Genomic DNA, 144,179 nt, shown 5'->3' on the forward strand with positions numbered 1-144,179 from the left:
TTCATGGATTATGCAACAATGCAAGTGTATGATGACACGGTAAGTGTGAATCCCCGACTGCAGCAGTAATGCAGCACATAGGCACAGAGCGATGAAATTCCAGTGACGTACTTCCTGTCCAGCAGGCAGTACATCACTGAGTGGGGGAAGCACTACACCTATTACCCTGTCGGTGCACTTTGGCGCAGTGTAATATGCATGGGAAATTGGTGTGCCCTGAGCTCTCCTGCTGCAATGGCCTTGATTCACTAAGGCCTCTTTTCCATGGACAGTTGATAGGCAGTGAAATGCCTCTCAAATGCTTGCTGCTGCCTGGCAACTGCTTGCTGAGCACGCAGTTCAACTGTCTGTGGAAAAGAGGCCTAAAGCTACTGCGCAAAAACCGTGCAGGGTATTATTAGCACACGTGCAGTCCTGTCAACATAGTGTGCGCTTAATTTACACGAGATGCTTCTAACTGCGGTGCAATGTGCTTGTAGTGCCACTGCTACAGTGGATTATGGCGGTGGCGCTGTGAGCACATTGCGCAGAAGTTAAAAGCATTGTGCATAAGTTAAGAGCGCACACTACGCTGACTGGACCTCGTGCTAATATTAACTGGTGCTGTTTGTGCACAGTAACTTTAGTGAATCAAGGTCTGTATATCAAATTAGCCTTCAAGGGGCCCTGAGATGGGGGGGGGGGGGGGGGGAGATAGAAGAAGAAATTTATACATACCTGGGGCTTCCTCCAGCCTCCTTCGGCCTGATCCGTCCCTTGCCGCTGTCCTCCTTTGATCTCGGGGATGGATGGGAGTCCCAGTCCCTCAACTCTTTTGCACCCAGGCTTCTGATCACTGGGGTGGGAAGGAGTGGGGGCACCTGCCTGACCCTCTACTCTTTTGTTACTGTGAGGAGCAGAGGCGCCAATGAGGTATAAAATCAATTAAAAAAACGTTTAACCTCTTGAGGACTGCAGGGCTAAACCCCCCTAGTGACCAGGCAATTTTTAGTTTAAAAGGCCACTGCAGCTTTAAGGCCAAGCTGCAGGGCCGCACAACATAGCACACAAGTGATTTCCCCCCCCCCCTTTTCTCCCCACCAACAGAGCTCTCTGTTGGTGGGGTCTGATCGCTCCCCCCATGTTTATTTTTTGTTTAATAAATATTATTGTTGCCGTATTTTGAAAAAAAAACCCTCTTCCTTTAAATTCCCTCCCTCCCCACAGCCGGCCAATTACGGCGATCGGCTGTCATAGGCTTCTGCCTATGAGAGCCGATCGCTCTCTTGTCCCCCATGGGGACAACCGTGTCACACGGCTGTCCCCAGTGCAGCGCTGCTGCTCATCGCAGCGCTGCACCGAGTAAATAGACGGCGATCACGCCGTCTAACAGTCTCCCGAGCGGCAATAGCCGCTCGGAGACTGAAGGCGGGGCGGAGCTCCGCCCCCCAAGCAGGAGATGCGCGCGCAGCCTGCGCGCGATCTCCTGCAAAACAGAGCCCCAGGACTTTACGCCAATTGGCGTTAGGCGGTCCTGGGGCTGCCGCCGCGGCCACGCCTGCTGGCGTGACGCGGTCGGCAAGAGGTTAAAATTGGGGGGTTAATGATGGACTTACCTCTCTACAAAAGAAGACACAATAATGTGCAATATACAAGGCAAAAATAGGCGCAACTCTAATGGTGGCCACACACCATACAATTTTTTAAATATCTGTTCAATTTAAGAATTGCAATCAATTTTTCTGACTGATTGTAACATTTCAAAAATATGATCAATGTACCACACACCTTTGTTCATTTTTTCCACAATTATGAAAAAAATGATTGGATACTCTGATAAAATTAGGGTATATATATTTATAAATTGGCAATCTAACACACATCAAACAATCTTTAAGAAGATTGAAGAAAAATATCTGGCATTCCGGATCGATAAAAATCGAAGAAAATGGGAAATCCGATCATTTTTTTTCAGTCGAATGGAAAAAAAAGCTTTCGATTTTTTTTCAGGAGATCCGAACGTTTTTATTGAATTACCGTAAAATCGGGTCATTTTATTGTATCATGTGTGGCCACCTTAACCACTTGCCGACCGCACACTCATACCGTGCGGCGGCAAAGTGGTAGCTGGAGGACCAGCGACGCATATCTGCGTCGCCAGTTGCGTCCCTGCGCGAGCGGCCGTTTCCTGTTATATCACGGAGCGGGTCTCCGTGAATAGCCTGCGAGCCGCTAATCGCGGCTCGCAGACTAAATGTAAATGCAGGAGATGTTTGTCTCCTTTGTTTACATTGAGCGGCGCTGCTACGCAGCAGCGCCGTAAGGCAGATCGGCGATCCCCGGCCAATCAGCAGCCGGGGATCGCCGCCATGTGACAGAGGACATCCTGTCACAGGCTGCACAGGACGGATAGCGTCCTGTGCAGCCCCTACCACCAGGGGGGACAGGTAGGAGAGGGAGGGGGGGAATTTTGCCGTGGAGGGGGTCATTGAGGTCCCCCCCCCCGCAACATGCCAGCCAGCAGGAGCGATCAGACCCCCCCTGCACATCATCCCCATAGGGGGGAAAAAGGGGGGGGGCGATCTGATCGCTCTGCATGCCACCTGATCTGTGCTGGGGGCTGAAGAGGCCACCCAGCACAGATCACAAAAAACAGCGCTGGTCCTTAAGGGGGGGGGGGGGGGGGGGGTATGAGGCTGGGTCCTCAAGTGGTTAAGAGTGTGTATATGTGGTATAGTGCCTCTGTATACCACATATAGACACACTTACAGTTGCTCCTTTTTGTATTTTTGAGGAAGCGGGCATGATACCCGCAAAACGCGTTGCAGATCTTTTGGAGTAAGAAATGTAATTTGTCTATTACACATTATTGTGTCTTCATTTGCGGGGAGGTAAGTTTCCTCCCCCCCCCATTTTAAACTGTTTTTAACTTATTTTATACTTCATTGGCGACTCTGTTCCTCAAAATGATCTTTTACCCACCCGGTGGATGGGTGTTACTACCCTTTTCAATCTACAGAGAGCGACATCTTAGCTCGAGTGGGGACGGGAAAAATTTCCCATTGGTGTATTCAGTGTTTGCCTAGCTTGGCAACCTGTGTTTGTGAGTATACTAATCTATCAATTAATAACCTGTATAGCATTGATTTTACACTATTGGGGCTCCTGAATCTTCCTTTTTGTCTCTACTCTTTTGTAACCATGCATTTATTGCAAGGGTCATTCACTCCCCGGATGGCCTTATGTGCTTCCCAGCTTCCATTTGTAGATAGAAAGGACCATAAACAGTTCATGCAGAGTCGTTATAGGTACAAAAGTTATCAAAAATACTTTGACACAAATAAAAAAAGAGGGTTTCCAAAAAATTACTCTCTGTGAGAGGCTCCTTATAGATATGCAAATATCTTCCAAAACAGGAATATAACAACTTAGTGCTACAGAAAAGGCAGGCAACGACACGTTCGTTTCGGGCAAGGCCCTTCGTCAGGCCCAATATATAAAGCACTGTTAGTCCTGGGGGAAATGCAAGGCAGGAGCGCCAGAGACTGGAAAAAACATCTGCAGCAACCAGATGTAAAAGACACGATCCTGAGGGCTGGTAAAAAAACGACACAGCTGCTACATCAGCTTCCATTCATGTGAATGAAGCTGAGAATTGGCACTTTCGGGCAATTATGATTGGTGATCCAAGTATTTAGAGTCCCTTAGATAAGCCAGCTGCCCAAAAGGAAAACCCTTTTAGCCAATAGGATCTTAAGCAAAGCCACCACGTCAAGGAGGACTCTTTAAGAGTGGGTCCTTCACTACACTATGATGGCCTATGCTGTCTGGTGCTAGTTACCCTAATACCATCATTACTATATCTCCTGCTCCAATATGACTTGTAGTTAGGTCTGTGTACAAGAGTATCCCTGATCTAATCTAAATCTTATCAGTGTGCGTACCCCTTCCCTACTGTTAATCTGTATAAGATGTATAAAGCAATAACATGAACTATTGTACAGGACAGAAGGAAAACAAATAGAATTGTTCCCTATCTGTATTTAGATAGAGTTGCCTGTCTCATTCCCCTTCATCTTTGTCTAAGCACAATTTGTAATTTGTTCCATGAGCTGTATCAGCTGCCTGCCACGGCAGAGAGGTCATTGGTAAACACAGGATGTTAACAATATGTCTGCTTCCATGAAAGCAGGAAGTAGAAACAGTGCAGATTTATTGCAGGATTTTTATCAGCTGTAACAAAGAAATGTTCTTTAATAAGTTTATTATGCTGTTGTGTATCTTTTAGAGCAAAGAGGATGTTCTGAGTTCAGGTTAAGGTGAAAACAACCTGTGGACTGAAGTAGTTAAAGGGAATCTTAACTCAAAATTTAAAAAAGAATTTCACTTACCCCCCTGTTCCCTCGACATTCTGGAACGATGCTCCGGTTCCCCACAGCAGCTAAGTTCTCTTTTTCGGCAACTGACCAGTCGCCGAAACCAATGTGCCTGCATGGCCTCATGTTGCCGTCCCTGTCTTGCGCATGCAGAGAAATCTCGTACTGTGCATGCGCATGACGGGGATGGCAACATGAGCGAGGATGTGCACGACCAGGGCTGCGCACGCACCGTGGCTCTGTGAATGCCGAAAACGAAACTTAGCTGCTGCAGGAAACAGGAGCATTGTCCCAGGACATTGAGAGCACACGGTGGCTGTAGGGGCTGGCAGAAGCTCCAGTTAAGTGAAACTTTTTTTTTTTTTACTTAAGGCTTACATTTTGCTCACCTCCAGGTTCACAGCCAGAAGCATACGACTGTTTGGAGGCAGAACTTACCATGGCGATTTGGGGGCAAAATGTTGTGCCGATCTGGGGGCATGGCTTCACAGTGGCCATGCACCCCTACTGAGGGGAACATTGTGGCAAAGGCAAGACCTGGAAAAGACCCTGACCAGTATTGTATAATTTATACCAAATGGCATTCACAGCAGTTTTTTTTTTTAAGTCTGCATCAGCCCATGACGAGTGTCAAAAAAATTACTACTCATAGAAATCTACTTACATCCATTCTAAAGCAACCGTGTCATTTCTTCTATTAGCCGCTAGAGGGTACTCCAGGCTGTAGTTGTCCCACTAATTGGACAGCCGCTAAGGGGATCTTCAGGATGTAGCGGTCTCTGCTGATTGCACGGCTGCTAGGGGGAGCTCCGGGCTGGAGCTGTCTTTACTGATTGGACAGCCGCTAGGAGGCGCTCCGGGTTGTAGTTTCTATTGATTGGATGGCCTCTCTTCTTCACTTCGTTTCTGGAAGTTCTGCTGGTGGGCGTCAGGCCTGAGAGCTGCTGGATGTGTCAGGATGACGTCATGGCAGGTGTGACACGTGAGCAGCTGGGCCACTTGTGTACCGCTGAGGATGGCTCATGCAGTGACACGTGACCTTATAGCCTTCTGCTGCTATTACTGAACCATGCTAGTGCTAATTAGAGATGGGAAGTTCGGATATTTTCAATGATTTGGATGATTCGAATCGGATCATTGAAAAGATCCGGATCTTTGATCCGAATCTCGAATCATTTTTACTAGGGAACCATTGGGGGGGGGGGGGGGGGGGGGGGTGAAATGACTAGCAGGACAGGACTCTCCCTGCAGTGGACAGAGAAGGGGAGGGGGTGGACAGACAGAGAGGGGGAGGGTGGTGGACAGATAGAGAAGGGAGGAAGTGGACAAAGAGGGGTGAGCAGAGAGCAGAAATGTTTTTTGCACACATCACCCACATGTTGCAATCATATGCTCACAGTGAAAGAAAGCATTCCCCACCCCAATGTGTCCTGTTTTCACCTCCAACACGCATCATAAATGTAGGGAGAAGTGAAGTGTAGCTGTTTAGAGCAGAGTGCAGGAGGATCATATTGCACAGCAATCACAGTGCCTGCCCTTCTAGCCCAGCACCTGTCTGCAAAGTTACTGAGCTGTGCTTCTGAGCCAAAAGTTTCCCATGTGTTCACTATGTACAACTACGGAACAGACAGCCTAAAATCAGCAGCACATTATAGCCAGTATGTGTGCTCTACACATATCTGGCAGTGGCACCCATGTCCCCTCTCTCTCTCATCTACCTGTCCCTGCAAGGCTAGCTCCCTTCCAACAGAGCGATCCATCTCTGCTCTGCTTCCAGGACCTCACTGCTCGCTGAGAGGGGGGCGTGCTGCTCCTGGCTCCACCCCTTTTTTGATCCGAATCATTCATTTTGGTGATCCGGATGATTCGACTCACAAAAGAGATTCGGATCAAAGATCCGAATCGTTCATGATCCAGACAACACTAGTGCAAATAGGAAAAGAAATCCCGAGTGCCAGCCTGTCCCCACCAGCAGCCTCTCTGCACTGCCACTTATTGCTGGGCAGAGCTGTGGACTGGAGGATGGGGATGAGGCAGTACATGCCACCGGGAAATATGACGGGGCTTGTGCTCCTCCCCTTCTGAGGCAAAGGCCGGCCCCTTGGTGATAATAAACTAAGTTTTACTCTCGGACATCTATTTACTCTGCACCCATTGTAACTCAACAGTGCCATTTATCCTACCAGCCGCTAGGGGGAGCTCCGAGTTGTAGCTGGCATTGCTGATAGGACAGCCGCTCTTGTTCCTGGATGATTGCCGGTGGGTGTGGCAGCTGAGACGGCTCCTGCGTATTGGGAATGCGGAGCGAAAGGCCGCATGTCTTTCTCTGCCGCTCAGTCTGCGGTGAGGGTGAGTGCCAGGATGACGTCATGGCAGGTGTGATGCTCGTGTACAGCTGAGGATGGCTCATGCAGTGACACGTGACCTCGGCCCTTCTGCTATTGCTGCACCATGCTAGTGCTAATAGGAAAAGAAATCCCTAGTGCCAGCCTTCCCCCACTCTGCACTGCGCATATTATTGCTGCACACAGCTGTGGAGGATGGGAGTGCAGTACATACAGGTGGGCAATATAACGAGGCGAGAGCGTCTCCCCTTCTGAGGGGAACTTTGTGGCAAAGGCCGGTGCCCTGGTACCGTAATACTATAAACCTATTTATATTTGCGGAAATCTTTTTTACATTGCATTCACTCTAAACTCTACAGTGCTATTTCTCCTACCAGCTCCTAGGGGGCGCTCCCGACTGTAGCTGGTATTACTGATTGGACAGCTGCTCTGTTCCATTTCTTGTTCCTGGATGGTTTGCCGGTAGGTGGCGTAGCTGAGAAGGCTCCTGGCTGTCGGGGATGCGAAATGCTGCACGTCTTTCTCCTCCGCTCCATCTGCAGGATGGGGGGTGCCGATGTAATGTCAGAATGGGCAGCCCGGAAGCAGCCTTCCTCACTGAGTATGACGCATGCTCAGTGGGAAGTTAGACATTATTTAACTAAAATATCTCCGCTTCTGCACCACGTACACTCCCGAAATTTTCAGGGGAGGGAGGGGACCCCCAGATCTAGCTCTGTGCCGAATTGCAGCCCCTGAGCCCCGCTAGTTCCCGCGATAGGGCTGCTGCAATCAGCCTCGGGAACTAGTGGGGTTCGGGGGCTGCAATATGGCACAGAGCTAGATCTGGGGGTCCCCTCCCTCCCCTGAAAATTTTGGCAGTGTACGTGATGCGGAAGCGGAGATATTTAGGAAGTTTTACGTGGCTGCACAATTTAATGGGACGCAGGCTCCTACTGCGCATGCGGGGCTGCCCATTCTGAAACTACACCGGGCTGACGCACAGGTGCAGGTGGCTGCTCGTGTACCGCTGAGGATGGCTCATGCGGATCTACATGGCCACGGCCCTACTGCTACTACTGTTCCATGCTATTGCTAATAGGAGTCTGTCACCACTAGTAGTCTCATTGCAATTACTGTATTATTTCTGAAGGAACAGCTACACAGAGATGAGGAATTACATGCAACTGGGAAATTTGAAGGAGCGTGTGCTGCTGTGCTGTGCATGCTTCTGTACGGTGCTCTGTATGCTGCTGTGCACTGTATGCTGATGTACTGTGCTGTGTAGCCTGTTGTGCTCTGTATGCCGCCGTGCTTTGTATGGCTGTGTATGCTGATGTACAGAACACACACACGCTAACGCTCTGCACAGGTAATGTACAAGAGACACACACACAAAACTGTATTTTGACGGGAAGAGGTTGAAGGTTCAGATCACGTTATTCTACCTGCATCTTATTTAGCTGATGCTGAATGCTTTTTTGCTACCAAGCAGAACGGGAGCATAGATTTACATTGTCACCTCTAGATACTTTTTTTTTGTTTTTTTTCTATTTTTCTATTTTTCTTTGGGTAGGGAGTGCTTAAAGGATACGCCCAGGCACAAAAAAAAAATCCACTTACCTGTGGCTTCTTCCAGCCTCTGGCAGCCGTCCTGGGCCCTCGCCGCAGCTACAGTGGCTCCCAGTCTCCTCCGCTACAGATGCCGACCTCGCCAGTAGTTCTGCGCCTGCGCAGTTCAGACCTGATGACGTCGGCGCTACCACATGACCCTTGCTGTGGAGCGCACAAGAATCCGGCCCGGAAAGCTGGCCTGGCAAGGCTCTTGCAGCGGAGGAGACCGGGAGCCACTGGAGCTGCAGGGAAGGAACAGGACGGCTGCCAGGGGCTGGAGGAAGCCCCAGGTAAGTGGATTTTTGTGCCTGGACGTATCCTTTTAAGGCCATGTTCACAGTGGCTATTGCATTCCCTGTGACAACAGGAACACAACAGACGGGACAATGGCCCTGTATGTTATGCTCACGGTGCATCCGGTACAGTGACTCATACAGTCATCCTCTGTGGTGCAAATGCGGCCCATCAGCACACGTTCTTCACAATAGCTGCCATGATGTCATCCTGGCACTCATCCTCCCTGCAGACGGATCAGCCCTCCCAGACTGCGGCCTTTTGTTCTGCATCCCCAATACATAGTAGCCGTCTCAGCTGCCACACCAGCAAAACATCCAGCAACAAGAAGTGAACAAGTGCATCCGGTACAATGAAGCATACAGTCAATGAAAAGTATGCTTCACTTTTACTGTTAACTCACGTGTTAAGTGGTAACACACTACCAATCCGCAACCTGTTACACTGAAACTCTCCCGCCGCACTGTGAACTTCACATAGGTGGTGAATGTAGTTACAAAGCGGCTGTTAGGCCTCTTGCACAGTACATGCGATTCCTTTTTTTTTTTTTTTTTCTTTATACGATCCGATTTTTGATTCTGATTAATAAACTTAGCTGCGCGCAGTACTTTTTTTAATCAGAATCAAAAATCGGATCGTATAAAAAAAAAATTGGAATTGCATGTAGTGTGTAAGAGGCCTTATACTGCAAGGCACCACTTTGAGCGTGGTCTAAAAGCAAGGCAACAGTCACTTGCCTGTGCCTGTTGAGGGCAGGGGGCTATCATGGTGATTAAGCTTTATAACTTTATTAATCTAAGTGATTCTGACTCTTTTTTGTATATTTTTCTAGACTGGAAAAATGACTTACTTGTACAGGAGAAAAGTTAGAAGAGAAATTGTTACAGGTTTTTTTCTATTTCAAATTACAGGCTTGGCTTGACTATGTTGTGAATTCTCCCTGTTCTGCACACAGTACTGACATCACCAGTGCTGGGAAGACAAGAGGTGGTGTGTACATGGCTTACGCCCATGCCTCCCACTTTTGATAGTTGGGTTAAACGTGTCAGCACTGCTTTACCCTATAAAATACTTGTATACCTTCATAGAGGATCACAGAAAAAAAATCATCTAAACAGATGGAAAAATCGATAGTTCCCTTTCACCCTACTTGGTTACGTTCATAAACGGACCCCAAAAGGCTACACATAAAATTTTGCTGAAGATCAAGTCCTCGAACGCTACTTATTTATCATTTCTGTGCCAATTCCAATCAATGTACTTACTTCTATAGATGTGTAATATTAATGCCATGATCTCATGTGTGACTTTTACTTAAAAAATTGAAATGCAGTGACCATTCTGTATGCACGTACCTTGTATATCTGTATGCCTTGTGATCTTATTATACTGTTAATAAAGCCTTGCTTTTTGTTTAAAAAAAAAAGTTACACTTGCACGCTACACGTGCTGCCGCCAGTGCAGTACGCTCTTAAGGTCCGTGCGCTAGTACAGCACCGCAACATTTGACTAGTGCAACAGCTACTATGTCAATTATCGTAGTAGTGGCTGCGCTAGTCAAGTGTCGCGGTGCTGCACTAGCGCGCCCTTAATTTATGAGCGCAGGCTACGCTGCTGGCAGTGCACTTGGCATACAAGTGTAACATTTAACAACGCGATAATGAATAAAGGGGTTGATTCATTAAGCTGTGCTTTAATGATGTGTGCAGTGCGAGTTGTGTGCATGGTAGTGCTACGTAACGAGCACTAGTAACTTGCACACGCTCTATTCACGTAACGGGTGCTACACACATCTCATCCTGAGTCCCGTCGGGGTCCAGCAGCTTTATAGGAGGTGATCCCCGCACTTTGGCGCAATAGGCTGCCTGTCAAGTGCTTACAGTGCAAGTGTGTACAAATGTGAAGGGTGGGTGCAGCGGAAGACTAAGGGGTCATCAATCCGCCACTGTACCCTTTCACTTACATTTTCCAAGATGGCCAATCATCAAACTGTCATTTGGTAAGGTGGTCCAAAATGCATGGCAAGTGAATTGATCAGATCTGTTTGAACAATGGATATTTGCATATTAGATCAGTGTAATTGAATTGACTGTAAACTCATAAAAAAATTAACACATCTATGGGCAGCTTAGAATATTATTTAGTATTTATATAGCACCGAAATTTTCCGCTGAGCTGTACAGCGTATTTTGTCTTGTCACTTAATTGTTCGTCAGTGTGTTTCACAAACTAATCCCTGCCATAGTCATATGCCTACTGGGCAGTTTCACCCACCAGTCAGTACAGGCAGCCGCTTGGAGCCCCGTACGGGAAAAAGGAGCGGCTGCCCACCGCTACTGCCGTGACTGCTATAGATTCACTTGTATTTTGTTTATTTACCGAGATCTGGGCTGACATCAGTGCTCAACCCCCCCCCAATATGTTCTGGCGAGTGCGAGTTGATCTGGGGTAGGGCACTTGGGGAGAGGTTTTCTTGCCTGGAATGAAAAAAAGGCTAGAAACAGCCCTGTATGTCTGTACGTATCGTATGGTGTAGGTATAGTAGTCTAGGGACAATTTAGGGGGAAGCCAATCAACTTATCTGTATGTTTTTAGGATGTGGGAGGAAGGAAACCCAAACAGACACAGGAAGAACATACAAACTGTGCAGAAAGTGCCCTGGCTGGGATTCTAACCAGAGATCCATTACTTCAAGCCACTGTTATTGTTGTACAGTAACATATCAGGTGTAAAATGTCTTCCTTGTCTCAGGGATAATTTTGCACACAGAGACCATGCAGGGAGGGAGTATATGCACTATACAGCACGGATGGATGCTATTGAAAAAAAGATCTAAACCTTTGTATACTCGCTAGCTTAAACTGGGGTGGCTGGTGAAGACTAGTCTACTGTGAATCTGTGTGTGTATGCGAGACCATTTCAAAATGCTTTTTTTTACATCCAGGAAGACTAAAAATAAAGAATCCACTTACCTGGGGCTTCCTCCAGCCCCTGGCAGCCGTCCTGTGCCCTCGCCGCAGCTCCGCTCCTTGCCGGTGTCCCAGAGTCCTTTCCGGTACCAGAGGCCCACTTGCATTCCAGCGTGCGACTCACTTAGTCGCGGTGACGCCATCTGGACTGTACGGCGCAGTAGCTCTGCGCATGTGCAGTACATTCCGGTTGACTCCCGAGGTTGGCATCTGCACTGGCGGGGACTGGGAGCCACTGGAGCTGCAGCGAGGGCACAGGACAGATGCCAGGGGCTGGAGAAAGCCCCAGGTAAGTAGATTTTTCCTTTTTTTTTTAATATATATATCCTGGACCTTACCTTTAAAGTGACCCTGAGACAAGGGGGAAGTGGGGCGGGCGCACACGGCCGGGCATGCACAGTAGGCCAGACTGGCTGTGGAGAACAGGGCTACTACCGGGAGATCTATGAGGCTTTGGACTACGGTGAAGGAGCGATCTGCGCGGAGGGGTCTGGTGGAAGCCCCAGGTATGTATAAAACTTTTCTTTCACCTTGTCGGTTACACTTTTAAGGCTATGTTCACAGTGGTGCATTGCATTGCATTGGACAAGATGATGTCCTTACTAACATGATGCAATTACTTTTTAATGATACGTTTATATCGGGGCGTTAGAAGTGCGGTACGACAGGACTGTTGAGCATAATGCGGTGCATGTAGTGCGGTATTGCATAACCTGCGTTAACAGTTGCAGTGAAGCATACGTTGCATGTACTGTAGGAATCACACTGGGGGCGTAATGTGTGATGTGACTCTTCCCCACCAATGCATTTCTGTTTTTACAGGGAACGCCGTGCAACTTCTCACTGTGAACAGTTTGGATGTGACGTCTATGGAGGATTTGTCAGGTGATATACACTCACCTAAAGGATTATTAGGAACACCATACTAATTCGGTGTTTGACCCTCTTTCGCCTTCAGAACTGCCTTAATTCTATTGATTCAACAAGGTGCTGAAAACATTCTATAGTTGGCCCATATTGATAGGATAGTGTCTTGCAGTTGATGGAGATTTGTGGGATGCACATCCAGGGCATGAAGCTCCCGTTCAATCACATCCCAAAGATGCTCGATTGGGTTGAGATCTGGTGACAGTGAAGTACCATTTTAGTACAGTGAACTCATTGTCATGTTCAAGAAACCAATTTGAAATGATTTGAGCTTTGTGACATGGTGCATTATCCTGCTGGAATTAGCCATCAGAGGATGGGTACATAGTGGTCATGAAGGGATGGAAATGGTCAGAAACAATGCTCAGGTAGCCCATGGCATTTAAACGATGCCCAATTGGCACTAAGGGGCCAAAAGTGTGCCAAGAAAACATCCCCCACACCATTACACCACCACCAGCAGCCTGCACAGTGGTAACAAGGCATGATGGATCCATGTTCTCATTCTGTTTACGCCAAATTTTGACTATCGAGACTCATCAGACCAGGTAACATTTTTCCAGTCTTCAACTGTACAATTTTGGTGAGCTTGTGGAATTTGTAGCCTTTTTCCTATTTGTAGAGGAGATGAGTGGTACCCAGTGGGGTCTTCTGCTGTTGAAGCCCATCCGCCTCAAGGTTGTGCGTGTTGTAGCTTCAAAAATGCTTTGCTGCGTACCTCGGTTGTAACGAGTGGTTATTTCAGTCAACGTTGCTCTTCTACCAGCTTGAATCAGTCGGCCCATTCTCTTCTGACCACTAGCATCAACAAGGCATTTTCGCCCACAGGACTACCGCATACTGGATGTTTTTCACTTTTCACACCATTCTTTGTAAACCCTAGAAATGGTTGTGCGTGAAAATCCCAGTAACTGAGCAGATTGTGAAATACTCAGACCGGCCTGTCTGGCACCAACAACCATGCGACGCTCAAAACTGCTTAATTCCCCCTTATTTCCCATTCTGACATTGTTTGAAGTTCAGGAGATTGTCTTGACCAGGACCACACCCCTAAATGCATTGAAGCAACTGCCATGTGATTGGTTGGTTAGATAATTGCATTCATGAGAATTTGAACAGGTGTTCCTAATTTTGCTTTCGGTGAGTGTAAAAGTTGACAGTGTGGCATTGAAGCAAGATATTTGTTGCATCATTTTATTTCCACAATGTTGCATCATTTTATTTTTAGAGCCACAAAGGTTGTGATAGCACAATGTAAGTGTATGAGAAAAATCTAGTAATGAATGATTTTGGTGCAACAATGTTTGTATTGTACATGTTCAAGTGGCAAAAGTGTGTTGTATGTATTTAGTGCAGGATTTATTTTATGCGAGAGGCGGTTTCTTGCACGCTTGCTACAGCGGTGCAGCGAGATTTTCAATATCAATGTAATCCGGGTGCCGACAATAGCCAGACCCGAATTATAAAAGGGGAGAATAGTATTTAACGCTGCCCGGAATTTCAGTGGCAGCAGGGTTGCGGTCAGAGGCCTTTTTCTGAGGGCTCGATGTAGAATTTGGACCTGGGTGCCCCCCAACCCTACATTAAATAGCCAGGTATAGGCGTCTCCACTGTAGGTAGCCAGTAATGGGTACCTCAGTATAGGTAGCCAGGAATAGGTGCTCCAGTATAGGTAGCCAGGTATAGGTGCTTCCAGTATAGGCAACCCGGGAAAAGGTGCTTCCAGTATAGGTAGCCAGGTATAGGTGCTTCAGTATAGGCAACCTGGGAATAGGTTCTCCCAGTATAGGCAGCCAGGAATAGATGATTACAGTATAGATGGCAAGAAATACAGTGGTGTGAAAAACTATTTGCCCCCTTCCTGATTTCTTATTCTTTACATGTTTGTCGCAATTAAATGTTTCTACTCATCAAAAACCGTTAACTATTAGTCAAAGATAACATAATTGAACACAAAATGCAGTTTTAAATGATTGTTTTTATTATTTAGTGAGGAAAAAAAAACTCCAAATCTACATGGCCCTGTGTGAAAAAGTGATTGCCCCCTTTGTTAAAAAATAACTGTTCAATTTCTGTAGTTCAATTTCTGTAGTCACCCCCAGGCCTGATTACTGCCACACCGGTTTCAATCAAGAAATCACTTAAATAGGAGCTATCTGACACAGATAATTAGACCAAAAACACCTCAAAAGCTAGACATCATGCCAAAATCCAAAGAAATTCAGGAACAAATGAGAACAAAAGTAATTGAGATCTATCAGTCTGGTAAAGGTTATAAAGTAATTTCTAAAGCTTTGGGACTCCAGCGAACCACAGTGAGAGCCATTATCCACAAATAGCAAAAACATGGAACAGTGATGAACCTTCCCAGGAGTGGCCAGGCGGCCAAAATTACCCCAAGAGCGCAGAGAAAACTCATCCGAGAGGCCACAAAAGACCCCAGGACAACATCTAAAGAACTGCAGGCCTCACTTGCCTCAATTAAGGTCAGTGTTCATGACTCCACCATAAGAAAGAGACTGGACAAAAACGGCCTGCATGGCAGATATCCAAGGCGCAAACCACTTTTAAGCAAAAAAAACATTAAGGCTTGTCTCAATTTTGCTAAAAAACATCTCAATGATTGCCAAGACTTTTGGGAAAATACCTTGTGGACCGACGAGACAAAAGTTGAACTTTTTGGAAGGTGCGTGTCCCGTTACGTCTGGCGTAGAAGTAACACAGCATTTCAGCAAAAGAACCTCATACCAACAGTAAAATATGGTGGTGGTCGTGTGATGGTCTGGGGTTGTTTTGCTGCTTCAGGACCTGGAAGGCTTGCTGTGATAGATGGAACCATGAATTCTACTGTCTACCAAAAAATTCTGAAGGAGAATGTCCGGCCATCTGTTCGTCAACTCAAGCTAAAGCGATCTTGGGTGCTGCAGCAGGACAATGACCCAAAACACACCAGTAAATCCACCTCTGAATGGCTGAAGAAAAACAAAATGAAGACTTTGGAGTGGCCTAGTCAAAGTCCTGACCTGAATCCTATTGAGATGTTGTGGCATGACCTTAAAAAGGCGGTTCATGCTAGAAAACCCTCAAATAAAGCTGAATTACAACAATTCTGCAAAGATGAGTGGGCCAAAATTCCTCCAGAGCGCTGTAAAAGATTCCTTGCAAGTTATCTCAAACGCTTGATTGCAGTTATTGCTGCTAAGGGTGGCCCAACCAGTTATTAGGTTCAGGGGGCAATCTCTTTTTCACACAGGGCCATGTAGGTTTTGAGTTTTTTTTTCTCACTATATAATAAAAACCATCATTTAAAACTGCATTTTGTGTTCAATTATGTTATCTTTGACTAATAGTTAACGGTTTTTGATGAGCAGAAACATTTGTGTGACAAACATGCAAAAGAATAAGAAATCAGGAAGGGGGCAAATAGTTTTTCACACCACTGTAGGTGCATCAGTATAGGTAGCCAGGAATAGGTGCCCTAGTATAGGTAGTCAGGATTAGGTGCCTCAGTATGGTTAGCCAGGGATAGGTGCCTCAGTATAGATAGGCAGGATTAGATGCCTCAGTCAGTGCAGTTTCTAGGCTAAAAGGCACCCAGGGTGAGGAGGTGCAAAAATTGCGCCCCCCCCCCCCCCCCCCCGCAGAGCCAGGTATAGGTGCCCACAGTATAGGTTAGCCAGGTCTAGTTGCACTCAGTATAGGTCCCCCCAGTACAGGTAGCCAGGAATAGGTACCCCAGTATAAGTAGCCAGCTATAGGTCCCCCCCCAGTATAGGTAGCCAGGCATAGGTGAGCCAGTATAGGTTAGCCAGGTAGATGCCTCCAGTATAGGTAGCCAGTATAGTTGCCCCCAGTATAGGTTAGATAGGCAGGCGCCCCCGGGAAAAGTTAGGTAGGTGCCCCCAGTACAGGTTAGCTAGGTGGGTGCCTCTAATATATGTAGCCAGAGTAGTTGCCCCCAGTATAGGTTAGTTAGGTAGGTGCCTCCAATATAGGTAGCCAGTATAGTTGCTACCTGTATAAGCTAGGTAGGTTGGGGCCCCCAATACAGGTTAGATATGTAGCTTCCCCCCAGTATAGGTTAGATAGGTAGCTGCCCCCCAGTATAGGTTATATAGGTAGCTGCCCCCCAGTATAGGTTAGATTAGGTAGCTGCCCCCCAGTATGTTAGGTAGCTGCCCCCAGTATAGGTTATATTAGCTATGGGTAAGAACCGTTTGGTTTGAAACATGTCAGCTATATGATGTGTGATTTGGTGTGGATACGTCCATAATAAAGGAACATGATGCAAGGGATATCGTGCGGACACCCTTTCTTTGCTCTTGTCTCGTAGGTTATATTAGGTAGCTGCCCCCCAATATAGGTGAGGTAGGTAGGTGCCCCCTCCATAATGGAGGGGGGAGCCGCAGCCGCTGGTAGGGCAGCCCTCCCTTCCCCTCCCTCCCTCCATGCCCCCCCTCACACTGCAGAGTGAGAACGCAGGGAAGCGCTGTATAAAGCTACTCACTTCCGTCCCAGGTTCCAATCGCAGCTCACTCGCCGCTGGTCTCCTCTCTGCATAGCCGGTATACACACGCAGTGTGTGTATAAGAGTCTATGCAAAGAGGAGACCAGCGGCTGGTGAGCGGACATTGGAACCTGGGACGGAAGTGAGTAGCTGTATACAGCGCTTCCCTGCGCTCTCACTCTGCAGTGCGAGGGGGGAGCATGGAGGGCAGGGAGAGGAAGGGAGGGAGAGGTCAGGCTGCCCTACCAGCGGCTGCGACTCCCCCCTCCATTACAGTGCCCCCCTCCCAATAGTGCTCAGGGAAGGCCGCACAGCCCTAGAAACGGGCCTGGCCTCAATATAGACTGCCCGGGATAGGTGCCTCAGTATAGGTAGCCAAACGGAGGGGGAATGCTGCAAGACGCACACAAGCAGTGGCTGAGGAGTCATCAAATACTACCTTTGCCGGAATCCACTGGCTGCATCTAATTATGTTCCTGCATTCCATCTCACAGTAACAGCATCCCCTAGGGGGCGCTATTACTGTGAGCTGAAACGCAGGACAGGAAGAAGTTTGTAGTACATGCGTCGCTGGCTCCCTGCAAAGATAGTATTTGATGACTCCTCAGCCACTGCCCCCCCCCACACACACACGCAGTAGGGGGGGGGGGGAGTAGGTCAGGGCTATGTGCCAGAACCCAGGTAGTATGGGGCTCTGCTGAATCCTAATATAGAGATTACTTTCCAGCGCATTCACGCTGGCAATGAAAGGCTTGAGGTGCCAACAGGTGTTGGCTTCCTGGCCAGGTCCTTTGTTTTGTTCCCAAAGGCAGATAACATTTTAACTGCTTCCGGACCGGCAATCTCTGGCCCATTTAGGACCAGAGACTGTTTGGTCCGAAAATGGAACTCAACTTCACACCGCATGTTGTGACTGTGAGGCTTTGTTCACATTTAAAATAGAAATTGCAAACGCCAGCATTTTGCGGTTTTGTGCGCGCTTTGCCGCCTCCTGGTGCTCGGGTGGGCGCTGTAGTTTTTATAAAGCCCTTTTTTTTTTTTTTTATTTAAAGTGCTTTTGCTGAGCGATTCTGCTTTTTCACTTCATGGCACAAGTCAGGAAGTGAACTCTTTGACCCAGAAAAAACACAATGTATTTATTCTTAAAAACGCGAACGCAATCGGCGTATAAATCGATTTGTGAGCATTATGCGGTTTTTCCTATATCTTCCATTGTGCAAAATCGCTCAAAAAATGGTACATGCAGCGCTTTGCGGAGCGGAAAGCGGACAAAACACGCTGATATGAACTATCCCATAAGGATTCATTGCACAAGCGTTTTTAGGGCGATTTTCAAATTCGCCGGCGCTTGAAAAAAGGGCAAAAAGGCTTTAGGTGTGAATGAGCCCTGAAGGTTCAGTTACCATGTTTGTGTGTTACAGGATCTTATTTGTGTTGTGTTAATCTTATGATTATGCCACATGCCTTGAGAAAGGGTGACCCTGTGTGGCCCCAGAAACAATTGTCGGATTATTATGTGGAATAGTGCAAAATAAATGTGCGTTGCATCCTAACTAGACTATCTGGTGTGCTGATGTACCGGACCATTTTGAAATCTTTGTGACTGTTACTTCGAATACCAGTGATTTATAGTGTAGCCAGATGTTTCTCTGAATGGATTGCAGCAGACATAACTATGTATTGGTCCTGATGGACCATCATTGTCACGGAGTGCTAAAGGCCAGCCAATGTTTGTTTTTCTGATATGCAGAATGCTCCTGATGGAGGAAATGCATAGCCTGGAACAGCACATGCCCAGTGACCTGCAACCAAGGTGGATCACAAACTTCACAGAAGTACAGCGGATCAGACCAGAAGGACATTGAGAGCTGACAAACAGGAGCTGGAGGTAGCCCCAGGTAATTAGAAATCTTATTTTACCCCTCAGGTTTACTTCAATACTTTAAAGGGAACCCGAGATCAGTGCTGGGCGTAATGGAAAAAGCTACGCTTACGGATCATTACGCGTAATTTTACGCTATTACGCATTACGGAATTACGCTTACGGCGTAGACATTGAATAACGGTACATGTCTGTAATTACACATAGCCCTTACTCAATTACGCGTAAGAATACCGTAATTCAGGTTGTTACGTTATAGACTTACACGTAAAATCCTACTAGCAATTAATGCGTAAGGTCATGCTGCCAAGCGGAAAAGTTGACGCATGGATCAATGTTAGGTAGCCGCCGACTTTAAGTGTTAATAGCAAAGCCCCCTTAAGTGCTAAGAGCCTCAAATTTGGAGAATATATTAAGGAGATCAGAAGGAATAAGAGGAATTTTTTTTTTTCAAAAAGACCTTATAGTTTTTGAGAAAATCGATTTTTAAGTTTCAAGGGCAAAAATGTCTTTTAAATGCGGAAAATGTCAGGTTTTTTTGCACAGGTAATAATAGTGTTTTATTTTCATAGATTCCCCCAAGTGGGAAGAGTTTTACTTACTTCGTTCTGAGTGTGGGAAATATTAAAAAAACGACGTGGGGTCCCCCCCTCCCAGACCTCTTTAACCCCTTGTCCCCCATGCAGACTGGGATAACCAGAATGCGGAGCACCGGCCGCGTGGGGCTCCGCACCCTGACTATACCAGCCCGCATGGTCCATGGATTGGGGGGTCTCGGAAGGGGAGGGGCAGCCAAGCTTTCCCCTCCCCCTCCGAGCCCTTGTCCAATCCAAGGACAAGGGGCTCTTCTCCACCTCCGATGGGCGGTGGAGGTGGAGGCCGCGATTTCCTGGGGGGGGGGGGGTTTCATGGTGGCATCTGGGAGTCCCCTTTAAAAAGGGGTCCCCCAGATGCCCACCCCCCTCCCAGGAGAAATGAGTATAGAGGTACTTGTACCCCTTACCCATTTCCTTTAAGAGTTAAAAGTAAATAAACACACAAACACATAGAAAAAGTATTTTAATTGAACAAAAAACATAACCACGAAAAAAGTCCTTTAATATTCTTAATTAACCATTAATACTTACCTGTCCCTTTAAATAAATGATCCCTCGAAATAGCCTCGGAAATGTTCTATCAGTTACAATGTAACAAAGTTATTACAATGTAACAACTTTGTTACATTGTAACTACGCCGCACCCGACGTCGCTCGCCGCCGCCGCTGCATGCCCGTCTGCGCTGCACGGACCCGACAGAGCTCTGAGCTATATAGCTCAGAGCTCTGAGAAGCATCTTTGTATTTTGGCTCCAAGGAGCCCCATTGGTCCTTAGCAGACCAATGGGGTTCCTTCAAATCAGAAGGAACCCCATTGGTCTGCTAAGGACCAATGGGGCTCCTTGGAGCCCAAATACAAAGATGCTTTCGAGAGCTCTGAGCTATATAGCTCAGAGCTCTGTCGGGTCCGTGCAGGACGCTAAGTCCCCGCAGCTCCCGCTGCCCTCCCCGCCTCTCCCACATGTCACCCACATGTCACTCACATATGTGGGTGACAGATGTGGGCGGGGTGGAAGCGGGAGCTGCAGGGACTTAGCGTCCTGCACGGACGCGTAAGTGTATGCGGCGGCTGAGCGGCGAGTGACGTCGGGTGCAGCGTAGTTACAATGTAACAAAGTTGTTACATTGTAATAACTTTGTTACATTGTAACTGATAGAACATTTCCGAGGCTATTTCGAGGGATCATTTATTTAAAGGGACAGGTAAGTATTAATGGTTAATTAAGAATATTAAAGGACTTTTTTCGTGGTTATGTTTTTTGTTCAATTAAAATACTTTTTCTATGTGTTTGTGTGTTTATTTACTTTTAACTCTTAAAGGAAATGGGTAAGGGGTACAAGTACCTCTATACTTATTTCTCCTGGGAGGGGGGGTGGGCATCTGGGGGACCCCTTTTTAAAGGGGACTCCCAGATGCCACCATGAACCCCCCCCCCCCAGGAAATCGCGGCCTCCACCTCCACCGCCCATCGGAGGTGGAGAAGAGCCCCTTGTCCTTGGATTGGACAAGGGCTCGGAGGGGGAGGGGAAAGCTTGGCTGCCCCTCCTCTTCCGAGACCCCCCAATCCATGGACCATGCGGGCTGGTATAGTCAGGGTGCGGAGCCCCACGCGGCCGGTGCTCCGCATTCTGGCTATCCCAGTCTGCATGGGGGACAAGGGGTTAAAGAGGTCTGGGAGGGGGGACCCCACGTGGTTGTTTTTTTTTTAATATTTCCCACACTCAGAACGAAGTAAGTAAAACTCTTCCCACTTGGGGGAATCTATGAAAATAAAACACTATTGTTACCTGTGCAAAAAAAACTGACATTTTCCGCATTTAAAAGACATTTTTGCCCTTGAAACTTAAAAATCGATTTTCTCAAAAACTATAAGGTCTTTTTGAAAAAAAAATGTTCCTCTTATTCCCACTGATCCCCTTAATATACCCTGTGAATTTGGTGTTCCTGAATTTTAAGCAGGCTTTGCTATTAACCGTTAAAGTCGGCGGGTTTTTAAATGTATAAATTTTTCCTTTGAAACTTTAACATCGATTTTCTCAAAAACTATAAGGTCTTTTTGAAAAAATTTTTTTCCTCTTATTCCTTCTGATCTCCTTAATATATTCTCCAAATTTGAGTCTCTTAGCACTTAAGGGGGCTTTGCTATTAACCCTTAAAGTCGGCGGCTTTTTTATATTATACGGGAGCGTAATATTACGCGATTACGGCAGACTGTGTAATTTCAATGGGAGTTTACTGTCTTACGCGTAATTTGTTACGCGTAATAACATAACCTACGGTCTACGCGTAATTAATTACGCGTAATACCGTAACCTTACACGTAACGCTTACGGTGCATTTGTAGTGAATTACGATGCGTAATTACGCTAATGCGTAATTTCGGCCCAGCACTGCCCGAGATGTGAGGCCTATAGAAGCGGCCATATTTATTTCCTTTTAAACAGTGCCAGTTGCCTGAGGCTAGTTTTACAGAGGGACGTTGTTTTCCTGCGTTTATATAGTGATATAACGCAAGATACCGCACTGCATTTTCACAGTGCGCCGTTAAAGTCGCATTGTAAATGTTGCATTAAGGTAATGTGCTGCTGCAGTACGGAACTTTTGAACACTGACTTAAACAGATACAGGGAAGCATACATTATTTTTCAGACTATAAGAACCACTTTTTCTCCCCCCAAAAGTGTGTGTGTGGGGGGGGGAGCCCCTGCATCTTATAGTCCGAATGTAGTCAGGCAGGTGTCCCCCCACAGGCAGGTGCAGGACAGTGCGGAAGCTCTCGCCTATTCCAGCTGCGGGCTCAAAGTCCTGCATCCTGCTTCTGTGCATCCAGCATGACATGGATGGCTCACGCTCTCACCATGTGGCTCCTGTTGTGGCTCAACTCACCAATCTTCCTGTTGGGGTGCCTCTCACCCGCTTGCTCTATTCGGGGCGCCCACGTGGAGTGGCTCTTGCTCCACCGCTGTCACTCCTCTGCATCCGCGCACCAATCGTCCTAATGGGCGGTTCCTGCAGAAACTCCAACACCGGCTCCGCCATTATTACTCCTGAACCACGCACTGATCATCTTGCTTAGCTGCTTCTCAACCGCTCACTCTGTCCATGTGGCTCCTGCAGGCTCGGCTCTACCGCAGTTGAGACACCTGGACCGATGTCCCCTGCAAGTATTATGTATTACATGTTGGAAGACAGTTTATGTTGTGAGAAAAAAGTAGGTTGTGGGGACCGTGTAGCTTAGTGTAGATTATGGGGACAGTGCAGCTTGGTGTAGGTTGTGGGGACAGTTCAGCTTAGGTTACTGTAGGTTGTGGGTTCAGTGTAGGTTGTGAGGACAGTGTAGGTTACTGTAGGTTGTGGGGACAGTGTAGGTTACTGTAGGTTGTGGGGACAGTGTAGGTTACTGTAGGTTGTGGGGAAAGTGCAGCTTAGTGTAGGTTGTGGGGAAAGTGCAGCTTAGTGTAGGTTGTGGGGACAGTGCAGCTTAGTGCAGGTTGTGGGGAAAGTGCAGCTTAGTGTAGGTTGTGGGGAAAGTGCAGCTTAGTGTAGGTTGTGGGGAAAGTGCAGCTTAGTGTAGGTTGTGGGGAAAGTGCAGCTTAGTGTAGGTTGTGGGGACAGTGCAGCTTAGTGTAGGTTGTGGGGAAAGTGCAGCTTAGTGTAGGTTGTGGGGAAAGTGCAGCTTAGTGTAGGTTGTGGGGAAAGTGCAGCTTAGTGTAGGTTGTGGGGAAAGTGCAGCTTAGTGTAGGTTGTGGGGACAGTGCAGCTTTAAGGGGCCCATACACTCAGGCGATTTTCTGGCCGACCGATCGATCGATCTATTGCAAATTGGTTGGCCAACCGACCGATCGATGGCCGATTTCGATGGATTTCCATCGAACGGCAGGGTGGAAAATTTAGGTCGATCTGATGAGATTGCTTATCATTTTGCATTGGCCTTAATGGAAATCTGATGGCAAAAAAATGCCATCAGATCGAATTTCAATAGATTTCAAACTGAAATCTATTGGAATTCTATCCTGGTAAAAAATGTTCTAAAAACACATCAGATAGATCATCAGATGCATTTCTTATCTATCTGCTGCCAAGCTGACGAGTGTATGGGCACCTTTAGTGTAGGTTACTGTAGGTTGTGGGGTCAGTGTAGGTTACTGTAGGTTGTGGGGTCAGTGTAGGTTACTGTAGGTTGTGGGGTCAGTGTAGGTTACTGTAGGTAGTGGGGACGGTGCAGCTTTGTTATGGTGACAGTGTAGGTTACTATAGGTTGAGGGGACAGTGCAGCTTAGTGTAGGATGTAGGGACAGTGCAGCTTAGTGTAGGATGTAGGGACAGTGCAGCTTCTTGTAGGTTGTGGGAACATTGCAGCTTAGTGTTTGTTGTGGGGACAGTGCAGCTTAGTGTTTGTTGTGGGGACAGTGCAGCTTAGTGTAGGTTGTGGGGACAGTGCAGCTTAGTGTAGGTTGTGGGGACAGTGCAGCTTAGTGTAGGTTGTGGGGACAGTGCAGCTTAGTGTAGGTTGTGGGGACAGTGCAGCTTAGTGTAGGTTGTGGGGACAGTGCAGCTTAGTGTAGGTTGTGGGGACAGTGCAGCTCAGTGTAGGTTGTGGGGACAGTTCAGCTTAGTGTAGGTTGTGTAGTGTAGCTAGTGGGGCAGCTGGGGTTAGTTTAGCTGGGCAGTGCTGGACAGCTTTGAGACAGCTGTGGGGGGAAAGGCACCAGGTTTACTTTTTTTTTCCCCCTTGGTTTTTGACTTCTGAAACTAGATGCGTCTTATAGTCCAAATAATACGGTACTTTTCATTGCATGTGATGTGACTTTTTTGTTGCGTTGTGATGTTGAAACTTTAACCCCGCATCACAACACAACGTCCCACTGTGAACCTAGCCTCACAGTCCTTCTCATTTTCCTGGTCACTATAGTCTAAATCACACCCCTGAAACAAGCATGCAGCTAATATTGTCAGATTTGTCAAAGACACCTGATCTTCATTCTTCTTCAGGGTCTATTGCTTAAAGTACTAGAGGCAGATGTGCCCAGTAAAAGGAAATAAACATGTCAGCCTCCATATCCCTCTCGCCTCGGGTTCCCTTTAAGTTCTACAGCAATTTAATACCACAGTGCTCTTCTATGGTTGGGTCAGAATGGCCATCCTTTGCTCCCTATGCCTGCCAGTGAGTCTTGGGCACCCATTAGGCCCCGTTCACACTGCACACGTTGACGTCCGGATTTCGGCAACGCGTGCAGGAGGCAGACATGCACTATATCAGAAAGTGCATAGACTGCACTGTGTGATGTTCACACTGCATGCGTTCCAGACCAGTGCGGTCCGCAAGCGCATGCTGCACGCATTTTTTCCCAAAACGTGTGGCTGACATCAGCCGCACAATGCATACAAACGCAAATGGCGTGCATTCGTATGCATTGCGTTCCGAACGCACGGCCATCCGCATTTAATGATGTGAACAGGGCCTTACCCTGCAGCCACTTCACTGGCTCTTCCTCTTCTTTTTTTGGATCACTTTTGGTAGGTACTGTCTACTATGTACCTGTAACTGTCCACCAGACCTGCCATTTTGGTCACCCAGGCATCTTGTCATCACAATTCAACCCACTTCTTTATACTTTGGATCTGTAGTTGACTATTCACTTGGTGCCAGTATATCCTACCCTTTGACCAGTGCATAATTGGTGTTCTTTAGTTGTATTGCTTGTCGTTTTAACCTTGTAACTGATTTGTGTTAATTGAATAATATATTACTTGGATATTCTGATTTGAGTGATTAGGCACTTACCAGTAGATTGGTTTCTTAATCAGTTCAACTTTGCTTAAAGCAAACCTAAACACAAAAATAAAACAGCAATTTAACTTTTCCCTGTAGTCTTTCTGTGCCCTTGCCTCATTCTGTGACCTTTGGTCAGCTGCAGTGCCCTTCTGTCAGCTGTATGTACCTGATGTGCTCTCATGCACGTAAACATTGCTACTGCGCAGGCGATCAGGAGGCGTGCGGTCCGGGGCTGTGCATGTGCAGTAGCCCGCAACTGCCCAGCTTCCAGAGGAGCTCTGCGGCTGACTTGGAGGGTCACGTAATAAAAGCAAGGGAACAGAACTGCAAAGAGCTGGAAGCAGCCACAGGTAATTAAACGTTTTTCTTTTAGCTTTGTGTATTCGGGGGGGGGGGTTCATATGGGACATCTTGTTCCAACCCTGTCATCCCCGCTTATATTGCTGCCTAGGGAGGCTTTGAAAGTGCTTGTGTCCCAACTGCTTTCTGAAGACGGGTGGCTTTGTACAGTGCATATGCAAGTGTGCGCGCTGGCGCATGCGCAGTGTGGAGCCGCCCTTTTTCAGGTAACATGAAGTGCTTCTGAAGGCTACAAAGGGCTCATGTACATGTATTCGACCATTCAGGTATTGGGAAACATTTGGACCAATACCCTGCACTCACTGCATCAAATGTATGCTTTTTTTTATGTGCTCTGATGAGAACATGTCTATAGATTTGCTTTCCAGGCATAATATATTCAAGTTTGCAGTGACAGTCACATTTACTGTTAGAAGACGTTATGTATTGTTATATTAACCACTTGCCGACCGCGCACTCATACCGCGCGTCGGCAAAGTGGCAGCTGCAGGACCAGCGACGCAGTATTGCGTCGCCAGCTGCAGGCTGATTAATCAGGAAGCAGCCGCTCGCGCGAGCGGCTGCTTCCTGTCAGTTCACAGCGGGGGGCTCCGTGAATAGCCTGCGGGCCGCCGATGGCGGCTCGCAGGCTAAATGTAAACACAAGCGGAAATAATCCGCTTTGTTTACATTGTACGGCGCTGCTGCGCAGCAGCGCCGTAAGGCAGATCGGCGATCCCCGGCCAATCAGCGGCCGGGGATCGCCGCCATGTGACAGGGGACGTCCTGTCACTGGCTGCACAGGACGGATAGCGTCCTGTGCAGCCCCGATCCCCAGAGGAGATAGATAGGAGAGGGAGGGGGGAAAATTTCGCCGCGGAGGGGGGCTTTGAGGTGTTCCCCCCCCCCCCCCCCCGCAACACCCATCAGGCAGGAGCGATCAGACCCCCCCCAGCACATCATCCCTCTAGTGGGGAAAAAGGGGGGCGATCTGGTCGCTCTGCCTGCACGCTGATCTGTGCTGGGGGCTGCAGAGCCCACCCAGCACAGATCACCTAAAACAGCGTTGGTCCTTAAGGGGGGGTAAAGGGTGGGTCTTCAAGTGGTTAAACTGGAAATTCACTTTCAAATCTTTTCATTTTCTTTTAGGTAGAATGCAGACTGAGCAAGAATCATTCTGGATGAGGATGAGAAGATAGCATGGATCCGGAACTCAAAGGTAACCACTGAACTTCCCATCTGTCCACTACTGCAAGCTGTCCACCCTTGGTGGAGGGGTGTTGCCCCTATATTCTGATCTACAGAGAGCGACTTCATAATCTGAGTGTTTGGCTTTATAAACGTCTGTCTACTAAAGACAGTTTACATAAAAGAGAATCTGTCATTTTAAAAAACAGATACTTACATCGGAAGCAGGAAGTCACTGGATCCTAATGAGGCTTCCCCATCCTCCTTTATGCTGGGTACACACGATGCGATTTCTCGCTCTATCAACGGGATCGATTATTTCCAACATGTTCAATCGGGTTTTGATCGATACAGCCGTTGTTTTTGCACACTTAACATGCAAAATCGACGGCTGTAACGATTGAAACCCAATCGAACATGTCAGAAATAATCGATCCCGCGGATCGAGCGGGAAATCACATCGTGTGTACCCAGCATAACAGAGGCGATCCAGCGCTGGCACCCCTGAACTAACCAAAACAATGACGATTGCCTTTAGTGGCTTTCCGCTCAGGCAGCTTTCAGAGAGGCCGAGCAGTAAGCTGCTAGTGCGCCTGTACGCAGCAGCAACAAATGGGCTTTCAGGGGTCCCAGCTCTGGGTTGCCTCTGCTGAGGACAATGTAAGCCTCTTTAGGATCCAGAGGCTTCCCCCTCAAGAGGTAAGTACCTCCCAGGGGCACTTTTATTCCCTTCTGGTTTCCCATCTGGTTCACTTAAACCACTTCAGGACCACAGGCTTTACCCCCTTTAAAGGGAACCTAAACTAAAAGGATGTGCATTTTTTCCTTTTAAAACAATACCAGTTGCCTGACTCTCCTGCTGAATCTGTGTCTCTAATACATTTAGCCACAGTCCCTCAACAAGCATGCAGATCAAGTGCTCTGACTGAAGTCAGACTGGATTAGCTGCATGCTTGTTTCAGGTGTGTGATTCAGCCACTAATACGGCTAAAGAGATCAGCAGACTGCCAAGAAACTGGTATTGTTTGAAAGGAAACACTCATATCCCTCTCAGTTAAGGTTCCCTTTAAAGACCAGGCTATTTTTTGTAAAATAGGCCACTGCAGCTTTAAGGCCAAGCTGCAGGGCCGCACAACACAGCACACAAGTGATTAACACCCCCCCGCCTTTTCTCTCCACCAGAGAACACTCTGTTGGTGGAGTCTGATCGCTCCCCCAATGTTTGTTTTTGTTTTTTTTATAAATATTTTTGTGATTATTTTTTGATTAAATATTTCCCTTTTATTTATATATATTTTTTTGTAAGCCCTCCATCCCTCCTCCAGCCAATCACTGTGATCGGCTGTCATAGGCTTCAGGAGCTCCGCCTACCAAGCGGAGATGCGCACGCGATCTCCTGCAAAATGAAGCCCCAGGACTTTACGCCGATCGGCGTTAGGCGGTCCTTGGGCTGCGGCCAAGTCTGTCGGAGTGACACAGTCGGCAAGCAGTTAAAATCTACATGCAGGTGGTAGATGTTAATCAGCACAGTAGCGTACTGGTTGGCAATCTCGCCTTGCATTGCTGGGTCCCCGGTTCTAATCCCAGCCAGGGCATTATCTGCACAGAGTTTGTATGTTCTCCCTGCATCTGAGTAGGTTTCCTCTGGGCACTCCAGTTTCCTCTCACATCCAAAAACATACAGAAAAGTTTATTAGCTTCCCCCTGAATTGGCCCTAAACTACAATACATACACTACACAATACATACATAGACATATGACTATGGTAGGGACAGGCCCGGCCCTAGACCATTTGCCGCCTGAGGCAAACTTTAAAGAAATCGCCGCTGCGCCCCCCCCCCCCCCGTGGGTGTGGGGGGGCCGCCCGAGCTGGAGGGGATAGCGGGCAGGAAGGGGTTATTGGGGCTAGCGGCGGGGAGGGGGTCCTGTCCCTGGGTCCCCCGTCCTCCGCTCCCCTCCAGCTTGTTATGCGCGCTGGCTGGCTGGCTGCAGCTGTAAGAGGCAACGGGCGGGGATCACTCACCTCTTCCTCTTTCAGCCTGCGCTCCACTGACGTCACTTCCTGCTACGCCGCAGGAAGTGACGTCAGTGGAGCGCACGTTGGAACGAGGAAGAGGTGAGTGATCCCCGCCCGTTGCCTCTTACAGCCGCAGCCAGCCAGCGAGCATAACAAGCTGGAGGGGAGCGGAGGACGGGGGACCCAGGCGAGGGAGGGGGGGGTCCGACCCCCCTCCCCGCCGCTAGCCCCAATAACCCCTTCCTGCCCGCTATTACCTCCAGCTCGGGCGGCACTCCACACCCACGGACGGGCGGGTGCCGCCCCCTCAGAAGCGCCGCCTGAGGCAAACGTTTCGCCCCGCCTCATGGGCGGGCCGGCCCTGGGTAGGGATTAGATTGTGAGCCCCTGTGAGGGACAGTTAATTGACAATATACTCTGTACAGTGCTGCAGAAGATGTCTGGTGCTATATAAATACTAAATGGTAATCATTTAAAGAGAACCCGAGGTGGCCTTGTATTACGTAAGTGGGGCACAGAGGCTGGTTGGTCACACTAACACCAGCCTCTGTTGCCCCATCGTGTGTCTCAAAGACCCCCCTGCTCGCCGCTATACTCCCCGCAGTGCTGGCGACACGCAGCGCGTCGCCAGCACAATGTTTACTCTAGCGCTGTCTGTCAGCGCCGCTCCCACGCCTCCTCCGCATCGCCGCTACCCGCCCTCGTCCCTTCCCTCCAATCAGCGGGAGGGAAGGGACGAGGGCGGGTAGCGGCGATGCGGGGGAGGCGGCGGAGCGGCGCTGACAGACGGCGCTAGAGTAAACATTGTGCTGGCGACGCGCTGCGTGTCGCCAGCACTGCGGGGGTATAGCGGCGAGCAGGGGGGTCTTTGAGACACACGATGGGGCAACAGAGGCTGGTGTTAGTGTGACCAACCAGCCTCTGTGCCCCACTTACGTAATACAAGGCCACCTCGGGTTCTCTTTAAGGCAATTGTTTGTAAAGATTTAAGTGAAAATCTAGCATCAGTACAGGTGTCCCATGCTATTTAATAGCCTGCTGTGCTTCATCACTAAACAGCTGCTGCTGTTGTTCAGCACCTCCCACTTATCTCTCTTGCCTCTCCTTAGAACAGAACATGCTGTTTTCTCCAGGCAATACTTACTGAATGTCTGTACAGGGTGTAAGATCTACTTGCACCTGATAAAGTTGTGTAGGGTAGGCTGAATACCATGTAAGATGTGTCTCAAAGGAAACTGCTTACAGAAATGTGGAGGCTGCCATTGCTGAACCCCAGTTTAAAGTGTACCTGTTATTAGGACCAGGATTAATGGGTGTATTTATACTTGCCTCAGGCCTCCTCCAGCCCCATGAGATGTGTGGGCTCCCTTGTCTTCCTCTCTGGCCGCTCCGTTCACTTGATATAATCCCCTCCCCCCGGGTAAGCTGGCCAGTCACAGCTAGTCATGCGCTTCCTCACCATGCAGCACTCTCATTCTCTGGAGTTTTCTGCGCCTCCACAGTACTGATGAAGGCCGGCCATATTACCGGAGGGGGGGGGGCATATCAAGTGATTGGAGAGGATAGCAAGGATGCTATCGCGCACCTCGTGTGCCTGTAGGAAGCCCCAGGTAAGTATAAATACACCAATTAATCCCATCTCAGGTTTCCTTTAAGGCAGTGTATAGTGGTTTTGTTTTATGGATTAGTACAAAAAAATCTACTTTTACTTAAGATTAATAATAAATAAATATTGCATATGAAATTGTAATATTTATTTGGACATCATTTGCTGTTTTATTGACAAGTGAGAAGAGTTACTGCGGTGTAGTTCACTATAAAGAACTATAGAGCTAAAATTGAAGTTAGATTTGTTTTTCTTAAAGGATGCCCAAACTGAAATGTGACATAATGAGATAGACATGTGTATGTACAGTGCCTAGCACACAAATAACTATGCTGTGTTCCTTTTTTTCTTTCTCTGTCTGAAAGAGTAAAAATATCAGGTATGTAAGTGGCTAAGTGATAGGAAATAGCAAATTCTTCAGGGCCCTCTTTAGAGGTGGTCTTTAGTATATAAATTGGAACAGCCGCCTTTGAAGTATCCAAAATTCTCCATCACACAATCGTATGTTGCACATCAATGTAAGACTAAGCCTCTACACGCCATCTCATTACGTGCACATAGAATGCACACCCCAGTGACACTTTCCGTGTTTCAAGTTAAGCCGGTATTACCGGTACTCGCGTATCCGTTTAAAGTCCATTTGGCGTTGTAGATCACCCCTGCGGCGGGTACCGCCAGCTGGCCTTGCTGGTTTCCCTGCGTGGCGGGTTGTGCCGGGTAATAGGTCAGGTTATAACTTGCTGAGAATACTCCAGGTCGGAAAGATGGACGCCAGGTTGGGGGAGATGGCGGAGGCCGTCACTGCTTAGTGGAGCATGGACTTCTCGAGCGGCGTCAGCAGGCACGTGACGCGTTTCACCCTTTCTGGGTTTCTTCAGACGTGACGTCAGTGGTATTTCCTTCCCCTTATATCGCGGGATTCAAGAGTGTAAAGTTCATTAAAAACAAACAGGCTAAATTTGAGGTGCACAGGTGCGACATCTAGTGGCTGTTTATAAGAAGACTTTCAAATTTAATCCACTGTTTAAACCATATGGAAACATGGATTTACATCTGTAAATCCAATATGATTCTTTTTTTTAACAACTCTTTATCAAAGTCCCCTCTCCTAGGGCTGATATTTAATTTATATAGGATTCCTTTCACCTTTAGGTATTTTGGGTCTGAATTATGATACCTTTTCAAAATGCACCGCAACTGGACTCTTCATTTTTTTTCCATAATATTATTCACATGTTCTTGTATCTTTTTTTCAGGGGTCTGTATGTTTTTCCAATGTAGAATTTATTGCAGCTACATCTCAATTGGTAGATTACCTTTTCTGTGGTACAAGATATATAGTCATTTATCGAGAAGCTCTCAGATCCATCAGAGTTGCAGAATTTGTCACCTTTTCCACATACGTAGGTGCAAATATCACAGTTTCCGCACCGATGCATACCTTTTACTTCATACTTCAAAGGCGGCTGTTCCAATTTATATACTAAAGACCACCTCCAAAGAGGGCCCTGAAGAACTTGCTATTTCCTATCACTATAGGACCTAATGGAGTGCACTCCAATTAGCTAGTAAGGGTGGGTCAAGATATAGGGACTCAGCTGTTTGGTAATGGGAAGGGAGAGGGCTATTATTAATATTTGGTATGATAATGTGCTAATAAAGTTTTTTTTCATTTTTATATACTCAGTGGCTCCCCATAATTTTTCTATTGGATGTATTCTGCAATGGGTGAGATGCTTGAGTATTTGGTAGCTATCCCATCATTTGTATATATATTATTTGAAAATGCCTCTGACAGAAATCCCCGCTTATTATCCACCAAAAATGCCTAAATAGGCCTCTTCTCACCCTGAAAAGTTAAAGCAAGCCTGAATGAATTAAATATGTAGTACTAATGGTAAATAGACATTTGTAACAGAGCAAAATAGAAGATATGTATTTGGCTAGCACATTAATATTACCCTAGTTTATCACTTGGTTCGCTGCAGATGATTATAAACTCACTTTACATGTGCCACAGACTTACGAGGGTTGAATGAAAAGTAATGCCTCCACCTCCATAACTCGTCAACAGATGGCAGCACTGGTTTGTGGCAAGTACTGGATTGTTCAGTAGACTCTCCTCTACAGTTCCAGTTGGTAGGAAGCCTTAGCGTTGGACGGTTGTGTTGTTGCAGTGCAAAATATGGAACCTTGCGCAGAAGGTCGGTCAATGCGATTTAAGCAACGTGCTGTTATTGAATTCCTGACAGCAGAAGGTGTCACCCCAAAGGAGATTCACCAGAGAATGAAAGCTGTTTATGGTGGTTGTGTTGATGTGAGTACTGTGCGTCATTGGGCCAGTAAATTTAAAGATGTTGAGGTGAGAACATCTGACTTGCGGGACAAAGAAAGAGTTGGACGTCCTGTGACAGAAACCTCACAGTTTCACAGGCAGAAAGTTGACAGACTGATTTCAGGACAATCGCCGTATCACAGGGAAATGGCAAGCATAATAGGCATTTCACAAGAACGTGTGGATCAAATTATTGCTTTGCCTGGCTATAGGAAGATCTGTGCACGATGGGTAACCAGGCAATGACAATGCCAGACCACACACATCAAATGTCACCACAGCAGAACTGCAGAGACTGAACCTCACCACCGTACGGCATCCTCCATACAGTCCAGATTTGGCGCCGTCTGACTTCCATCTGTTCCCGATAATGAAAGAAAGTCTTCGGGGACGTCATTACACTTCCGATGAAGAAGTTGAGAGAACTGTGAGAAGCTGGTTGCGGAAACAGTGTCGACTGCTTTTGTGACGGCTTCAGGAAACTTGTTCATCGTTGGCAGAAATGTATCCAATTGTCTGGTGATTATGTGGAAAAGTGAATATTGAATATTAAAGATCACATTCTAAGGATTATTTCTGTTTGATTTATTAAAATATTCCCATCCAAACCCAAGTTATGGAGGTGGAGGCATTACTTTTCATTCAACCCTCGTATGAATTCTAAACAAGATGTGTTGTTATTATCGATTACTATAGCACCAGCATATTTCATGGCACTGTACAAGGTATAAACAATACAGTTAACAATACCAGATAATGGTGATTGATTACATGTGATGTGATGCAATGAACAAATGAAGTACAGATTCTTACACAGGGGTAGGAGGTATGCACACCCAGGGCCGGGCAGAGGCTGGAGAGTCTCTAGCCTCAGGGCGCAGTGTAGGAGGGGGTGCACAACTCATTCAGCTGTCATTCCCAATAGTGTTTGAAGCAGAAAGAAATAAGAAAAGGGGATACATGACAGTGACTGCAAGCCATATAACTAGAGATTAAGGTGCTGGGGAGGTTGGGGGCCTGGGGCACCTATTAGTCTAATAGCAACCAGTGTGTGATGGCTGAGGTGGGAGGGATGGGGGGGCGCACTTTGGTGTCTCAGCATTGGGTGCTGAAGGACCTTGTCCCCGGCTCTGTGCACACCCATTACACAGCATTGTGAGACGAGAGAGAGAGAGAGAGAGAGAGCCCTGGCCAAAACGGCTTGGGGCCGTTTTCACTTCACATGTTGCTATGCGGAAACCACACCGCAACGTAAAGAAACTGCAACCGGGGGCGTGGCCAACATGGCGAGCTGAGTGGACGTGCTTTTCAGAGCTCCGCTGCCCGGCATATCCCTACTAGAGCCTTGACGGACTACAGACCCCAAAAATCCTTTATAAAACTGCTGGGGAACACCCAAGAAAGCTGAGGCGACACACTGGAGCCGTATTGCTTACCTCCTGAGGGAGAAAACCTCGCCGGATCATCATCTGTGGATGCGTGCTGGGAGTCCAGTGCTGGGCCTGAGAGGATTCAGAGATCCACGTGCCGTGCCTCTCCATACCCCGACACGCCTCCTAAAGTGAATAAGGGAAACAAAGACAGGGATGAAGCGGCTGAGACGACCGAGCAGCCACCCTCTACCCCATTACAGCACCGCTCCTCTAATCGGGGAAAACTGAACAAGGAGAGTGGAAGCCCACGTGAGCAAGCGGAAGACAGGGCGGACATGCCGACTCCTGCTGAACTTTTAGATGCTATCCGCACTTGCCAAACCACATTAACGGTCAAAATTGACCATCTTGATTCCGGGCTGAGCCTACTCAGAGGAGACCTGGGCAAGCTACGTGACAGAACCAAAGAGCTTGAACGCCGCACCTCGGATCTTGAGGACACGGTGCAGACTCACAGCGTAGCGATTCCGGGAATGAAACTACGCCTAACCCAACTGGAGGAAAAGTCGGATGCGGAGAACCGCAACCGCAGGAACAATCTAAGAGTCTTGGTCTTGCCTGAAGGGGCTGAGGGGAGCAACACTGCCACGTTTATTGAGGAAATGTTCCGTAAAGTATTGCCGCCAGAAACCTTCTCTGACCACTTTGTGGTTGAGAGGGCACATCGAGTCCCGGCCAAACTAGGCCCACCAGGAGCTCTCCCTCGCCCGGTTATACTGAAGCTTTTAAATTTTAGAGACCGAGATTCTATACTAACGGCTGCTAGGAAAGCGGGCGAAATTCGTTTTAACAACGCCAAACTGATGATTTTCCCAGATTTCACAATGGAAACTCAAAAACAAAGAAAATCGTTTCAGCATGTAAAGAACAAGCTCAAGGAAAAAAATATCAACTACTCTATGCAATTTCCCGCAAAACTTCGAGTGCAAGATGGGGAAACTACACGTTTTTTTGAAAAACCAGAGGACGCCATGAAATGGATAGACACCCTGCCGAAGGAGTGAGTGAGTACCCTGGAGCTAATCTATAACTTTCTTGTGTTATGCATATGGAGTGTGAGGGGAGAGAGACTTTAACCGTTGGGACTTGCGGTCTGTCAACCCCCTTTTTTTCTTTTTTGGACATGGATATGCCTAAATAGACGTGGCACCTGCACGGGGGGGGGGGGGGGGGGGGAGGAAGGTGGCGGGCTTTGCTTACACTCCGAGTGCTTACCCTCAAACTACCCTCTTCCCGCACTTTCTGCCCGCCCTGGAAGGTTGTCAGCTTATAACAGCAGCCACTGAACATACTACATGCTGCTGCTGTACAGAATAACTATACTTGGAGCTAACTGGGAACTTTTCCACAACTTCTGTCCCGATTTCATGAGTACTGAGAACCATGCTTTATTGACTTCTGCTATGGATAACTATCCGTGAACTACCAACGAAACATCCTTATATATGTAAACCATGCTGAAACTGGCGCACAACGCGGATTAAAATACTGGACTGCTGTATATAATCTATACTTAGATATGGACATACCCTGATCCTATTCCTCGCTCACTACAGGTCTCCCCCCGAGCAGTTGATTTTTCATCTCCTTCCCCCCCTCTATTTTGTATTTTATACATAAAGAATCTGAAATGCCACCTAACGAAGAAACTTACTCCATATTGTGCCTCACTGTATATCCGTAATCGCTAACTACTGACTGAGTAACTTGATTACTTTAATCTAAGTCTATATAGAGCCTTGAGACTAAGTTGATATAACATTAATGTTTGATATAGTTGAATCTGCTGATTTAATGCTGTTAAGTATTTTATATGGGTGAAAGACAAGCTAAATATCACGTAAACCTTATTTGAGACATATAACTGTAAACAAGATGCAAGGTAGCATTTACACCGCTAGAGGGCAGCAGACACTTAACCATTAAGCAAAGCTAGATGCTTCCGTATGGAACTCGGAAACGGGTGGATCTTCTGAGTTCAGACGAGCCTGAAGGGGAGAGAGCATGCTGGAACCATGCGCATTGTGCTTGGTTCCCGGGAAAGACACTCGGGGAAAAGGGACCCCACTTTCAGAGAGTAATAGGTCCTCATAGATACTGACTGGGATAACTCTTTCCAATGCTGAATACTAGCTTACGTACATTTGGGGTTGGCTGCTACTACTACAGTAATACAATGAATGCACTCTGTGATCAGTACGACGCAATGAGGGCTGGGGCACAGTCAAGAGGATTCAACCATGGTGCATTCACCTACTGACGACATAACCTCCTACTCTCTGGTCAGCACCTAAACTTTGTACACAAGAGTGAGCTGGTGCACTCATATATAATTGAGAATATATTTTATATTAAAATGAATTATCAACCGCACAACCCCTATGGTGGTGACAAGACCTCCCCAGAAATCTTGTACCCTGAATACTGAAGCATGCTGACTAGCGTTTCTCACCCCACCCCTCCAATATCCGCAGAGCTCCTGTTCCATACTGAACACCTAGCTCACTACTGCCCACTATTATAGTGAATTTAATAAAGACCAATTCCACTCGCAAGTTTACTCTGAGTGACTGTACGATGAAACTACATTGCCTGCATCTAATATCCACATAACATAATATAATCAGATATATGCACCTGTATAGGACTACACTAGTATAACCTCATAGTATAACGAATAGGCTAGGTAAACGGTTTTCCACATTTAATGATGCTCGGCCTGCAACAGATCCTAATACTGCTACCAGTTAACTATACATATAAGTCCTTTTTCTTCCTCCCAGGTATATCTGGGTGTTGCTGGGCAGCGGATCCAATCGGTTCGCTAATCCACCCCCCCACTACACTAGCGTGTGTAGTTACGCGCTGGTGAATTGTGTTTTAACCTCTCACTCGGTGGACAACTGAGTGAAGGTAGGGTTGTTTAGGGATAAAGCTACCTTGTCCGTTGATGGGCGTAGCAGGGCGGGTGTTGTGGGGTTATACAGGGTTGAACAAGGTCATGTTTATACAAGAACATAATAAGATGATTATCTTTATCTCTTTCCTCTTCTACTTTCTCCTTCTTTCTTGCTCCTACTATTCTACTCTCACCTGGATACTAAAATGTCTAAATGATGTCATATATCTCCTTAATGGATACAGTCAACTGTAATGGCGAATACTAAACAAATAAATATGCCGTCCAGCTTGACCTGTGTTTCCTGGAACGTCCGAGGCCTTAATTCTAAAATTAAGAGAGCCCTGGTTTTTGGTTTCCTTAAAAAGTATCATCCCCATATATGTGTCCTACAGGAAACTCACCTAACCGGCGGCACTATCATGGCTTTAAAAAAGCCCTGGGTTGGGCATTACTTTCATTCCACATATTCCACTCACTCCAGAGGGGTTAGCATATTATTCCATAAATCACTAAATATGACGATACAACAGGTCAGGCTGGACACCTTTGGTAGATACGTGCTGGTACAGGCGGATTTGTATGGGTCCTCTTTTATAATTGTTGGCATGTACCTCCCTCCTACTGGGGACGCAACACTACTAAACGATATAATCAATATTATAGCCCAGCTCCCGCCGGCTAAGGTTCTCTGGGCAGGGGACTTCAATTTAGCACCAAACCCTGAGATGGACAGGCTGACTCACACCACACCCGAGAGATTTGATTTGTCATCCTGGGCAGATACATATGCACTGATTGATGTATGGAGGTGGAAATATCCGAACTTGGAAAAATACACCTGTACGTCACTGACGCATAGAACTCTGTCAAGGATAGACCTTATATACACCAGTGGTTCCCAACCTTTTCCGGCCCAGGGAACACTTTCTGACCATATTTTTCTCCGGGGAACGGCGGGGGGCGCGCGGGTGTTTGCGCGACCTAGTGGACAGTGCAGTGTGTAGCAGGCTATGGGGGGGGGGGGCTGGGGTGCGGCTGCATAGCTAGCATAGTTGCCCCAGTATAGGGAGTTTAGTTGCCCCAGTATGGTTAGTGTAGTTACCCCAGTATAGTGCCCCAGTATAGCTAGTATAGTGCCCCAGTATAGCTAGTATAGTCCCAGTATGGATAGGTAGTGCCCCAGTATAGGTAGGTAGTGCCCCAGTATAGCCAGTTAAGTGCCCAGTATAGCTAGTATAGTGCCCAGATAGCTAGTATGGTACCCAGTATAGCTAGTATAGTGCCCAGCATACCTAGCATAGTGCCCAGCATAGCTAGCATAGGTAGGTAGTGCCCCAGTATAGTGCCCAGTATAGCTAGTATAGTTGCCCCCAGTGTAGCTAGTTTAGTTGCCCCCAGTATAGCTAGTTTAGTTGCCCCCAGTATAGCTAGTACAGTTCCCCCCAGTATAGATGCCCAGGAGGGGGGAAGCAGCGCTAGAAAGAGGGGCAGTGGAGGCAGCGGTGGGGAGGGGGGAAATATCCCCGCCTCCCTCACCTGGGACCCCTCCTTCTGCCTCTCTCCCCCTCCATTTCGCGGTGGCAAGTGCGGGGCCGGGCTCGGCGGCGGGGAGACATGCGCAGACTTACCACTTCTGCGTTCCAAGCGCCGGCAGCGTCATGTCGTCAGATCTCCGCCTTCAATGCCGCCCACTGTTCTTCCACTAATCAGGAAGCACAGTGGGCGGCATTGAAGGCGGAGATCTGACGACATGACGCTGCCGGCGCTTGGAACGCAGAAGTGGTAAGTCTGCGCATGTCTCCCCGCCGCCGAGCCCGCACTTGCCACCGCGAAATGGAGGGGGAGAGAGGCAGAAGGAGGGGTCCCAGGTGAGGGAGGGAGGGATATTTCCCCCCTCCCCACCACTGCCTCCACTGCCCCTCCTTCTAGCGCTGCTTCCCCCCTCCTGCGTACTGAACGCAAGACCTGGACGGCACACCTGGCAACATGCCGCGGCACACTAGTGTGCCGCGGCACAGCGGTTGAAAAACGCTGATATACACGACTACAGACGTCCTGCCGATGATACAAGTGATAGACATACTTCCTGGGGGTATATCTGATCACTCCCCAGTACTCATGGACCTAAAAATGGAGGGGGCCATGAGGTCCAGGTCCTGGAGATTGTCCAGGTACTGGATATCAGACCCACTGGTAGGCACAGCCATCACTAAAAAAATGCGACATTATTGGTCAGAGAATGATGGGACAACTTCCTCGGATGTGGTCTGGGATGCCCATAAAGCGTGCCTTAGAGGCTACTACATAGCAGAAATTGTTAATGCTAGGAAACAAAATACTATTCTGCTCGACAATGCTGAGACTAAAGCTGAACAAGCAGAAAAGAAATGCATTGAAACAAAATCTGTTCAAACCTTTAAGGAATGGCAGACATCCTTGAGCAGAGTAGAACTTTTAAGGGTAAATTGCTGTAAAAAAGCTATGTTGGCTAAGACACAACATGTCTTTGCCAAAGGCGACAAAAATGATAAACTCCTTGCATGGCTGCTCAGGGATACATCCTCAAACATGAGTATACCCAGAATCACGTCCGAGGAGGGACAGGAATACATAGATCAACTGCATATTGAGCAAATATTTATGAAGTACTATACCCAACTCTATACTTCCAAAGCTGATTATTCACCCTCTCAACTAAATGTTTTTTTGAACACTGTCCATTTTCCCACTTTATCTGAGGAACGTAGAAAGATGCTGGACGCACCACTGACCCTGGACGAGATCACAGATGCTATATCTGGGTTGCAGAGCGGTAAATCACCAGGCCCGGATGGCTATCCATCTGAATACTACAAACACTATCATCAGACCCTTGCCCCAAAACTACTTGAAACAATTAAAGAGGCTCTTGTTACAGATAGGCCTCCGGCATCATGGGCAGAGGCTCTAATCACGCTAATCCCAAAACCAGGCAAGGACCCCACTCTGTGCACATCATACAGGCCGATTTCACTGATCAATGTGGATGCTAAAATACTTGCAAAGGCATTAGCTAACAGACTTAATAAATGTATTCTGACCATTGTCCATCCAGATCAATCAGGCTTTATGCCAGGGAAAGGCACTGACATCAACCTTAGAAGACTCCATGCTAATCTTGTTGCCAATCATGATAATAGCGGCGATAGAGTAGTTGCCTCTCTGGACAATGAAAAGGCATTCGATTCGGTGGAATGGGGGTACCTCTGGGAAGTACTGGCCAGATTTGGCATAGGCACTAACTTCATTAAGATGATCCGACTACTTTATATCAACCCCACAGCTAAGTTACGCATAAATAATAAAATTACACAGGCCTTTAACTTGGCTAGGGGAACGAGACAGGGGTGCCCCCTTTCGCCGGCCTTGTTTGCCTTGGCTATTGAGCCATTGGCAATTATAATTAGGCAATCCAGTAATATACGAGGGCTTCAGCTGGGAAGGCTTGAAGAGAAGATATCTCTTTATGCGGACGATGTCCTTCTATACCTTGAGGACTCGGGCCCATCCCTAGCTGCCGCCCTAGAGGCAATTGATTGTTTTGGGAAGTGGTCAGGCTTAAAAATAAATAAGACAAAGTCAATTCTTTTTCCACTAGACAAGGACCTCTCTTCATACACCAGCTCTAATGCAATCCTGCAATGGTCTACTAAGTTTACGTACCTTGGCATAATAATACAAAAAGACCTTAAGTTCTTGGATAACAACTTCCTCCCCATAATTAAAAAGGTTAAGGACAAATGCAACACCTGGCAAGAGTTACCCCTGACACTTATTGGTAGAGTCAATGCGATAAAAATGATGTTGCTCCCCAAATTCACCTATATTTTTCGCAATTCCCCAGTCTGGATCCCCAAAAAACATTTTACTGAACTAAATAAAACTCTTATACCATTTATATGGTCAAAGAAACTTCCACGCATGTCACTTAAAATCATAGAGCTACCTACAGAAGAGGGAGGACTGGCTATGCCTAACTTCTTTCACTATTACTTGGCGTCCACATTGGTCAGTGTTCGCTGGTGGTTCTCTCGCAACAAGCTTAATCCTGCAGTGGTAGTAGAAGCAGCCATAATGGGCTCCTACGAAGCCCTTTTAAACCTGCCATTTAGAGGCGCCAACTCTACTTCAAATATCAATGCAGTCATGAAAACTCCTATAAGGGCATGGCAATACCTCCATCGCAAGTTAACACCTCCTCAACAATGGTCCCCTTATACCCCATTATGGGGCAACCCATACGTCTCAATTCTCTACTATACCTGACCCAGCAGTTTGGGCGAGATACGGAATTAAAGTATTAAAGGACATCGCCCCAGATGGAATCCTATTATCCTTTTCTGAACTTAGACTAGCAAATGATCTCCCTAATCATATGCAATTTAGATATCACCAGCTATCACATGCGACCAAAGCTCAATTTGGCAGGGGAAGGATCTTGATTAAATCCAACCCAATTGAATCCCTCTTGATAACAAAACACCTAGACAAGCCGCTTTCTGCTATTTATGCAGAAATTATGAACCAGTTGGGCCATAACACAGATAGACTCCGTAGCCAATGGGAACAAGACCTAGGGGGGAAAATAGAAGGAGAGGTGTGGGAGGAGGTAGTGGCTAGGGGCTCATCGGTTCTGATCTCGTCCAGGGACAGATTAATCCAGCTGAAATATCTCCACAGGGTATACTATACGCCGACTAGGTTACACAAAATCAATGCAACACACTCGAACCTATGCACTAGATGTCATTCGGCAGAAGGAAGTTTCATGCATATGTTTTGGTCATGCCCAGCACTGGCTAGGTACTGGGACCAAATAGAAAAAACAATTCGCAATGTGATAGATTCCCCATTCAAATTCGACGCTAAAATGGTGATGCTGGGTATATTTGTTAAAGGCAGCTACAGCAAATACAAAATGGCAATGATTTATACATTATGCCATATAGCTAGGAAAGTAATTCTAACTCATTGGAACCAGTCTGTCGTGCCTACCAAGACTGAATGGATAAACATGGTTAATAAAATGCTACCATTATGTAAGATGACCTATAAAAGCAGGAACTGCCCCACTAAATTCGACAACATCTGGTCGGGATGGTGTGACAGATATTGCAGGAATGTGCTGACTGACGTCTAGAACACTGCTAGCAGGCCAGCAATACTAATCTATTTTCACAGACCTGGATGAGGGGCAACAAAAAATACAACTAAAAACATAAATACTTGCATACAAAACTTGAACAGAGGCTCTGCGGAACATCCTTATGTGATAATTAATGAAGAATCTATGGTGTGGCTGAAGCTTCGGATGGGATCTGGTGGGAGGGGGGTGCATGCACTGCAATATACAGGGCGATAGGTCTCGGTGGTCTCTCCGGACTACCACAATCAGGAACTAGTGAAATTAAGACTTAACTCTAGAATTTATAAAGGCAACCTCTTTTTTTATTCTGATACAATAAATATTTGTTACAACCAGCAATGGAATGAGACTTTAGACAATGATGACAGTCATATATAATGATATGGTGAGATGATCTTTCCTCTTCTTCTTTTCTTCTTCACGACTTCTCTCGTAGAAGAATCTATCTTCTTCTTCTCTTGACTTCCTACCAATGATGAAATGACACATTGTTCAGTTATGGTAGATAAGTTGGACTCTCTTGGGTCCTATAGTATGTTATGTTATGTTGTAACACAAAAATGGAAATTTTCAATAAAAACTTACCTGTTAAAAAAAAAAGAAACTGCAACCAATTCACGTCAATGGAGTAGTTTCCATTAACGCGGATTGACCTACGTGATCCAGCGCGATTAAACGTTGGGGAATTTATGGATAGCATGCTGCAGTTTTCCGCAGCACGCATCCAATTCCCCATAGCCGCCGCCGGGAAGCCGCATGACCCTGCATCCAGTTGTACGGACGACAAGCGGAAGTACCTGCAGGGGATGCAAGGTGATCGCTTTGCATCCACATCGATAGTGGAAATAAGCCCTCACAGTCTAAAGCCTCATCTACACGCGTAGATGAGGCGGCGATGTGGCTTATCAATCGAGCCGCTGATGTGGCTCGATTGATAAGATCTGACAGGTCGGATCTTGCTACCGCCAATTCCCTGCTCGTTCCCCGCGAGGGGACAATGGCATGGAATTGAGCGGAAGATGCGCGGTGCGGGGACGAGCGGGTATCGAATTCGGCGCACGTGCGGGCGAGCGGGGACGCAGAAGAGGCGATCCGGCGGCTAATCAAGCCGCCGGATCAGAGCCTTATCTACGCATGTAGATGAGGCTTAAAGGATTAACGGATTGTGTCTTCCAAATTTCCGTTAGTCAGTGAGGCACATATTATCTAGCACAGCAGTGTATATAAATATTGCTGTTCCAGTGACTTTCATTCTGTGTAGAATGATATTGGCATTCTGCTAGTGAGATTATATAGTAAAGGTGGCCATACATTAGTCGATATGGCCAGCAGATAGATCCTTCTCTGATCAGAGATATTATCTATCTGTTCGATTGCTTGCACACAGATTTTTTATCTATTTCAGCATGAAATCGTTGATTATCTGTGCTTGCTGGGTCCTAGTGTCCACCCTGCGGTTCTCACCTCTCCGCCGTGTGGTCTCAGTCTTTGCTTCTTCCCGGTGGCTGCTCAGTCTTCTTCACTTCTGTTTCCCTGGGCGCATGTGGGATATAATGCAGAGGACAGACACTAGAGCACAGGGGTGGGCAAACTTTTTAAGGATCGGGCCACATTCCTCTCGACTGTAGCTTGCTCGCTCTCTCCTCCTTCAAACTGAAGAATTGCAGGAAAGGATTGGGTATAACTCGCCCTATCACACAGTGGTGATCTCCATGGCAACAGCAGCATCATGTGACACACTATGTAATGACAGTTCGCATGACACCACCGTTACCATGGAGATCTCCCCTTGGGAGTGTGATAGGGTGAGTTGGATTTCTTGTACATGCTCTGCACGGCGGGAGGGAGAAAGGGAGAGGAGCAGAATCTGGCCCTCTTTTGACAGGATGGCTCCATAGTGCCTGCAAGCCGTATCTGGCCCGCGGGCTGTAGTTTGCCTATGGCTGCATTAGGGGCACTGTGACCACTACAGGCCCCTAGTGTCTATCCACTGTATTATGCCACACAGGCACCTGGGGATACGGAAGTGAAGATGATGCTGGGGAGAAGCATAGACTGGGCTGTGCGGTGGACAGGTGAGAGTACGCTCATCAGTCGCCAACTAAAACGCTGCTAGCAACGCGCTCCCTATCTGTTAACCTAAATTTTTCACCTGGATTGATTGACCCAATTGAGCGATTTTGGTCGAAATTCGCTTAATTGGTTGGTTGATCGGGCCGTATATCAATGAGGGGAATCGATGAGTGTATTGCCTGCTTAAAGGATACCGAGTGTATGGCCTTTTTAAAGGATACCTTAGCGCAAAAAAAGAAAATGTAAAAACGGGGTGCAGGCATGTTTAGTGGGCTCTCCTTATGCCCTCCGCTCCCCCCGTTCTCCTCTGTCCCCTTCCGGTAGTGCCTACCAACCTCCCCAAACTTCCTTCCTGGTCAGGGTGGTTGCAGCTGACTGCGCAGGCGCTGCCGGCCATGCATGCACTATGTGCAGCCAGGAGCGCTCTGCGCATGCTCACTGTCAGAACTACGTAGTGCGCATGCGCAGAGCGGTCCGGGAGCAATCAAAGGAGGCGTGCCACTGGGTAATGGCTGCGCAGTCAGCCGCGACCACCCCAACCAGGAAGTAAGTTTAGAGCCCACTACACATGACTACTCCCCCTTTTTTAAATTATTTTTGCGCTAAGGTATCCTTTTAATGCAGGGGAAAGTACAATAGATCCACAGTGCAGTTTATTCTCTGAGACACTGGAAGCGCTGGCTCAGCATAATGCCGTTATTTGCTTATATAGTGTAATGCAAAACATAATAGGAGTATTGCACATGTCTGCAGGAGATTGGGAATTTTCAAAATAACTTTCCTGATATCCTACTTTTTATGTTTGTAACATTTATTGAGATATATAGAGAATCATTGCTTGCACTATAGCAGGTTTTCTCAACCAGGGTTCCCTGGAACCCCAGGGTCCTTGAGTACTCTGCAGGGGTTCCATGGCATTTTTCCCTATCGTGGGTGTTGGGTCAAGTATGAAAGAGAGCACACTGTATTAGGGGGTACTGTAAAAAGAAGCACAAAATTGGTGGTCAGAATAATAATGAACACATTAATAAAAAAGCACTAGAATAAAGAGACATTATAATGAAGGGCACTGTAATAGGGCATTAACTACCCCACCAGTATTTAAAGACCATGCCACCTGCAAAATAATTTCAGGGGTTCCTTGAGATCCAAAAAGTATTTGAGGGGTCACTCCAGGGTGAAAAGGTTGAGAAAGGCTGCACTAGAGTGTCCCTTCTTTCTCTCTAAACCTTGGCCTGCCAGTTCTAACTGATTTTGTGTTAGGGCATGTGTGCATGGACTGCGGTGTGAATAGTAATAAATATCCTTTATGATAAATATGGCTCGCTGACGGCCTTGAAATGATAAAGTAAGTAAAGCCGACCCCCCCCCCCCCCTCAAACAAAACAAAACAAGAAACATTTCTTTGTCTTTTAATAAATTGTAGTTTTTGCTCAATTAAAAAAAGGGCTACTGCACAATTTTATAGCTCCTAATTTGCAGCTGCCTGATTACTGCTACCTCATTACTGCCCCAATCTGTCAGCAGTCATAGGTATGGGCAGCACAGTGGGGTAGCGAATAGCACTCTTACCTTGCAGCGCTGGTTCCCTGGTTCCAATCCTAGCCACGGCATTATCTGCACGCGTCTGTATGTTCTCCTTGTGTCTGTGTGGGTTTCCTCTGGGCACTCTGGGTTTCCATCCACAATTGGCTTCCCTCTAAATTGGCCCTAGACTGCAATACATACGCTACACAATACATACATAGACATATGACTATGGTAGGGATTAGATTGTAAGCCCCTCAGAGGGCGTGTTAAGTGACAAGACAATATACTCTGTACAGCGCTGTGGAGGATGTCTGCCCTATATAAGTAGTAATAGTTATAAGCGCTGCGAAGCTACAGAAAACCAACAACGCTAAATCACATTTGATGGAGGGGACCTAGAAAGGTGGTGGAGATTTTGGGTTTCTGGAATTGGATTACGATACAGAAGTATTGTAAAGTTGGGACATACTTTGAAGAGCTCTGAAAAAGTGTAATAACCTATGGGGTGCCCAGGGCAGATTAAGCACACAAATGAGCTCCGGAACTACAGCACTAAATATGTTGCATATGGCACTACCCACTGTTGAACTCGCCTACTTTTTACCACATAGCTGTGGCTTTACCCAACTAAAATACATTTCAGGGAAGAACACTCAAATGGTTTTTTTTTCCTTTTTGCAAGACCAGCAACATGTTTTACAAAACGGTTAATGCATAATTGGTTGAAAATAATCCCGTTAATTGCACATAAAAAAAACTGTGCTATCTTGGGCTTTAAAAATTGATCCCATAGATCAACCAGTGTCTGGAGTCTGTAATCCCGTTTTTAATAATTCACATCCAGTGATTCATAAAATTGAGCTTCCCAGAATGCAATGGGAGAGATGATTTGGTGATGTCATTACATGCCGTTTAGCTTCACATGTATACAAGGGACCTGGCTTGAGGCACATAACAGGATTATGAAAGCACTTTTTGCTTATTTGTTTCTGCAGGACTACGGCGGCTGTGTCTGAGGAGTATCGGCAGCAAATAAGGGACTAGAAATCCTCCTATCAGCAGCAAGTGGAGGTGGAAGGCTTAAAGTGGCAAATACAGGCAGAGCAGGTGACGGGTGATGGCACTGGAGATGGAGAGGTCCTTGCTCACTCAGCAGATACAAGAGAGTAAGATCATTTTCATTACTTTTAGGCTGGTTGCATAGCTAACAGCAGTGCAAGCACTGCATTGCACCGCAGAAATCAGCCTTTATATGACCTTGCGCCACTGTGCAGCGTGAGGGTCATATGCCTAGAGCCGCTCCCCAGCTACTCCCTGCTGGGTAGGAAGGAAGTCCCTGGGATTCCCTTCAGTCATGCACACATGATGCGTAGCCCATTGACTTGCATTGCTGCATAATCATGTGGTAGGCATGGATCATGCAGTAATGTGCTACAGCCTTTGCTTTGGCAGTCATCACACAAATCTAAGTCTCCTTAGATCTGCATGGCCCTTGCGGTGGGGAAGCAGCCAGGGCTGTGGAGTCGGTACAAAAATCATCTGATTCCGACTCCTCAGTTTACAAAAACATCGACTCTGACTCTTCTAGGTACCCAAAATTGCTCCAAATCCTACTCCACAGCCCTTGCATGGCTGTGGAGTGGGTACAAAAATCATCAGACTCCGACTCCTCAGTTTATGAAACCTCCAACTCCAGGTACCCCAAAATTGTTTCGACTCTAACTCTGATTCCACAGCCCTTGAAGCAGCATGAAAAAATAACGCGGGCAACAGTGTGTGAGGGGCCTAAATGTAAACTTGCCACTTGTACCATATGTATATATGTGAGGTAACGGTCCTGCTGCTTTTCCTCTAGTAGTTGCTCACCTGTTCATGTAATTCTCACCAGACCTGCAGCAGGCTGAAAGTCAGGTCAGGTTTGGTTTGCCTGACCACTTCGGTACCAGCAGTCTTTGGCCCCTTAAGGACCAGAGACTTCTGGTTTGAAAAAACGGCTTACTGACCTCACGCCGCACTGACCCGCCGCTACCACTGCTCACGCTGCTTTCCCATCGCTGTAGCCCCCTCGCTCTGCTGTCCCTATGATGGCAGAGCTCTCTGAGCTGGTCAGGAGCCGATTTCATTGGCTCCTGACCCTGTGATCGATGTGATTGGCTGACAGCGATCACAGGGTCAGAAACGAATGAAAACTGCTCCTGACCTGCTCATGGAGCTCTGCCCTCATACTGATGATAGAGCGAGGGGATGCAGCAGCAAGAGTGGCAGAAGCGTGTGGTGGAAATGGATGAAATTTACACCCTGGCAGGATTAAGGGGTTCTAAACAGGGCGTACATTTCAATCAGCGTGGTCCGGAAGTGGTTGGTTACAGGCTCACAAAATATAACCGATATCAGAATGGCTTTATTGATATTTAAGAAACCCTAACCCTTATAAACTTAAAATATATAATCAGTAGATAACACATGAAAACTGCATGTCTAAATTTTCAGAAGCTGCAGAAGTGAAAGCATATATACTATCTGACACGTTAGTAAACTGGCTTATAGGCTTTTTATCCTATATCAGACGTGTCCAGTTGTGGATACACCCATTGTATGTGTAGGATGTAGATGCATCCACCATTAGCATAGGAGATTGGCCTCGACGCCGGCAGAGGGTCTTATCCCACATGCCTGTGTTGGATATGTGGCACCAATAATCCCGTTTATGTTGGTATGCTGTGTTAGCTACTGGCTGTGAGTTTTTAGCCGAGGGCCCTTTTTAATTTTGCACAGCTATTTTACCACCACCTCCTTTAAGGTCCGTACACACACCTATAATATGTGCAGATCACTGCCCAATTTTCCCACCTCCATGTAGTATGAGAGCATACCTACAGAGTCTGTTCATAGTATTCCAAATCTGTTGGCCCTCATACTACATGGCAGTGCTAAAATTGGCCAGTTTAAAATTGGATATGTATGCGGAGCCCTATTCAGACTTGCCCCAATAGCCAACAAATGACATGAATAGGGAAATAAACCCTGTGTTTGGTGGGCACTAGGGAGGGTACCGAGTACACTGTGTTGTGAACAAGCACCTTTTCCACTAGCCGCAATCTGCTTAAAAAAGCAATCGCTGCCATTTTGCTGATCGCGAGTGCACAGTGAATTACAAGTAAATCACCGTGCACTTATCCATTAGCGCGTTTTCATTTTCTGCAAATCGCAATCGGCGGGCTGCACAATTATTGGTGTAATCGTGTTTCACTCACAATGGTTCACATCGCAATCGCAGCAAGTGGGAAAAATAAGCTTTTGCAAGCGCATTTGCGATCGATTGCAAGTGGAAAAGGACCCTTAATGTGTCTGGTGCCCCACCCCCTTACCCACCAACCACATGGAATATTTCCCTCCTCATCTGCCTGCCATCGGTGTAACGTTAAAAATAAGGTTGTGGTAATATAGCAATGCCGGTCTCAACGGTTTGAATGATTGCATTTGACTATTCATGTTTGTTGTACTTGCTACCTGTGAGCTCCAGGCTGCTGGGTGTATTTAAATACAAATTGGAGTTATTTCCTGCAGTTTCTTCTGTGGTGTATGAATAACCCCAGAATCACACTACATAGCAACCCACTGCAGAGCAACACGTGTTCTCCTGCTTTGATAATGTGAATTAGGCCTTAGTCAGATTCTGAACTAAATCATGTTTGCCATTTATAAGAGATCCTATAACTGACTTGGCTTTCTCTGTGATTGCAGACCAGCAGTGGCTTGTGAAAGAGCAACAGCATCTAACTGTATTTTGCCAGGAAAGAAAAGAATCTGCAGTTCAAACTAAAGTCAAAACCTATGCTGAGGTTAAGGTACAGAACTGCGTACAAACTGAAATCCAGCCAGACTCTGAGGAACTGGAGTGGAAGCAGCTAGTGCAGCTGGAACTGCTATGCAAATGCTCCCTACGAAGGGCCGAGAGGAATATCCTGGAGGAAAAGGTTGTATTTCAGCTTGAGAGGATTGTAAAGAAAAAAAAAAAAAAAAAACTCTTTGAGGCTAAAATAGCTCTCCAGCAGGCAGCAACTGCAGGCAGCATACTGGATTTAGGACCATTTCACACTAGAGCGGATGCAAGACGGACTCAGTTCTGTTCATTTTGCGTCCCCTTGCAGAAATTTCACCCTCTGCTTCGATCATGTGTCCTGCAGCGATCACATCTGCATTGCCGCTCATCTATCCCACCACCGTTCGGTCTGTCTATATTCAGACCGGAGGCAAGCAGAAGTATGGGGCTCTCCATAGGCTGCATTAGGCCATCTCTCCCTAGCAACGGAGAATTTTCATTGGTCCACTATGAACCAATGAGAATTTTCCCTCTTTCTAAGGATACCTATTAGTCTTTTGCAGCTCAATGGAGAGCCCCATGCTAATACCAGCTACTGGGCTGAATATAGATGGACCAAGCGGTGACGAGCTGTGCCTGAGGGACCGAGCGGCGGTGATCTGTGGGAACACGCAAGTATTACGTCACAGCAGCGAGCGAACCGTGCGAAGCTGATGCAGCAACTAGCCTAGTGAGAGCGGACAGTGTCCATTCTCATAGGCTTTCATTGCATAGAATTTCCCATCTGGTCCAGGAAAATGTGCCAAGTTAAGACTCTGTTCCGCTTAGTGCATTGCGACAAGTGGATCCATTTTTTTTAACCAGTAGAGGTGGATCCTATTTTTAACATTAGGATCGGCTTCCTGCACAAAGTGGAGTTTTAAAAAAAAAAAAAAAAATTTAAAAAAAAGTTCAGTGAAGATGCACTGAAACTGACTTATCTCCAGGTTCATAAAGTGCAAGAACCTTCTGTGATTTCCACAATACTTAAAGGAAACCAGAGATTAATCAATATAAAAGTTTTATACATACCTGGGGCTTCCTTCAGCCCCCTCTGTACCGATCGCTCCCATGCCGTCTTCCTCTGTTTCCCCCTTCTCCCGGAAGAAGCCCCATTAGCTTGACCAGTCGGGGTGCACTGCACATTCGCAACCCATCAGGATGCGGGTGCTCCCGTGGCCTGAATTGGCATGCGCAAGCTCAGAAAACTCCCAGCTGCAGGAGCGAGATGGGGGGGGGGGTGCAGCCGGGCATGCATTGACCAAACCTATGGGTCTTCTACTGGGAGAAGGTGGCGGGGAAAATGGCATGGGAACGATCGGTGCGGAGGGGGCTGGAGGAAGCCCCAGGTTTGTATAAAACTGTTATATTGATTAATCTCTGGTTTCCTTTAAACTTTCTTTATGCCCCGCCCCTCTAGTGTCCATCCCCCTCTCCATTTCCTTCTCAGGCCAAATCCATGGCTGCTGCTTCTTAAAGACAATATAACCCCACTGCTAAAAAAAAGAACCCAGATACTTGCCGAATGAGAGGTAAGGCTCTAGGTCCTAATGAGTCTTCTCTCCCGGTGCCCGTGGTGCTGCGCTGTCCCCAGGAGCAGTATTTGACTAAATTGGTCAAATACTGCTCTTTCCGCTGGCAAAGGTCACTTTGGAAAGTCTTCGGGAGCCCGAGTACTCCCGAAGATGGGCCGCTCCACACTGCACACGCGCGAGCGCCCTCTTTCGTGTCATCGCGCATTCGCAGTATGGAGCTGCCTGTCTTCCGGAGGACTTGGCTCCCGAAGACTTCCGAAGCCCCCGGAGAGGGCTTTGAACGGGAGAGCCAGCGCTGCACTGAGGGCACCGGCAGAGGAGAGGGAAGACTCTCCTCTGCCGGTGCAGACCTAGAGCCTTCCTTCTCCTTAGGTAAATATCTGGTTTCTCTTTTTTTTTTTAGCAGCGGGGTTACATTGGCTTTAAGTGACCTATATGTGCCAAAACCAATTCTGGGTATGTCCCAATGATGCTTGGCAAAATAAAACTGATTCGGATTTGTAAGCTACACTATGCTTATGCAGTAATACAAAGTTAAACCACAAGATGGTGTGGTTGCATGCTTAATAGTGGGCCCAGCCTCAAATGAATCACTAGTATGTGCATTCCTCCCTTCGTCCTCCAGGACGGCCCCTCCTGAGATTGTGTAAGTCCCCCCTCCCAAATCGGAAACACCTTAAGAGAATTAAAATAATTAATTGATGCAGTATAAATCCCACCTCCTCACAATCTCCCACAGTTTTTTGTTTGTTTCCCAGACCTCACCACGGAAGCACCAGGGAAGGTTGTTCCTTTCAGTAGGGGAAGCCTGTTGGCACCTGCTGCACCATTTTTATTGTTTTTTTCTTTGTTTTTTTTTATTTTTTTGTAAAGTATAATTTAGGCTTGTTACTGGTGTGCGGCCTAGAATAGGAAGCTAAGCAGGTGGTTACCTGTTTTTTTTTCCTATTTTGAATGAAGGGGACTGGAGAGGTTCCCTCTCTTCATTATACTTTCTGCGGGCATGGCGGCGGTAAGCAGAGATGCCGGATTTTCCGCATGCCCGAATATGACGCAAGTTTGCATGATAGGTCGCATGTATGCATCATTGGATACGCGTGAGCGCGTGGTGCGTACTGCGTCATGCATAAAACGTCATGCGTACTGATCGTGTTAGACGGCTGAAAGTGCGAGTTTTGTAAACCGCCATGGCCACGCTAATACACGCAGACGCTACAGCTCTGAGGGGGTCATGGTGCAGTCAAGTGGGCCCACCACAGAAGCTCAGGAGAGTGCTGCAACTGGTGAGACTGAGCAGTCAGGTCACATCCACCGGTAGGCAAACACATTGCAGTGTTTATTGCAGACTCCTGTCATATTGTTAATGGGTACATGTTAGTAAGACTCTTGGTGTTTGAGTTGTTTTGTACTACAGAAACTCAAAAGCACTTCGAAGTCTAGCTGATGTACTAAATGTGGTTGCAAGTTGCCTTAAGGAACCTCTAAGACTTTGTTTGGTCGGTTATATCAAGTCTAAGTCTTATGCTCCTAGACCTGAAGGTACCACAGTAGCTTTATTTGACCTGATGAAACCCATGAAACTGGAAATGGCTACAACTTTCTCAGCTTTCAGGGCAGCTTTACCCTCTTGCCCTATGCAGGCTACACCTTTTTGTTCTGGCAATTCCCTCAAATTCAAGCGTTCATACCACAGGGGAGCAGCCATATACATAATCAATTGCTTGATTGTTGGAATCGTTTAAATCTGGGTCTCAAAGTAGATTTTTCCACAATCAGGGATTGTGCATTTTGATTGAAGCTTGGCTGATTACAATGAATGGTGTGGTGCGGATTATGCAAATACATGCATACATATTTTGGTTGGCCGTAATATTCTGAAAGCAGTTATACTTTCATGTAATGATTTGTGCACAAATGTTATAACAAGTTTGGGTTTTCTGTTAATGATTTGTGTGCATACATTTTCAGACAATTATATGCATGCTTAGTTTATCTGCCAGCAGGTGTGCTTTACAGATCCTGAATGCAATGCTACTTATCAGATAATTATGTGCAGGGTTTAGCACATGGATATTCTGAATGCAATGGTGCATTTCAGATAGGAGTTATGTTCATGGATTGGCACATAGTCTGAATGCAGGGTTCTGAATGCAATGCAGAATTACATGCAAAACATATGCACAGAAACCTTCAGTTTGCAAAGCTAATTTTCAGATAACAATGGTGTGTAATAATTATACACAGACATTCTGTTTGCAATAGCAAGTGCTCTTTTCAGATAATGATGCTGATAGCAGGTGTGCTTTCAGAAGATAATTTTGTGCAGGGACTATGCACAGGAGTCAAGCTATTAGCAGATGTGTTTTTACTTATGTGCAGGGATTCTGCACATAGACATTTGAATTGCAACACTGTTTTTTTTTTTGCATATAAATAGATGCAAGGTTGATGCATAAGTTATTCTGATGGCAAGTTTGTTTAAAAAAAAAAAAAAAAAAAAAAAAAAAAATTTAAAGGGACAGTGGCTAGTGTGGTGGTTAAGGGCTCTACCTCTGACACTGGGGACTGGGATTAGTACCTTAGCTCTCCCTGTTCAGAAAGCCTACACCTGTTTGGTAAGGAGTCCTTGGGCGAGGCTCTTTGGAACTGCTACTGCCTACTGAGCGTACCTTAATGGCTGCAGCTCAGACGCCTTCCGTCCGTCGGGACAGAAGCGCAACATAAATGCTGAGGCAGCAATTCAGGATTCAATCCCAAGTCTTTTTCATTTGCAGTCCTGAGTACTTCCTTGATGGGTTACAAGTGTTCCCAGGATCTTTATGAAAGAACATGATTTTAATAGCAGCAATCTGAGTATACAGAAGATATTTTCTAGCTTTACCTAGCTGTGAAAATGAAGGAAGACCTAAGATAATATGCAGGTTGTTTTACAACTGTAGAGTATTTAGGATGGATCTGCAGAAAGGATTGGATCAAAAACACTCTTGATAGTTTTTCAGAGCAAAGGCGGTCACAGACAAGCTATGTCTTTCATTTTGCCTGTATTCCAGTTGTTGCTTATGCACAAACTGTCTACAAAATATGTCAAACAGCATTTCTATGTCAGTGGTTGGATAGAGAAATCGATCTGGATGTCAGATCCAGTGACACTCTCCCGAGAAATGGACTTCTCAACCAAATCTGCAATCGAATGGATTATAAAATCCATTCGTTATTACGACAGATGCAAGACTCTGGAGTTGTACAAGGCATCTGAATCTCAATTAAATGCATGACAGGTGTGCTTCACTGGAGAAAATATTCTCTTTAATCTACTGGCAGTCTGGAGTACTCTCCAGAAATGAGAGAATCGGTTGGAAAACAGATTCGTGAATCTGTGACTCAGTTTAAACTAACAAGTGGGACTTATAGTCCACCCATAATCTTAAACTTCCTATGCTCAGACATTCTGCTGGGCAGTGAACAAGGTGCTTCCTTGAGATCAGCTTATCTCAAAGGAAGGGATATTATTCTAGCATGTAGGTTGAGTTGCAAACAACCATCTCAGAACTGGCGTCCGAACAAATATGTTTGACAATTTGCAGCTACCTGGTTTCTGCTTGGAACAATGTTGTTCGTTTTTTCTCCAGAGAGTGTGAACACTTTTGTTGCGGCACAGGGGGGAGCATACGTTTGTTTTTTCCCCCTTGAAGGGTACTTCGAAAAGGGATGTAGGATCAGACCACAGGTATTCTTTTTGCGTCAGACTGACCAAAACAGGTTTGGCATCTGCTGTAGCCCTACCTTTGGTAAAGGTGCCATTGTTCTTGCAGATCTTGGATGATCTTTGTGAAGCAGGGTCAGGCCATTTTATAGTGGCCTCTCGATATCTGAAGGCATGGTCTGTGTAAGAATTTATATGCTGGTTGCCATTGGCAACAGCACCACACACCTTTTGCTCCGGCACCAGAAACTCATCAGCATACAGGGGATAGAGCGGAGACAGCCTTCTTCACCTTTCAAAGGGCTTTATTAAGCATCTTGTGTTGGCATGGGCATGTGACCCACCTCATTAATTAATAAGCCATTGCTTTATAACCTAGTTACAAAGAATGCAATGTTTTGTAAATATCGGCTTTGTTTATGGTGTCCGTCTAACTGTCGGGGGCAGTTAGACCTGATAACCCATTATGTGGCCTTCCAAGAGGGACATGTTCCTGGTACATGACTGTATCATTTCTCTCTGAGAAACTCTGCTTAAAGAGACCCTGTATCTCAAGTCTTTTCTAGACTTCAGTACCTGAGACTAGAATTCAAGTATACTTACATTCCAACAGTCTGCTCATCCTAAAGTGAGGCTGCCATTCGTCTGAATTAGTAAGGCTTTCACTATACAGACTTAGTCCTTAGATGTTTGTTGGTGGTGACAGCGGTGGCCAGGTGTATTGGAGAAATACAGGCCCTATACATTTAACCACCATCCATGTCTGTCCTGAAGAATAGAATTGATTTCAGGTTACCGCTCTTATTTCTACGAAACTTAGGTCTGATTTCCACAAGGATCAGAGAATCTTTCTTTTCCTTATGTGCTAATTTCTCAATTAAAAAAGAGGTAAATTAAGCTCACTGGATATGAGGGTGAAGCTACCGCATGGGCCTCTTATGTCACATTCATAAAGCTCTATCGTTTTGGATCTACCAAGAAATCAATCCTTGGAGTGGTCCTATCCTGAGAAGAGGTTCTATTCTAACTCTCATTGGTCACCTATGGTGGAGGCAAGCAGAAGCCAAAACGTATGGTTACCGGTAATTAGTTTTCCACGTAGCCTCCACAACAAATGGATATACCCACCTAAATCCATTGCTAAATCTCCTACTGATTCAAGGTAATATTCAATGCACTCAGGATAGGTAGAATGAGGTGGTACTTATATTGCATCTTAGACTTCATGTCCCATTGGGAAGAACCAAGGACTGGAGAAATTCAGCTAACCTTCTGATAGCTTTCGGAGGTTCTAGAACAGGAGTTCAGGTTTCTAGAGCTACGGTGTCTAGATGGATTAAGGAGGTTATTACTCTTGCTTACTCAGAAGCTCAGGTAATAGCACCTGCTCATATTACAGCACACTCGACCAGATCTTTATCGACGTCATGGGCAGAAAGGTCAGGAGTCTCTTTGGAACAGATTGTCGGGCTGCGACATGGTCCAGGCATTCGACATTCGTTAAGCATTACGGAGTTAAACTCCTCTCCATTCAAGACCAATCTTTTGGTCGTAAAGTTCTGCAAGCAGTCATCCCACCCTAGGGTAAATTTCTCGCTAAATCTCAGGAGGGGCCGTCCTGGAGGACGAAGGGAGGAAGTGCCGGCTGCTTACCTGGTAGCAGTGTTCCGGCGAGTCCTCCAGGACGGCCGCCTAGTTCCCAACCCTGACTTTTAACTTTTATTTATAAGGGGAGTGTGGTTCGTTATTCTTCTCTTTGCATAAACTGTGGGAGATTGTGAGGAGGTGGGATTTATACTGCATCAATTAATTATTTTAATTCTCTTAAGGTGTTTCCGATTTGGGAGGGGGGACTTACACAATCTCAGGAGGGGCCGTCCTGGAGGACTCGCCGGAACACTGCTACCAGGTAAGCAGCCGGCACTTTCATTCATAGTACTGTATAGTGTATCTACTATGTATGTTTATAACAATAATAAAAATTAAAAAAGTTGCTCGTGATTGGTGTTTTTTTTTTTTGCTCTACACCAGGAATATAACAGTTGGGATGCAATTGCTTGGTCTACTCTAGACAACCTTTCCACTTCAAGTAGAATCTGAGTTAAAAAAAAAAAAAACCTTGGGAGGAGAAAGCCTCTGGATCCTAATGAGGCTTCCCATCCTCAACCAGTGCGATTCAGTGATGTTTAATGGTGGTCCAATCAGGTCTACTCTACTGCTGAGGTGCAGACTGCTCAGACAAGTTCTTGTGGCCAGAACGGTAGGGCTAGGGAAGCCTCTTTAGGATCCAGAGGCTTCCCCCTCCTGAGGTAAGTACCCACTAAGGAAGAGGTGACCAGACTTTTTTAGGCCTAGGGCCACGCTGACATTCTTGAGGGCTGGGGGGGGGGGGCAAACTAGCGAAATTGAAGGGAATGTCAGAGGAAGTGCAAGAGCCGCTCGCGGTCGCGCTGACGTCATCTGGATTATTCTGTGCAGGTGCAGAGCTGCTGCGCCGTACGCTCCAGATGACGCCAGCGCAACGACAAGTAGCTCTCATGCAGGCACAGTAGATGTCGGCATCTGCACTGGAGGGGACCCCAGGGCCACCGTCTGGGATCTGAGCTGCAGCGAGGGCACAGGACGGCTGCCAGGGGCTGGAGGAAGTTTTTTTTTCTTTTTTCCTTCTTCAGACATTCCCTTTAAACGTTATGTACAGTATGCCTGTGACAATTTGTCAAATAAACCATTTCCACAGAAATAACCCATATACTGTGTGCAGTTGATATGTCCCTTTCAATATGCAGGCATAATAATAATACAGACATTTGTATAGCGCTTTTCTTCTGTCAGTCTCAAAAGTGCTCAAGAGCTGCAGCCACTGGGACACGCTCAAGAGGCCACCCTGCAGTGTTAGCGAGTCTTGCCTTGGACTCCTTACTGAATAAGTACTGACCCCTAGCCAGGATTCGAACCCTTGTCTCCCATGTTAAAGTTATTGCCCTTTAAGGAGTCATCAAGCAACTAATGCTACCCATAGTAGTACTAACCTGGGGCTTCCTCCAGCCCCTGGCAGCCTCTATGTCCCTCGCCGCAGCTCCGATGGCCCCCGTTCCCCGACGGCGCGCAGAACAACCTCCAGGTCCTCCTCTACTGCGCCTCCTTGACCGCTGCTGTCAATCACCTCCACATGGTCTGGAACATACTGCGCAGGCGCAGAACTACTGCACCTGCCCAGTACGTTCCAGACCACGTGGAGGTGATTGACAGCGTGGCTTGCACAATCGCAGTAGAGGACAACCTAGAGATTGTTTTCCACGCACCGTCGGAATGGGGGCCAGCTGCGGCGAGGGACATAGCGGCTGCCAAGAGTTGGACAAAGCCCTAGGTAAGTAGTACTATGAGTAGCACTAGTTGCTTGACTACTCCTTGAACCAATACACTACATAGTGCTAGTAGCACTGTTGCAGCTGCTAATCAGTGGCTGGTACTGCTGATGGCACAGTGGCAGCTGCTAATCAGCGGCTGTTATTGCTGCTGGCACAGTGACAGCTGCTAATCAGGAGCTGGTATTGCTGATGGCACAGTGGCAGCTGCTAATTAGCGGCTGTTACTGCTGCCACCATAGTGGCAGCTGCTAATCAGTTGATGCTACTGCTACAGTGGTGGCTGATGATCTACAGGTGAGCAAAGGGGGTAGTAGTGGTGATGCAAGGTGGCCCCTGCATGGGGCACCTCAGCTATGGCCTGCGACAAAGTGATATTCTACCTTTGTTGATAACTAGGCAATCTCATTAGTTCAGGTCTAGAACAAATTTGAAGCGCAAGTAATCCTGAGAAGAAGAAGCTGCACCACCAATATTGAGTAATCAATGTCTTTATTTATTTAAACACTAGGTCACCACCCTCAGTGACCTGTCTGGTCAACGCCCTGGCAGCATAAAGAGCTGGATAGGTGGGCTGTCCAGTCACTGCCCACGGAGCAAAGAGAGCTGGATGGGTGGGCTGTCCGGTCACTGTCCTCAGAGCAATACAGAGCTGGATGGGTGGGCTGTCTGGTTACTGTCCTTGAAACATAGAGCAATGGATTGATGGGCGGTCTGGTCACCACCCCCTGAGCATAGAGAGATGGCTGGGTGGGCTGTCTGGTTACTGCCCCCACAGGATAGATTGTTCAATGGCAATTTTGGCAATCGGAAAAAGTTGTTATAAATTTTTTTTTTAAGCTAAGAATCGTTAGAACAATTGCATAAATGTGAATGGAAATAACATGTAATACATTGATTTTTTTTATCAACTAGCCAAAATGTACTTCCCACCCATCACGACTAATTATAAAAATTATTTTTCCGACAAAATTGCAGTCAAACAAATAATTTAAGAATTGTTCTCAGACGAATGGGAACATCAAAGGAGTTTATTTTTTGCCAGTTTGATCACAATTGTCTGATCGCTCAAACAATTCAATTTCTACAGAAAAATTGTTTGAGCGATCAGATAATTCTGATCGGAAGTGAAGTATTGTAATACATCATTCACTACTACACCATCAACAAACCAATTTTTGCTTTCTATCGATCATAACCGACAAAATCCAATCAGACTACTGATTCTCTAATTGTAATGGATTGTGCCCATCAACGGAGATTATTTACAACCAATTTGATCATATCTGATCAGAATTATCTGATCGTTCTAACAGGTTTTTTTTTTTTGCTAGAAATTTGATTGGCCACCTTTAGAGTGCATACACACATCCAATTTTGCTGTTCACATGCAAAAGATCCATATCTGCAAAAGATCAATTTCTGCAAAATGCATTCATAATCTATGATATCTACAGATCTCAAACACACCTTGTTTAATGGACATTCATCTGCAGATCAGACAATCATCTGAAGATCCATCCTGGTGGATCTGATCTGCAGATATCATAGACTATGAATGCATTTTGCAGGAACTGATATTTTGCATGTGTACAGCATCTTTGTGTACGTTTTATGTGATGGGGAGTTCAGCTCAATAGAATAGACTGTGTAGAGTATGCTCTCATACTACATGGAAGGGGGTAAAATTGGTCTGTGCCTTTTTCAAAGATCTTTTATCTCAATTGTGTACTTAGCTTTAGAACACACTTTCAATTATGATTGGCCAATCACTGACCACTCTTACCCCCTCCATTAAGTTTAGGGTAACAGATATTGAATACTGTACTATGAGCAAATTATATAGGTAAGCCCTCATATCACATGGAGTTGGTAAACTTGATCAGCGATTGACCAATCATAATTGAAAGTGTATATAATAACAATTCCTTTTTTTTGTATATCGCTTTTCTCCTGTCGGACTCAAAGCGCTTATGAGGCAGCCACTAGAGCGCACTCAGTAGGCAGTAGCAGTGTTAGGGAGTCTCGCCCAAAGAACTCCTTACTGAATAGGTGCTGGCTTACTGAACAGGCAGAGCAGAGATTCGAACCCAGGTCTCCTGTGTAAGAGGCAGAGCCCTTAACCAGCACACTATCCAGCCACCGTATATCAGGCCTTAAGCCTTGTACACACTTTTAATTATAATTGAGCAATCACTGACCAATATTACCATGTCTATGTAGTATGAGGTTCCCCTACACAATCTGCTCATAGTATTCAGTATCTGTTGACCCTCGTACTAAATGAACGTAGTAAAATTGGTAGGTGATTGGTCAATTATAATTGAAAGTATGTACCAGGCTTAAAGAGACTCTGTAACAAAATGGTGTGCCTTATTTCTTCTGTCCTATAAGTAGAGTTGGGCCGAACCTCCGATTTTCGGTTCGCGAACCGGGTTCGCGAACTTTCGCGAAAGGTTCGGTTCGCGTTAAAGTTCGCGAACCGCAATAGACTTCAATGGGGATGCGAACTTTGAAAAAAAAAATAATTATGCTGGCCACAAAAGTGATGGAAAAGATGTTTCAAGGGGTCTAACACCTGGAGGGGGGGATGCTTTTGCTCAGGTGGCCATCCCATTGCTGTTTGTGCCTTTTCTCCAGGTGCCTTCGTAAGGCACTTGTCCCTACGTGAGTGTTGGCCTTTCCACGGCTCAATTTTTGTTGGCAGAGCGAGCAGATGGCTTTGGTCCGATCTGAGGCACACACATTAAAAAATTTCCACACCGCTGAGCCACCCTGGGATGTGGGCACTATGGGGACCTCAGCAGCTGATGCTGAAGGGCAAGTTGGCTGGCTGTACATAGGTGGCAATACATGGTGCCGGACACTGCCACCAGCTGTTTCTGACGAAGAGCTGCCCCAGCTTCTTTCAGCAACTTCTCTCCTCCTCCTACTCTCTGACTCCCCCTCTGAACTGTCCCCCTCTTCATCTCCTCTATTGGGTACATACAGTGGATCCCTATCATCGTCATCATCGTAATCATCCTGCCCAGCTTCGCTTGCCTCAGACAAATCCAAACATGCACCAACATCAGTAGGTCCTTCATCCTCCTTACACGTTACATCCATAATGTTGCCGCGTAACTCAGACATATGAGCTGGTGAAAATTCATCTGGCTGTAACAACAATGGCTGTGCATCAGTGATTTCACCACTAAATAATTCTTGCGAAGTGTCAAATGCAGCGGAAGTGGTGCTAGTAGTAGCACTGGTGGCTGAGCAAGATGAGGTGTTCTGTGTCGCTAAATACTCAACCACGTCCTGACAATCTTGGGAGGTGATGGGACGTGCCTTCTTCCGAGCACTGTACTGTGGGCCAGGTCCACACGAAATTACATTTACACGACCTCGCGCAGACCTGCCGGGTGGCCTTCCTCTGGCTCTGCCACTACCTCTTCCTCTACCTGTTTTGTCCATATCGGGTATGCACGGAGTGGTATATCACACTGCGTGCACTCACGTAGGTAGGTGGGTTCACTTAACTGCACAGGTATGCGCACTGATGCGGTGGGTTCACTGAACAGAACAGGTATACAGTGGCGGGTTCACAGAACAGGTATGCAGTGGCGGGTCCACTGAACAGAACAGGTATGCAGTGGCGGGTTCACTTAACTGCACAGGTATGCGCACTGATGCGGTGGGTTCACTGAACAGAACAGGTATGCAGTGGCGGGTTCACTTAACTGCACAGGTATGCGCACTGATGCGGTGGGTCCACTGAACAGAACAGGTATACAGTGGCGGGTCCACTGAACAGAACAGGTATGCAGTGGCGGGTTCACTAAACAGAACAGGTATGCAGTGGCGGGTCCACTGAACAGAACAGGTATGCAGTGGCGGGTTCACTAAACAGAACAGGTATACAGTGGCGGTTCACTAAACAGAACAGGTATACAGTGGCGGTTCACTAAACAGAACAGGTATGCAGTGGCGGGTCCACTGAACAGAACAGGTATGCGCACTGATGCGGTGGGTTCACTGAACAGAACAGGTATGCAGTGGCGGGTTCACTAAACAGAACAGGTATACAGTGGCGGTTCACTAAACAGAACAGGTATACAGTGGCGGTTCACTAAACAGAACAGGTATGCAGTGGCGGGTCCACTGAACAGAACAGGTATGCGCACTGATGCGGTGGGTTCACTGAACAGAACAGGTATGCAGTGGCGGGTTCACTAAACAGAACAGGTATACAGTGGCGGTTCACTAAACAGAACAGGTAAGCAGTGGCGGGTCCACTGAACAGAACAGGTATGCAGTGGCGGGTTCACTAAACAGAACAGGTATGCAGTGGCGGGTTCACTAAACAGAACAGGTATACAGTGGCGGTTCACTAAACAGAACAGGTATGCAGTGGCGGGTCCACTGAACAGAACAGGTATGCAGTGGCGGGTTCACTTAACTGCACAGGTATGCGCACTGATGCGGTGGGTCCACTGAACAGAACAGGTATGCAGTGGCGGGTTCACTAAACAGAACAGGTATACAGTGGCGGGTCCACTGAACAGAACAGGTATGCAGTGGCGGGTCCACTGAACAGAACAGGTATGCAGTGGCGGGTCCACTGAACAGAACAGGTATGCAGTGGCGGGTTCACTAAACAGAACAGGTATACAGTGGCGGTTCACTAAACAGAACAGGTATGCAGTGGCGGGTCCACTGAACAGAACAGGTATGCGCACTGATGCGGTGGGTTCACTGAACAGAACAGGTATGCAGTGGCGGGTTCACTAAACAGAACAGGTATACAGTGGCGGTTCACTAAACAGAACAGGTATACAGTGGTGGGTTCACAGCACAGGTATGCAGTGGTGGGTTCACAGCACAGGTATGCAGTGGTGGGTTCACAGCACAGGTATGCAGTGGTGGGTTCAATGAACAGGTATACAGTGGCGGGTCCACTGAACAGAACAGGTATGCAGTGGTGGGTTCACAGCACAGGTATGCAGTGGTGGGTTCACAGCACAGGTATGCAGTGGTGGGTTCACAGAACAGGTATGCAGCCAGACAGGAACAAGCTAAGCCTAACTAATCTTTCCCTGAGAGACAGTCTGCAGCAGCTCGCCCTACTCTGACTAATGCAGGCACACGAGTGGCCTTAATGGCCGCCGCTGCCTGCCTTATATAAGGGGGGGTGGGGCTCCAGGGGCTAGTGTAGCCTAATTGGCTACACTGGGCCTGCTGACTGTGATGTAGAGGGTCAAAGTTGACCCTCCATGTGCATTATGGGGCGAACCGAACTTCCGCAAAGGTTCGCCTGCGGGACGCGAACGCGAACCACTGAAGTTCGCATGGAACCGTTCGCAGGCGAACCGTTCGGCCCAACTCTACCTATAAGTTCCTATTACTGTTCTAATGTGGTCTGTCTTACTGCAACCTTTCCCACTTGCACTGTCTCTGTAATAAATCTTATCTTCTTTCCTCTGTCCTGTCTGTCGGGCAGAGGCTGGAATGTGTGGAATGTGCAGCACTGCTTGTCATTGGCAGAAGCTTTACACACCCCCTCCAAGCTCTGCATGAGTCACACCAGATAGCTGTTCACAGCCTATGATACTCTGGTTAGAAGCCATGTCTCTTGTTTGTAAACACTGCCTAAAACTGTTAATTACAAGCCAGGATTGCAGCAGAGAGTGGCAGAAACAGCACAGAGGAAACCCAGGAGAAAATAAGGAATAGAATGGTATGCTTTTTATTGTAAGAATATTAGAGTACAGATTCTCTTTAAATTGCATGCAAAAACGTCAATACTAGATTTCTATGCACCTTCCACAATTTTAGGAAGCATCTCTGATTCACAATGTGATTTTTCAGAGTTTTTAAAAACTGACAACATGGACTACTTTATCACATGCTGCATGCAATTTTTCACTGACAATGATCGCTACCATGAAAAAATGGCCACATTTATAATGCAGACAAAAAGACTTATTGTTTAAAAAATTGCATGTGAGAAATCGTTTGCATTTCCTGATGACACAAATGTGAACCCTCTCTTGACACTAGCTCTGCATGAGGCTGGGAGCACACTCGGCTGTTGCCATGCATGTTTTCTGCATAGGAATATGCATTTACACGGAGAACCAATGTTAATCAATGAACTAGTTCCATGATGGATGGGGGGAACCGTGACTGTGGGGAGGGTGGGAAACTTCTCCATCCCTTCCTCTCCTCGGGGCCGCCCTCTGTGCTCCCCCCTACCCTGCAGAGTTACTGCAGCAGGAAGCCTTGTATAGAGCAACTCACCTCCCTGCTGTTCCAATAGCCGATCACTTGCCGCTGGTATCCTCTGCATAGCCGCTGATACACGCTGTACTTCCTGTTATTTATGGCACCTATATATCTTAAACGGCGCTGTAAACTGAATGTCAATATGGTCCAAATCCCTTCTAGTGGGATAGATTGTATTAATAGAAAAAGTTCTCGTGTGTCTGCGCCTCTAATTGGGTATAGCCAAACCCTTCTTCACAACTTTCAAATATTAGGTAGCGCTCCACCTCAGGTATTAGATGAAAAATAGCTGGATGCCCCTTAAGGGACCGCACTCACCCGTCCAAGATGACCACTATGAGACTGGTCAAAGTAGGTTCTGGTATGATCCTTATTCGAACTCTCCTGCTGTCAGGTGTCCGTCACTTCAGATGGATGGTCCTCTTTTCCAGACTTACTCCTTTGCAGATTGAAGTTCCTCAGTGTACCTTATAAGTATAAATGAGATCCCATAGCGTAACTCCGTAAAAGTTAACAAATTTATTGTGTTAAAAATACTCACAAGAAAACAAGTATTGCAGCGTTTAGAGTAATAACGGGCTTTCCCCCGTGCCTCCCGGGTAGGCCTGAAGATTGCGCCGTTTCTCTGCCGCCTGGCTGCCCGCTCTCGCGTCCTAGCGTTCTTCCTGGTTATCCTCCGGCTCCACCCTACGCGTTTCGTCACTCCGTGTGACTCATCAGGGGCGTGGCTAGCTATTGGACACCAGGTAAATTTAAAACAATGCGTCATGCGTACATTACGTCGCGTCCGCCCTACTGAGGGCAGGCTTGCGTAAGTGTCACTCTGCCACGTATAGATTAAGGAAGGAGCCATGCGTTCCAGCTTGGTTCCTAGATTCAGATTGAGAGCCAGTTTCACATAAAATGACATCTCAGTATTGCATTTACAGAACATTCTTAAAATGTTAACTACATCAAACTAACAGATATTACCAATACAATAATACGAAAGTTGTTCATTACTTTCACAGTCCATTGCCACATATTCATTTTCCTATATCTTATGCCATCTTGTGGCCAAAAGTGTATACTACACGTTCCCTATTTTAAAATAAATCTAGTTACAAATTATTAGAATTAAGAATTATTACCAAATCATTCCATCTTGTTTCAAACATAAGGATTTGCAATGAATCACATAATTTTTACGGTCACAAATTTTATAAACCAACAAATCCTTTGGACTAGCATAAATAATATCAAAAATTAAAGATTAAAAATTAAAAGACCTTCATGAGATACACCACTATACCTAACTATTTGCTATAAAACAGTTAAGATCTAGTTCAATGTTATGTCCCTTTGGTTTTAGAGTTCCCATGTTATATATCCATTTGGTTTCACATTTTGATATATCTCGTCTTGTTGCATCCTCTCCAAGAGTAGTTTGCCTTTTCCAGTCCACAAAATTTGAGAGACCTAGGGTCGGAGTTATGGTGTGTCCTGTAATGGTCAGAAACACTATGACCTGTAAATTCTCTTCTAATATTCCCTATATGCTCTCCGATTCTTGCTTTAAGTTGTCTGGTTGTTCTCCCACTATACTGTATATTGCATGAGCACCACACCATGTATACGACTCCTTTTGTATTGCAGGTTATATTCTGTTTTATTGCAGGTTATATTCTGTTTTATTTTATATGTTATTCCTCTTGATGTTAAAACCACTTCTTTACTTTTTATTGGAGTTGCTGCCCTACATCCCACACAGTCCCTACATGGGAAGAAACCGTCTTTCTGCCAAAACAGGAGTACTATCTTTGGTGGGTTTACACAGCTTGGGGCCACATAGCTTTTCAGATTTTTTGCCCTTCTATAAATTAATCGTGGATCTTCTGGCAGGATTCTCTTAAGTGTTGCACCTCCTTCAGTATAGGCCAATGTTTTCTAATTATATATTCTACCTGCCTATATTGGATGGAATAATCGGTGATAAATGGTAGACAGTCCATCTGTTGAGGTCCCTTTAAATTCCTTGGGCCTTGTCCTAACAAAGCCCTCCTCTCTATTCTCCCCACTTCCATAATTTCTCTCTGTATCTCTATATTATCATAACCTTTCTCAATAAACCTTTCAGCCACTAGATGTGATTGAGTTACATAATCGTTTAAATTACTGCAGACTGCAGTTCCTCCGCAGTCTCATAAATTGACCTCTAGGGATAGCTTTCTGGATCAAAAGGTATCCATTTCTGTCTGTTGGCTTGAAATAGGTGGTCATAACTAGCGAGGTCCCTCTTTTCTCAATATTAACCACTTCACCACTGAGGGGTTTTACCCCCTGACCACCAGAGCAATTTTCACCTTTCAGCGCTCCTTCCATTCATTCGTCTATAACTTTATCATTACTTATCGCAATGAAATGAACTATATCTTGTTTTTTCCGCCACCAATTAGGCTTTCTTTAGGTGGGACATTATGCCAAGAATTATTTTTTTCTAAATGTGTTTTAATGGGAAAATAGGAAAAATGTGGGGAAAAAAAAAATTATTTTTCAGTTTTCGGCCATTATAGTTTTTAAATAATGCATGCTACTGTAATTAAAACCCATGAAATTTATGTGCCCTTTTGTCCCGGTTATAAAACCGTTTAAATTATGTCCCTATCACAATGTTTGGCGCCAATATTTCATTTGGAAATAAAGGTGCATTTTTTTCAGTTTTGCGTCCATCCCTAATTACAAGCCCATAGTTTATAAAGTAACAGTGTTATACCCTCTTGACTTAAATATTTAAAAAGTTCAGTCCCTAAGGTAACTAATTATGTATTTTTTTTAATTGTAAATTTTTGAATTTTTTTTTAATTACAAAAAAAAAAAAATGGGGAGTGTGGGAGGTAATGAGTTAATTTTTTGTGTAAAAGTCATTTATTTGTATGTGAAAAATGTGTAGGGTGTAGTTTACTATTTGGCCACAAGATGGCCACAGTAACTTTTTGCTTTATTGCGACCTCCAAGCCTCCTTCCGGAAGCTAGGAGGAAGAATAAGGAGGCTGGACACGTGAGTTTCTTCTCACAATGATCGCGCTGCCCATAGGAGAGCAGCGGGTCATTGTGGGGCTTAGATCAACGAACGGGAATGGATTTTCCCGTTCATTGATCTCCGGGCGAGCGGGCGGCGGCGGTTTTACTAGCGGCGGGCGGCGTGTTTACGAGCGGGAGCGCGGACAGCGTCGGGAACGCGGAAAGTACGTGTTTCTCCGTCCCTGGTTTTTAAAGGATGGAAAAAGGGGCGGAGAAATACGTACGCGCGGGGGTAAAGTGGTTAAGGTTCAAATAATGGATCGACTGTTCACTGGCTTCCATTGTAAGTTCAATATTCATGGTATTCTTATTCAAATTTTCAAAGAAAGCTGGTAGATCATCCTTCCTTCCTCCCCACAGTACAAATAAATTGTCTATGAATCTTTGCCAAGTTTTTATTCTATCATCTCTTTCTTCTCCCAGCACTAGTTCTTCCCATCGTCCCATGAATAGATTTGCTAGGGAGGGGGCGAAGCCCGCCCTGATTGCACATCCCTTCACCTGCAAATAGTAATCCCCTTGATGCCAGAAGTAATTTTTTGTTAGTGCAAAGTTCAGTAATTTCATTATAAAATCTCTCTGTTGAATCTTCATATCAGGATCCTTTGCCAAATAGTAATGTACTGCCTCCATCCCTTGCTCATGCGGTATGTTCGAGTACAATGCTGTGACATCTGCTGTCACCAGAATGTCATTTTGTTCCACCTCCAGAGTTTCCAATATTTGTAACACATGTTTCGTATCTTTAACTGTCTGTGGGAGGTTTCTTACTAGCGGCTGTAAGAAGTAGTCCAGGTACTGGCCCAGTCTATGTGTTAGCGATCCAATTCCACTTAGGATAGGTCGTCCCGGTGGCTGCTCTGCGTTTTTATGTACTTTAGGTACCTGATATATTACAGGTGTTCTTGGTGCTGTGGGCATTAAAAATTCGAATTCTTTATCCTCAAGGATACCCTCATCCAGTCCCTCACGTAGTATCTTTCTCAATTCATTTGTATAGGTCATCAGTGGATTCCCTCTTAATTTTACATAGGTACTTGTATCATTAACAATCCGGTCCAGCTCTGCACTGTACTGGTCTTGCCTCATCACAACCACTCCTCCCCCCTTGTCTGCCGGTCTTATTCCGGTCGTTGAAATGGAGTCCATGGAGGTCTCTGTGGTCCCTGGTTGTACCCTAAAAAAGGTTTATGGCACCTACCTATCGAACCTATACTGGGGACTCCTACCTATATAACCTATATTGCGTGCACCTATCTAGCTAACCCATACTGGGGGCGCCTACCTATCTAACCTACTGTATACTGGTGGCAACTATACTGGCTGCAAATATTGGAGGCACCTACCTAGCCAACCTATACTGGAGGCAACTATACTGGCTATCTATACTGGGGGTTCCTGCCTATCTAACCTATACGGGGGGCAACAATACTGGTTACCTATACTGGAGGCACCTACCTGGCTAACCTCTACTGTGGGCAATTACAGGATCTTTTAAAAAAAAATTAGCATATTGTGATAAAGTTCATTATTTTCTGTAATGTACTGATAAACATTAGACTTTCATATATTTCAGTTTCATTACACACAACTGAAGTAGTTGAAAGCCTTTTATTGTTTAATATTGATGATTTTGGCATACAACTCATGAAAACTTAAAATTCCTATCTCAAAAAATTAGCATATAACGAAAAGGTTCTCTAAACAAGCTATTAACCTAATCATCTGAATCAACTAATTAACTTTAAACACCTGCAAAAGATTCCTGAGGCTTTTAAAAAACCCCAGCCTGGTTCATTACTCAAAACCACAATCATGGGTAAGACTGACGACCTGACGGCCATCATTGACACCCTCAAGCAAGAGGTTAAGACACAGAAAGAAATTTCTGAATGAATAGGCTCTTCCCAGAGTGCTGTATCAAGGCACCTCAGTGGGAAATCTGTGGGAAGGAAAAAGTGTGGCAGAAAACGCTGCACAACGAGAAGAGGTGACCGGACCCTGAGGAAGATTGTGGAGAAAGACCGATTCCAGACCTTGGGGGACCTGTGGAAGCAGTGGACTGAGTCTGGAGTAGAAACATCCAGAGCCACAGTGTACAGGTGTGTGCAGGAAATGGGCTACAGGTGCAGAAACAGCGGCAGAGGCGCCTGACCTGGGCTACAGAGAAGCAGCACTGGACTGTTGCTCAGTGGTCCAAAGTACTTTTTTCAGATGAAAGCAACTTTTGCATGTCATTTGGAAATCAAGGTGCCAGAGTTTGGAGGAAGACTGGGGAGAGGGAAATGCCAAAATGCCGGAAGTCCAGTGTCAAGTACCCACAGTCAGTGATAGTCTGGGGTGCCATGTCAGCTGCTGGTATTGGTCCACTGTGTTTTATCAAGGGCAGGGTCAATACAGCTAGCCATCAGGAGATTTTGGAGCACTTCATGCTTCCATCTGCTGAAAAGCTTTATGGAGATGAAGATTTCATTTTTCAGCACAACCTGGTACCTGCTCACAGTGCCAAAACCACTGGTAAATGGTTTACTGACCATGGTATTACTGTGCTGAATTGGCCTGCCAACTCTCCTGACCTGAACCCCATAGAGAATCTGTGGGATACTGCAGAAAGAAAGTTGAGAGACGCAAGACCCAACACTCTGGATGAGCTTAAGGCCGCTATCGAAGCATCCTGGGCCTCCATAACACCTGAGCAGTGCCACAAGCTGATTGCCTCCATGCCACGCCGCATTGAAGCAGTTGTTTCTGCAAAAGGATTCCCGACCAAGTATTGAGTGCATAACTGAACATAATTATTTGAAGGGCACTTTTTTTTTTTGTTTTAAAAACACTTTTCTTTTATTGGTTGGATGAAATATGCTAATTTTTTGAGATAGGAATTTGGGGTTTTCATGAGCTGTATGCCAAAATCATCAATATTAAAAACAATAAAAGGCTTGAACTACTTCAGTTGTGTGTAATGAATCTAAAATATATGAAAGTCTGTTTATTAGTACATTACAGAAAATAATGAACTTTAGCACAATATGCTAATTTTTTGAAAAGGACCTGTATACTGACCAGGGATGCTCAAATCCGAATTGGGGTGAATTTGGATAGTTGCTATCCGGATTTCACCCAGTAAACCTGTGTGGGGTGGGCGGGGGGTCAAGCTTACCTGTCTGACGTCTTCTTTAGTCCGTCCCTCGGCGCCTCCCACGATGCGTTCTATGCAGCGGTCACGTGAGTACAAACACTTCCTCCTTCCGGGCGTTTGTAGTCACGTGATGCGCGTGGACCGCATAGTGGGAGGCGCCAAGGGACGGACCGAAGAAGACGTCGGACAGGTAAGCTTGACCCCCCCACCCCACCCAATTGCCCCCCCCACCACTCACCCCGCACAGATTTACTGGGTGAAATCCGGATAGCAACTATCCGGATTCACCCGAATTCGGATTTGAGCATCCCTGAGGCTGACTACTGATACTGCGGCACCTATGCCTGGCTACCTATACTGTGTGCATTTTCTAACGTGCAACTTTAAAGTTGCTCTGTGAAAGAGGCCTTAGTTTTGTGAGGTTTTCTGTTTTTGTGGATTGATTACAAATGATTTAAGGATTGTGGATTTGCGGATTGATTACAAATGATTATTCATATGAACGATCGGAAATAATGGTTTGGGACTTCTAATTGACAAAAATCTCCTAAACAATCGGATGAGATGAAATCTATATGATTTTTGGATCGATTCTGTCAATCTGATTGTATTTATTTACAAGGGAAGAAAATATGGCCCATAGAATAGCCGATAACTATGTATAAATTGTGACACTATTTAAAAACGGGTCAGACACCTCATGCAATGAATGAGCCAATATAAAGTGGGTTGCAAAAATATTCGGCCTGCTTGAAGTTTTCCACATTTTGACACATTACTGCCACAAACATGCATCAATTTTATTGGAATTCCATGTGAAAGACCAATACAAAGTGGTGTACATGTGAGAAGTGGATCGAAAATCATACATCATTCCAAACATTTTTTACAAATAAATAACTGCAAAGTGGGGTGTGCGTAATTATTCGGCCCCCTGAGTCAATACTTTGTAGAACCACCTTTTGCTGCAATTACAGCTGCCAGTCTTTTAGGGTATGTCTCTACCAGCTTTGCACATCTAGAGACTGAAATCCTTGCCCATTATTGTTTGCAAAACAGCTCCAGCTCAGTCAGATTAGATGGAGAGCGTTTGTGAACAGCAGTTTTCAGATCTTGCCACAGATTCTCAATTGGATTTAGATCTGGACTTTGACTGGGCCATTCTAACACATAGATATGTTTTGTTTTAAACCATTCCATTGTTGCCCTGGCTTTATGTTTAGGGTCATTGTCCTGCTGGAAGGTGAACCTCCGCCCCAGTCTCAAGTATTTTGCAGTCACCAAGAGGTTGTCTTCCAAGTTTGCGCTGTATTTGGCTCCATCCATCTTCCCATCAACTCTGACCAGCTTCCCTGTCCCTGCTGAAGAGATGCACCCCCCGAGCATGATGCTGCCACCACCATATTTGACAGTGGGGATGGTGTGTTCAGAGTGATGTGCAGTGTTAGTTTTCCGTCACACATAGCGTTTTGCATTTTGGCCAAAAAGTTCCATTTTGGTCTCATCTGACCAGAGCACCTTCTTCCACATGGTTGCTGTGTCCCCCACATGGCTTGTGGCAAACTGCAAACGGGACTTCTTATGCTTTCTGTTAACAATGCCTTTCTTCTTGCCACTCTTCCATAAAGGCCAACTTTGTACAGTGCATGACTAATACTTGTCCTATGGACAGAGTCTCCCACCTGAGCTGTAGGTCTCTGCAGCTCGTCCAGAGTCACCATGGGCCTCTTGACTGCATTTCTGATCAGCGCTCTCCTTGTTCGGCCTGTGAGTTTAGGTGGATGGCCTTGTCTTGGTAGGTTTACAGTTGTTCCATACTCCTTCCATTTCTGAATGATTGCTTGAACAGCGCTGCGTGAGATGTTCAAGGCTTTGGAAATCTTTTTGTAGCCTAAGCCTGCTTTAAATTTCTCAATAACTTGATCCTTGACCTGTCTTGTGTGTTCTTTGGACTTCACGGTGTTGTTGCTCCCAACATTCTCTTAGACAACCTCTGAGGCCCTCACAGAGCAGCTGTATTTGTACTGACATTAGATTACACACAGGTGCACTCTATTTAGTCATTAGCACTCATCAGGCAAGGTCTATAGGCAACTGACTGCACTCAGATCAAAGGGGACGAATAATGACGCACACACCACTTTGCAGTTGTTTGTTTGTAAAAAATGTTTGGAATCATGTATGATTTTCGTTCCACTTCTCATGTGTACACCACTTTGTGTTGGTCTTTCATGTGGAATTCCAATAACATTGATTCCTGTTTGTGGCAGTAATATGACAAAATGTGAAAAACTTCAAGGGGGATGAATACTTGTGCAAGCCACTGTAATTATTATTATTGCATCATGTCACCAACCATGAAAAATGGTAAAACGGAATAAACTATCAATTGAGGTGCTCACTATAGAGCCTCCACAGGGCTTGAACTCCGGTTCAGAAACTGCTCCTATTACCTGGAGTACCCCCTCTTGATAAAGCGGTGTATCTGCCGGGTGCTCCCTGTCTCGTCGCACACCTCGTGGCTGCCTCCTCCTCTCGGGTGACGTATACTGCTCTCATATCTCCCTCACTCCGTGTATCCAGCATCATTTTCACTGGCTTTACCATGCTCTGCATCCCTTAGCAATTGTGCAGTTTAGAATTATTTCATTGTTTGCACTTGCACATTGATAATATTGTGTTTTATGGCTTATTATTGGATGATGGATGCTTGATCCCATGTTGTGTATCAGAGCTGTGGAGTCGGAGCAATTTTGGGTACCTGGAGTCTGTTTCATAAACTGAGGAGGCAGATTTTTGTACCGACTCCACAGCCCTGTTGTGTATGCACTTATTATTGCAATGTAACCTATGAGCAGTTTCTGAACCTATAGTGCACACCTCAGGTGATGGAATAAAAATTTTTCATGGTTGGTTCCATGATTTATTATTAGTATATTGGCTCATTCATTGCATGAAGTGTCTGACCTATTTTTATATTTAGTGTCATTATGTATAAATGTATAAATCGTTTAAACTTTTCTATACTCAAGGAGTGGTGCTATTCTATGGGCTATATTTTCTTCCCTAGTAAATTGATCTATTCGATGGCCTAGCACACCATTGTTTGCAGTGTTGCAGGAACAGTTTCTCCCTTTTTAATCTGATTTAATTGGTTAGATTTTTGACAGTAGTGGCCACCTTTATTTATTTATTTGTTTGTCTCAAATAGTAGGGTTGGAATTTTTTCCAGTGCATTATTTGATGTGTATTTTGGTTTGCAATCATGTCCTGCAATAAAAAATGTAAGCTATACCTTGCATGCAAGACTTTCTGCATGATTTATTGATGGCGTGTTTATGTCGCTGGCAGTCCTTGCACTTGCTTGTGATGTGTTGGCAAGATTTGCATGCATATATTTTATAAAAGGGAAAGTGTAATAGGCCATTAAATCAGTATTCTATGCAGAGCAGGATCATCCACTAGGCAACCGAGGCTGGTCCCTGGGGACTAGTGGGCTTTAAGGGATGAAGCAAGTACAAACCGCGCCGGAGGTTTTGGCGAGGCCATAACAGTAATTGCGGCGCTCAGACAGTAATTTGGGTCCCGTCAAAATGGAGTCCAAATTTCTATAAAAACATTGTAATTTGGTTGTCAGCAATAGCTTGCAGCCAAGTTATATATTTCCCCGCTATCCACAGTGACTTGGAGGGGGGATGGTAATTAATGCTGCCAAGACTTTTGAAGGAGTCGGGTGAGCAGTTTATCGGCTTTACCCTGTGTCCAAATTACCTGGTGGCTTAATTTATATGTACGTATTAAGGGGCACAACTGCCACCTTCTTTCTCCCTTCTTTCAACTTCAGATTACCATAAGGGCCACAGGGGGCAGCAAATGTACTACCTTGCCTAGGCCCCCATTCCATCTTACGCTATGGCCTAGTGCACACCGGAGCGTTTCCGCTGCGGTTTGCGATCTGCTTGCGGGTGCGGATCCGCTAGGGTAATGCATTTCAATGGGCTGGTGCACACCAGAGCGGGAGGCGTTTTGCAGAAACGCATACTCCCGGGCTGCTGCAGATTTTGGATTGCGGATGCGTTTCTGCCTCAATGTTAAGTATAGGAACGCTGCATAAAAATAAGAAAAAGCGTTTCAAAATCTGCTAGCATTTTGCGGATCTGCTAGCGGTTTTTGGTGTGCACCAGGCCTATCTCTGATTCTACATAGCAGTGAATGTATGCAGTGTTCTCCCCAGGATTTTTTGCCAGCCGGGTGGCATGAAAAAGTAGCCGGGTGCGACAGGGTAATGCAGGACCAGTGCAACTCTGCTTACTGCATAGGAGGAGGGTAAGGAGACGAGCTGATGTACCTGCTAGGTACACGCAGTGCAGTTTTCGGACAGATTTACTGTCAAATTGACTATTTCCAACATGTTCAATCTCATTTTCAATAAATTTTTTCATTCACCTATATGGCAAATTGAGCAGGAATTTGCTCGGAAATCAGATTGGACATGTTAGATCTGACAGTATGTCTGATAAGGAAATTGCAGTGTGTGTACCTAGCATTAGGAAGAAATTGTTTCAGATTATGGTGCTCAGGTCCCTTTAAAGTATACAACACTCAGAAGTTCCTCTCGCCTCTAAAAGATAAGCAACAACATAATAAACTTTAAAGAAAAACATTTCATTGTTACAGCCGATACAAATCCTGCAATAAATCTGCACTGTTTTTACTCCTTGCTTTCAAGTTAGCAGATGTATTGTTAACCTCCTGTGCTTTCAAATGAGTTTATCTGGCATGGCAGTCAGGTGACACAGGGGAGAAATAAAATTACAAATTGTGATTAGACAAGAGGGGTAATTAGACAGGCTAGACTCTAAATACATACAGGGTACATTTCACTATATTTTCCTTCTGTGCAAGAGTTCAGGTCCACTTTGGTCCTACAGTGTGAATGTTGGAGGGGGAGCACTACAGACAGGATGCAAGTTGGGGGGGAACAGACACAGCAGGAGAGCCCATTGCATTTTTTTTTTAAACTTTCAATTTGGGTCTTGGGAGCAGGGTTGCTCAAATACGAATTCGGGTGAAACCCGGATAGTTGCTATCCGGATTTCACCCTGTTAATGACAATCACCTGTGCAGGCTGGGAGGGGGGTCAATCTTACCTATCTGACGTCTTCTTCGGTCCGTCCCTCAGCGCCTGCCACGATACGGTCCACATGATTACAGACACATCCTCCTTCTGGGTGAAGGAGAAAGTGTTTCTACTCAAGTGACGTGCGTGGACCACATCGTGGGAGGCGCCGAGGGACGGACCGAAGAAGATGTCAGATAGGTAAGATTGACCCCCCCCCCTGCCCAGCCTGCACAGGTGATTGTCATTAGCAGAGTGAAATCTGGATAGCAGCTATCCGGGTTTTACCCGAATTCGGATTCGAGCAACCCTGCTCGGGAGCAGAGGAGAGACGAGTGCACAGGAGGCTGCCTCGGAAACACCCTGTCACTGTACATGCAGTGTACTGCTCTACCCTCTGTCCCCTGAACTAAACTCTGAAGTGATATCACCTCTCCTGCTCTCCGTAGCTGGATTAGACCAGCAGCTCCTTTTCTAAATACACTGGCACTGTTGTTATCTGCTGTCTGCGGGGGATGGAGAATAAAATTCATAGCTGTCCCTGATTGCCAACCCACAGCCTCATCTCATAACTCCTTCAGGCTGCTGACAGGATGTGTGGGTGTGCTTGCTTGGCTGCCTCTTTTCATTGGCAAGAGAGGTGCTGGTATAAAATAAAGCTGGTTACGCTGGGCATACACGGGTCGACCCGGCGGCTCGATTAGCCGCCGGATCGACTCCCGCCGCGTCCCCGCCGCCATCCGGATCGATTCCCGCTCGTCCACGCGGGCGCTTCCTTATCTTCCGCTCGATTTCCCGCTATTGTTCACCTGTGGGGATCGAGCAGGGAATCGATCCGGCGGGTCATCGGACCTGTCGGAAATTATCAGCTCCCAGCATCAGCGGCTCGATACACGGTACAGAAACGTACCGCGTATCCCCAGCATATGTCATTGGAGGGCGGAAGGGAGAGACAGAGCTGGAGTTTCTAGCTAGATGCAGGGCATGGTGCCGCCCCTTACAACCCGTTCAGCCAGTCCCTGCTCCACCAGGAAGTGTGAGGTGACAGGCAGAGGAGCGCTCCTGCAGTGCAAAGCGTCAGCTTTCGCTATTGTGCGAGAGCTGGACGCTGATTGCTAGTAGGCAATGGAGTGCTCCTGCCTGCAGTTTATTAAGCACTTGGTTTTTTTTCTACCTAGGTGGGCGAATGACAGCTGGGCGGTGTTTAAAAACAGCCGGGCGGCCCACCCACCTAATTGGCCCTGGGGAGAACACTAGTATGGATTCAATGTAACTTTATCCTAAAGGACTAGTATCATGAATACTGTCAAGCAGTGGTGACTACTGCTGACGCAGAGTGCAATTCACCAGGATTTCATTTGTGGCACAGAAAATGTATAAACTTCCTGAAATCAATCCTGTACCTGTACTGGCTTTGGGATGCACTACCCCCCCTGTGTAGGGGGAGCATCTAATCCGCCTCACCCAGCTAATTCATGTATTCACCCCCAGCCTACGTAGACCATTCCTAACAAGCCCTGTGCTTGTAGACTCCTAAAGTAAATCAGGTGGGTGAGAGGCTGAATATGCTTCCCCTACACAGTGGTAGTTTGTCCCCATGCCAGTACGTCACAGGAAGCAGTGACGTCACAGGAAGCAGGAAGCGAGAAGACCAGATGACATCCTGGTACGCACGGAGAAGCAGTGGTATGATTTACAGCCTGTTCCGCTGCCCATTTTACTCTGCGGGGGGAAGGGGACACTGGGGGCACCTTAGGAGGGAGGGAGGGAAAAGTTTAATGGCGGCGGCCATCCATGCCGCATACCGTATCCCGGGCTGGTGCCTCTATCGGTTTTTTCCCCCTCTCTCCCCAGCGGCCGGGACCTGGGGAGGGGGGCAGCACGGGACAGCGGGTCGGCCCTCCAAAATCGGGACCGTCCCGACGAAATCAGGGCGGTTGGGGGCCCTGCTGCTACACACAGATTTGTTTGTGACATTGGTGCTTAAGGCAGGGGCCACACTTGTCTTTCAGTTTTCTGCACACCATGGGGGCAATTCACAAAAGCGTGATAAATGCTATCACAGCAGTTATCATACGATCTGCCTGTTCGCAGTGCTTTTCACGTGAAATGCGCATGTGAGCGCGTGATAACCATCGCTTATCACGTGAACTAACGCTGTTCACATAAGCACTGCGAGCAGGCCGATATCACGCTTTCGTGAATTGCCCCAGGTGTGTTTGTATGCAGAAAAACATGTTTTTTCACAGCAGCTAATGTAATTTTATGCATGCAAAAAAACAGGGCTGTGGAGTAAAAAAATCCTCCGACTCCTCAGGTTAAGATTCCTCAGACTCCTCTAATTTGCATATTACAATCTTGTTGATTGAAAGTATGTAACATAAAATGCATCTCTTAAATGCCAACGCTTAGGAATTTTAAAACTGAACTGAGAGAGATATGGAGGCTGCCATATTTTTTCCCTTTTAAACAATACCAGTTACCTGGCTATCCAGCTGATCTTTTGCCCCTAATACTTTTAGTTGTAGACTTAGGGCTCGTTCACATCATACGTGCTTCCGCGCGCATTTGGAAGCGTGTATGACGTGGTAACATGCAAGAACGGCAGAAGGGTATAGACAGCCCTTCTGCCGTTCACATCAAATGCGCTGCGCAGCAGTACGATGCACTGTAATGTGCTTGCTTACTGCTGCATGCATTCTGTCTGCAAGCACAGAGCTGACTCATTCACTGTCAATGGATGGGATCAGCAGTGCAGCAGGTTGCAGCACAGATGGTGTGCGATCGTACGCGTTGTGTTCCGATCGCACGCCCATCTGCCCTACATAGATGTGAACGAGACCTAAAACTATTCCTTGGTAAGAAGTACTTGTAGAAGGTACAGACAGGAACAACAAACATCTATTAGGCAACGTAACTGTGGGTATATGTAAGAGTGATTTGCAGGTACTCTGCAGGAGAATGAGGATTCTTCCTCCATTAAACATTCTTCATGTACAATCTAAACCAGGTTTATGGGTGATAGACAACACCTCTGTGTTCAATGTGCACAACATTCTCAGTGGATTCCCTGCAGCTCTGTGGGGAGTGCATATGTAGAGTATAGTACTACTGTGTAATTTAAAGTAAACCTGAGACAGATTAAAGTTTTATACATACCTGGGCTTCCTCCAGCCCCCTGCAGGCTAATCATTCCCTCGCTGTCCTCTTCCGCGACCTGAATTTTCTGCTATGGGTCCAGGTACTTTAGCCAGTCAGGACGTAGTGCGCATGCACACACTCCGCCACCAGGAACGTGCTGCACTATTGTGCAGATGCAGAAAGCTCCTGGCTGTGGAAGCGGCACACGGCCAGACTGCGCTGACTGGCTGTATTATTACCGGGACTCATAGCAAAAGATCCATGTGTTGGAGGAGGATAGCGAGAATTTATTAGCCTGAAGGGGGCTGGAGGAAGCCCCAGGTATTTATAAAACTTTTTTCATCCGTCTCGGGTACCCTTTAATTCATAGTCCCCAAACCAAATTTTAACATATCAAATTATTTGATTTTATGAGCAAAAGGAATGCATATATTCGCATGAACGTAGAATTATTTGCATCTCATTGACCATCTCTATTAGTGACACAGCTACACATCAGGCTTTACTCTTACAGCAAAGATGACATCTTTGTTATTTAGTATATACTAGCTGGTCGCCCGGCGTTGCCCGGGTATGTAATTGGCTAGTGTTAGCTCTGTCCACTTTTTCTAATCCTAACACACAATTACCTAGTTTGTGAGCTTTGCGGTCTTTGGCATCAATAATTGGCTGTGGCTCCACTACTTTAAAAATCAATAGGTGAATTTTGATTAGCTTTTGTAGGCTCCACCTACTTTTCTGAATATTAATCCCAGTCACCCACTGTGCAAAGTTTAAGAACCCTGCCATTGACAGACAGTGTAAGAATGGCTGCAGTTTACATTCTGGCAGTTAAATTTTTATTTTTCTCCACCCACTGATGTCCTGATGTTTCCCGGGTATGTATTTGGCTGCTGTTGGCTGTGGCCACTTTTTCTAACCCTAACACACAATTGTCAATAGTCAATGACCAAGTTTGTGAGATTTGTGGTCTTTGGCATGAATAATTTTCATTGAAATGAAACACATCTGATTCGTTGTTTGTAGCCCCACCCCTTTTCTAAATATTTAACCCCAGTCACCCAATGATCAACTGTACCAGGTTTGAGGCTTGTGCCATTAACAGTGCAAAAATGGCAGCAATTAAATATTTGCCTTGAAAATCAATAGGTGAATTGTGATTGGTTTTTGTAGGCTCCACCCACTTTTCTAAATATTAATCCCAGTCACCCAGTGACCAACTGTGCAAAGTTTTAGAACCCCACAATTAATAGTGTAAGAATGGCTGCAGTTTACATTTTCCCAGTGAAATTTGTGTTTGTCTCCGCCCACTGAAGACCCGGCATTGCCCAGGTATGTATTTGGCTGGTGCTAGCTCCGCCTACTTTTTCTAACCCAAACACAAAATTACTTAATGACCAAGTTTGTGAGCTTTGAGGTCTTTGGCATCAATAATTTGCATTGAAATAAAATAAATCTGATTGGCTGTGGCTCCACCCCTTTTTTGAATTTGAACCCCAATCACCCAATGGCCAACTGTACCAGGTGCAGGTGATTAACAGTGCAAGAGGCTTGTGCCATTAACAGTGCAAGAATGGCATCAATTAAATATTTCACTTAAAGATTAATAGGTGGATTTTGATTGGCTTTTGTAGGCTCCACCCACTTTTCTGAATATTAATCTCAGTCACCCAGTGACCAACTGTGCAAAGTTTGAGAACCCTACCATTAATAGTGTAAGAATTGCTGCAGTTTACATTTTCTCAGTGAAATTTGTATTTGTCTCCGCCTACTGATGACCCAGCATTGCCCGATTATGTATTTGGCTGGTGTTGGCTGTGCCCACTTTTCCTAACCCTAACACACAATTACTCAATTACTCAATGACCAAGTTTGTGAGCTTTGCGGTCTTTAGCATCAATAACCTGCATTAAAATGAAACCAATCAGATTGGCTGTTTGGGGCTCCACCCCCTTATATAAATTTAAACCCCAGTCACGCAATGATCAACTGTACCAGGTTTGAGGCTTGTGCCATTAACAGTGCAAGAATGGCAGCAATGAAATATTCCCCTGAAAAATCAATAGGTAATTTTTGATTGTTTTTTGTAGGCTCCACCCACTTTTCTGAATATTAACCCCAGTCACCCAGTAACCAACTGTGCAAAGTTTGAGAACCCTACCATTAACAGTGTAAGAATGGCTGCTGTTTACATCTTCCCAGTAAAATTTGTATTTGTCTCCGCCCACTTATGACCCGGCGTTGCCCGCTTATGTATTTGGCTGGTGTTGGCTGTGCCCACTTTCCTAACCCTAACACACAATTAATCAATTACTCAATTACCAAGTTTGTGAGCTTTGCGGTGTTTGGCAACAATAATTTGCATTGGAATGAAACAAATCTGATTGGCTATTTGTGGCTCCACCCCCTTTCTGAAATTGAACCCCAGTCACCCAATGATCAACTATACCAGGTTTTAGGCTTGTGCCATTAACAGTGCAAGAATGGCAGAAATGTAAATATTCCCTTTGAAAATCATTAGGTGAATTTTGATTGGCTTTTATAGGCTCCAACCACTTTTCTGAATAATAACCCTAGTCACCCAACGACCAACTGTGCAAAGTTTGAGAACCCTACCATTAACAGTGTAAGAAAAACAAAAGTTTGCTTTCTTAAAACAGAAAGAATTTGCGATAATTCAGGTTGGAGTGAGCTTGAGATGTCTCCCAGTGCATCACTGCTGGATATATGCAAATTAACCATTCTACCCTTAGAAGCTAAACACACCTCCAGTGTAACAGTGTATGGCTGCAGTTTACATTTTCCAGTGAAATTTGTATTTGTCTCTTTTTGGTTATGGGAATAAAAAGTATCCTATACTTTATTCCAGGTAATGTACTATGTGTGTGCCAAATTTCATTCAAATCCGTTCAGCCGTTTTTGCGTGATCGAGTAACAAACATCCAAACATCCGAACTTTCCCATTTATTATATTAGTAGGATGTTACGGCCAGAACCCTAAATCTGGCCACTTTGGGTTCTGGTCAGTCAGAACGCGAAGTGGGTGTGCACCTGCGGCCAATTTTAGAAATGAAAAGTTTCTCCAAATCCCGGCGGTGTTAAATTAATGAATTCAAAGCTGCCCCCCCCCCCCACCCTGAAACTGCCTCTTCGGCTCTGCCTCCTCTTCCTGCACCCCCCTCTCCTATGCAAGTACAGCAGCCTCGGACCACGCGTGTCCCCCAGGATCATTCGTAGCGGCAGGGAAGCAGAGCAGAGGTTGCAGACATTACTTCTGCCAGCACCTGCTCTGCAGGAACGAACGGCAGGATTCCCTGCCGCTACGAATGACCCTGAGGGACACGTGTGTGTGTGCCACCGCTGCAAAGGAGAGGGGGAGGAGACATCATATATATACAATCACAATAAGATATGTATATCTGACTTTTCAAATACGGGGACTGCTTTATAGAAGCAGCACAAGTAACTCATTTTGATTGGTTTATTTCATGTTTGTGGGCTAATCACAGCTATTACTGTAAATATAATTTTTGACCATTATCTGAGAAATAGAAATTTTTTTCATATTTTCTATTTAAATTACAGTTTAAATTCATTAGGAGTTAGAGCAATTTTTGGGTACCTGGAGTCAGGGAAAAAAAATGCACCGACTCCACAGGCCTGTGAAAAACATATTGAGTGTGAACTAGACATTGATTGGTTTTTTTTTTTTTTTTTTCTGTGTAGAAAACTTGCACAAAACAGTCAATTGTGTCCCCTGCTTCAAGGCTACTCACACTAGGGCATCGCCACAGATCCATTTACAGTTGCACTGAAGCGCACTATTAAATGTCACACTGCATGTAATGTGCAATGGAGCTTCCCCTCCATTGGTATTATGTTTTTACAGGATACACAATGTGAGTCTTGATCTTGTCTTGGCAAGAAGGGGAAGAAGGTAATGTTTGGGGTTAGGGGTGGAGTTAACTGGGAATGATCAATGAGATGTAAATTTCTCTTAACATTCAATGGGCTTGATTCACAAAAGAGTGCTAACTGTTAGCACAGGCGTTTTCACGCGAATTTTCGCATTGCGCGCGATCGCGAATTTTCACGCTAAACGATAATGGTTTCACGCGCAAACGTGAATTTTCGCGTGAAAACGATATCGATTTTGCGGTAAAATTCGTGTTTGTGCGCGAAAACGTTATCGTTTAGCGCGAAATTTCGCGAGCACCTGCAATGCAAAAATTCGCGCAAAAACGGCGGTGCTAACAGTTAGCACTCTTTTGTGAATCAAGCCCATTGTCTTGTAAATTATGCAGCTTGAATTTGGACCAATCAGAATAATCAGAACTAGATCTCATGAAACACAGATCTGCGGTAACACTGTAGCCATACATTTACCAATGATGAGTAGACTCAACCAAAATCTCTGATTGGATGTTAGGGCCAGTGCAAACCAAAAATCGCTAGCATAGTTGCAAACGCTAAACGCTTTTTGAAGTGAGTTTTCTAGGCATGTGCCTAGCAATTTTTGGAGCTATAACTGAACAGCTTCTGTAATAAAAAAGCTTGGAAAATGGCTCTGTTCTAGCGCTTCTCAGAGCGACTTTCCACTTTCCTATATTTAACATTGGGTCTGAATCGCCACAGAAATCGGCTGCAGGACCAGTGTTTGGGAGAAAATTGCATTGCTCTGGTGTGATCCATTCAAATACATTAGCCAAAGGCTTTTCAAAGTGCTCAGAAGCGCTCTTGGTGTGCACCAGCCCTAAGAGAGATCTGTCGGCTGCCCGTACAATGCAGGCTGATACCCAATCAATTTTAGCATGAAATCTCTCTATTTTCCGAGTCAGCTGCTGTTCCCCAGTGTATAAAATGTATCCCGTGTGTGTGCATTTATACATGCCCTACGTCGCCCACCACACGCCCATTCGTCTTCAGAATGTCGCTTTTCCATACACAGCTGGCGCATAGCATGCAGTGTGCGTGTGACATCACACACATTATGTGCTATACTCTGGCGCCATGTATGGAAAAGCTGCGCATTCTGAAGATGGGCAATACAGGACATTTTTGATCCCAATATCGCTCGCCATTACCGCCATGTATCTGAGCATATGCTGCAAGATACAGCATGTCAGGCAGAAATGGTTAATTGGGCATGCAGTTGGTGGCACTGCCTGCACTTCCCCCTACAGCAACACTTCCTAGTTGCGTGCATGATCGTGTCATTATGCATGCAACTGGCTGAAGGGGGAAGGCGTGAGTAAGAGAGGAGCCGCTGTTCATTGTGGGCACGCTCGGTATAGTGAGTGACAGCGCAGCTACAGGGTTCCGACACAAGGAATGCGGATACAGGCTGGTAAATGACACAAGCTGCTATTGCTGCTAATTACACCACACAGCGCAGCTAGGAGGCACAGAGGTGGATACTGGAGACAGCATCTAGATTCTAGACACTGGGAGACAGGAAGAGGACACTGGGGGACAGCATGGGGACAGGAGGACAATGCTGGGGGACAGCATGAGGACACTTTAAGACTGGATGAGGGCAAAACTGGGGGACAGGACACCACAGGAAACAGGAGGAAGACACCAGGAAGACACTGTGTGGGACAGGAAGAGGACTCTGAGGAGGACAATATTTGGGGGAGAACATCGACAAGACGCTTCACGACCATGGATGCACCAGGTTTAGTGTTTATATATAAAGTGGGTTGCAAAAGTATTCGGCCCCCTTGAGGTTTTCCACATTTTGTCACATTACTGGCACAAACATGAATCAATTTTATTGGAATTCCACATGAAAGACCAATACAAAGTGGTGTACCCGTGAGAAGTGGAAAGAAAATCATACATTATTCCAAACATTTTTTACAAATCAATAACTGCAAAGTGGGGTGTGCGTAATTATTCGGCCCCCTGAGTCAATACTTTGTAGAACTACTTTTTGCTGCAATTACAGCTGCCAGTCTTTTAGGGTATGTCTCTACCAGCTTTGCACATCTAGAGACTGAAATCCTTGCCCATTCTTCTTTGCAAAACAGCTCCAGCTCAGTCAGATTAGATGGACAGCGTTTGTGAACAGCAGCTTTCAGATCTTGCCACGGATTCTCGTTTGGAGTTAGAACTGGACTTTGACTGGGCCATTCTAACACATGGATGTGTTTTGTTGTAAACCATTCCATTGTTGCCCTGGCTTTATGTTTAGGGTCATCAAAAACAATGTCCTCACATGGGCACCAGCTGGTGTTTAAACTGCCATATTTATTTGCAAGCTCCGCAATTCAATAGACAAAATAGTTCAGTGGAAGTATCAGCAATACATCACCGTCAGTCAGATCAAACCACCCACAGAGACCTGTCGGGTCGACAATTGTTTCGCTTAGGTAGCTTCCTCGTGGACCGCTGCTCTCCGCGGCGGGGATAAGGCTCCTAGATCTGGACAGCGTTTGTGAACAGCAGTTTTCAGATCTTGCCACAGATTCTCAATTGGATTTAGATCTGGACTTTGACTGGGCCATTCTAACACATAGATATGTTTTGTTTTAAACCATTCCATTGTTGCCCTGGCTTTATGTTTAGGGTCATTGTCCTGCTGGAAGGTGAACCTCCGCCCCAGTCTCAAGTGTTTTGCAGTTTCCAAGAGGTTTTCTTCCAAGTTTGCCCTGTATTTGGCTCCATCCATCTTCCCATCAACTCTGACCAGCTTCCCTGTCCCTGCTGAAGAGATGCACCCACCGAGCATGATGCTGCCACCACCATATTTGACAGTGGGGATGGTGTGTTCAGAGTGATGTACAGTGTTAGTTTTCCACCACAAATAGCGTTTTGCATTTTGACCAAAAAGTTCCATTTTGGTCTCCTCTGACCAGAGCACCTTCTTCCACATGGTTGCTGTGTCCCCCACATGGCTTGTGGCAAACTGCAAACGGGACTTCTTATGCTTTCTGTTAACAATGCCTTTCTTCTTGCCACTCTTCCATAAAGGCCAACTTTGTACAGTGCATGACTAATAGTTGTCCTATGGACTGAGTCTCCCACCTGAGCTGTAGATCGCTGCAGCTCGTCCAGAGTCACCATGGGCCTCTTGCCTGCATTTCTGATCAACGCTCTCCTTGTTCGGTCTGTGAGTTTAGGTGGACGGCCTTGTCTTGGTAGGTTTACAGTAGGGCCATACTCCTTCTATTTCTGAATGATCGCTTGAACAGTGCTCCGTGGAATGTTCAAGGCTTTGGAAATCTTTTTGTAGCCTAAGCCTGCTTTAAATTTCTCAATAACTCGATCCTTGACCTGTCTTGTGTGTTCTTTGGACTTCACGGTGTTGTTGCTCTCAATATTCTCTTAGACAACCTCTGAGGCCCTCACAGAGCAGCTGTATTTGTACTGACATTAGATAACACACAGGTGCACTCTATTTAGTCATTAGCACTCATCAGGAAATGTCTATAGGCAACTAACTGCATTTAGATCAAAGGGGGCCGAATAATTATGCACACACCACTTTGCAGTTATTTATTTGTAAAAAATGTTTGGAATCATGTATGATTTTCGTTCCACTTCTCATGTGTACACCACTTTGTGTTGGTCTTTCATGTGGAATTCCAATAAAATTGATTCATGTTTGTGGCAGTAATATGACAAAATGTGGAAAACTTCAAGGGGGCCGAATACTTTTGCAACCCACTGTACGTGTGTGAATATATATATATATATATATATATATATATATATATATACATACACTAGCTGGTCGCCCGGCGTTGCCCGGGTATGTATTTGGCTAGTGTGCAAAGGAGGATCCGCAAACCAGGATAGGTTGAGGTAAAAGGGCTATGAAGTTTATTCAAGAATCCACAGACAGTACAATAAAATCACAGGATCAACTGATATATTTGGCTAGTGTTTGCTCTGCCCACTTTCTCTAACCCTAACACACAATTACTCAATGACCTAGTTTGTGAGCTTTGCAGTCTTTGGCATCAATGATTTGCATTGAAATGAAATAAATCTAATTGGCTGTTTGTGGCTCCACCCCCTTTTCTATATTTGAACCCCAGTCACCCAATAACTGCACCAGGTTTGAGGTTTGTGCCATTAACAGTGCAAGAATGGCAGCAATGAAATATTTCCCCTTGAAAATCAATAGGTTAATTTTGATTGGCTTTTGTAGGCTCCATCCACTTTTCTGAATATGAATCCCAGTCACCCAGTGACCAACTGTTTAAAGATTGAGAACTCTACCATTGACAGTGTAAGAGTGGCTGCAGTTTACATTCTGACAGTGAAATTTGTATTTTTTTCTGCCCACTGATGTCCTGACGTTTCCCGGGTATGTATTTGGCTGGTGTTGGCTGTGGCCACTTTTTCTAACCCTAACACACAATTACTCAATGACCAAGTTTGTTAGATTTCTTTGGCATTAAAAATTTGCCTTGAAATGAAACACATCTGATTAGCTGTTTATGGCTCCACTCCTTTTCTGAATTTGAACCCCAGTCACCCAAAGACCAACTGCACCAGGTTTGAGGCTTGCCCCATTAACAGTGCAAGAATGACAGCAATGAAATATTTCCCTTGAAAATCAATAGGTGAATTTTAATTGGCTTATGTAGGCTCCACCCACTTTTCAGAATATTAATCCCAGTCACAAACTGTGCAAAGTTTGAGAACCCTACCATTAACAGTGTAAGAATGGCTGCTGTTTACATTTCCCTGTGAAATTTGTATTTGTCTCCGCCCACCTTTTGGTTATAGGAATAAAAAGTATCCTATATACTATTCCGGTTAGTGTTCAGCCATTTTTGCATGATTGAGTAACAAACATCCAAACATCCGAACTTTCCAATTTATAATATTAGGATATGTACGTGTGTGTGTCACCATCTTAGACATGTCTTGCCTCAAAGTGGAGAGTCACACTGCAGCAGCTCTCCTGGCTGCTCTTAACAAACAGGTGGATCAGTGGCTGGCCCTGCACCAACTGGAGATCAGCAACGTGGTGTGTGACAACGGCAGGAATCTCGTTTTGGCTTTGAATTTGGGAAAGTTGACACATGTACCCTGCATGGCAGGTGCTGAATCTAGTAATTCAGAGATTTGTGTGTAAGTACCCAGTCTTACAGGACGTCCTGAAGCAGTCCAGGAAGTTGTATGGGCATTTCAGACGGTCTTACACGGCCATGGCACACTTGGCCGATATTCAGCGGAGAAAGAACTTGCCGGTGAGACACTTGTTTTTCGATAGCCCGACTTGCTGGAATTCAACCCTCATGTTTAACTGCCTCCTACAACAGGAGAAAGCCATCAACCAGTATCTCTACAACTACAGTAGAAGGACACACTCTGGGGAGATGGGGATGTTCTGGACGAAGTACTAGACACTCATGCGAAATGCCTGCAGGCTTATGCGGCCGTTTGAGGAGGTTACAAACCCGGTGAGTCGCAGTGAAGGCGCCATCAGCGACTTGATCCCATATGCTTTCTTCCTGGAGAGTGCCGTGCGTAGAGTGGTGGATCAAGCTTTGGAGGCGCGTGAACAGGAACAGTTACAGGAACAGGAGGAAGAGTTGTGGGATCAATTCTCAGAACCAGCTGTTTCCTTAACACCTGCGGCAGCACAGAGGAGGGGGGAGGAGGAGGAAGAGTCATGTGGGGAAGAGGATTCAGATGATGAGGAAGGTGGTTTTTTTGGGGGGAGGAGGAGGAGGCGAAAGAACAACCGCAGCAGGCATCGCAGGGAGCTTGTGCTGCTCAACTTTCCCTTGGTATTATTTGTGGCTGGGGAGAGGAGGAAAACTTACCTGACATCACTGAGGAAGAGCAAGAGGAGATGGATAGTACGTCTGCATCCAAATTTGTGCAGATGGCGTCTATTATGCTGTCCAGCCTGTTGAGGGACTCCCATATAAAAAACTCAAGTGGAATGAGCTGTACTGGGTGGCCACACTACTAGACCCTCGGTATAAGCACAGAGTGGCGGATATATTTCCAAATCATCAGAAGGCAGAAAGAATGCAGCACTTGCAGAACAAGCTGGCAACTATGCTTTACAGTGCGTTTAAGGGTGATGTCACAGCACAAGAGAATAAAGGTACCACTGCCAGTAATCCTTCTCCCATGTCCACACAGGCAAGGACAGGACGCTCTAGCGATCTCATGGTGATGTCGGACATGCGGACATTCTTTAGTCCAACGCCTCGCCTTAGTCATTCCGGATCCACCCTCCACCAATGCCTCGACCGGCAGGTAGCCAACTACCTGGCCATAAGTGTGGATGTAGACACTGTGAGCAGCGATGAACCCCTGGACTACTTGGTGCGCAGGCTTGACCTGTGGCCAGAGCTGTCACAATTTGCCATCCAACTTCTGTCTTGCCTTGCCTCAAGTTTCCTGTCAGAAAGGACCTTCAGCGCAGCTGGAGGCATTGTCACTGAGAAGAGAAGTCACATAAGTCACAAAAGTGTTCAGTACCTCACCTTTATCAAAATGAATGAGGCATGAATCCCGGAGCATAAAAAGCCAACTCACATTGGCTGGGAATTGAACCCAGGCTGGGCTGGGAATTGAACCCAGGACTCAGTGTGTGGTACGTAACTCACTTAACCACTACACCACCAACACTACACACTGAGACCTGGGTTCAATTCCCAGCCCAGCCTGAGTTCAATTCCCAGCCAATGTGAGTTGGCTTTTCATGCTACAAATCCTTAAGCAAGCTAATTTTTCTCTTGGATTGATCATAATGGTACATGCTAGGCTGGCTTCAGCATGTAGTGTTGTTGGTGGTATAGTGGTTAAGTGTGTTACCTACCACACACTAAGACCTGGGTTCAATTCCCAGCCCAGCCTGAGAGAGAGAGAGAAATATAAGGAATAACAATCAGCTTGGAACAAGCCTACAAGAGTCTAATTAAACTCTCCCTAGCAAAGTCTGTCAGTAGCTGTCCTTTAACTAATTACTGTAGGCAGACGAGTGAGTTAAACAACAGGAGAACCTTGCCTTTTATAAGGGGGGTGGGGCTCCTAGAGTTAGTGTAGTCTGATTGGTGACAATGTGCCTGCTGACTGTGATGTAGAGGGTTAAAGTTCTGCTCAATGGAGCATTATGGGGAGAATCGAACTTACGCAAAAAATTTTGCCTGGATCCGTTCGCGGGCGAACCGTTCGGGACATCTCTACTCCCCATAGAGAAGAGCGGAGCTGTGCGGGGAGGCTGTGGTGATCGCTGGAGCCAGGCTGGGTAATGTATAATCGGGGAGATTCTGGGAAATCGGGGGGGGGGGGGGGGTGCAGCAACGTATACTAGCTAGCCTAGTGCTAGCCAACAGCTTATTTTTCAGTAGAAACAGTTTTATAGCGGCAGACTCCTGAGGACAGCAAAATCTCCTGAACGGCGTAACGCCCAGGAGGTTAAAGACTCTGCCTCCTGCAAAATAAATGCAGGGGTTGCTTGAGATCCAAACGTTTTTTGCAGGGTTCCTCCAGGGTAAGAAGGTTGAGAAAGGCTGCCTTAGATGGTCAATTTGTGTTGAATTTCTGCAATAATAAAGGTTTATTTGCAGCAATGTCAGTCCTGGGTTTTGGTAAATTTAAATTAAACAAATAGGTACCGTATAATACAATATATTATATAATTACGGACAGATCAATATTAAATGCCAAAAAGATAAAAAAAAGGCTGCAGAAAGAAGACCTTATATCCGCCTCTCCTTTTCTGCTGACAGTGCTGAAGGGTTATCAGCACTGGCGTAACAATAGGGCCTGCAGGGCCCGGGCCCCCCTCTGGGGCCCGCTCGGGGCCATTTTGTGGGGGCTGGAGGGGTGGCAGCATGAGGGGAAAGCCTTGGCCACAGTCGACGGGGAGACGGGAAGTACCCCCCCTCTCCCTTACCTCGGGGCTCGCCCCTCTCCGCTCCCCTCCAGCTTAAAGGGAACCAGAGAGGAATGATTTTTTAAAATAGAAAAAGAGTTTATACATACCTGGGGCTTCTTCCAGCCCCATAAGCCTGGATCGCTCCCACGCCACCATCCTCCGCTTCCTGGATCCGCCGGTACCGGGCCCGTCACTTCCGGTGGACGCGGCCAATTGTCCGCATCACAAGGGCTCCCTCCATACCCGTACGCATGCGGCTGCGCAGTAGGCAGCCGCACGCGTACCTGTATGGAGGGAGCCCACTTTGATGCGCAGAATTGGACGCGTCAGCCGGCCGACCGGCGGTAATGACGGGACCCGGTATCGGCGGTTCCAGGCAGCAGAGGATGGCGGCGTGGGAGCGATCCGTGCGTATGGGGCTGGAGGAAGCCCCAGGTATGTATATTTAATCCTCTCTGGTTCCCTTTAAGTTACAGTGTGGGCAGCGGCGGGCAGATACTTACCTTCCGTGCGTTCCACCGCATACTCCTCGCTCTAGCGTCTGTTGTCACTTCTGGAAGTGACGTCACGAGGAGTATGCGGTGGAACACACGGAAGGTATGTGTCTGCCCGCCGCTGCCCGCTGCCCATACTGTAACTTAAGCTGGAGGGGATCGCAGAGGGGAGAGCCCTGAGGTGAGGGAGAGGGGGGGGGGAACTTCCCCTCTCCCCGCCGACTGTGGCCAAGGCTTTCCCCTCATGCTGCCACCCCTCCAGTCCCCACAAAACGGCCCCGAGCGGGCCCCAGGGGGGGGGGGGGGGGCACTCTGAAATTCTTCATTGTTTCCATGCCTCTCTCCCCTAAATGCCACCAAGATGTGCCAGGCAAGTTTGCTATTAATAACTGCTGCATCCATCTTCCATTTCTGGTCACTGCAGCTTGGAAAGATGAATGAGTGGCGGATCTCAAGGTGATATTTTATCCTGCTTGGTAGCAGTGGTCAGCACAGCAGAGGATGAGGCAGTGATGACTGGCATTGATGAGTATTGATCAGCTTATCATCATACTGTCACAGCAGTGAAAACCGCATTCTTTTTCCCTGGAAGCAATAATGAATGTAATGTTTATGTCACTTCCTGGCATGATGTAAGAGTAAGTAGATGAAATATATCTAATTTTTTTGCGTTTCACCTGTACGCATTATTATACCTCATGGAGGATGAGTAATCTGTAATCAGTAAAGTGCTGCTGGTGTAACTGACATTACTCAGCATGGGATAGGATGGAATCTGATCACAAGAATCCTCCATTACCTGATCACAAGAATGCTCCAATTTAAAACCTATGAGAGAAGATTACATATATTACAGCTGATTAAGGAGAAAAAAAAAAGACTGAAGAGGGAACGGTTAAAATCAAGAAAAGATTAGCAAAATTAGAAAGAGAAGAACATTGAGGGTCATACACACAGTTTATTTTAGGCAAATACAGTATATAAATAAAGTTTACTTCAAAAGCAGCTCCCTTTATTTAAAACAAACACTGGATGAGGGGTTTTCCGGTTATCAACACTGAGGGGTCAATTCATAAAAATGTGTGTGTTACTTCATAAAGCTGCGGTAGAAGTGCGGTAATTTCCCAAAGCCCAACTGTCGGTAACAGCAGTAGAGTGTGAGTTTCCTGTGTTGTTACATGCAGAGACAGCCTTACAATATAAGAGGCATCCCAACTTCCCTTTAGATGTGCATGTTTTGTTATACTGCCTCTGCTTGCTCTGAATTGACATTTAGGCTTTGCTCACATCTAAAATCGAAATCGCTAACAGCAGCGATTTTTGATTTTTTTGTGTGTGTTTTTTTTCTCCTCCCGGCACTTAGCTGCATGCTGTGATTTTGTATAAGCGCTTTTCAAAGCGCTTTTGCAGAGCGATTTGTTTTTTCACTTCCTGATCTAAGTCAGGAAGTGAACTCTGTGACCCGGAAAAGGATAAATACAATGGGGTTGATTCACTAAACCGTGCTAACGCAAAGCACGTCCGTTAACACGCATTATCAGAGATAACACGCCTTACAAAAGTTAACACGCCTTATCAGAGTAGCATAGTGAGCGCTACGGGTTCAGGGCAGGATGAGGAGCTCTTGTCATTGCCAATTAGCAGGCATAAGTTTGTAGCGCTCACTATGCTACTCTGATAAGGCGTAACTTTGATAAGGCGTGTTATCTCCGATAAGGCGTATTAACGGTTTAGTGAATCAACCCCATTGTATTTATTCTTAAAAGAGCTGGGGAAATCGCTACACCAAGCACTTTGCAATTTCCCTATACCCTCCATTGAGCAAAAACGCTCAGAAAATGGTATAGGCAGCGCTTTGCTGAGCGGATCAGAAACAAACCCCTCAGATGTGAACTCTCTCATAGGGAATCATTGCACAAGCGCTTTCAGGGCAATTTTGAAAATCGACGGCGCTTGAAAAAAAAAAAACGCAAAACGCCCCAGCTGTGAACGAGCCCTTACTGACGTGTGTTGAGGTAATTACTGCACAAGTCGGTTATTTACCTCACTGCTCGGTAATTTCAGCTTTTCATGCAGTTACCGCTTTTATGAATTGACATTTTCCTAAGTGCTCGGTAAAGTCAGCTGTTTTCTGCATTACCGAATGTGGTAATGCTTTATGAATCAACCCCTGTAAGTAAATAGTCTACAAAGACCCTGTTACACAATCTCATGGACCCAATGCCATTATAGCAAAAAGAGATGGGTCTAATGTGGCTGCTCAATTTATTCATTGCTGTTTAGCAGATAACTTGTTGCTTCCTTTTCTTTCGACAACAAAAACAAATAACTATACATACTAGCAAGCAAATCAGGGATCCGCATACTACCAGGCTCAGGGTTATTACTCTCACATTTGCAGAAGTGTTATTGGGAGGTTTTGCAGATGAAGAGCTGCTGATCTTTGCAGCAGTGCTGTTAAGCATTGCCATGGTAGTGGGTTTTATCACTTGCAGAGTAGTGAGGGGCAACGATGGAACGTCATAGAAAGCCAACTGCGCAATGTTAGATACTTCTGATTTCTGAGCTGCTTTGTCAGTGGCAATTATACCAAAATACAGAATGGTGCCGTTCTGAAAGTTAACATCTTCAGGTGCAAAAGTAAACGTTTCTCTTGATCCACCTGGTGATGGGGTGAGACTCCCAATGTTAACCAATGGGCTGCTTTCAAAGTTGTCCTTAATTTTCTTCAGGTTATTATTCATTCTTAGTTGATAACTTGATGCTAAAACATGAAGAAAAAGGTGGTTGAGATTTGAGAATAGTTCTTTTTACTTTGACTAATCTTTATTCCAGTTTTCACATCACCCCCCAGCATATACAGATTAAGTCATTCAATGCTAGTTATGTAACCTAGCTACAGTGACCGCTGATCTCTGTTGGTCTCCCTACACTCTATCATCTCTGTGCTTATTGTAATGGTGTATCACCAAACACCGAGTACAGCATAGAGGAACAGATAGTGATCACTGGTGTCCTCTTATCTCCTGCTATGGGAATGGAATAGCCTAATGGTGCCCATATATTAGACAATATACAGGCAGATCAACCAAGCGACAGATTTCTCTCTGATTGAATCTGATTGGAGAGAGATCTGTCACCTGCCCATATACCACAGGCCAATTTCTGATTGATTTCAGCATGAAATCTCTCAGGAATCAGCCTTGTGATGCTGCATCCACTGGTGCCCCCCCATGCAAAATGTGCCCCCCTGTGCCCAGCACAGTATACTTTAACTTTCCGTGCTGCCGCCTTTTCTGTCCTGCCTCCCATACACCTGCCCTACGTGGTTGCTGGCGTAATGTGGGACGTCACACATGCGCCCACATATACCGTGGCAACCATGTGGGTCATGTTATGGGAGGCAGGACAGAGATGGTGGTGGGTAAGGACAGTTAACGTATACTGAACGGGGCACATTTTACACCTTTGGGGCAGTGCCGGAGGTTTCATTGTTCATTGCTCGCCCCAATATTGTACGCGTTACCGCTGCACACCCGATCGAGCATGTCGGCCCTACATCTTGCTGCATGTCAGATTAACCACTTGAGGACCTAGGGCTTTCTACCCCTTAAGGACCGGCCACTTTTTTTCCATTCAGACCACGGCAGCTTTCACGGTTTATTGCTCGCTCATACAACCTACCACGTAAATGAATTTTGGCTCCTTTTCTTGTCACTAATAAAGCTTTCTTTTGGTGCTATTTGATTGCTCCTGCGATTTTTACTTTTTATTATATTCATCAAAAAAGACATGAATTTTGGCAAAAAAATGATTTTTTTTAACTTTCTGTGCTGACATTTTTCAAATAAAGTAAAATTTCTGTAGACATGCAGCGCGAAAAATGTGGACAAACATGTTTTTGATAAAAAAAAACCCATTCAGTGTATATTTATTGGTTTGGGTAAAAGTTATAGCGTTTACAAACTATGGTGCAAAAAGTGAATTTTCCCATTTTCAAGCATCTCTGACTTTTCTGACCCCCTGTCATGTTTCATGAGGGGCTAGAATTCCAGGATAGTATAAATACCCCCCAAATGACCCCATTTTGGAAAGAAGACATCCCAAAGTATTCACTGAGAGGCATAGTGAGTTCATAGAAGATATTATTTTTTGTCACAAGTAAGCGGAAAATGACACTTTGTGAGAAAAAAAAAGTTTCCATTTCTTCTAACTTGCGACATAAAAAAATGAAATCTGCCACGGACTCACCATGCCCCTCTCTGAATACCTTGAAGGGTCTACTTTCCAAAATGGGGTCATTTGTGGGGTGTGTTTACTGTCCTGACATTTTGGGGGGTGCTAAATTGTAAGCACCCCTGTAAAGCCTAAAGGTGCTCATTGGACTTTGGACCCCTTAGCGCAGTTAGGCTGCAAAAAAGTGCCACACATGTGGTATTGCCGTACTCAGGAGAAGTAGTATAATGTGTTTTGGGGTGTATTTTTACACATACCCATGCTGGGTGGGAGAAATATCTCTGTAAATGACAATTTGTTAATTTTTTTTACACACAATTGTCCATTTACAGAGATCTTTCTCCCACTCAGCATGGGTATGTGTAAAAATACACCACAATACTATTATACTACTTCTCCTGAGTACGGCGATACCACATGTGTGGCACTTTTTTGCACCCTAACTGCGCTAAAGGGTCCAAAGTCCAATGAGTACCTTTAGGATTTCACAGGTCATTTTGAGAAATTTCGTTTCAAGACTACTCCTCACGGTTTAGGGCCCCTAAAATGCCAGGGCAGTATAGGAACCCCACAAATGACCCTATTTTAGAAAGAAGACACCCCAAGGTATTCCGTTAGGAGTATGGTGAGTTCATAGAAGATTTTATTTTTTGTCAAAAGTTAGCGGAAAATGACACTTTGTGAAAAAACACAATTAAAATCAATTTCCGCTAACTTGTGACAAAAAATAAAATCTTCTATGAACTCGCCATACTACTAACGGAATACCTTGGGGTGTCTTCTTTCTAAAATGGGGTCATTTGTGGGGTTCCTATACTGCCCTGGCATTTTAGGGGCCCTAAACCGTGAGGAGTAGTCTTGAAACGAAATTTCTCAAAATGACCTGTGAAATCCTAAAGGTACTCATTGGACTTTGGGCCCTTTAGCGCAGTTAGGGTGCAAAAAAGTGCCACACATGTGGTATCGCCATACTCAGGAGAAGTAGTACAATGTGTTTTGGGGTGTATTTTTACACATACCCATGCTGGGTGGGAGAAATACCTCTGTAAATGGACAATTGTGTGTAAAAAAAATCAAAAGATTGTCATTTACAGAGGTATTTCTCCCACCCAGCATGGGTATGTGTAAAAATACACCCCAAAACACATTATACTACTTCTCCCGAGTACGGCGATACCACATGTGTGGCACTTTTTTGCACCCTAACTGCACTAAGGGGCCCAAAGTCCAATGAGTACCTTTAGGATTTCACAGGTCATTTTTGTTTCAAGACTACTCCTCGCGGTTTAGGGCCCCTAAAATGCCAGGGCAGTATAGGAACCCCACTAATGACCCCATTTTAGAAGGAAGACACCCCAAGGTATTCCGTTAGGAGTATGGTGAGTTCATAGAAGATTTTATTTTTTTGTCACAAGTTAGCGGAAATTGATTTTAATAGTTTTTTTTCACAAAGTGTCATTTTCCGCTAACTTGTGACAAAAAATAAAATCTTCTATGAACTCACCATACTCCGTACGGAATACCTTTGGGTGTCTTCTTTCTAGAATGGGGTCATTTGTGGGGTTCCTATACTGCCCTGGCATTTTAGGGGCCCTAAACCGTGAGGAGTAGTCTTGAAACCAAATGTCGCAAAATGACCTGTGAAATCCTAAAGGTACTCATTGGACTTTGGGCCCCTTAGCGTACTTAGGGTGTAAAAAAGTGCCACACGTGGTACCGCCGTACTCAGGAGAAGTAGTATAATGCGTTTTGGGGTGTATTTTTACACATACCCATGCTAAGTGGGAGAAATATCTCTGTAAATGACAATTGTTTGATTTTTTTTACACACAATTGTCCATTTACATAGAAATTTCTCCCACCCAGCATGGGTATGTGTAAAAATACACCCCAAAACACATTATACTACTTTTCCTGAGTACGGCGGTACCACATGTGTGACACTTTTTTGCAGCCTAGGTGCGCTAAGGGGCCCAACGTCCTATTCACAGGTCATTTTGAGGCATTTGTTTTCTAGACTACTCCTCGCGGTTTAGGGCCCCTAAAATGCCAGGGCAGTATAGGAACCCCACAAGTGACCCCATTTTAGAAAGAAGACACCCCAAGGTATTCTGTTAGGTGTATGACGAGTTCATAGAAGATTTTATTTTTTTGTCAAAAGTTAGCGGAAAGTGACACCTTGTGGAAAAAAACCAATAAAAATCAATTTCCGCTAACTTTTGACAAAAAATAAAATCTTCTATGAACTCGCCATACACCTAACAGAATACCTTGGGGTGTCTTTTTTTCTAAAATGGGGACACTTGTGGGGTTCCTATATCGCCCTGGCATTTTACGGGCCCAAAACCGTGAGTAGTCTGGAAACCAAATGTCTCAAAATGACTGTTCAGGGGTATAAGCATCTGCAAATTTTGATGACAGGTGGTCTATGAGGGGGCGAATTTTGTGGAACCGGTCATAAGCAGGGTGGCCTTTTAGATGACAGGTTGTATTGGGCCTGATCTGATGGATAGGAGTGCTAGGGGGTGACAGGAGGTGATTGATGGGTGTCTCAAGGTGTGATTAGAGGGGGGAATAGATGCAAGCAATGCACTGGCGAGGTGATCAGGGCTGGGGTCTGAGGGCATTCTGAGGGTGTGGGCGGGTGATTGAGTGCCCTAGGGGCAGATAGGGGTCTAATCTGATAGGTAGCAGTGACAGGGGGTGATTGATGGGTAATTAGTGGGTGTTTAGGGTAGAGAACAGATGTAAACACTGCACTTGGGAGGTGATCGGACGTCGGATCTGCGAGCGATCTATTGGTGTGGGTGGGTGATCAGATTGCCCGCAAGGGGCAGGTTAGGGGCTGATTGATGGGTGGCAGTGACAGCGGGTGATTGATGGGTGGCAGTGACAGGGGGTGATTGATGGGTGGCAGTGACAGGGGGTGATTGATGGGTGATTGATAGGTGATTGACAGGTAATCAGTGGGTTATTACAGGGGAGAACAGATGTAAATATTGCACTGGCTAATTGATAAGGGGGGGTCTGAGGGTAATCTGAGCATGTAGGCGGGTGATTGGGTGCCCGCAAGGGGCAGATTAGGGTCTGATCTGATGGGTAACAGTGACAGGTGGTGATAGGGGGTGATTGATGGGTAATTAGTGGGTGTTTAGAGGAGAGTAAACGCTGCGCTTGGGTGGTGATCTGATGTCGGATCTGCGGGCGATCTATTGGTGTGGGTGGGTAATCAGATTGCCCGCAAGGGGCAGGTTAGGGGCTGATTGTTGGGTGGCAGTGACAGGGGGTGACAGGGGGTGATTGATGGGTGATAGGTGATTGGCAGGTGATTGACAGGTGATCAGTGGGTTATTACAGGGAAGGATAGATGTAAATAATGCCCTGGCGAATTGGTAAGGGGGGGGTCTGAGGGTAATCTGAGCGTGTAGGCGGGTGATTGGGTGCCCGCAAGGGGCAGATTAGGGTCTGATCTGATAGGTAACAGTGATAGGGGGTGATTGATGGGTGATTGATGGGTAATTAGTGGGTGTTTAGAGAAGATAACAGATGTAAAGAATAGATTTGGGAGGTAATCTGACGGCGGGTTTGCGGGCGATCTAATGGTGTGGGTGGGTGATCAGATTGCCCGCAAGGGGCAGGTTAGGGGCTGATTGATGGGTGGCAGTGACAGGGGGTGATTGATGGGTGATAGGTGATTGACAGGTGATCAGTGGGTTATTACAGGGAAGAACAGATGTAATGAATGCACTGGTGAATTGATAAGGGGGGGTCTGAGGGCAATCTGAGCGTGTGGGCGGGTGATTGGGTGCCCGCAAGGGGCAGATTAGGGTCTGATCTGATAGGTAAAAGTGACAGGTGGTGATAGAGGGTGATTGATGGGTAATTAGTGTGTGTTAAGAGGAGAGAATAGATGTAAACAATGGATTTGGGAGGTGATCTGATGTCGGATCTGCGGGCGATCTATTGGTGTGGGGGGGTGATCAGATTGCCCGCAAGGGGCAGGTTAGGGGCTGATTGATGGGTGGCAATGACAGGGGGTGATTGATGGGTGATTGACGGGTGATTGACGGGTGATTGACAGGTGATCAGGGGGGATAGATGCATACAGTGCATGGGGGGGGGGGGTCTGGGGGGGTCTGGGGAGAATCTGGGGGGTGGGGGGGTGATCAGGAGGGAGCAGGGGGCAGGGGGGGGGTATAAAAAAAAATAGCGTTGACAGATAGTGACAGGGAGTGATTGATGGGTGATTAGGGGGGTGATTGGGTGCAAACAGGGGTCTGGGGGGTGGGCAGGGGGGGGTCTGATGGGTGCTGTGGGCGATCTGGGGCGGGGGGGGGAGAAAATCAGTGTGCTTGGTGCAGACTAGGGTGGCTGCAGCCTGCCCTGGTGGTCCCTCGGACATTGGGACCACCAGGGCAGGAGGCAGCCTGTATAATACACTTTGTAAACATTACAAAGTGTATTATACACTTTGTATGCGGCGATCGTCGGGTTAACATCCCGCCGGCGGGATGTTGCGGCGAGTGAGCGGCGACAGGCGGAGGCGGAGGATCGCGTCACGGATGACGCGATCGCTCCGCCCATGCCCAAACAAGGACCGCCGCCATTTGTCAATACGGCGGTCCTTGCGGCGTCTGCTTCCCGGCCGCCATTTGTCTATACGGCGGTCGGGAAGTAGTTAATACATGCAGCCAATTCTGGCTTCAATTTGGTTGCATTGTCGACCGGGCATGCTCTTGACGGCATCGATTCTCATCAGATGATAATAATAGAATCGGATGGTTGATTTTCTGCCAAGTCGTCTGATGTTTGGCCACCTTAACCCTCCTGGCGGTCTATTAAAAACCACCAGGGGGCAGCGCAGCAGTTGTTAAAAAAAAACATTTTTTTAAATCATGTAGCAAGCCTAGGGCTCGCTACATGATAGCCACTGTGCAGCGGCATCCCCCCACCCGCTCCGATCACCTCCGGCGATCTGCGGTCAGGAAATCCCGTTCCTGGAGGGCTTCCCTTGTCACCATGGCGACGGGCGGGATGATTTTAAAAAAGCTTCATTACTTCTATGTTGTGTTGCCCGATTCTTCTATTGGATGGCAATCAGACATAAATAATTCATGCAGATAATACAGGACGAAGCATATTTTGTATGGAAATGTATGCAGCTTGAAGAAGGGCCAATCAAAATCTCGGTGGGATTTTATTGTTCCATACAATGCAACACTATTGTTTACACTTATAGCCGAGTTTTTCATGGGCACACACAAATGTAATGGCACGTATTGCACCCATATTTGCATGACTCCCCCGAACTAAAGTGGCTAAAGGAAATGTGGTCTTAAACAACTAAAAGTTTTGCAGTCAGGACAGCTGCAATAGGATCGCGTTTCCCTCCATTTCCTCTACAGAGATTAAGCTGCGATCAGTCAGGTGTATGGAAAGATTGCATTGCATTTGCACTTGCAATTTCCGATGGGAGGGAAAAAAACTCAAACAGAAAAATGTATAGTAGTGAGATTGCTGTGCAATTTTCCTGTGCTCCTTCACAGGGTTTAGGTGCAAATGCAACAACAATGCAGCAAGCCGATTCGGAAAGAGAGGAATTACACTAGTGGAAAAACAGCACAGCGATTTACATGTTAATTGCGGTGCTGTAGCGATCAACAAAGTGCCTGCGATCCAAACTGCCTAGTGGAAAAGGGCCCTTATAGAGCCCCCATAGACACTGCATTGCTAAGGACACAGATGGTACACTTGCTGGGACACAGACTATACTCTGCACAAACAAATGCACAGCCCACCCCAAAAAAGAGAAAAACGTAAGATGTGTCCCGCAGGAATGAATCCATCACTGCCTACTAAATAACTTTCCCCACCAAAACAGATTACTATTTCCACCTCTCCCCGCCACCATGTAAGGGGTGTCCCCAAAACGAATGATAACACTGACAACATCTTTCACCCCTACCCCCTAAAAAAAAAAAAAGAAACAACCAAAAAGAAGAATTTGCACTGCTGCCATAGGCAGTAAACACACTAGACGTAATTTTCGTTTTACTGTGGATGGCCCAACGCACAAGGTTGCATAGGCTATTGAAGACAATGGCCTCACTTGGGAAATGCACGTCATGAATATTCGTTTGTGATTTTCCACACATTTGTAAATTGCACAGCTTACCGCTTTTTTACCAAACAACGCACTCATCTGCTAATTGTCTGCCGACCGCGTCACTCCAATGGGCGCGGGCGCGGCGGCAGCCCCAGGACCGCCTAACGCTTATTGGCATATGGTCTTGGGGCTTCGTTTTGCCGTAGATCGCTGTCCCCTCCAGAGTCTCGGCGGTGATCGGCTGTCATGAACTGAAACCTATGACAGCCGATAACAGTGATTGGCTATTGGGGGAAGGGAGGGAGGGAGGGTTTAGTGAAGAAAAAAAAAAGGAAATGTATTTAAAAATAAATACAAAGAATATTTACAAAAAAACAAACAAACAAACAGTAGGGGAGCGATCAGACCCCACCAACAGAGAGCTCTGTTGGTGAAGAGAAAAGGGGGGGAGTGAATTACTTGTGTGCTGTGTTGTGTGGCCCTGCGGCTTGGCCTTAAAGCTGCAGTGGCCTATTTTACAAAAAATGGCCTGGTCTTTAGGGGGGGGTAAAGCCTGTGGTCCTGAAGTGGTTAATATTCCCCCTCCAGGTCGATGTGGATGATAGAGAATTATGTCATTTGGCTGACATCTATTGCTGGCGGCCAAATTACATTGTTTTAAATGTAACTTCAGCTCTGTCTTCTGACGGCGTCAAACGTACTCACTGTGCACAGCTATAGCCATAATTCCTATTATGGTCCATAGTGGCGCCGGCCGCACCCGAATCTTCTGCGCTGGATTCCTTGTGTTCAAAAGAAGATATGCAAGTGGAGCCAGGGGGAAGATATATCTTTGTAAGGAGGACTGCTTACTCAAGAGATCCCTATCGCCACCATACACTCCCCCAATACTGGTCAGGTGGGGTTTTTGTCCAAAGTTCTAAATGCCTTGCAGTCTTTTGCCAAAGGAATGATTGTCCTTGGTGGAGACATTATTGTCCTGCTATTAATCCTCGTTGACACCTCCTCAAATCAGTCATACCATATAGGGCTTTACGAGCTCTTAAATTTAAATCAAAGGAACTTTCTCTCATGGATGCATGGTGGCTGCTTATCCAAGTGGGAGAGACTGCACATATTACTCTTACCTTGCTCAAATATACTTTAGGTTAGGTTATTTATTTTTTACACAAGCAGACCTAGATTAGGTATGGAAAGCTTCTATTGGCAATATTGATATCTCAGATCAAGAGGCCTCTGCCATGTTCATGATAGGAAAAGCAGGGATGGTCTTAGTCAGCCAACTTCGAGTAGTGTATGTGGACGCTTATGCCATTATGCGGAAAATTGTACGCATGAATTCCTCTTTTTTTTTTTTACGGTTGTGCCAGTAACTCTTCTATGCGTACGTTCCCCTTTCCAATGCGTAATTTTGTAAGCATACAATCATACATGGAAAAATAGACAACAATATCACGTTTGTAGTTTACATCGCAACACACATGTTAACTATGTGTAGGAGTGTACGCATAGTGTTACTTTGCTACGCATACATTTGTACACGGAGATTTGAAACGTTGCCTACCAACTACGATGCGTATATGCAAACTACGATGCGTAAATTCGCACTGGCGTAGTTTCTGCTCATCCCTGAGGAAAAGCCTTTGGAGAAGAGGAGATTTAGGTGCAGCCGGACACCACCATAGGCCATAATAGGAATTACGGCTATAGAGGAGTAACTTCGGGGCCATCACAAGATGGGGCAGAAGTTACATTTTAAAACACTATAATTCATCTTCCAGCAATAGCAAAAAGCCGATTTATATCATTCCCCATTATCCACTTGGACCTAGAGGGGGAATAGTTATTAACGTTAGTGGATGATTGGTGTCAGGACACCTTCTGGGGAAAAGGCACAGGAAACAAAAAACACGGGAGCCCAATAGTGTAATATGTTTAGTCAAAATTGTCAATGTAGAAGATAAGAATCTACTCACAAGAGTGGGTTGCAAGGGGGCAACCGACCACAGGGAGCAGGTGGAGACAATTAACCCGACTCCACTCGGGGAGGTCACTAAGGACCTGGATGCGGTCGCTCTCCTTGGAAAAAAGAAGGGAGGCAGATGTCCACCGTGGTGTAAACCACATATGTTCTGCCTCCACCCCTCACACGGGTATCGTATGGGGGTTAGGGATGCACTAAATGGTTTAAAGAGGCGCCCTGGTGGTATATAAAAGCGTTTAAAAGCAGTTTAAAACCGAGAAAGGTTTGAGGTTGCTTACCTCAAGGACGATAAATCTTTGTAGGGACAAAAGATTTTATTGGTAGCACAGGCAACGCGTTTCACGGGTCTGAGCCCGCTTCCTCAGGCCAATAGCAGTGCCTATATTAGTAAACATGAGACTCCTAAGTATACTAGTATTAAAGATATACATACATTTACAGCATCAGATTGTAATCAGCGATAGCATTGTATCCAGTGTTTCATTTCATATATATTATTACAGATGAAATATTATAAATAAATAATGTACATATTATATTAGGAGGATTTACCCTTATCTTACGGAGCTGCTGGCGTTTATCAGCCAGAGGTATATAGATAATCAAAACAGGATTTTTCAAACATATGGAAAATTATAAAACCTTTTTTAAACAATGTTTCACAATTTTCCATATGTTTGAAAAATCCTGTTTTGATTATCTATATACCTCTGGCTGATAAACGCCAGCAGCTCCGTAAGATAAGGGTAAATCCTCCTAATATAATATGTACATTATTTATTTATAATATTTCATCTGTAATAATATATATGAAATGAAACACTGGATACAATGCTATCGCTGATTACAATCTGATGCTGTAAATGTATGTATATCTTTAATACTAGTATACTTAGGAGTCTCACGTTTACTAATATAGGCACTGCTATTGACCTGAGGAAGCGGGCTCAGACCCGTGAAACGCGTTGCCTGTGCTACCAATAAAATCTTTTGTCCCTACAAAGATTTATCGTCCTTGAGGTAAGCAACCTCAAACCTTTCTCGGTTTTAAACTGCTTTTAAACGCTTTTATATACCACCAGGGCGCCTCTTTAAACCATTTAGTTATTAACGTCGCCGGGAACTTGTGCGGCAACAGGATAAGCTATACCGGCTGTATTCTGCGCCCATATCTCCTGGCAGCAATCACATAGGTACGCTTTGGAGACACCTAAAAACTAACACAGGTGCGAAGCCTTATTCATGTTCAGAGGGTGGAAAATATTGTACTCAGAATGGAAACCTTCATACACCCATGAAAATTTACAACAGGAAGCGGCCTTTTTCATGTACAGAGTGTGGGAAAGTTTTCTATGACAGAGGAAACTTTATAGACACCAAAAAATGGACACAGGTGACAGACCGTATTCATGTTCAGACTTTTGTAAAGGACATGATAAGACACACAGGTAAGAGGCTTCTGTCATGTTCAGAAGGTGGGAAAACCTTTCTTGATAGAAAGAGCCTTCAGAGACACCTAAAATCTCACACAGGTGAGAAGCCTTATTCATGTTCAGAGGGTGGGAAATTATTTACTCAGAATGGAAACCTTAATAGACACATGAGATTTATACTGGGAAAGGTTTATTTTCATATTCAGAGTGCTGGAAAGATCTTTATGACAGAGAAAACATTCATAAACAGCAAGAGACTCACACAGGTGACAGATCGTATTCATGTTCAGACTTTTAGAAAGGACATGATAAGACACAGAGGTAAGAGGCCTCTGTTGTTCAGAATGTGGGAAAGCATTTCATGATAGAAATAGCCCTCAGAGACACCTAAAAAACTCATACAGATAAGAAGCTGTACTCTCATGTTCAGAGTACGGGAAACCTTTTACTCAAAAAGGAAACCTTATCAGACACATGAAAATACACTCTGGGGAGGAGACTTTTTCATGTTCAGAGTGCGGGAAAGATTTCTATGACAGAGGAAACTTTCATAGACACCCAAAAACTCACACAGGTGACAGATCGTATTAATGTTCAGACTTTTGTAAAGCACATGATAAGACACACAGGTAAGAGGCTTCTGTCATGTTCAGAATGTGGGAACACTTTACATGATTGAAAGAACCTTAAGAGACACCTAAAAAAACTCACACAGGTGAGAAACCTTATTCATGTTCAGAGGGTGGGAAATGTTTTACTCAGAATGGAAACCTTCATGGACACGTGAGAATACACACTGGGGAGTGTCCTTTTTGAAGTTTAGAGTGCGAGAGATTTCTTTTATAAAGTAAACTTTCATAGACACCAAAAGACTCACACAGGTGACAGACTGTATTCATGTTCAGGCTATTGTAAAGCACATCATAGGACACACAGGTAGGAAGCCTCTGTCATTTTCAGAATGTGGGAAAACTTTATATGATATAAAGAACCTTCAGAGACACCTAAAAACCCACACAGGCAAGAAGCCTTAGTCATATTCAGAGTGTGGGAAATGTTTTACTGAGAATGGAAAACCTTAAAAGACTCGTGAGAATATACACTGGGGAGCAGCCTTTTTCATGTTCAGAGTGCGGGAAAGATTTTTTTGAAAGAGGAAACATTCATAAACACCAAGAGACTCACACAGGTGACAGATCATATTCAAGTTCAAACTTTTGTAAAGCACATGATAAGAAACACAGGTAAGAGGCCTCTGTTGTTCAGAATGGGGAAAAACTTTTCATGATAGAAAGAGCCCTCAGATACACCTAAGAAAACTCACACAGGTGAGAAGCTGTATTCATGTTCAGAGTGTGGGAAATGTTTTACTCAGAATGGAAACCTCATCAGACAAATGAAAATATACACTCTGGGGAGGAGACTTTTTCATGTTCAGAGTGCCGGAAAGATTTCTATGACAGAGAAAACTTTCATAAATACCAAAAAACTCACACAGGTGACAGACCATATTCATGTCCAGACTTTAGTAACGCACATGATAAGACACACAAGTAAAAGGCTTCTGTCATGTTCAGAATGTGGGAAAACTTTTCATGATAGAGCCTTCAGAGACACCTAAAAAACTCACACAGTTGAGAAACCGTATTCATGTTCAGAGTGTGGGAAATGTTTTATTTAGAAATGAAACCTTACTAGACACATGCGAATACACCCTGAGGAGCAGCCTTTTTCATGTTCAGAGTGCAGGAAAGATTTCTACAACAGATGAATATTTCATCACACAGTTTACAGAATGTATTCATGGTCAGACTTTCGTAAAGCACATGATAAGACACAGAGGTAAGAGGCCTCTGTCATTCAGAATGTGGGAGAACGTTTCATGATAGAAAGAGCCTTCAGAGACACCTAAAAAACTCATACAGGTAAGAAGCCTTATTCATGTTCAGAGGGTGGGAAATGTTTTACTCAGAATGGAAACCTTAACCACTTGCCGACCGCGCACTCATACCGCGCGTCGGCAAAGTGGCAGCTGCAGGACCAGCGACGCAGTATTGCGTCGCCAGCTGCAGGCTGATTAATCAGGAAGCAGCCGCTCGCGCTGCTTCCTGTCAATTCACGGCGGGGGGCTCCGTGAATAGCCTGCGGGCCGCCGATGGCGGCTCGCAGGCTAAATGTAAACACAAGCGGAAATGATCCCCGGCCAATCAGCGGCCGGGGATCGCCGCCATGTGACAGGGGACGTCCTGTCACTGGCTGCACAGGACGGATAGCGTCCTGTGCAGCCCTGATCTCCGGGGGGAGCAGGTAGGAGAGGGAGGGGGGAATTTCGCCGCGGAGGGGGGCTTTGAGGTGCCCCCCCCACCAGCAATATGCAGGCAGGAGAGATCGGACCCCCCCAGCACATCATCCCCCTAGTGGGGAAAAAAGGGGGGTGATCTGATCTCTCTGCCTGCTACATGATCTGTGCTGGGGGCTGCAGAGCCCACCCAGCACAGATCACTCAAAACAGCGCTGGTCCTTAATAGAGTTGGGACGAACCTCCGATTTTCGGTTCGCGAACCCTGTTCGCGAACCTCCGCGAAAGGTTCGGTTCGCGAAAAAGTTCGCGAACCGCAATAGACTTCAATGGGGAGGCGAACTTTCAAAGTTTTAAAAAATTCTATACACTGCAAAAATGATAGAAAACATGTTTCAAAAGCTCTAATGCCTGGAGTCACACCTAATTGAGTGAAATACACTTCACTGCTCGAGGACCCACCCTCCCTCCCTCCCTCCTCCAAGCAAGGTCCTTTATACCATTTGCCTACCTACACTAATTAGTTATGGAACAGCTGCTACACACTCTGCTAGGGAGTTTTTACTCTCCCACCTCCCACCTCCCACCTCCCACCTCCCTTCAACCTATTCTCTCCTCCCTCCAGGAGGAGGGTGTCTTCTGGCAGGGAATTATACTTTTTTAAAAGCCAGTATATATCATACCATAGCTGGGAATCGAACCCAGATCACACTGCATGGTGGACACGTCAGTGCATCACCCTAAGCACTGTACCACTACAGTAGTAAGTGAAGCTACCGTAAAATGTACCATTAATGCTCAATGCAATAGAACCATTAGGTTGCTTAAAGGAGAACTGTAGTGAGAGGTATATGGAGGCTGCCATATTGATTTCCTTTTAAGCTATACCAGTTGCCTGGCAGCCCTGCTGATCTATTTGGCTGCAGTAATAATAATAATTATAATCCAAACATTTGTATAGCGCTTTTCTCCTGTCAGACTCAAAGCACTCAAGAGCTGCAGCCACAGGGACGCACTCAAGAGGCCACCCTGCAGTGTTAGGGAGTCTTGCTTTGAACTCCTTACTGAATAGGTACTTGACCTAGCCAGGATTCGAACCCTGGTCTCCCATGTCAAAGGCAGAACCCTTAACCAGTACACTATCCAGCCACTGTCGTGTGAATCCCACCAGAAACAAGCATGCAGCTAATCTTGTCAGATCTTACAAAAATGTCAAACACCAGATCTGCTGCATGCTTGTTCAGGGTCTAGGGCTAAAAGTATTGGAGGCAGAGGATCTGCAGGATAGCCAGGTAACTGGTATTGCTTAAAAGGAAATCAATATGGTAGCCTCCATATACCTTTCACTACAGTTCTCCTTTAAAGGGAACCTTAACTGAGAGTGATATGGCTGTTTCCTGTAAACAATACCAGTTGCCTGGCAGTCCAGCTGATCTTTGTGACTGCAATAGTGGCTGAATCACACCCTGAAACAAGCATGCAGCTAATCCAGTCTGACTTCAGTCAGAGCACCTGATCTGCATGCTTGTTCAGGGGCTGTGGCTAAAAGTATTAGAGACACAGGATCAGCAGGCAATTCAGGCAACTGGTATTATTTTAAAAGGAAAAATCCATATCCTTCTCCGTTTAGGTTCCCTTTAAGGATTTGTAGCATAAAAGCCAACTCACATTGGCTGGGATTCGAACCTGGGTCTCTCTGTATGGTGGACAAGCACACTATCCACTATACCAACTGAAGCTGGCCTGAAAATGCTGGCCTGAAAATGCTGGCCTGAAAATGCTGGCCTGAAAATGCTGGCCTGAAATTGCTGGCCTGAAAACAAGCTGCATGCTTGTTTCAGGGTGTGATGCAGCTTGTTTTCAGGCCAGCAATTTCAGGCCAGCAATTTCAGGCCAGCAATTTCAGGCCAGCTTCAGTTGGTATAGTGGATAGTGTGCTTGTCCACCATACAGTGAGACCCAGGTTCGAATCCCAGCCAATGTGAGTTGGCTTTTATGCTACAAATCCTTAAAGGGAACCTAAACGGAGAAGGATATGGATTTTTCCTTTTAAAATAATACCAGTTGCCTGAATCGCCTGCTGATCCTGTGTCTCTAATACTTTTAGCCACAGCCCCTGAACAAGCATGCAGATCAGGTGCTCTGACTGAAGTCAGACTGGATTAGCTGCATGCTTGTTTCAGGGTGTGATTCAGCCACTATTGCAGTCACAAAGATCAGCTGGACTGCCAGGCAACTGGTATTGTTTACAGGAAACAGCCATATCACTCTCAGTTAAGGTTCCCTTTAAAGGAGAACTGTAGTGAAAGGTATATGGAGGCTACCATATTGATTTCCTTTTAAGCAATACCAGTTACCTGGCTATCCTGCAGATCCTCTGCCTCCAATACTTTTAGCCCTAGACCCTGAACAAGCATGCAGCAGATCTGGTGTTTGACATTTTTGTAAGATCTGACAAGATTAGCTGCATGCTTGTTTCTGGTGGGATTCACACGACAGTGGCTGGATAGTGTACTGGTTAAGGGTTCTGCCTTTGACATGGGAGACCAGGGTTCGAATCCTGGCTAGGTCAAGTACCTATTCAGTAAGGAGTTCAAAGCAAGACTCCCTAACACTGCAGGGTGGCCTCTTGAGTGCGTCCCTGTGGCTGCAGCTCTTGAGCGCTTTGAGTCTGACAGGAGAAAAGCGCTATACAAATGTTTGGATTATAATTATTATTATTACTGCAGCCAAATAGATCAGCAGGGCTGCCAGGCAACTGGTATAGCTTAAAAGGAAATCAATATGGCAGCCTCCATATACCTCTCACTACAGTTCTCCTTTAAGCAACCTAATGGTTCTATTGCATTGAGCATTAATGGTACATTTTACAGTAGCTTCACTTACTACTGTAGTGGTACAGTGCTTAGGGTGATGCACTGATGTGTCCACCACGCAGTGTGATCTGGGTTCGATTCCCAGCTATGGTATGATATATACTGGCTTTTAAAAAAGTATAATTCCCTGCCAGAAGACACCCTCCTCCCGGAGGGAGGTGGGAGGTGGGAGGCCAATTAAAATCTCACTAGCAGAGAGTGTAGCAGCTGTCCCATAACTAATTAGTGTAGGCAGACAACTGAGTCAAATGGTATAAAGGACCTAGCTTGCAGGGAGGGTGGGCGGGTCCTCAAGCAGTGTGTTTGACCATAACATGTCTGCTGACAGTGAAATGGAGGGTAAAAATTTTGTTTTTTGATGCGAACTGGGCGAAGCGAACTTCCGCAAACGTTCGCCTGCGGGAGGCGAACGCGAACCACCGAAGTTCGCCACGAACCGTTCGCCGGCGAACCGTTCGGCCCAACTCTTAAGGGGGGGTAAAGGGTGGGTCCTCAAGTGGTTAATTTACACGTGAGAATACACACTGGGGAGCAGCCTTTTTCATGTTCAGAGTGTGGGAAACTTTCATAGACACCAAAAGACTTAAACAGGTGATAGATTGTATTAATGTTCAGACCTTAGTAACGCACATGATAAGACACACAGGTAAGAGGCTTCTGTCATGTTCAGAACGTGGGGAAACGTTTTATTATAGAAAAAGCCTTTAGAACACCTAAAAAAACTCACAGAGGTAAGAAACCGTATTCACGTTCAGAGTGTGGGAAATGTTTTATTTAGAATGGAAACCTTACTAGACACATGAGAATACACCCTGAGGAGCAGCCTTTTTCATGTTCAGAGTGCGGAAAAGATTTCTACAACAGATGACAATTTGTAAAAACCAAGAAACTTACACAGTTTACAGACCGTATTCATTTTCAGACTTTTGTAAAGCACATGATGAGACATAGAGGTAAGAGGCCTCTGTCACTCAGAATATGGGAAAACGTTTCATAATAGAAGGAGCCTTCAGAGACACCTAAAAAAAACCCTCATACAGGTAAGAAACCTTATTAATGTTCAGAGGGGGGGAAATGTTTTACTCAGAATGGAAACCTTAATAGACACGTGAGAATACACACTGGGAAAGGCATTTTTTCATATTCAAAGTGCTGGAAAGTTGTGGGAAAATGTTTCATGATAGAAAGAGCCCTCATAGACATCTAAAAAAACTCACACAGGTGAGAAGCTGTATTCGTGTTCAGAGTGTGGGAAATGTTTTACTCAAAAAGGAAACTGTATCAGACACATGAAAATACACTCTGGGGAGGAGTGCGGGAAAGATTTCTATGGCAGAGGAAACTTTCATAGATACCAAAAAACTCACACAGGTGACAGACTGTATTCATGTTCAGACTTTAGTAAACCACATCATAGGACACACAGGTAAGAGGCTTCTGTCATGTTCAGAATGTGGGAAAACCTTTCATGATAGAAAGAGCCTTCAGAGACTCCTAAAAAAACTCACACAGGTGAGAAACCGTATTCATTTTCAGAGTGTGAGAAATGTTTTCTTTAGAATGGAAGCCTTATAAGACACATGAGAAAACACACTGGGGAGCAGCCTTTTTCATGTTCAGAGTGCGGGAAAGATTTCTACAACAGATGAAACTTTCGTAGACACAAAGAAACTCACACAGTTTACAGACCGTATTCATGGTCAGACTTTTGTAAAGCTCATGATGAGACACAGAGGTAAGAGGCCTCTGTCATTCAGAATGTGGGAAAATGTTTCATAATAGAAGGAGCCTTCAGAGACACCTAAAAAACTCACACAGGTAAGTAGCCTTATTAATGTTCAGAGGGTGGGAAATGTTTTACTCAGAATGGAAACCTTAATTTACACGTGAGAATATACACCGGGGCATGGCCTTTTTCATGTTCAGAGTGCAAGAGAGTTTTCTATGACTGAGGAAACTTTCATAGACAACAACAGACTCACACAGGTGACAGACCGTATTCATGGTCAGACTTTTGTAAAGCTCATGATGAGACACACAGGTAAAAGGCTTCTGTCATGTTCAGAATGTGGGAAAACCTTTCATGATAGGAAGAGCCTTCCGAGACACCTAAAAAACTCACAGGTGAAAAACTTTATTCATGTTCAGAGGGTGGGAAATGTTTTTGTTTAGAATGGAAACCTTACTAGACACATGACAATACACACTGGGGAGTGGCCTTTTTCATGTTAAGAGGGCGGGAACGATTTTAATGACAGAGGAAACATTTATAAACACCAAGAGACTCACACAGGTGTCAGATCATATTCATGTTCAAACTTTTGTAAAGTACATGATCTGAACAACAGAGGCCTCTTACCTCTGTGTCTTAATGGGGAAAATGTTTCATGATATAAAGAGCCTTCAGAGACACCTAAAAAAACTCACACAGGTGAGAAGCTGTATTCGTGTTCAGAGTGTGGGAAATGTTTTACTCAAAAAGGAAACTGTATCAGACAAATGAAAATACACTCTGGGGAGGAGTGCGGGAAAGATTTCTATGACAGAGGAAACTTTCATAGATACCAAAAAAACTCACACAGGTGACAGACTGTATTCATGTTCAGACTTTAGTAAACCACATTATAGGACACACAGGTAAGAGGCTTCTGTCATGTTCAGAATGTGGGAAAACCTTTCATGATAGAAAGAGCCTCCAGAGACTCCTAAAAAAACCTCACACAGGTGAGAATCCGTATTCATGTTCAGAGTGTGAGAAATGTTTTCTTTAGAATGGAAGCCTTATAAGACACATGAGAAAACACACTGGGGAGCGGCCTTTTTCATGTTCAGAGTGCGGGAAATATTTCTACAACAGATGAAACTTTCGTAGACACCAAGAAACTCACACAGTTTACAGACCGTATTCATGGTCAGACTTTTGTAAAGCTCATGATGAGACACAGAGGTAAGAGGCCTCTGTCATTCAGAATGTGGGAAAACCTTTCATGATAGAAAGAGCCTTCCAAGACACCTAAAAAACTCACAGGTGAAAAACTTTATTCATGTTCAGAGGGTGGGAAATGTTTTTGTTTAGAATGGAAACCTTACTAGACACATGAGAATACACACTGGGGAGCGGCCTTTTTCATGTTAAGAGGGCGGGAACGATTTTAATGACAGAGGAAACATTTATAAACACCAAGAGACTCACACAGGTGTCAGATCTTATTCATGTTCAAACTTTTGTAAAGCACATGATAAGACACAGAGGTAAGAGGCCTCTGTTGTTCAGAATGGGGAAAATGTTTCATGATATAAAGAGCCTCCAGAGACACCTAAAAAAACTCACACAGGTGAGAAGCTGTATTCATGTTCAGAGTGTGGGAAATGTTTTACTCAGAATGGAAACCTCGTCAGACAAATGAAAATATACACTCTGGGGAGGAGACTTTTTCATGTTCAGAGTGTGGGAAAGATTTCTATGACAGAGAAAACTTTCATAGATAATAAAAAACTCACACAGGTGACAGACCATATTCATGTCCAGACTTTAGTAACGCACATGATAAGACACACAGGTAAAAGGCTTCTGTCATGTTCAGAATGTGGGAAAACTTTTCATGATAGAGCCTTCAGAGACACCTAAAAAACTCACACAGTTGAGAAACCGTATTCATGTTCAGAGTGTGGGAAATGTTTTATTTAGAAATGAAACCTTACTAGACACATGAGAATACACCCTGGGGAGCAGCCTTTTTCATGTTCAGAGTGCAGGAAAGATTTCTACAACAGATGAATATTTCATCACACAGTTTACAGATTGTATTCATGGTCAGACTTTTGTAAAGCACATGATAAGACACAGAGGTAAGAGGCCTCTGTCATTCAGAATGTGGGAGAACGTTTCATGATAGAAAGAGCCCTCAGAGACATCTAAAAAACTCATACAGGTAAGAAGCCTTATTCATGTTCAGAGGGTGGGAAATGTTTTACTCAGAATGGAAACCTTAATTTACACGTGAGAATACACACTGGTGAGCAGCCTTTTTCATGTTCAGAGTGTGGGAAAGTTTTCTATGCAGAGGAAACTTTCGTAGACACCAAAAGACTTAAACAGGTGATAGATTGTATTAATGTTCAGACCTTAGTAACGCACATGGTAAGACACACAGGTAAGAGGCTTCTGTCATGTTCAGAATGTGGGAAAACGTTTCATGATAGAAAAAGCCTTCAGAGACACCTAAAAAAACTCACACAGGTGAGAAACCGTATTCATGTTCAGAATGTGGGAAAACGTTTCATGATAGAAAAAGCCTTCAGAAACACCTAAAAAAACTCACAGAGGTGAGAAACCGTATTCATGTTCAGAGTGTGGGAAATGTTTTACTTAGAATGGAAACCTTACTAGACACATGATAATACACACTGGGGAGCGGCCTTTTTCATGTTAAGAGGGCGGGAATGATTTTAATGACAGAGGAAACATTTATAAACACCAAGAGACTCACACAGGTGTCAGATTATATTCATGTTCAAACTTTTGTAAAGCACATGATAAGACACAGAGGTAAGAAGCCTCTGTTGTTCAGAATGTGAGAAAACATTTCATGATAGAAAGAGCCCTCAGAGACACCTAAAAAACTCATACAGGTAAGAAGCCTTATTAATGTTCAGAGGGTGGGAAATGTTTTACTCAGAATTGAAACCTTAATAGACACATGAGAATACACACTGGGAAAGGAATTTTTTCATATTCAGAGTGCTTGAAAGATTTCTATGACAGAGAAAACATTCATTAACAGCAAGAGACTCACATAGGTGTCAGATCTTATTCATGTTCAAACTTTTATAAAGCACATGATAAGACACACAGGTAAGAGGCCTCTGTTGTTCAGAACAGGGAAAATGTTTCATGACATAAAGAGCCTTCAGAGACATCTAAAAAAAACTCACACAGGTGAGAAGCTGTATTCATGTTCAGAGTATAAGAAATGTTTTACTCAAAAAAGTTCAGAGTGCGGGAAAGATTTCTATGACAGAGGAAACTTTCATAGACACCAAAAAACTCACACAGGTGACAGACCATATTCATGTCCAGACTTTTGTTAAGCACATAATAAGACACACAGGTAAAATGCCTCTGCCATGTTTAGAATGTGAGAAAACTTTTCATGATAGAAAGAGCCTTCAGAGACACCTAAAATAACTCACACAGGTGAGAAACCTTAATAATATTCTGTGTGGGAAATGTTTTACTTATAATGGAAACCTTACTAGATACATGAGAATACACACTGGGGAGCGGCCTATTTTATGTTCAGAGGGCGGGAACGATTTAAATGACAGAGGAAACATTCATAAACACCAAGAGACTCACACAGGTGTCAGATCATATTCATGTTCAAACTTTTGTAAATCACATAATAAGACACAGAGTTAAGAGGCCTGTGTCGTTTAGAATGTGGGAAAACTGATCATGATAGAAAGAACCCTCAGAGACACCTAAAAAACTCGCACACATGAGAAACCTTATTAATGTTCAGAGGGTGGGAAATGTTTTACTCAGAATGGAAACCTTAGTAGACACATGAGAATACACACTAGGGAGCGGCATTTTTAATGTTCAGAGTGCTGGAAAGTTTTCTATGACAGAGGAAACTTTCATAGACACCAAAAAACTCACACAGGTGATAGACCATATTTATGTTCAAACTTTTGCAAGGTACATGATAATACAAACAGATAAGAGGCCTCCATCATGTTCGGAATGTGGGAAAACTTTTCATGATAGAAGGAGCCTTCAGAGACACCTAAAAAACCTCACATAGGTAAGAAGCCATATTTATGTTCAGAGGGTGGGAAATGTTTTACTTAGAAAGGAAACCTTGATAGAGACATGAGAATACACACTGGGGAGCAGCATTTTTCATGTTCAGAATGTGGGAAAGATTTCTACAATGGATGAAACTTTCATAGACACAGAGTTTGGGAAAGTATTCTATGACAAAGGCAACTTTCATCAACACCAAAAGACTCAAACAGGTAACAGATCATATTCATGTTCAAAGTTTTGTAAAGCACATAAATAGTTTTCCTTATGCCTCCATGGCAGCACATTGGGTAGTGGCTATGCCCCCCTACCCCATAGGACCAGTCAGTATTTAAATAGAGATTAGAGGAGGTGCTTGCTTTTTTTTTTCTCTGTCCTCACCTCATAGGATCAGAGGCTGCAGTCCTGCAGACATTTTTTTCTCTTTTTTGCACCTATCTGACTGTTTTCCTGCAGCCCCCGCACATTGCCTCTCTGTGCGATGATCCCCTTTTTATGTCCTATAAATTAGGATCAGAGGAGATGCCCCGTTCTGCTGGTCTTGGGGGCAAAAGCTTGTTTATGCTATTGCTGGGGGCACTGTGTGCCTAGCCATACCAGATGCCTTTTGTGCATAATAATGTACATATGATGCAGGGTATACAAGCCACTCATGTGGGCTTAGGCCTACCGGCTCCGGGTTCTATGTGACTCTAAATGGGTCTTGTTCTGGCGCGCGTCCTCCTTAGTCTCGCTGTCCAGGGCGTGCGCTCCACAGCATTCCGCGCTGGAGCGCAGGTGGGCAGGGTATAGGCGCAGCGGCGCTCTCTCACCCTCTCGTCCATGACGTCACCGCCCTCTGTTCTGATTGGGCGGTGATGTAGCGTACTCCTCCCTGGTCCTCCGGCGACCGCCCATACAGGAAACATTTTAAACCTGGTGGCGGCGGCGGCTGGCGTTCTCCGTGCAGCCCAGGTGGATTTGTGCGGTCAGGCGGACAGATGGAGCCCGAAAACTCTGCTGTAGCAGCAGATGTATCCATAGTGGCAGAGGAGTAAGTACTTCTTTCTTCTTTCTTCGTTTGTTGCTGTGTCCTGCTGCAGTACAGCATTGCTATGCTTTGGCATAGCAGAGAGACAAGATTAATGCTTTTTTTTTTTTTTTGGGTGTTACTATGCCTATCCTAGACACTATTTTTCTTTCTTTTTTTTCTCCCTCTTTTCCAGCTACTACTCTTCTTCCTCTCTATCTCCGGACACATATGCGCCTCTCACAGACCAGCAAACTATAGATAGGTAGGTGCATTACAGGTAGGTTACCTTATCTTGGGAGTGCACTAATAGCAGATAGTCATCTATGGCTATTCTTTTTTCAGCCCAAGAAGACAGAGGGAGCCAGACCCAAGGAAAGCAACAAGGAAATCATCTCCTCCAAGATATTATTCGTCCTCATATACAAGGCACCATTCAAGGAGTCGTTCTCCTCCCCGCAGGAATTATTACGACTATTATGATGATTACTATGTATACCGTAGGAGAAGAAGTCCTCCTCCCAGACACCATTCACCGGACCATCATCCACACCAGAAGGGCTGCTGGGCCTGTGGAGAGACTGTAATGCTGGGGAAATTGGTGTGCAAAACTTGCTTTCAACAAAAGTCTGGCGAAACAGAGCATTCTGAAATTGATGTGTCGGCACTAATAAAAAAAAGCTGTCCAGGAATCAATGGACACATATATCTCAAACCTTCCTTCTTCCCAACCCTTGGATCAGGCGTCACCTCACACTTCAGCCTATGAGATACCCGCAGAAAGTGTAGCCACAGGGGGCTTCGATTTCTCTCTTGTGCCCCCCTTTATCAAGGCAGTGCGAGAAGCGATTGAGTGGGAATAAGAGGAAGAAATGGAAGAATCAACTACTGAGAAAAAGGAGAAGAAACGATACTATACGCATCTTAATAAGACTAAGAATATGTTTCCATACCTTGTGGAAATTGAGGAAGTAATTAAAGATGAGTGGCAAAGACTAGAAAAGAAGGCTCCTTTGGCCAATCGGCTTTCAAAATTATATCCGCTATCAGAAGATGGGCTAAAAGCCTTGGACAATGCCCCTATAGTGGACGCCTCGATAATGAGACTAGCTAAACAGATGCTACCTCTGGAAGACTGCATATACTTTAAGGATGTACTACTCAGGAAAGCCGATTTAGATCTAAAGAAGATATATACCTCGGCTGGAGGAGCATGCAAGCCCGCTATAACGTTAGCAGCCGTAGGCAAGGCCATAAAGTCCTGGACAGAAAACATTGAAACAGCTATTAGGTCAGATGACGACAAGGATACAATAATTTCTTCACTGGAGGATTTGAAAATTTCCGCAGACTTTATAGGAGAAGCATCATTCGATGTCGTGAGAGGAGCTTCTAGAGCAATGCTTTACTCTGTAACAGCTAAAAGAGCCCTCTGGCTCAGGTCATGGTCGGCAGACATAAACTCGAGACAGGCATGGTGCAAGATACCATTCAATGGGAAGACTTTATTCGGCGAAAGGATAGATGCAGCCATTTCGAGAGTTACTGGAGGCAAATCCGGTCTTTTGCCCCAAGACAGAAGATCTACCAAACCGACCTATACCTCCACACAACAGCAACAAAATAGATATAAGAATGCGAGAGCATACCGCCCAGGCAAGAACTTTAGGAAAGACTGGCAAAGCACACAGGGGCCATCACACAGATCCACTAAGCAGAAGACCATGGAGGCTCCTACCAATCAGAAGAAGTCTTTTTGACGGTGTCCAAGTCCAGGATGTACCTGTAGGTGCCAGACTAAGTGCCTTCAGCCTAGTCTGGGAAAACAAGATCGATTCACAATGGGTCAACAGAACAATTTCCACAGGACATTTCTGGACATTCAAGCGCATCCCGAAGTATCGGTTTATCGAAACAAGGATTCCAGTTGCACGGGAGAAAAGGAACATCTTATTCTCCTACGTACAAGAACTAATTCAGAAACAGGCAATATCTTTAGTTCCTGTAAATCAAAGAACAGAGGGATTCTATTCCCCTCTCTTCTTGGTAAAAAAGAAATCAGGAAAACTTCGTCCTGTATTAAATCTGAAAAGACTGAATCGTCACATAAATCTAGAAAGCTTCAAAATGGAGTCGCTCCAATCAATCAGTCAAGCTATCCTGAAGGACGACTGGATACTCTCGGCAGATTTGCAGGATGCATACCTGCACATACCTATCCAAGGGGATTACCAGAAGTTCCTAAGGTTCGCAGTAGGGGAGGACCACTTCCAGTTCACCTGTCTCCCCTTTGGGATTTCAACTGCCCCGCGAACATTTACAAAGGCCCTAGTGTCAGTCATCGCCTTAATCAGAGTCCAAGGACTGAGAACTTACCACCACTTGGACGACATACTGCTTCTGGGATCCAGCCTACAGATAATACTTCAGCACAGAGAGATTCTGCTTTAGACTTTACAACAGTTCGGATGGCTAATCAATCCAGAAAAAAGTCAGTTAACACCAACCCAGGATCTTGTTTTTCTCGGAGTTCGCTTCCAGACTCGCCTAAACGCAATTTCAATTCCGACAGAGAAGATTCCTGTTATTCAACAGAGAGTCAGAACCATCAAGAGCTCCTCTTGGGCCTCCGCAAGACAATGTCTCAGACTTCTAGGTACCTTATCGGCGACCATTCTTATGCTGCCCTGGGCCCACTGGCATATTCGGGACTTTCAAATTGGATTCCTCGAGCAGTGGGACAGAGTAAACCTAGATCAGCGTATTACACTTCACAAGCCGATGACAGACAGCCTTTCTTGGTGGCTTCTAGACTACAAGATCTGCCGCCAGCTACAGCTGACACCAGACCATCCAATAATCGTAACGACGGATGCCAGCAGGAAGGGATGGGGCGCTACATGCCAGGATATGGTAGCTCAGGGTCCCTGGGAACAGGAGGTGGTGAAACAGTCCTCGAACTTACTGGAGCTAAGAGCAGTCCTTCAAGCCCTGCTCCACTTCCTACAGTATATTGTCAACAAGAATTGTCTCCTCCGCATCGACAACAGTACAGCGGTAGCGTACATTCAAAGACAGGGAGGAACAAAAAGCCGTCATCTTCTGGAGATTGCCAATCAAATTTTCCAACTGGCGGAAACGAACCTCTTGTCTCTGAGGGCGGTGTATATTACTGGGAGATTGAACACACAGGTGGACTACCTCAGTCGCAACTTCCTCAACAACAACGAGTGGTCCTTACATCAGGAGACATTCGACCTGATATGCAGTCGCTGGGGTCAGCCGGACATAGACATGATGGCGTCAAATCGCAATGCCAAATGCAGGAGATTCATGGCAAGATATCCATTCAATCAGGCGGAAGCAGTAGACGCAATAACTGCCCCATGGAACTTTTCGAGAGGTTATGTGTTCCCCCCAACACCAATGATACACAACCTCCTGAGGAGAATTCAACAGGAGCCGGTATCTATAATAGCAGTAATACCGATATGGCCTCGACGTCCATGGTACGCTCTTCTGCTGACACTGGCAGTAGGAGAGCCAATGACCCTACCACTCAGGAAGGACTTGCTAACGCAGGGACCATTCTTACACCTGAATCCGAGTCGTTTGAATTTAGCGGCATGGCAATTGAGAGGGCGAAGCGTGAAACCCTAGGATGTTCTGCAGGAGTCAAAGACACCCTTCTTCAGGCTAGGAAGCCCTCTACTAACAGAACATACTATAGCATCTGGGAGAAATTCACTAAATCATCTTCTTTCAATCCTCATCAGCCTTTGCCTCAGAATGTGTTAGCCTTTTTACAGACGGGTATAGAGAAGGGTCTAGGCTATAATGCCATCAAAGTACAGGTCTCCGCCATATCTGCACTGTCAGACTTCAGATGGGCCTTACACCCTCTCATCAAACAATTTATGTTAGCCTTAATCAAAATTAGACCACCAAGGAAGTCAACATATGCGAAGTGGGATCTTCCCTTAGTACTGAACTTTCTGTCGGGCGATCCTTTCGAACCAATACAGTCATGCTCACTTTGGAATCTGACCTTAAAAAACGCCTTTCTAGTGGCAATAACCTCTGCCCGCAGGGTCTCAGAATTAAGTGCTCTAGGATGCAAAGAACCTCATTTGACTTTCTTTCATGATAGAGTCCAGCTAAGGCCAGTAGACTCTTTCCTTCCTAAAGTAGTAAAATCATATCACATCAACCAGGCTTGGTCATTACCAGCTTTCCAGGACGACTCTAGTTCAGTTCTACATACCCTGGACGTCTCAAGAACATTAAAAGCATACCTGGAAGTTACAGAATCCTTCAGGAGATTGGATCATCTCTTCATAGTACCTTCAGGTTACAGAAGGGGTCAAACGGCTTCCGCACGAACTATAGCTTCATGGCTAATAAAAAAAATTCAATCGGCATACAGGGCTGTCGGTTTGCAACCACCAGAGACGATAGGGGCGCACTCAACTAGAGGAATCTCCTCATCGTGGGCAGCCTATTCAAATGTATCAGCAACAACAATATGCCAGGCGGCAAATTGGTCTACAATCAATACATTTATCTCTCATTATAAAGTAGACGTTTCTGTAAATACTCCAATTGAGTTTGGGAGAGCTGTAATCTCCTCCTCTGTATTCAGTAATGAATACATTTTCTTTCATTCTGCAGCATATATTAGTCTCCCTCCATTATTTATAATAGTTAGATCCCAATGTGCTGCCATGGAGGCATAAGGAAAGCGGAAAATTGTATACTCACCTATCGGTAATTTTCCTTTCCTGATGCATCCATGGCAGCACTAGAGTTGGGCCGAACCTCCGATTTTAGGTTCGCGAACCGGGTTCGCGAACTTTCGCGTAACGTTCGGTTCGCGTTAAAGTTCGCTAACCGCAATAGACTTCAATGGGGATGCGAACTTTGAAAAAAAAAAAATTCTGCTGGCCACAAAAGTGATGGAAAAGATGTTTCAAGGGGTCTAACACCTGGAGGGGGGCATGGCGGAGTGGGATACACACCAAAAGTCCCCGGGAAAAATCTGGATTTGACGCAAAGCAGCGTTTTAAGGGCAGAAATCACATTGAATGCTAAATGACAGGCCTAAAGTGCTTTAAAACATCTTGCATGTGTATACATCAATCAGGTAGTGTAATTAAAGTACTGCTTCACACTGACACACCAAACTCACTGTGTAACGCACCGCAAGCAGCTGTTTGTGTAGTGACGGCCGTGCTGGACTGGTGCGCACCATGGTGAGAGTGCAGGTTTTGGTGGCTTTACAGCCCATATGGTCGCCTGGCTGATGTAGCTGAGTGACAGAACAGTGACTGTCCAGCTGATCAAATTTGGTCTGACCACAATGAAGCAACGACCTTATTATCTTTTGTGTGCCCCCCGAGACACTCATCTAGGCGCCGGTCATTGCTTTATTGTGATACACAAGCCCCTTCACCACGGCAAGGTAATGATCACGAAGGGGAATGGGCGCATGTACATGCCTTTTCTTTTGTTGTTGCAGCTGCCCGCAGTGCAGCCAGAAAAATTAGGCAGTCATGTACACGCACCAGAAAAATTATTACAGCGGCCGCTGCTAGCAGTGGCCTAAAAAATTCAGCAATCCGCCTGGAGTCCCGGACCCTGTTGGTGGTGGCGGAGAAGGTAGTCAAGCGGCCTGCAGGCAGACATGCTGTGTGGAGGGACTGGGAGCGACTTAGTCTTCTTGGGGCAGGCCAGGCAGCCAGTCACACGGCGTGCAGGCAGAGATGCTGTGTGTGCGGGGACTGACTTAGTCTTGGGGCGAGCAGCAGCCCTCCGGGATCCATGCCTCATTCATTTTGATAAAGGTGAGGTACTTAACACTTTTGTGACTTAGGCGACTTCTCTTCTCAGTGACAATGCCTCCAGCTGCGCTGAAGGTCCTTTCTGACAGGACGCTTGCGGCAGGGCAGGAGAGAAGTTGGATGGCAAATTGGGACAGCTCTGGCCACAGGTCAAGCCTGTGCACCCAGTAGTTCAAGGGTTCCTCATCGCTGTTCACAGCAGTGTCTAAATCCACACTTAAGGCCAGGTAGTCGGCTACCTGCCGTTCCAGGCGTTAGTGGAGGGTGGATCCGGAAGGGCTACGGCGAGGCGTTGGACTAAAGAACGTCCGCATGTCCGACATCACCATGAGATCGCTGGAGCGTCCTGTCTTTGACTGCGTGGACACGGGAGGAGGATTAGTGGCAGTGGTACCTTGCTGGCGTTGTGCTGTCACATCACCCTTAAAGGCATTGTAAAGCATAGTTGACAGCTGGTTCTGCATGTGCTGCATCCTTTCCACCTTCAGGTGAGTTGGTAACAGGTCCGCCACTTTGTGCCTGTACCGAGGGTCTAGTAGTGTGGCCACCCAGTACAGCTCATTCCCCTTGAGGCTTTTTATACGGGGGTCCCTCAACAGGCAGGACAGCATAAAAGACGACATCTGCACAAAGTCGGATCCAGTACCCTCCATCTCCTCTTGCTCTTCCTCAGTGACGTCACGTAAGTCAACCTCCTCCCCCCAGCCGCGAACAATACCACGGGAAGGTTGAGCAGCACAAGCCCCCTGCAACGCCTGCTGCGGGTGTTCTCCTGCCACCGTCCCCTCCTCCTCCTCCTCCCCCAAAGAAACACCTTGCTCATCATCCTCTGAGTCTGACTCATCTTCTGCACACGACTTCTCTTCTTCCTCCTCCTCCCCCCTCTGTGCTGCCGCAGGTGTTGAGGAAACAGCTGGGTCTGCTGAAAATTGGTCCCATGCCTGTTCCTGCCGTAACGATTCCTGGTCACGCTCATTCGCAGCTTCATCCGCCACTCTACGCACAGCACGCTCCAAGAAGTAAGCGTAGGGAATTAAGTCGCTGATGGTGCCCTCACTGCGGCTCCCCAGGTTGGTCACCTCCTCAAACGGCCGCATGAGCCTGCATGCATTTTTCACCAGTGTCCAGTTGTCGGGCCAGAACATCCCCATCTTCCCAGACTGTTTCATTCTACTGTAGTTGTAGAGGTACTGGGTGACGGCTTTCTTCTGTTCTAGCAGGCGGGAGAACATGAGCAGGGTCGAATTCCAGCGAGTCGGGCTATCGCAAATGAGGCGTCTCACCGGCATGTTGTTTTTCCGCTGAATTTCCGCAAAGCGTGCCATGGCTGTGTAAGACCACCTCAAATGCCCACAGAACTTCCTGGCCTGCTTCAGGACATCCGCTAAGCCAGGGTACTTTGCCACAAATCTTTGAACAACTAGATTCATGACATGTGCCATGCAGGGTATGTGTGTCAGCTTCCCCATATGCAAAGCGGCAAGCAGATTGCTGCCGTTGTCGCACACCACGTTGCCTATCTCCAGGTGGTGCAGGGTCAGCCACTCATCCACCTGTTTCTTAAGAGCAGCCAGGAGAGCTGCTCCAGTGTGACTCTCCGCTTTGAGACAAGACATGTCTAAGATGGCGTGACACCGTCGTACCTGGCATGCAGCATAGGCCCTGCGGAGCTGGGGCTGTGTAGCTGGAGAGGAGAACTGCCACTCAGCCAAGGAGGAGGAGGACAGCGAAGAGCATGTAGCAGGAGGAGAGGAGGTGGCAGGAGGCCTGCCTGCAAGCCGTGGAGGTGTCACAATTTGGTCCGCTGCGCCCTGCTTGCCATCGTTCACCACCAGGTTGACCCAATGGGCTGTGTACGTAATGTAGCGGCCCTGCCCGTGCTTGGCAGACCAGGCATCCGTGGTCAGGTGTACCCTTGACCCAACGCTCTTCGCAAGAGATGAAACCACTTGCCTCTCAACTTCACGGTGCAGTTGGGGTATGGCCTTTCTCGAAAAATAAGTGCGGCCTGGCATCTTCCACTGCGGTGTTCCGATGGCCACAAATTTACGGAAGGCCTACGAGTCCACCAGCCGGTATGGTAACAGCTGGCGAGCTAACAGTTCCGCCACGCCAGCTGTCAGACGCTGGGCAAGGGGGTGACTGGCCGAAATTGGCTTCTTCAGCTCAAACATTTCCTTCACGGACACCTGACTGCTGCTGTGGGCAGAGGAGCAGGAAGCGCTCAAGGGCAGAGGCGGAGTGGAGGAGGGTGCCTGTGAAGGTGGAAGGGAGAAAGCGGCAGAAGCAGATGATGCACCTGAAGGAGGAAGAGGAGAGGGAGGGTGACTTTTCTTTTGAGTGCTGCTGCTGCTTTTGCTCAGGTAGCCATCCCATTGCTGTTTGTGCCTTTTCTCCAGGTGCCTTCGTAAGGCACTTGTCCCTACGTGAGTGTTGGCCTTTCCACGGCTCAATTTTTGTTGGCAGAGCGAACAGATGGCTTTGGTCCGATCTGAGGCACACACATTAAAAAATTTCCACACCGCTGAGCCACCCTGGGATGTGGGCACTATGTGGGCCTCAGCAGCTGATGCTGAAGGGCAAGTTGGCTGGCTGTACATAGGTGGCGATACATGGTGCCGGACACTGCCACCAGCTGTTTCTGACGAAGAGCTGCCCCAGCTTCTTTCAGCAACTTCTCTCCTCCTACTACTCTCTGACCCCCCCTCTGAACTGTCCCCCTCTTCTTCTCCTCTATTGGGAACATACAGAGGATCCCTATCATCGTCATCATCGTAATCATCCTGCCCAGCTTCGCTTGCCTCAGACAAATCCAAACATGCACCATCAGTAGGTCCTTCATCCTCCTTACACGTTACATCCATAGTGTTGCCGCGTAACTCAGACATATGAGCTGGTGAAAATTCATCTGGCTGTAACAACAATGGCTGTGCATCAGTGATTTCAACACTAAATAATTCTTGCGAAGTGTCAAATGCAGCGGAAGTGGTGCTAGTAGTAGCGCTGGTGGCTGAGCAAGATGAGGTGTTCTGTGTCGCTAAATGCTCAACCACGTCCTGACAATCTTGGGAGGTGATGGGACGTGCCTTCTTCCGAGCACTGTACTGTGGGCCAGGTCCACACGAAATTACATTTACACGACCTCACGCAGACCTGCCGGGTGGCCTTCCTCTGGCTCTGGCACTACCTCTTCCTCTACCTGTTTTGTCCATATCGGGTATGCACGGAGTGGTATATCACACTGTGTGCACTCACGTAGGTAGGTGGGTTCACTTAACTGCACAGGTATGCGCACTGATGCGGTGGGTTCACTGAACAGAACAGGTATACAGTGGCGGGTTCACAGAACAGGTATGCAGTGGCAGGTTCACTGAACAGAACAGGTATGCAGTGGCGGGTTCACTGAACAGTACAGGTATACAGTGGCGGGTTCACTGAACAGAACAGGTATACAGTAGCGGGTCCACTGAACAGAACAGGTATGCAATGGCGGGTTCACTGAACAGTACAGGTATACAGTGGCGGGATCACAGAACAGGTATGCAGTGGCAGGTTCACTGAACAGAACAGGTATGCAGTGGCGGGTTCACTGAACAGGTATACAGTGGCGGGTTCACTGAACAGAACAGGTATACAGTGGCGGGTCCACTGAACAGAACAGGTATGCAGTGACGGGTTCACAGAACAGCACAGGTATACAGTGGCGGGTTCACTGAACACAACAGGTATGCAGTAGCGGGTTCACTGAACAGAACAGGTATACAGTGGTGGGTTCACTGAACACAACAGGTATGCAGTGGCGGGTTCACTGAACAGGTATACAGTGGCGGGTTCACTGAACAGAACTGGTATACAGTGGCAGGTTCACTGAACAGAACAGGTATGCAGTGGCGGGTTCACTGAACAGAACAGGTATACGGTAGCGGGTCCACTGAACAGAACAGGTATGCAGTGGTGGGTTCACTGAACAGTACAGGTATACAGTGGGGGGTTCACTGAACAGAACAGGTATACAGTAGCGGGTCCACTGAACAGAACAGGTATGCAGTGGCGGGTTCACTGAACAGTACAGGTATACAGTGGCGGGTTCACAGAACAGGTATGCAGTGGCAGGTTCACTGAACAGAACAGGTATGCAGTGGCGGGTTAACTGAACAGGTATACAGTGGCGGGTTCACTGAACAGAACAGGTATACAGTGGCGGGTCCACTGAACAGAACAGGTATGCAGTGGCGGGTTCACAGAACAGGTATGCAGTGGCAGGTTCACTGAACACAACAGGTATGCAGTGGCGGGTTCACTGAACAGGTATACAGTGGCGGGTCCACTGAACAGAACAGGTATGCAGTGGCAGGTTCACTGAACACAACAGGTATGCAGTGGTGGGTTCACTGAACAGGTATGCAGTGGTGGGTTCACAGAACAGGTATGCAGTGGTGGGTTCACAGAACAGGTATGCAGTGGCAGGTTCACTGAACAGGTATGCAGTGGTGGGTTCACTGAACAGGTATGCAGTGGTGGGTTCACAGTACAGGTATGCAGTGGTGGGTTCACAGAACAGGTATGCAGTGGTGGGTTCACTGAACAGGTATGCAGTGGTGGGTTCACAGTACAGGTATGCAGTGGTGGGTTCACAGTACAGGTATGCAGTGGTGGGTTCACAGAACAGGTATGCAGCCAGGAGCAATCTAAGCCTAACTAATCTTTCCCTATGAGAGACAGTCTGCAGCAGCTTGCCCTACTCTCACTAATGCAGGCACACGAGTGACCGTAATGGCCGCCGCTGCCTGCCTTATATAAGGGGGGTGGGGCTCCAGGGGCTAGTGTAGCCTAATTGGCTACACTGGGACTGCTGACTGTGATGTAGAGGGTCAAAGTTGACCCTCTATGTGCATTATGGGGCGAACCGAACTTCCGCAAAGGTTCGCCTGCGGGACGCGAACGCGAACCACGGAAGTTCGCATGGAACCGTTCGCAGGTGAACCGTTCGGCCCAACTCTAGGCAGCACATGGATCCCACCCGACTATTCGGTGAGGATTATAGTTACAAAGACAGCGAGCACCTCCTCTAATCTCTATTTAAATACTGACTGGTCCTATGGGTTAGGGGGGCAGAGCCACTACCCAATGTGCTGCCATGGATGCATCAGGAAAGGAAAATTACCGATAGGTGAGTATACAATTTTCCGCTATTTGGGTTGAAAAAAAAACATATGTCTATTGAGTTCAACTAGAAAACAAAGTACAACACCAGCCTGCTCCCTCACATATCCCTGTTGATCCAGAGGAAGGTGAAAAACCCTTACAAGGCATGGTCCAATTAGCCCAAAAATGGAAAAAAAATCCTTCCCGACTCCAGATGGCAATCAGATAAATCCCTGGCTCAACACCACTGTGCATTACCTAGTAATTGTAGCCATGGATGTCTTTCAATGCAAGAAAAGCATCTAAGTCCCCTTTAAATGCAGATTTAGAATTTGGCATAACTACTTCCTGTGGCAATGCGTTTCACATCTTAATCACTCTTACTGTAAAGAACCCTTTCCTAAGTAAATGGCTAAAACGTTTTTTCTCCATGTGCAGATCATGTCCTCTAGTCCTTTGTGAAGGCCTAGCGACAAGAAGCTTATCTGCATCCACATGATAAGACACACAGGTAAGAGGACTCTGTCATGTTCAGAATGTGGGAAAACTTTACATGATAGAGCCTTCAGAGACATGAGAATGCACTCTGGGGAGCAGCCTTTTTGAAGTTCAGAGTGCGGGAAAGATTTCTATGATAGAGGAAACTTTCATAGACACCAAAAGACTCACACAGGTGACAGACTGTATTCATGTTCAGAGTGTGGGAAATGTTTTACTCAGAATGGAAACCTTCATGGACATGGGAGAATACACACTGGGGAGTGTCCTTTTTCAAGTTCAGCGCTCGGAAATGATTTTTATGATAGAGGAAAGTTTCATAGACACCAAAGAGCTTACACAGGTGACAGACCGTATTCATGTGCAAACTTTTGTAAAGCACATGATAAGACACATGGATAAGATGCTTCTGTCATTTTCAGAATGTTGGAAAACTTTTCCTGATAGAAAGAGCCTTCAGAGACACCTAAAACTTACAGGTAAGAAGCCTTGTTCATGTTCAGAGTGTGAGAAATGGTTTTTAATCAGAATGGAAACTCTTATAAACAGTGAAGGGAGCATCTTTTTTCATATTCAGAGTGCGGGAGAGATTTCTATGACAGAGGAAACTTTCATAGACACCAAAAGACTCACATAGGTGACAGACTGTATTCATGTTAAGAGGTTGGGAAATTTTATACTCCGAATGGAAACCTTCATGAACACATGTATCCATGTTCAGACTTTTGTAAAGCCCATGATAAGACACACAGGTAAGAGGCTTCTGTCATGTTCAGAATGTGGGATATCTCAGATCATGCTTCTGTTTTTCTCCAATTAACCTTCCCAGCTACTCGGAACAAACAGAACCATTGGAGATTGAACCCTCAGTTGCTCACAGATGACTCAGCTTGGATGGAGATCTCTGAGGCGTTGCACAATTATTTTAGAGAAAACACTATTGATGAGTTTTCTGGTCTAACTGTGCATCTATTTTTAAGAAAATTAATTAAAGAGATGGAGTTTTATTGATTGTGCTCCTGGAGTTTCTATGCTCTTCTGCAATGTTCTAACCTTGTGGGAAGCCCACAAGGTGGTCCTTAGGGGTGTACTTCTCAAATTGGGAGCTCCCCCAAAAAAGACTGACTAGGTATGAGTTTCTTATATCTAAGATTCAAAAATTGGAGCAGCAGCATAAGATGTCTCTACTCTCTAGTACAGGCCATGTTACAGAAACTGCACTCTCTGGGAGAAGAAGCTCTTATACCAACTACAAAGTGAATGCAAATGAAAAGTTATGCTACAAATCAAGTTATTTTATGAATTTGGGAACAAGTCTGGCACACTTTTGGCTATATTGCTTAGTAAAAGACAGGCTAGTTCTGTAGGTTAAAAATTCTGAAGGGAAACTGTGTCACACTTTCAAAGATATAGTCAGCGCCTACCAACAATATTACTCTCAGCTCTATAATTTGAACTCTATCTCAGCTATATCTCCCAACCCTGAGCGTAGGAGGGCTGACATATCCAATTTCTTGTCGGACTTTGGCTTCTCCACAATCACCCCAGACTTTGCTGAGGAATTGGATGAAGACGTTTCTATTCCAGAGCTCCGTGCTGCTGTAAAAGGCCAAAAACTGGATAAATGTTGAGGCCCAGATGACCTAAACTCTCAGTACTATAGGCTCTATGCTGCTGCTCTGGATCCAGCCTTCCTTGAGGCATTTAATGCAATCCCTTCTGGCATTGCTCCCTCTCAACAGTTGCTTAAGGCTCACATCACAGTGCTATCTAAAAGTGGCAAGGACCCAAGTCTTGGTCAGAGCTACTGGCCAATATCCTTGCTGAACTTAGATGTGAAAATATTAGCAAGAATATTGGTCATGCACCTGCAAAAGATGGTTGCTGACAAAGCAAATAAAGACCAAGTGGGATTTGTGATGGGGCGTGAGGCATGGGATAACACCACCAAGGTAATTGGTGTGCACTCCTGGTTCTCTTAGAGTTTCATTGAGGGTATGTTTCTGTCTACAGACACCAAGAAGGCCCTTGACAGGGTCACCTGGGCTTACATGTCTGCAGATTTATCCAATCTGGGACTGGGCATGACAATGATGTCTTAGATAGGGCTGGTATAGGCAAATCCATCTGCGAGAGCGCAAGTCAACAACACCTTGTCAGAGCCCATCTTACTGAAAAATGGAACACATCTTGTCCCCTGTCTCCACTCATTTACATCCTGACGCTGGAGCCCTTCTTTAATTTGGTAAGGTCAGTTGTGAATGTACAGGGGGTAACACTAGGCGGGAAATAATTTGCCAACAATCTCCTGTTTTTTTATCATTCAGCCCCTCCTATCCTTACCTAATGTAATGTTCTGTTTCTGCTGGTGACATCCCTGTGAATGTAGTGCTTGGACTTCCTCTCTTCATCAACAGATGTCCTAATGAACTTTGCTTTGAATCTTGTTTTTTCTCTGCCTACCAGCAGAGGGCTCACTCCTCCAGATCTTGTATTATGCTACAGACTGTTGGGAGGAGATCTGAATGGTCACCTGATCTCTCAGCACAAAGATATAAACCAAGCCTGAGCACTAATCCAGTGCTAGTTCATCATACCAGTGTTCTGGCCTTCCTAATCTGAGTTATCGGCCCTTGTACTCTGTTCCTTGCTGCCTTGTATGTTTGTTGCCTTCCTGTGTATGACCAACTGCTTACTCCTAGATGAGTCTTAAATAATCAACAAACACTATGCTGCCGCTCTGGATATACAAAATATTGAACCACCTTTATTCTTGTCAAATATCAATTTCAAAAAACGTACAAAAAGCATCACGACTGCCCTAAAAACACTTTAAACTAGTGCGGAGCGCTCCTTACAACCACCAAATGCAACCAACCACATTCATCCCATACACTCTGAAGAAAACTGATATATGTGTTACCGGTACCAGAGTGTGGAGACAAGTAATTGCTGCCTTTGGAGTGTTGCAAACAGACCTCAAGCCGGCCCTGCACTGACAAAAACAGACATTCAGTGGCACAGACCGCTGTAATAAGGTATAACACCCCATATACCACACCATACCATCAATTTTTTTGTTCCAACAGTCTTGGAGGGATCTTTCCAATGTGGGTTACTGTCAGACCAAAAGCGGTGGTTGTTTGTTAACTTCACCATTCACATAAAACGGTGTATCTATATAAATGGCCATATTAAAGTGTATCCATATAAATGGCCCACCCTGTACTGTGGCCTCCTCCTCCCCAATAGCCACCCTATTCCTCTCCAGATGTCTTTTCTTTAACAGTTAGTGTGCAAAATCTGCACAGTGAATGTGAAGACACAAATACGCCAAACTGTCACAGCCATAACAATTCACTTGCAAAATTCTTCTTCAACATGAAAAATACTTGTAAACCCCATCTGTAAAAAAACAGAAGACAGACAAAAAAAAAAAATACCAACTTACATGCATTAACACATACAATAACAGATATAAAATACTACACGTAAAATGCACACAAAGTGATCTGTAAAAAAAGATTGTTCATACATGCATAAATATTATACTGGAAAAGAGAAAAGAAGTCAGAGAAAAAGAGTAATAAAGTTGCAAGGAGAAAGAACAAATACATGTTATAACAAACCTGATGCCAAACTCTTCTTCAACATGAAAAATTCTTGTCGACCGCCATCTGTAAGAAAACAGAAGAGAGACAAAACAGAAAAAGAGAAAACAACGTACATGCAACTACACATACAATGGAAGAAATAGAATATTGCACATTGCAAAACTAAAGGATACTACAGGGTGGCCCATTTATATGGAGACACCGTATCTATGGATACACCCCATAAACCACACCATACCATCAATGTTTTTGTTCCAACAGTCTTGGAGGGATCTTTCCAATGTGGGTTACTGTCAGACCAAAAGCGGTGGTTGTTTGTTAACTTCACCATTCACATAAAACGGTGTATCTATATAAATGGCCATATTAAAGTGTATCCATATAAATGGCCCACCCTGTACTGTGGCCTCCTCCTCCCCAATAGCCACCCTATTCCTCTCCAGATGTCTTTTCTTTAACAGTTAGTGTGCAAAATCTGCACAGTGAATGTGAAGACACAAATACGCCAAACTGTCACAGCCATAACAATTCACTTGCAAAATTCTTCTTCAACATGAAAAATACTTGTAAACCCCATCTGTAAAAAAACAGAAGACAGACAAAAAAAAAAAATACCAACTTACATGCATTAACACATACAATAACAGATATAAAATACTACACGTAAAATGCACACAAAGTGATCTGTAAAAAAGATTGTTCATACATGCATACTGGAAAAGAGAAAAAAAAAGTCAGACAAAAAGAGTAATAAAGTTGCAAGGAGAAAGAACAAATACATGTTATAACAAACCCGATGCCAAACTCTTCTTCAACATGAAAAATTCTTGTTGACCGGCATCTGCAAGAAAACAGAAGAGAGACAAAACAGAAAACAACGTACATGCATTTACACGTACAATGAAAGAAATAAAATATTACACATTAAAAAACTAAAGTATACTACAGGGTGGGCCATTTATATCGATACACCGTATCTATGGATACACCCCATAAACCACACCATACCATCAATGTATTTGTTCCAACAGTCTTGGAGGGATCTTTCCAATGTGGGTTAGTGTCAGACCAATAGCGGTGGTTGTTTGTTAACTTCACCATTCACATAAAACGGTGTATCTATATAAATGGCCATATTAAAGTGTATCCATATAAATGGCCCACCCTGTACTGTGGCCTCCTCCTCCCCAATAGCCACCCTATTCCTCTCCAGATTTCTTTTCTTTAACAGTTAGTGTGCAAAATCTGCACAGTGAATGTGAAGACACAAATATGCCCAACTGTCACCGCCATAACAATTCACATGCAAAGTTCTTCCTCAACATGAAAAATACTTGTAAACCCCATCTGTAAAAAAACAGAAGACAGACAAAAAAATACCAACTTACATGCATTAACACATACAATAACACATATAAAATACTACACGTAAAATGCACACAAAGTGATCTGTAAGAAAAGATTGTTCATACATGCATACATATTATACTGGAAAAGAGAAAAAAAAGTCAGACAAAAAGAGTAATAAAGTTGCAAGGAGAAAGAACAAATACATGTTATAACAAACCCGATGCCAAACTCTTCTTCAACATGAAAATTTCTTGTCGACCGCCATCTGTAAGTAAACAGAAGAGAGACAAAACAGAAAAAGAGAAAACAACATACATGCATTTACACATACAATAGAAGAAATAAAATATTACACATTGCAAAATTGAAGGATACTACAGGGTGGGCCATTTATATGGATACACCGTATCTATGGATACACCCCATAAACCACACCATACTATCAAGTTTTTTGTTCCAACAGTCTTGGAGGGATCTTTCCAATATGGGTTAGTGTCAGACCAATAGCGGTGGTTGTTTGTTAACTTCACCATTCACATAAAACGGTGTATCTATATAAATGGCCATATTAAAGTGTATCCATATAAATGGCCCACCCTGTACTGTGGCCTCCTCCTCCCCAATAGCCACCCTATTCCTCTCCAGAATTATTTTCTTTAACAGTTAGTGTGCAAAATCTGCACAGTGAATGTGAAGACACAAATATGCCCAACTGTCACCGCCATAACAATTCACATGCAAAGTTCTTCTTCAACATGAAAAATACTTGTAAACCCCATCTGTAAAAAAACAGAAGACAGACAAAAAATACCAACTTACATGCATTAACACATACAATAACAGATATAAAATACTACACGTAAAATGCACACAAAGTGATCTGTAAAAAAAGAGTGTTTATACACGCATACATATTATACTGCAAAAGAGAAAAAAAGTCAGACAAAAAGAGTAATAAAGTTGCAAGGAGAAAGAACAAATACATGTTATAACAAACCCGATGCCAAACTCTTCTTCAACATGAAAATTTCTTGTCGACTCCCATCTGTAAAAAAACAGAAGAGAGACAAAACAGAAAAAGAGAAAACAACGTACATGCATTCACACAGACAATGGAAGAAATAAAATATTACACATTGCAAAACTAAAAGATACTACAGGGTGGGCCATTTATATGGATACACCGTATCTATAAATACACCCCATAAACCACACCATACTATCAAGTTTTTTGTTCCAACAGTCTTGGAGGGATCTTTCCAATGTGGGTTAGTGTCAGACCAATAGCGGTGGTTGTTTGTTAACTTCACCATTCACATAAAACGGTGTATCTATATATATGGCCATATTAAAGTGTATCCATATAAATGACCCACCCTGTACTGTGGCCTCCTCCTCCTCAATAGCCACCCTATTCCTCTCCAGATTTATTTTCTTTAACAGTTAGTGTGCAAAATCTGCACAGTGAATGTGAAGACACAAATATGCCCAACTGTCACCGCCATAACAATTCACATGCAAAGTTCTTCCTCAACATGAAAAATACTTGTAAAACCCATCTGTAAAAAAACAGAAGACAGACAAAAAAATACCAACTTACATGCATTAACACATACAATAACAGATATAAAATACTACACGTAAAATGCACACAAAGTGATCTGTAAAAAAAGATTGTTTATACATGCATACATATTATACTGGAAAAGAGAAAAAAAGTCAGACAAAAAGAGAAATAAAGTTGCAAGGAGAAAGAACAAATACATGTTATAACAAACCCAATGCCAAACTCTTCTTCAACATGAAAATTTCTTGTCGACCGCCATCTGAAAGAAAACAGAAGAGAGACAAAACAGAAAAAGAGAAAACAACATACATGCATTTACACATACAATGGAAGAAATAAAATATTACACATTGCAAAACTAAAGGATACTACAGGGTGGGCCATTTATATGGATACACCATATCTATGGATACACCCCATAAACCACACCATAGTATCAAGTTTTTTGTTCCAACAGTCTTGGAGGGATCTTTCCAATGTGGGTTAGTGTCAGACCAATAGCGGTGGTTGTTTGTTAACTTCACCATTCACATAAAACGGTGTATCTATATAAATGGCCATATTAAGGTGTATCCATATAAATGGCCATATTAAGGTGTATCCATATAAATGGCCCACCCTGTACTGTGGCCTCCTCCTCCCCAATAGCCACCCTATTCCTCTCCAGAATTATTTTCTTTAACAGTTAGTGTGCAAAATCTGCACAGTGAATGAGAAGACACAAATATGCCCAACTGTCACTGCCATAACAATTCACATGCAAAGTTCTTCTTCAAGATGAAAAATACTTGTAAACCCCATCTGTAAAAAAACAGAAGACAGACAAAAAATACCAACTTACATGCATTAACACATACAATAACAGATTTTCCCCAAACTCCCACGAGTAGCGTTCCGCCGAGCACCCACATTGGGAGACAGCTTAGTCCAGAGCGAGTACCGAACACCCTCCCCCTCCAATTGGTTATCTGCCAGACGCCCTAAAGGGAACCGTCACTGCGGCCACTGCAAGTTCTGCCCATACATGGTGGAGGGCACGAACTACCAGTTGGGCGCAGTGAATTGGGAAGTAAAGACTCTCATAACCTGCCAGACTAAATTTGTTGCCTATGCTATGTTTTGCCCATGCTCATTTTTTTACGTGGGCAAGACAACTAGGCCCTTAAAGGAGAGGGTGGGCGAGCACCATGGCTCCATAAAGAGTGGTAAGGGATGCCAACGTCTGATTGAGCATGTTCGTAGCGCACATGGAGGGAGGTCCTCCAGTTTGAGGTTTGCGGGCCTTTTTCACGTCGCACCTTTGAGACGAGGAGGCGATCGAGATCGCGAACTAACTAGACGCGAGTCGCGAATCATTTTGCAGACGGATGCCATGGGGCCCTTAGGCCTCAATGACAGACTGGAATTGGCATGCTTTCTTGACCCTTAAGGCACGACGGCCAACCTCTTTTGGGGAGGTCTACACCCGCCCACCCTTCTCCTTATCCTTGCCATATGAAAACCTCTCTCCCGTTCCACTCACTTCCCCTCCTCTCTCCATAACAATTTCCCCCCCCCCTCCCCCACTCCCTGATTCCCTCAGTCCCCGATAATACTCATTATCTAGCCCTGGTCTGTCTTCCTCATCAGTAAGTCCATAGGAGTTTTCTCTCTAATCCGCTCCCACCATGCCCACATTCCCCTTGGTATTTTAAGACATCCCACCATAATAGACTGGATATTCATGTCAATATAAGATATACGGGGCACCCCATAGTAACAGTGCAATTCGCACTGTGATTCGCCAATAGGCTTTCCCTGTCCCAACAAACTCCTCATGGTGTGGTGTGGGACTAGGGGTGGTGCATACACGTGGGACAGTCTTGCCCTGACCTGACACACTTGGGAATGTGGTGGCACAATGCCCCCCTCCCTGCAGCCATTACAATATGGTCCCATGCTCTATCTTAAGACATGGATAGGTCGGTGCAACATTGTTGCCCCACATTTTATTGCACACCCCATGTCTCCCGCCACACCCTTGGGACCCATGGTGTGGTGCCCCCCTTACCCCTGGTTACAGAATGTGGCAAAGGCACATGGTATGTATGTGCTGGAGCCACATACCTATCCAGCCGAACTGGTGGCGAGTGTCGCCCTGATGGCTGACCCAGGGCGACAACTTAGTTCCTCCTTGTACAGATAGCATTGTGGCCTCGGTCCCACTAGTGTACTCTCTTGAAGAGTATGCCGCAGTGACAATGGTCAGGTGCAGTATCGAGATACCTTCTCGATTTTTATCTCCTGGAATAGAGACTCCCCGAAGTGTTTTTAGTTTTAGTTTGAGAATAGGTAATTTAACAATAAAACGGAATGGTCTTAATTTATATTTATGTTTACTCACCAACATGTTATTATACATTTAGACTGTAGCAGTCGTGTGTGGTTTCACGTTTTAATAGAGTGACTAACGATGTAGGATCTTCACCTAATACCCCCACATGTTTTATATAATGGGATAAGTTTCCTCTCACCACCCCATGCACACCTATTCCGTTCCGGGTATTTAAATTTTTTTCTCTTAAGCACATTTGCCAGTAATGGCGCATGTATGGACTCTCTGGTGGGCTACTTCCGCCAGTACTTTAGTCCTCCCGCACTCCAACAGGAAGCACTTCACATGACCTCCACCTACGGACCAATGGCGGCGCTGTGGGCGGAGTCTCGGGCCAAGATATCCGAGACTCAGAAGCGCCGTCATTTGCCCGGATACGCACGTGAGCAAGCGCTACAGAGCGCGAAACGGCTGTTGTGCACATCCATCACCCCCTGGTCACCACACCTTCCCACAGGCCTCACTGGATGTATCGATGATTTTTTTGATGCAAGACTGCTGACAGGTTTGATGCTTATATTCAAATACTATATGTCATTTGGCTGCGGACAGTGAATAAATGCAGTAACAGGACGGTGCCCAGTCTCTGTATCTTTTTGGTTTCATGTAACATTGGGAACTTTCTTCCTTTCTCTCCACTGGTAGCACGTCACTGTGCATGTCATGTTGCGGCCATAGAAGTGAGGACCTGCATATGCTACACTGGAGCAGGCGTTGCTCACCCTCATTACTGCCGGGTGCCCAGCTCCCACCCCTCATTTTTCCCTACAAGCTTTATGCAATTGCACTTATGCTAGGAGCACCGGCAATGTCCATGAATACGGACGTCAACACACAGGAAGTGGATCTGGGAATCGTGGAAAGTGACAGTGATTCAATCCTGGATTTCCCTTTGATCAGCCAAAGTGTTTCAGAGGGACGAGCAGGTGCAAGCTCAATATTCGACCAGAATGCATGCGCCACGCCTGCCAACAAGGGTGTGGTGACCAGGGTGTTAGAGTTGAGGTTGGGGAGCCTCTGTGAAAAGGAGACCAAACTATTTTGGACCGCGACCACTTTAAACAAGTACAAGGAGGAGGGTTTCATTGCACGTGGTTTTAGGTCCTACAGAGAACCCTCAGAGTACCAAGAGGACAAGAACTTTGTGACCAAGTGGGAGACGGCCCACTTAGAATACTGCAGAACCTTGCAGGAGATTGTGAGAATCCGCACTATTGAAGAACACAATAAGGTGTCGGAGGAATTACAGCAGACCAGAGACCAACTGTTTGATGCCACCTCAGAGGATACCTTCAATACCATAATTGACAAAATAGATAAACGTATCCTGCCTATCCAAAACGATCTGAAAGCTAGAAAATTAAGAAAGTTCCACCGTGACCAGGACGATTTTAAGAGAGGTAGAATCTTTGATTGGGGTCAGGGAGGCGCTCCAGCCAGGGGAGCTAAACCCAGGAGGAAGAAAGGTTATTGGACCACAGACTCTGGCTCAGATACCGAACAAGAGAGGGGTGAGGAGAGGCCAAGACCAAAGCAACTAAGAAAGAAAAGGAAAAACCAACAACCAGGTTCTAAACCGAAAACGAAACCAGAAAAACCTGCAGAATGTGCCTCGGCCCCTTTAGGAAACGTGTCCGACGAGGAGGAAGAAACCGCAATAGATATAGGAAGAACAGTCTCGTGGGACTCCTCAGTGACAGCCAGACTCTCGGGCGGAAAGATTGCCAACAAAAAGAGGAAAATGAAAGCTTAGAGGGGGAGGAGGGAGGGTCTCCAGATGAACTTCAGGTGGTCAATCTTTCTGGGGTCGACATCCCGGAGTCATGTGTGACCTTACTGAAGAAAGGCCTGGGTTTCTCACCCACACAGAAGTTTGACTATGTGGACTTTTTCATAGATCTGTACAAAGCAACTAGGAGGATGATGATACACCAAATGTACTTTCAGAATGACACCCCGGGACAGCTCCAAGGACAGAGTGAAGGAGGCCTCATTAAACCGGCAGACCCCATATCGACCTTGGGTTTTAGCCCTATAGTCGTGTGGAATGAGACCGAGATTTAGGCACTCCGGATACTGGAGGAGCTATGGGAGGAGGGAGAGAACTCCACACAGTGGGAGCCAGGGGAGGGAATGGTGCCCCTCAGTTTGGGTGACAGTAGCCCTTTCCGGGCTTGCAAATCTATACGGCCAATTGCCATTCCCCCCGGATCCCCCACAGACCAGTTTCTCCACCAGGTCGCTGCAGACATTAAGGCAATATGCTACCAGGAGCCCTCCATCAATTTGTCTGTCAGGGAAAGATCGGCCTTTAAGTGGTTGAGGAAACGCCGCGACCTGGTGGTGAAGCAGGCTGACAAAGGGGGAAACGTGGTGGTAATGTCTAGTGACATCTATACGCAAGAGGCCTACAGACAGCTAAACAACCGGGAATATTACCAGGCCCTTCCAGGTAACCCCACCCCCAGGTACCTATCGACCCTCCGTACGTTGTTACGGCGGGGGGTCGAACTAGGGTACATGTCACAGAGGTTAGCCCTTGACCTAATTCCCCAGGCCCCCAGATACCCTGTATGGTACCACCTTCCCAAGTTGCACAAATCTATGACGGATCCCCCCGGTAGACCAATAGTGTCAGGGTGTGGGTCCCTGACAGAACGCCTCTCCCGCTATTTGGATCATCTTTTGCGCCCCTTGCTGGGAGGAGTCCCGGCCTATCTAGCGGACACGCTGGACGCAATAAAAATTGTCGAAAGCGTGACGTGGCGACCCGGCTGCAGGCTGGCCACGATAGATGTGGAGAGCCTGTACAGCCGAATACCTCATGAGGATGGCGTACGTGCAGTACGCAGGTTCCTGGACAGGACCAACAAAGATGACGGGTACAAGGACTACCTGGAGGAATGTCTCCGGTATGTCCTTACACACAATGCCTTTATGTTTGACGGAAGGTGGTACCATCAGACCTCTGGGACGGCCATGGGGACCTCTGTGGCATGTACCTACGCGGGTCTCTTCCTAGGTGCCTGGGAGGAGGATTACGTATGGACCACTGAAAATCCCTTCCGCAGCAGGATAAGGGTATGGACCCGTTATGTGGATGATGTGCTGGCCGTGTGGCAGGGAACAAATGGAGAGTTCCAGATGTTCATGAGTTACCTGAATTCTAACAACATCAATATGCGCTTTACTAGTGAACTCAGCGATAGAGAGATCAATTTTTTGGACCTAAAGATAAAGCCAGACGGCGCCAATTTGATCTGTGAGGGTTTTAGAAAGCAAACAGCTGTTAACTCATTGCTTCACATGCACAGCTTCCATCCTGGGCATGTGAAGCAATCCCTGCCATACGGCCAGTACCTACGCCTGAGGAGGAATAACTCCACCTTGGCGGATTTTGAGGTCCAGTCTGATGACTTGACCAAACGCCTGGAAGCTAGAAACTATGGGAGGGACCTCCTTAAATCAGCGAGAAGCAAAGCCAGAAATAGGGACCGGGCGTCTTTGTTAACTAGGAGGAAGCAAAAGAAGGATGAAGGAACATTTACCTACACCTTTGATTACACCCCAATGTCTAATCAGATCAAACAGATTGTGAGGAAAAATTGGGCCATGATCACCAGAGATCCCATATTACAACAGATTTTCCCCAAACCCCCACGAGTAGCGTTCCGCCGAGCACCCACATTGGGAGACAGCTTAGTCCAGAGCGAGTACCGAACACCCTCCCCCTCCAATTGGTTATCTGCCAGACGCCCTAAAGGGAACCGTCACTGCGGCCACTGCAAGTTCTGCCCATACATGGTGGAGGGCACGAACTACCAGTTGGGCGCAGTGAATTGGGAAGTAAAGACTCTCATAACCTGCCAGACTAAATTTGTTGCCTATGCTATGTTTTGCCCATGCTCATTTTTTTACGTGGGCAAGACAACTAGGCCCTTAAAGGAGAGGGTGGGCGAGCACCATGGCTCCATAAAGAGTGGTAAGGGATGCCAACGTCTGATTGAGCATGTTCGTAGCGCACATGGAGGGAGGTCCTCCAGTTTGAGGTTTGCGGGCCTTTTTCACGTCGCACCTTTGAGACGAGGAGGCGATCGAGATCGCGAACTAACTAGACGCGAGTCGCGAATCATTTTGCAGACGGATGCCATGGGGCCCTTAGGCCTCAATGACAGACTGGAATTGGCATGCTTTCTTGACCCTTAAGGCACGACGGCCAACCTCTTTTGGGGAGGTCTACACCCGCCCACCCTTCTCCTTATCCTTGCCATATGAAAACCTCTCTCCCGTTCCACTCACTTCCCCTCCTCTCTCCATAACAATTTCCCCCCCCCCCTCCCCCACTCCCTGATTCCCTCAGTCCCCGATAATACTCATTATCTAGCCCTGGTCTGTCTTCCTCATCAGTAAGTCCATAGGAGTTTTCTCTCTAATCCGCTCCCACCATGCCCACATTCCCCTTGGTATTTTAAGACATCCCACCATAATAGACTGGATATTCATGTCAATATAAGATATACGGGGCACCCCATAGTAACAGTGCAATTCGCACTGTGATTCGCCAATAGGCTTTCCCTGTCTCAACAAACTCCTCATGGTGTGGTGTGGGACTAGGGGTGGTGCATACACGTGGGACAGTCTTGCCCTGACCTGACACACTTGGGAATGTGGTGGCACAATGCCCCCCTCCCTGCAGCCATTACAATATGGTCCCATGCTCTATCTTAAGACATGGATAGGTCGGTGCAACATTGTTGCCCCACATTTTATTGCACACCCCATGTCTCCCGCCACACCCTTGGGACCCATGGTGTGGTGCCCCCCTTTCCCCTTGTTACAGAATGTGGCAAAGGTACATGGTATGTATGTGCTGGAGCCACATACCTATCCAGCCGAACTGGTGGCGAGTGTCGCCCTGATGGCTGACCCAGGGCGACAACTTAGTTCCTCCTTGTACAGATAGCATTGTGGCCTCGGTCCCACTAGTGTACTCTCTTGAAGAGTATGCCGCAGTGACAATGGTCAGGTGCAGTATCGAGATACCTTCTCGATTTTTATCTCCTGGAATAGAGACTCCCCGAAGTGTTTTTAGTTTTAGTTTGAGAATAGGTAATTTAACAATAAAACGGAATGGTCTTAATTTATATTTATGTTTACTCACCAACATGTTATAATACGTTTAGACTGTAGCAGTCGTGTGTGGTTTCACGTTTTAATAGAGTGACTAACGATGTAGGATCTTCACCTAATACCCCCACATGTTTTATATAATGGGATAAGTTCCCTCTCACCACCCCATGCACACCTATTCCGTTCCGGGTATTTAAATTTTTTTTTCTTAAGCACATTTGCCAGTAATGGTGCATGTATGGACTCTCTGGTGGGCTACTTCCGCCAGTACTTTAGTCCTCCCGCACTCCAACAGGAAGCACTTCACATGACCTCCACCTACGGACCAATGGCGGCGCTGTGGGCGGAGTCTCAGGCCAAGATATCCGAGACTCAGAAGCGCCGTCATTTGCCCGGATACGCACGTGAGCAAGCGCTACAGAGCACGAAACGGCTGTTGTGCACATCCATCACCCCCTGGTCACCACACCTTCCCACAGGCCTCACTGGATGTATCGATGATTTTTTTTAATGCAAGACTGCTGACAGGTTTGATGCTTATATTCAAATACTATATGTCATTTGGCTGCGGACAGTGAATAAATGCAGTAACAGGACGGTGCCCAGTCTCTGTATCTTTTTGGTTTTATTAACACATACAATAACAGATATAAAATACTACACGTAAAATGCACACAAAGTGATCTGTAAAAAAAGATTGTTCATACATGCATACATATTATACTGGAAAAGAGAAAAAAAAGTCAGACAAAAAGAGTAATAAAGTTGCAAGGAGAAAGAACAAATACATGTTATAACAAACCCGATGCCAAACTCTTCTTCAACATGAAAATTTCTTGTCGACCGCCATCTGTAAGAAAACAGAAGAGAGACAAAACAGAAAAAGAGAAAACAACATACATGCATTTACACATACAATAGAAGAAATAAAATATTACACATTGCAAAACTAAAGGATACTACAGGGTGGGCCATTTATATGGATACACCATATCTATGGATACACCCCATAAACCACAACATACTATCAAGTTTTTTGTTCCAACAGTCATGAAGGGATCTTTCCAATGTGGGTTAGTGTCAGACCAATAGCGGTGGTTGTTTGTTAACTTCACCATTCACATAAAACGGTGTATCTATATAAATGGCCATATTAAGGTGTATCCATATAAATGGCCCACCCTGTACTGTGGCCTCCTCCTCCCCAATAGCCACCCTATTCCTCTCCAGATTTCTTTTCTTTAACAGTTAGTGTGCACAATCTGCACAGTGAATGTGAAGACACAAATATGCCCAACTGTCACCGCCATAACAATTCACATGCAAAGTTCTTCTTCAACATGAAAAATACTTGTAAACCCCATCTGTAAAAAAACAGAAGACAGACAAAAAATACCAACTTACATCCATTAACACATACAATAACAGATATAAAATACTACACGTAAAATGCACACAAAGTGATCTGTAAAAAAAGATTGTTTATACATGCATACATATTATACTG

At 45.6% G+C, this 144,179-nt stretch overlaps 1 protein-coding gene and 2 long non-coding RNA genes across 3 annotated transcripts; 2 read left to right on the forward strand and 1 right to left on the reverse strand.

The window, feature by feature from the left end:
• Window positions 1–18,757: 18,757 nt before the first annotated feature.
• LOC137521079 (uncharacterized) lies at window positions 18,758–50,973 on the forward strand. Its single transcript, XR_011022015.1, has 4 exons — window positions 18,758–18,888; window positions 26,734–26,803; window positions 46,850–47,020; window positions 49,599–50,973. It is a non-coding gene; the product is annotated as an uncharacterized lncRNA (long non-coding RNA).
• LOC137522541 (uncharacterized) lies at window positions 42,532–43,937 on the reverse strand. The gene is made up of 2 exons (XR_011022325.1): window positions 43,716–43,937; window positions 42,532–42,717 (listed from the first exon to the last, which is right to left on the reverse strand). It is a non-coding gene; the product is annotated as an uncharacterized lncRNA (long non-coding RNA).
• A 54,046-nt stretch (window positions 50,974–105,019) lies between the features above and the next one.
• LOC137522070 (gastrula zinc finger protein XlCGF26.1-like) lies at window positions 105,020–117,637 on the forward strand. The gene is made up of 9 exons (XM_068242096.1): window positions 105,020–105,479; window positions 105,874–105,941; window positions 106,450–106,656; window positions 111,954–112,068; window positions 112,995–113,084; window positions 113,191–113,280; window positions 114,266–114,432; window positions 114,537–114,659; window positions 117,500–117,637. The coding sequence occupies exons 1-9, from the start codon at window positions 105,020–105,022 to the stop codon at window positions 117,635–117,637; spliced, it is 1,458 nt and encodes a 485-aa protein (XP_068098197.1).
• The last annotated feature ends 26,542 nt before the right edge of the window (window positions 117,638–144,179 follow it).

This window comes from Hyperolius riggenbachi, chromosome 6 (genome assembly GCF_040937935.1).
Source record: "Hyperolius riggenbachi isolate aHypRig1 chromosome 6, aHypRig1.pri, whole genome shotgun sequence".
Lineage (NCBI taxonomy): Eukaryota > Metazoa > Chordata > Amphibia > Anura > Hyperoliidae > Hyperolius > Hyperolius riggenbachi.

Excerpts from the sequence above, each read along its gene's own strand:
- LOC137522070 (XM_068242096.1), top strand. The coding sequence starts at position 105,020 with ATGAAAATTTACAACAGGAAGCGGCCTTTTTCATGTACAGAGTGTGGG. Across the intron at positions 106,657-111,953 it reads ATACCAAAAAACTCACACAG|AGTGCGGGAAAGATTTCTAC; the intron begins GTGACAGACCAT and ends TTTCATGTTCAG. Across the intron at positions 113,085-113,190 it reads TCCGTATTCATGTTCAGAGT|ATGAAACTTTCGTAGACACC; the intron begins GTGAGAAATGTT and ends TTTCTACAACAG.